Source organism: Crotalus tigris, unplaced genomic scaffold (assembly GCF_016545835.1).
Source record: "Crotalus tigris isolate CLP2741 ecotype Arizona unplaced genomic scaffold, ASM1654583v1 scf7180000018974.730210, whole genome shotgun sequence".
Lineage (NCBI taxonomy): Eukaryota > Metazoa > Chordata > Lepidosauria > Squamata > Viperidae > Crotalus > Crotalus tigris.
The window spans coordinates 1-144,179 of NW_024097305.1; the positions used below are offsets into that span (position 1 = coordinate 1).

The window sequence follows — 144,179 nt, forward strand, 5'->3', positions numbered from 1 at the left end:
GGGGGCATAGCTGAATCCAGAGTCTTTTAAATCCTGGATAATATATCATGGAGTCCTACTCAAAAGAATGTAAGAGCAAGTAAGATTGTAGGGAGAAATAAGAACTGGCATATACCAGCAAGGTTGTGACCAGAGGGCTCTAAACACAAGCATCACTATTTTAAACTGGGCTCTGATTCAAATGAGAAGCCTATGGGGATCCCTAAGCTGTAATATAGTATAAGAATAATATAGAAGGTCTGGAATAGTCCAGATGTCTGTGTTCTGAACTGTGATCAGGGGATAAATATTAGAATTCAGAACACTTATAGATGAGAGGGTCTAGATGTGAAATATCCATGGCAGTCTCCTCTGTCTGGTTCCTAGAAGTTTGCTCAGTATAAATATTTGCTGCAACATGACAAAACTATCACCAGTCAAATCTTGCAGCCAAGGTTGAAAGTGAAGGAAGAAGATGTCATTTGGGAGTCCCAAAAATGAGAACGGCACCATAGAATATGGGAAACTTGATCAGGCTGAGATGTGGCAGTCTCCTATCTTGCAGTAGACTTATGAGTGGCTGCCTTTTCACTTTGGTGAGGTACTTATAGCATGAAGGGGATGTGCACCTTACTGGGATAAAAAGACATCATGACGTGCCACAGAAAGGTGCTTCATGATATCTTCCAACTTCAATCAGCTTTTTCTATAGATTGAAGAGATTTCGGTCCAGCACATGTGCAGAAAACTCCTTCAAATACTGGAAGTGCCACTCAGATGTTAAGGTAGCCTTGGAGCAATGTTGAAATATAAATGGCATGGCTGCTTTACTTTTAGAAAGGGACTATATATAATACAGTGTCAAGGGGATGTTTGAAAGATTTTTTCACATGCGGGTGGGACGGAAGTCTGTATAGAGCAGGTGGTTTATTTGTAGTGGGTGGTATTTCAGAGAGTGCTGTTAATGTGTTGGAATTAATTCTATGCTTTTAGGTTCTTTTCATTATTTTGAATTCTTTTACAGAGTTAGAGTTTTATCTCGTGACCTTCAGAGTGACAACGCCTTCAAGGCCACAATTCTATGTTCATAAAATAAATTGCCGAGGATTGTAACTTTTTCTCCCTGCTGACTTTTTCCAGTGAATGGAGAGCTTGTTCTCATTGTTGATTATTGAAAAAAGAGTTATTTATGCCAGAAACTTTAAAATGCCATTAATTCTTTATTAGGTTGTCAAATTTGGAGGAAAATGTCTTTGTAATGAATGTTGCAGAGATATAGGCAGGATATTGGAAACCTTTCAGTTGTACATCTCCTGCAAAAGGCAGGGGATTCTTTTTCTGCACCATATGTGTCTATAGAAAATGTATAATATTTAATATATGTTTATCTTGGAGTTTTGATTTCTTGTGAATCATTCAAGTCACTAGATACATAAGACAGCCTAACTTCATTATATTCACTGTATTTATAATGCATTTTACAATTGCATATACCATTCATACCTTTGTGGGATTTGATTTATATTATTCCTATATATCAGATGTGTAACCTAAACTCCCTGAATTTCAAAGCATACTAAAGTGGGAGGGGGACCCTATAGGTTCAGAAAATGAGAAGGGTGCAGGCATTGAGTTCAAAGTCCTGATCAACAATTGCATATTCTTTGGTTTCATGTGAAAATGTCACATAGAAGAAGCAGAAGAAGACAAATGATGTTTGACAGAAAAACTTTGTGGTTTTGGAGAAAAAAGCCTTTGGATTTGGCCAATATCCTTACTTGGCAGATGAAGGAAGTTAAGTGGGAATCTGGGATTGGGGGTGGGAGTGGAGTTGGAGTAAGATATATAGAAATGGTTGAAATGGTGACTCTTGGACACTAAAGTTTCATAGGCAGAAAATCTATGGAAGTAGCCAGAAGCTATGGATATGGTGGTGTAGCCAGAAATCACAATGGATATGGTGGGAAGATAATAGGTATGAAGGACTAAAGGGTATTAAGACTATAGGTATACACCAATTTTTCCAAAATCTGTGTTGCTCAAGCAAGATTCAGGTCAAGCAGGAGATCCTTTAAGCATATTCCATCCATGAACAATTCAGTGACCTATTTAGGTAGACCAAGGACTCAATTTAGATCCCCAAAAGGGTTTACAGAAATTGCCAAGAGTTTGTCATCTAAATTGCAGTGCTTTCCATTTAGATGGCCTGCATAAAGATGCAGTAGCGAGTGAGAAGACCAGGGTTTGGAAGATTTTTTTTCTATTCTAAGATTTTATCTCTTCATTCATGACATATATATTCTTCTTCAAGATTTGCATAATACTCCATCTTTCACTTTGCTGTCACAACTACATACTTGTAAAATAGATTAGTAGATTCTGAGAGACATTGACAATCCCAGGATCACCCAGTGAGCTCCATGGCAAAGTATAGATTTGAACTTGTATCTCCCTGTCCTAACCCAGCAGTCTAATAATCACAGACTACACTTTTAGTTGCTTATTTATTCTGGCCTCTACTATATGTTGCCAAAAGGACATTTCCAATTCTATTTCTTCTGTTTTCCATTTTCTGTTTGGCTAACTTTAAAGTAGAAGTTTTGGACTGAATGGATGTAATTTGGCTTGTCTTTAGTTCATTTACCACATTCTGGCAAGTAAAGAGCAGTCAAATGAGTATAAATACATACATGCAAGTAATTAAATCAGTGCAGTCTCTTTATGACTTAATCAATAGTTCTTACCATTTGGTTTCAGAAACCTCCTAAATGAAATTAAATGCTTATCATCTGAATGAACTCCTTTGGGTGGCTGCTTTATATTATTGATTGATTACAGTGTATGCATATGTTTGTATGTTAGTTTAAGCCTGAACCTGCTCAAAGGTAAACATAAGTTTTTATGTTTTGCTCTTTTTAAGATTTGCTCTCATAGGCTGCTCCAAAATGCACTCAGAATTTAACATTAAGGTTTTATTTTCCTGTTGTAAATTAAATAAAAGGTAAATTTTCTGTTTAACTTCAGATGTTTAGAGAATAAAATGAATTGTAAACTAACAAACTCTGAAAATTACAGCTTAAGGAGATTTATGAAATGTTCATAGTTTCTAACAGACAGAAAGACAGACAAGACATTCCTGCTTTTGTGGCATAGTATTTACCTCCCTTCTGCATTAAATGTGAATAACTGGAAATGATCAGAAAAAGTTTTAATGGGGAAAAGCAAGAAAGATTTTCTTCTGCTGGCTGCTTATTGAAACTCTCCAATTTGTTGGATTTACAATGGAAAAGAAAAAGTTGTTTTAACTTTACCTTTTAACTATATAACTATACAGAACTATATACTAAACAAGAAGGAATGACAGTCATAAGCAAGTTGTATTGGAAAAGATTAATACTTAAAGCAAAAAAAAAGTAAATCATCACAGTAATATGTTTTGTCCGGCCGTATATCTTATTTGCAACCTCATTGCAAGCAAATCTCAATCCTCACTGTTGGACAATATTTGACAAATAGCTTGTTAGATTGAATCAAATTATTTGTATTTCAGGTTTATATATCAATTTCCCCAGACTTCCAGTGCTTTGCCATTTATGTGAAATCTCAGTTTCATTCCATGACAGATAATTCCATATTATCTGAGTTCTATAAAAGTGGAAGCCTCATTGTTTAAGTTGTAACATCTATGTATCGACTTACCGTCTTAATGGAATTGTGTACTCTATTTATACCCTTGATCTTTGCCAAGGAATTAGAGTAGATCCCAAGAGTTCTAGAAGCAATCATCCTACGTTTAAATTGCAAAGAAGGCTAAATATTAAAAAGTATGCTATAGTTTCCTTATATCTCATTCCTCTTTCATAGACTTCCCCAAACTTTTCAAAAATTACCCTTTTTATCTGGTGATCAATTTATTATTAATTGCACAAGACTTCTTTTGCCCTATGTAACTGATTTCTATCAGTCCAATCAACGTAACTCCGAACATAAATGTGATGTTCCATTTCCTAATTTGAAAACAATGCTGTAATGCAGGTGACTTGAAAATTGGGATTTAGTTAACAGCCTGTTGATCTGCAAGCCACAAAAGAATTCCATGCACTTGCCCAGACCTGTGGTATTTCTGTACAGGTTGGTGCTGTAATGAGCTATAAACACATACCTAAACTGGGCTGCTGGCACAAAGATGTCAGTTTTATGAAACCCCCTTTTGAGTGTTGACCAACATTTGCTAAAGGGCATCCATATAAAGCTCTGGAACATGAACACAGTGAAATTTTCTATCAAGTAAGCATGCTTAGAAACAATTTTAATACTATCATCAAGAGGGAAATGTTGTTCCGCTTTCTTTTTCGTTAAAAAAAAAAGCTTCTTAGGACAGCTGATCAAGTATCCCTGCAGTTTCCTACAACACAGAATATTGTGATGTTGTCTTAATCAGAATGTGAAAGTGTAGCCTTTTTGCAGGATGAGGATGAACCTCTGCATTTCAGGTTTCAATTCCCTTTCATGTTTCTTCTCCAAGTATGTGTGGGGATTCCAGGTCTTCCTTGTTTGATGTTTCCTTTGAACTATCAGTACCACTGTTCATGCTTACCTAGCAAACTAGGATTGTTTCTGCTTTTAAGAGAAAGTGAAAAAACATAATTTGCACCTTAGGATGAAATATCTTTCTACAACTTATCTGTAACTGGAGAGAAAGCTGTGGGGGGGGGGGTGGAATGAAGGGAGTAAGACAAACTACACCCCCTCAACACCTTGTTCTCATAGTGCCAAACCTTGATTTACAGAAACTTTCTTACTGAAAATACAAAAAAAAAAAAAAAACTCAGGAAAAATGCTATGACTCCCTCTGCTAAAAAGAAAATCTTTGGACATATTAGAAGTAGAGAAGCATAATATGCTTCTTTATTTCTACTAAATAAGAGTCCAAAGCTCAGCATGGATAGTATCAACCTATTATAGAGATAAACCATTTTAAAGACATCTGTTCTTTTGGACTGTCTTGCATTTTGTTCTACCTAACCTCTGAGATGCATTTAGCATGATGTGTGGGATCCAGCTTAACCATTAACCTGGCTGAATGTTAGAGAAATCTTCAAACTGTTAATTCCCATTGCTTCCATATGTAATTCAATCTCCTTTTTCCCTGTACTGTAATAGTTGCCCCTTTCTGGGCAAGCAGAGGCATATTTTCAGATGACTCAGTTGCTGTTGGTGGAACAATTAAACTGTATTATGGTGAGCTAAGTTTCAAATCATGTGAGAGATTCTGCTCCTTAATCTACTACTGCCAAGCTGGAGGATAATAAGTACTTCAGCTCATTTTGATTATGCGTAAACTGACCTGTCACCAGCCTAAAAGTATCAGCATGATATTTAGCTTCTGTTAAGTGAACCATAATTCTTCAAAACTCCTTTCCAGTTGAAGATGAAGAACAAATTCTTCTTGGTAACAAGGATATGTTGGGAGATTTTTAAAAGCCAGATGTTTTAATTGGATTCCACTTTGTATTTCCTTAAAGTAACCAGATCCTCTGACCTGGTTTGTATAGAATTCTATCAGAACAAAATGAGTGGTTTCTTCCCTAACAACCCAGAATCATAAATAAAACCCACACTCTGACATATTATTGTGGCTTATTATGAGAAGAGATAGCATCAGATTCTGTTTTATGAAGAGAATTTTCATGGATTGCTTCATTTTCCTGGGTGATAGGAAGATACACAGGAGCACTGGGATTCTGATTTGTTCCTGATATTGTTACTTTCTGTGACATCCCAACCACTCTCGAAGAATGATTATACTTTGTATGATTGTAGGAACATATTTGAGATTAAAACTAGTGTTGTAGTACTGTATTTAAGGCTGAATGTGAGGCTGCCCTTAAATACACTCAAAAACTACAGCTGATCCAGAATGTAAAGGTAGAGGTAGTGATGGGCATGTCAGAAGTCACATAGATGTCCCTCCTGTTTTGTGAATTGCAATGATTCATTGGGCTTCTGGATGCGACTCAGGGTGCTGCTTATCACCTATAGAGCCTTCATGGCACAGGGACTGACTACTTGTGGAGTCACCTGTCTCTGTGTGTTTGGGCCCATCTGATGAGGTTAGCTGGAGTGAACACACTCTGATTCCTATCCATTCAGCAACTTCACTGTGCAGGGCCCAGGAAGTGTGCTTTCTTGGTGGTTCCCATCCTCTGGAATGATGTCCCCCTGGAGATCATACTTTTTACACCTTAAATTGTTTTGTTTTTTAAAAAAATTGGTTTAAAAAGTAGTTCTCACAGGCCTTAGCGCCAGGATAGTGGCTGAGCTCCTTCAGGATTTTTTGGTATCCTTTTCGTCTTTCTCTATTAGGGTTTGGTTATATTCCCTTTTCTTTGATGTATCAGTTTTCTTTTTGATTATTTTTAAATTGTAAGTTGCCCATACAGTCAGGCAGACTCAAAATTGAAATAAATAATTAACTTAATGTGATACAGTGGTGAAAACGTTGGATATGGATTGGAATCAGGTCCACCCTCAGCCTTGGGCAACCCACTCTCTCTCAGCCCAACCTACATCACGGGGTTGGTGTAGAGACACCTAAGAGGGAGAAATATATATGCCACCATGAGCTCCTGATTAAAGGTAGATTATAAATCTAACAAATAAATAGACACACTCACATTTTCGAAATTAATTTGTTCTTACTATGAAAGGTACTCTGTACCTTTCCTTACAAAATCTCAAACTATAGGTAATGGTATGTAAGAAAGACCTTGGGAGACAAGGCCAAAGAGATGCTGCCTAGGCAACGGTCAGATAAGAGACAGCATAGCTTCCAGCTGGGTAAAAGTTGAAGGAAGAAGCTCAGAAGAGACATTCCCTAATTTCTCAAGCTATAAAGAGATAGTAGGAGATTTGTATTTCCAGACTTGCAACATGGATACCAGCCTTACCAGGTAGAGCAGACAGGGAAACAGGACCAGATGAACTAATTCTGTTTAATTATATAATTACATTCTGTAGCGGTGTACTCAGTTGAGCCATGGTGGTTAGAATGCAGTATTGCAGGCTAACTCTGCCCACAGCCAGCAGTTCAGTTCTGACTGGCTCAAGGTTGACTCAGCCTTCCATCCTTCTGAGGTCAGTAAAACAAGGAGCCAAGTTGTTGGGGGCAATATGCTGACATTTGTAAATTGCTCAGAGAGTGCTGTAAAGCACTATGGAGTGGTATATAAGTCTTAAGTGCTATTGCTATTGCTACAGTAATAGAATGTTGCAAATCTGAAAGTGCATATCTCCTGGCATCTCCTTTACTGCCTGAGAAACGGGGGACAGTCCTTTCTGAGCCTCTTGCTGCACCCTCCATCCAGCAGCAGACTATCCTGTGTCTGACCTTTCCTTAGGGAGCATCCCTTTGCCCCAGCTCCCAAGGTCTTTCTCACATATCATTACAGTAGAGGAGAGATAACAGCTTTATAAAGCACAGCAAAAGCAAAAACCAATGTAAGCAAACAAATCAGCAGATGAAGAGATGAATGGTTGAAGTAGCAGCAATAAAATATAAAGTCCTAAAAAACAACAATGTGTAGCATACTTTATGCTATGAGTGAGACAGAATACATATGTACAGTGGATGTTTTAGTATTTGTACATTAAATATATGTCTGTACATTGATATGAATATTTTGCATATCATGCTACATGGCATAAATAAAATGGAAAAGCAGACTGGTGATAATTTGAATAGCATAAGAAAACAAGAGAATCCTAATCTGAGTACAAGTTTAGTCTGGAACAAACTGTTAATCTGCCCCGTTATTCATTTATATGAGATGGGACCAGCTGCTTACACATTTTTTTTCCTTTTCTCTTATGTCATCCCAACTGGGTCCTCCCTGAAAAACCTTTTCCCCCTTTAACTGGGTCTTGGGATTAATTTCTTGAGAGCCTCTGTGGTTTTTTATGCTGTCACCTTGCCCCCAATTTCATTTTTAGTTGAAGTTTCTTTCACAATGCATTTGAGAAACAGGACAAAAGTAAGGGTGAAATGAAACCATTCCAGAAATATTTAGTAATGTAATTCTCACCAATAGTAGTAGAGTAATTGTAGCGTGAAATGTTATTTAAAAATAGACATTCCTGGTATTACGCTCAGTATTTCTCTGGTATTTGGGTTAAATTATAAGCAGCTCAAAAAGGAAGCTTTGTGTGCTTCTAAATTGTTCATGGACTCCCTTGTAATTTGCTCTAATTAATTCAAGCATCCGAGGACAAAAGGAAGGACTGGATTGAAACTCATCTTTCTTCTAGCTGCAAAACTATACGCTTTTCAAAATTCTACATGTTATCTTTTATGCCTCTTTTATTTTTATTTTTTTTAAATCTATTCCAGAGGAGGTACAATTCACATTGTTACCAATGGGAATGAATACTTTTTAAAAAAACAAACCCTAATTTTATTAGCTAGAGGACGTAGATTTAGGGCAAATAGCCTCAGAATAATGTTCTGTCCCTTGTGCCCCAGTCTTAAGGGCTCCTGAAAAAGGGGGGCACTAGGACTCTTTTGAGAAGCAACTTAAATTCAGCCCTTGAGTGGGCTGACCTGATATTTTTTGGCATTTTTTTTTTTTAGTTTTGGAGATTTAAGAGGCAGCATGGAAGCCTTAAGCCTTGAAGAAGCTTTACAAAGCATTCTTTAATGCTTTCCTTGCTATGTTGTATAGCATTGGTTCCTCCAGTTTTTCGCTATTAGAATAACCCTTCATGGTGAATTAGCAATAGCAATAACATATGCTGCCCCATAGAATTCTAAGGCAGGTCTTATAGTCAAAGCAAGTGGAGAACAGGATGAAGCTCTTGGGAGTAAGGGCAGTTCAATGCAAGGAAGCCATAAGAGATGAGTAATAACTCAGTTGGGCAGTCAACATTTTTATTCGGAACCAAAAAATTATAACTTACATTGCAAAATCCATCTATTTAAAGAGGGATGATACTGATGAGGGTAGCTTTGCATGACATGCTTACCTATGCTTAAAGAAAACATAATATACTGAATTAACCTAATCATCTTGGTTCACAAAACAGATAGAACCAAAATGTAACCATATAAACCAGGCTTGCTCAAGTTGCTGGGCAAAAGCAAGGTCAGCTACTATGTGGTTCAGAGGATTGCGTGAAGCCAGCCTCTGTGGCATGGAATGCCAATAAGAAGCTAAACAAACTGGATCTCAAAACAAATGATCTTCTGGAATTATGACCAAGACAGCTTGCTTTATGACCATAACATTTCTTAATGACTGCCAATAAAAGTGTAAAATCAGGTTGGTCATGCAGGTGACTTCCTTCCTTCCTTCCTTCCTTCCTTCCTTCCTTCCTTCCTTCCTTCCTTCCTTCCTTCCTTCCTTCCTTCCTTCCTTCCTGGCAGGTGAGTGATATTGACTTCCAGATATTGCATGGATGGGGGAGGCTTATACTCCCACCAGATTACCCATTGACTTATGGTATTTGGCAAAACCAGCCCATAGTAAACAAGTGATTTGCTTAACGAACATGGTGCTTTCTGAATGACCAAGGCAGCTGCTTTACGACCATGACATTTGCTTAATGACTGCCACTAAAAGTGTAAAATTGGGTCAGCCTTGTGGGTGACCCACTTTACGACCATCTATAATGAGCAGATTCCATTATGGTTGTAAGTTAAGGACTACCCATACTGCTTAATTACCAGTAGTCCTTGCTAATGTGGTGAAGGCTGGTATCTATTTCAACTCAGAAGTAACATCAGTGAATTCAGTGGAGGCGATCCCAAATAAGTGGTGTTCTGTATCATGTTTCTCAACTTAGCAGGTTTAAGAATTCTGAGAATTGAAGTGCACACATTTTAAACGTGCCCCAGTTGACAAAGGCAGAACTATATAATTGTGGTTCCTAGCAAGCTTTTTCTGCTCTTCTCTAGCTCTTTGGTTCTGCTTGCAATTTAAACAGAAGATTAGAATGAATTCTGCTGATCAGTCCATCTGCTTTTCTCACAAAGAAAGCCCAGTAAGATGATGACAATTGAAAACCCTAAAATTAGTTTCTGCTTGAATTCTAACTCAGAAAACTTTATTGTGTTTATGTGTGTGGGTGTTTTAATTGATATTTTTTTGAATTGTAAAGTGGAGGGGTTTTTTTTGGGTCTCAAATAATCTTTTGCATGAGGAAATCTCTCTGCTTTACTTCTGGGTTAGTTTTGTGTTGAGATTCATACCAATCTGTCACATGCCTCTATGGTTTCTTTGCTTGGCTTTACATGGGGATTGTGCTGGTAAGTAGCAAATCCATTCATTTCTTGCCAGGCTCATTTTGAGAGAAAACAAACCCAGATAGCCTTGACCTATAACCCTTCGTTTAACAACTGGTTTGGGTGGCATTGCGGTCCTCACATTTAAAACCTGTAGGGCATCCCTGCTGTCACACAATCATAATTGGGGGGGGACATGCTTGGCAATTTGCATATATTTGCAACAGTTGCAGTGTTCTTGTGATGGAATGTAGTTGTGGGAGGAAAGGGCTCTTTTCCAGAGCGCAAAGAGACAGTAGAGCTTTGCAATGCCTGATATGCAGGAAGAGAGCAAAGACAGACCCCTCTCCAGCAGTTCATGGAGTATATTTACTGAACAGTTATGCAGATAATCGCTTGCGAGATTTTTGTCCATAAGCAAACAGCAATAAAGAAACTGCTCAGAATAACTCCACTTGTCATTCTTGGGACTTGACAGTAGTAGGGTTACACAATCACCATTTGTAACCTTCCCAAGGGGCTTCCGACAAGCCAGCATGGGAGGCTGGATTCACTTAATGATTTGCTTTAATGATTGTTGCAAAACAGATCATAAAATTGGGTGCAGTGCAGGTAAAGATTGCATTGCTTGGCAATGCTTCCAACATTGGTTGTAAATCAAAGACCATTCAAGTAGGAGTGAAAAAAAAAAATCTCACTGGAGTTCTGATCCTGGCTGGTCAGCCTTGAGGCACCAAATTACCTTAGATAAATGGTTTGCCTTCTTCTGCCTCTCTATTACAATCCTGTCATTTGACTGTAAATACAGTGATATGCATCTGATAATGCATAAGTTTATAACTCTTGGTGTTTTCTGCTGAAGGAAAATAGCCATCTTGTAATTATGCCTTTGTTTGGACTTGTCTTCCACTGTTGCATACTTCCCATGAAATGAGATTGGCAATCTGTGTTCCTATTATTGATAACAAAACCATGTGTATTTTACCCCCCCCCCCAAAAAAGTAACAAAATCAAGGAAGTTCCATGAAACTTGTGTAGTAGAGAAGATAGAGTTCTGGACTTGGGCTCAAATTCCTGCCAGCTGCAAAGCTTTGCGTTTTTTTTTCTTTATTCCAACCAGGATGCCGTGACCCTGAAAACTCACAACTAATTCATGCATTCAGCCAGTTTGGTTTTTAAGCCAGATCCAGTGGTTTTGCCTAGTACACAAAATGGTGTTCAATAAACCAAAGTAAAACAATCTGTAACTTAACATAATTTTTAAACCCAGCCTCATTCTTCCATTCCAAAACCACAAGGGCTTGTGTAGACACTGCTCAGTGATTTTCTTTTGGGGCACTATCATTTGGATACTCTTCAAAAGCCTTCAAAATATCTGGGAAATTCTTATTCTGTGAAAGCACCCAGGATTTCTGTTTCAGTGAACGGTGGTGATTTGAAATGTTTCTTCATGATAATGCCACGACTGTTACAACCTGGAGAAGTAAAGCTTGTTGGAGCGTTAGTGCTGTCTAGTGGCCGATGCTTGCCTGCCTCTGTTTCATAGATTGTATAGGATTCCTGATTTTGGATTTTATAACGAGATCAAAGCTGTTTTTCAATCGAATTTCTAGATACCAAGTTATGTTCATCTTATAATAAGAAATTACTCACTCAAAAATGTAGTCAAATATTCCAGTATCATTGCAATACATCTTTGTGTTTTATCTTGTTAGTCATATAAATATGCAGGGCAGGGGTTTGTGGGATTGTGCTTTTGTTGTGGCAAAATACACACACACACACAGAACCAGGCTAATTTGGCTGGTATCTCAATGATATCGTTTTCTAATGCAATATAATGTATAGTATCTAAACTGCAGTATTAAAAATGTTTGGCAGAGTAAAATTGGGTTTGGTTTGTATTTTTGTGTTTTTATTTGTGAACTGTCCAGAATTAATTGGATTTGGGCAGTATCTAAATTGAATCAAAAAAATGAATTGGAGAGTATGTTTTTTCAAAAACTGACCCTTTGTATGATTTGCAAGTAATAGCACTCTAGAAAGTGACTATGACTAGTAAAAAAAACTAAATAAAAACTTAACTCTCATGTTTCTAATAATTCTCTCCATTTATCATATTAAAATTATAACTTTCAGGACTCTGGGGTCACACCTAAAGTTTTGGCAACCTTAAGTTATGAATCTCTATGTTGGGTTATATCAACTAAGCCAAAAGCTTGCAAAACTAAGTCCCTCAACAACCATTTTAAAAAGTGGGTTATTTTAAAAGTTACCTGATTAATTGGCAACACTTTTCTTTAAAAAGTGAAACATTTTAATTGCTCCAATTGAGTTACTGATGAGTGGTGTAAAGCTATTCATGTCAACTCAAAAATAAATCCCATTAATTTTAATGAAGTTTCTTCTAAGTAATTCAAAAGATTGTTAAGTTTGAAGGTGATAGGAAAAGGACATTTATGAAAAGTAATACTTTTGGTTAGAAATTGAAATTGATTAGTGTACTTTATGCATGTAGAGTTTACTTTTTATAGACCTTTCCTTTGGTTTTTGCATACGCAAAGAAGCATTTCAGTCGTAGAAGATCACAGGATCACCTTACAATATTAGCAGAAATTGTAAAAATGCATAAACAGTATTGTAAAGGCAGATTCTTTTTGTTTCCCTTATAATCAAAGACATAAGCAAGTCAATCTTCCTAACCTCTTTGTAGATAATACATTGCTCACCCAAGAAAATCCTTTGATGTTTACCAGATGCTTCTCAGTTTAGCTGGTATCAAAATGCCCAGTTTTGCTTTTAATTTCTGATGGTACTGTCTGAAAGTGACCTCAGTAGAGAGAAGACTAAGAGGAGATTAAGGTACAGGTTCTCCAAAATTAGGAGATGGTATTGTTCAAACCCTTTCAATATTGCCATGTAGATATGCCATTAAAAATATTTTTTGGGTCAGGGTGAAATAGTCATCCTTGCCTACTTAATACAAAATGCAATGCCCACATAGTTTAGCCGTAAGTATCACCTTCAATATTCCTTTTACTTATACAGAACAGAACAGCCCTATCAATACTTAAAACTCACTGAGAAAAAAAATATATGTTCAGGTACTCTCGGTTTCATTCTGTTCTGTCCCTTGTTCACAGGTACCAGTATTATCTTCAAGTAAAAAAAGATGTTATTGATGGACGATTGCGATCTTCATTTGAACAAGGGATAAGGTTGGCGGCACTGGGCGTTCAAGCCACATTGGCAGCTCAAGGTACAGGAGCACATGTGCCCATTCTTTCCCCATCTTATTTATTTATTTAACTATAGCAATACATTCCTATTAAACTGGAGATGGCAACTCCTTAGGGAAAACATTGACACTGATCTGCATTCTTAAAAGCTTAATACTGTATATTTTGGAAACATTAGTGGCATTAAGTGGCAATAATTCCTGAAATAAATGAGTCATCCATTTGAATGAACCATTTTCTCTTTTTACTGAAGAGGAAGTTTTTAGGATTCTTGCAAGAAACTGAGAATGAAGATCATAATTAAGGTGTATTATAGTTTGAGAATATCCTAACATAGCATGCAAATACGTAATTATTTTTGTACTAATGCCATAAGTTGGATACTCATCCAAATTTATTAGTGAACTACACTAGAAAAAGGTTAGTGGATCAGGGTTAGAAATAAATAGGATGGGGCTTGAATTCATGATTCATGTCTTTTTCCTCCACTGCAGCATTAGAAAGTGAGTTAAAAAGAAGACAAGTCATGTATCTCTTTAGCTATGCAATCTTCTGTTCTGCTTCTACCATTTTTCATACATTTTGCATGTAATCAGTGGATTTCTGCAAATGTGTTTAAGCAATGGATTTTACAAATATACCAAGTTTCCTACCACGTTTATAAAGCTCAGGCTTGCAAACTCCCTTCACCCTTTTAGCACACTAGAGGAAGACTAATTAAAGTTACCCAGAAATCAAACTGAGAAAGCTATAGATTGTTTAAAATGTGTTTAAGAGGAATAAATTAAGAAAAAGGCAGTTTCTGCTTCTGGCTTCTTCTCACTAACCAGAATTTAAACTAATTTGTTGCCTTTAAACATTGTAGTCATAAAGGAATGTTTAGTATAAAATAGGAGAGGATGTTTGTATCTTTAAAATTAGCTAAAGCTTTATCACAGATGAAATCATTGTTCCATGTATCAATTAAATGAGGCATGTGCTTTCTCAAATCATATTTGTAAAATCTTGATTATGGATTGAAATGAAATAAGTCTTTATTATCAGAATGATATGAGCATTCATAAATCCATATACTCACATTTTTAATTTTATGCTATTGTTCTTGACTGATACACAGAGAATTCCTAAAAGCTTTTCTTTAGTACTCTATCATTTTTGTTGTTTGTATACATATCACCTTAGTGTATTCAACAAGTTTATATTTATTGGTTATAAAAATGTATATTTATGATGTGAAACAAAACGAAATACCATGCAATAATAATGTCAAATTTCCCTTATGGGTCTACAGGAATATTTTGTTTGGAATAATTCATAAGGGGAATTTCCAGTACTGAAAATCTTTTTGGCAGACTTTACTCAAATAAAATAAAAAGAAAGCTCCTGGGCATTTTGCCCCTCTGTCTTAAGCATGAAACTGTTTAAAAAGAGATAAATGGAGAACCTTTCATAAAAATATTGTAAAAGTATATTTTTAAGAATAAGTACTTTAAGAAGTATTTTCACTCTTTTTCTCCAATTCTGAAACTTACAAAAGCAAAGGAAATCTTTGACAGGAATGTCTGTAAGGAACGTCCTTGAGTGAATCAGGCAAACAATACACCAGGCACGCTCCAGGATCCAACAAAGTTTATTTCACGTTGCAGGAAACAAAGTTTACCCTGGGGGAGGCTCCAAGCCCGCGCACTATATGCCGTCCCGGGCTACACCCATAGCACACACCCTCATCAAGCCTTATAAGGAAACCCCGCCTATAATCCACCCATCCACCCCACCCTGTGTTAACCTCCACCGTAGCAAGCCCCATGAAACAAATCCTCAGTCAGTCAGTCCCACAGCAGCAAGCCCCGTGAAACAAGTCCGGTTCCCACGCCCTAACTGATATTAGATCCTGTCAGACCCAGCGTCAATGCATAGCTCCTGCCCGCAACCCCCATTCCGTTTTGGCTTTCACGTGATGTCGTCACATGCACATTCAGCTGGCTGCACGCGGATCACGCCGGCGGTGTGGGTGCCGTTCCGCCGGAACCGCTAGGACGCGTTCGCCGTCGGCGCAGGCTGGAGGCTGCAGCCGGCCAGGTTGGCAGCGGCCAGGGTGGTAGTGTGCTGGGTCTGACATTCGGCTTCCCCTCACCACAACTCCCCCTGAAACAAAGGTAATAGATGAGTCACCGCGTGTACCTTTTGGCCAGATACACCAATCAACCGTCCTCTTGCCCCCGCCGCGCTCCGTGTTGTACCCTTTTGTGATACCTTTTAACTAGCTCGGGGGCGGATACATCCCCACTCAATACCCAGGAGGCTTCAGACAAAGGATACCCCTTCCACACGACCAGGTAGTATAGTCTATTACCCCGTAGTCGCGAGTCAACTATGTCCTCTATTTCGTACCGTCCTGGGGTGACAGGGCCTGGGGGTTGTCCATGGGATGTCCTCCCCACCGGCTTCAATAAACTTACGTGAAATGTCGGATGCATTTTTCCTAGAAGCTTTGGTAATTCGAGCCTCACTGTTACCGGATTGATGATTTGTGCTATGCGAAAGGGCCCGATATATTTTGGTGCCAGTTTCTTGCAGGGGACCTGCAACTTAACATATTTGGTTGATAAGTATACTTTATCCCCCACACGGAATTGGACCGGTTGTCGACGTCTCTTGTCGGCGTGGTACTTAGCCACCTGTGTCGCCTGGTCTAATGCCTGCCTTACATTACGCCACACCTGGCCTGCTCGAGCAAACCACCCCTCTGATCGGTGTAGAGGGGGGTCTGGTGACACACAATCGGGTAAGGGGACCACATCATACCCATAAACAACCTGAAATGGGGTTAGACCGGTACTGTTATGCACTGCATTATTATATGCCAGTTCAGCAAATGGAACATAGTCCACCCAATCCAGCTGTTGATACGATACATAACAGCGCAGGTACCGTTCAATGGCTGCATTTGCCCGTTCCGCCGCCCCGTTGGTACAGGGGTGGTATGCCGAGCTCAATCCTTGTGTGGTTCCAATACTGGCTAGGAAACCTCGCCAGAAGCGGGCTGTAAACTGCACACCACGATCTGAAATAACTCGACGGGGTGCCCCATGTAGTCTGTAAATATGTTGTACAAACAATTTCGTCAGGCGTTTTGCAGATGGCAGACCCTTGCAGGGGATGAAGTGGGCCTGCTTAGAAAAAAGATCCACCACTGTCCAGATCACCGTGTAACCCCTCACGTTTGGCAAGTCCACAATGAAGTCCATCCCGAGATCCTGCCATGGCCGGTCCGGGTCCGATACCTGTTGTAGTAAGCCCATGGGTTTTTTCGGTACCGTTTTCGCTTGAGCGCAAAGGTGACACTGTTTGACATATTCCTCAACATCCTTCCTCATCCCTGGCCACCAGAATTGACGTCTCACTAGATGGAGTGTCTTTACGAATCCAAAATGGCCGGCCGTTTTCGAGTCATGACATCTGTGGTACACTCGGTTTCTTAGTGCCAACGGAACGTATAGCTTATCCCCATACCAGGCCAACCCATCACGACGACTCAAGACCCCAGGGTTAGCTAAAATCCAGGGGTCTGTTAACAAAGCCGATCTCAGCCCATCCTCGAAAGCTCCTAACCGTGCACCCTTCTCAGGCAGGCCGGGACCCGGATCACACGGAGGTATGATAGCGTGAATCACCTGCTCTCTGTTACTATTGTACTGTGGCAGCCGGGATAGCGCGTCGGCCAGGAAATTCTTTCCTCCCGGAACGACTTTCAGGTGGAAGTTGAACCGTTGGAAGTATTGCGCCCATCGCACATGTTTGGGTGCTAATCTTCTTGGGGTTTGGAGGACCGCTAGATTTCGATGGTCTGTCCACACCTCGAAGGGATGCTGTGCGCCCTCCAGCAAATGACGCCATGTCGACAGGGCCCATTTCACGGCAAACGCCTCCTTCTCCCACACTGCCCAGCGGCGTTCCGTGTCCGTGAACTTTTTGGACGTGTAGGCGCACGGTTGTAGAAGTCCGTCTTTATTACGTTGCAACAATATCGCCCCAATGGCGACATCGCTGGCGTCGGCCTGTACGACGAATGGTCGGCCTGGATCAGGGTGTATCAGAATGGGTTCTCGTGCGAATAGTCCCTTAAGGGACTCGAAAGCCTGTTGGCAGGCCATAGTCCAGACAAGAGGTTGTCCTGGGCGAGGTTTTCCGGCTACTCGCTTGGTGCGCAACAGCTGAGTCAGCGGCAGGGCCACGTCGGCGAAGGAGGGGATGAACTGCCGGTAAAAGTTTGCAAATCCTAGAAACCGCTGTAGCTGACGACGGGTTTTTGGCGCTTGCCATTCCAATACGCATTTTACTTTATTGGGATCCATTTCTATCCCTGCCGCCGACACTCTGAAGCCAAGATAGTCAATACGCTCCTTGTGGAATTCACATTTCGATATTTTACAGTACAACTGAGCGTCTAACAATTTTCGTAGGACTATGCGCACCAATTCCACATGTTCTTCTAGTGATCGTGAGTAGATTAAGATGTCATCCAGATACACGAGGACACCCTTGTATAAGTGGTCGTGCAGCACCTCATTGATCAGCTGCATAAACACAGCCGGGGCCCCTTGTAACCCGAATGGCATTACTTTGAACTGATAACTGCCTAGCGGACAGTTAAAGGTTATTTTCCACTCATCGCCCTCCCTGATGCGAACCCTGTAGTAAGCTTCACGGAGGTCCAGCTTTGTGAAGATGGTTCCAGTAGCCAAGTGGGTCAGAAGATCTTTTATAAGGGGCAGGGGATACACCTGTTCTATACACACCGCATTGAGACCGCGGAAGTCGACACATAATCTTAAACCCCCATCCTTCTTTCCCTGGAACAGTACAGGGGCGGCCATCCGGGACCGTGCTGGTACTATAAATCCTCTGGCTAAGTTCTTATCCACGTACTGCCTCATCTCCTGTAACTCCGTAAACGTCATTGGGTACATTCGGGCCTTTGGTAGTTTCGCCCCAGGGATAAGTTCAATCGCGCAATCTGTACGCCTATGGGGAGGCAGGCTGTCGCACTCCCGCTCACTAAAGACCATAGCAAGATCCTCGTACACTGCTGGGTACTCGCTCTGGTTCCCCTCCGTTATGTGATCTGCCCCTTCCCCTTTCATGTTGCTATTATACCGCTCCGGGACCGGTGGTTGAGGGCCTGCTGTGAGGCGTAGATGGCGGGAGCCATCTGCCCACCATATGGTTGGTGTCCACTTATCCAACCACGCCAACCCCAGGATAATAGCCTCTGACATGGATGGAACTACTATGAATCTCAACATCTCCCAATGCGCGGCTACTTCCATCCTAACGGGTTCAGTCACAAGCGTAGTCGGGGCCCCTCCTAATACGGATCCATCCACCTGCTCGAAGCGAATGGGGGACTTCAATCGGGTCACCCTGATATGCATCTGGGACACCACCTCCTTGCTAATGAGACATCTGGTGCAGCCAGTGTCAACCAAAGCCTGGAATGATTTTGTCTCCCCAGTGACCGGGCTAGTCAATGTTATCGGAATGTTAAACGGGACTATCGGTTCACTTACCATAGGATCCTCCACCTGGCCTTCCTCCTCATATTCGTGGAGCACTGGGGTCGTATCACCAGGGGTTTGGTGGAACGATGTCTGAGCCGTCTGGGATGCAACCCGGGACTTCTCCGCAGTTCTCTTCGGCGTAACGCCCGGTCTTCCGATTGCCGTTGGCGTCCCGGTCAGTTCGGTTAGATCTGTTATCCCACACTCCGCGGCCCGGTGACCCGGCCGGTTACAGCGGAAGCACCTGAATACGGGCTTCGGCCGGGTGGTACCCGGTATGGCTTGTGTACTGCCCTCCCCGGATCGGTCCGGAGCACGACGTGCGGGCGGCCTGTCGGCACGTACGTCAGGACGGTCCCTCAGTCCAAATTCCAACTCCTGGGCTGCTTTAAACCAGTCAGCCAGGCGTCCCACAACTCCTCTCACCGCACAGGCGCGACGTATGTCCGCATCCAAGCCAGCCTGGAAGTGGTGAATCAGTAACCGATCCGGCCACGACCTCAGCCTCCCAGCTGCCTTTTGGAATTCGCGGATATAGGTCTTCACCGGTCTACCCCTCTGCTTTAACCCCACTATTTGGGCCTCAGCTCTTTGTAACCGGGTTGGGTCGTCGAACCTTGCTCTCAGCGCCTCGAGGAACAGCCCTACGTCGGTCAACTCTCCGGCCTGGTCGCTGTATAGATCTGCGGCCCAAGCAGCGGCTTCACCCTGCAAGCATGCTGTGACCGCCACCACCATCGCCCAATTGGAGGAATATAAGGTGGTATAGCGGTCCAAGTGGTTTAGCACGTGGCTCAGGAACACTGCTAGCCGATCTGAGTCACCATCGAATGTGAGGGCGATCGGGGGGGGGTTCCATACCATGTTCTGTGGCCATGGGGCTGGCGCCTGACCTCCGAAGGGGGCAATCCCCGGGTGAGGTGTAGGGCGAAACCCCTCCCCCATGGACCCTGCCCTTTGTCTGTCAGTACCTAAAGATTGTCCTGCCGCCGGGCGTGGTCCCAGGCTATAACGGGGTCGTTCCGCTTCAACCCGCCCCGGGCCAGGGTCCTGGAACGCAAACTGGTCGCTTGATTTTAAATCCAATCCTGGACTGGACAGACGGAAACGGGAGGCATAGGACGGACTGTCCCTAACAGGACTACGGAGTGTTGCGGGGTGGAGACGTTCTCCAAACTGCTCTCTTAGCACATCTAAGGTATACTGTCCTGGAGCCGTGGAGCAGCTCCATTCCTCCTCTAGATCCCCAGTCACCCGACGTTCCCTCCATCCGGTGAAACTCGGCGCTAACCGCCGCCCCCTATTGTCCTCTGGTCCTCCCCACGCCGAACCTAGCCACCAGTCGGCCTCGCCCCCCCCCGGGCGTTGCGGCTTTAAACTTGGTTCCAGCATCTCCGGAATGCGAACCCTCTCCTTTGGCCGCACTATTGGCTGCTCGACTGCTGCGCTGCCGACATCCGGGCTCTCCAGCTGTTCGTCGGGTTCCGCCGCCTCTGCGGTCTCCACCGGGTCTGCCCCTTGTGTTCCCTCCGCCATAACACTGCAGGTAACCGGCGTCGAGCAGCAAGCAAAAGGATGAGTGAGGGTAAACTTACTGTAAGGAACGTCCTTGAGTGAATCAGGCAAACAATACACCAGGCACGCTCCAGGATCCAACAAAGTTTATTGCACGTTGCAGGAAACAAAGTTTACCCTGGGGGAGGCTCCAAGCCCGCGCACTATATGCCGTCCCGGGCTACACCCATAGCACACACCCTCATCAAGCCTTATAAGGAAACCCTGCCTATAATCCACCCATCCACCCCACCCTGTGTTAACCTCCACCGTAGCAAGCCCCATGAAACAAATCCTCAGTCAGTCAGTCCCACAGCAGCAAGCCCCGTGAAACAAGTCCGGTTCCCACGCCCTAACTGATATTAGATCCTGTCAGACCCAGCGTCACTGCATAGCTCCTGCCCGCAACCCCCATTCCGTTTTGGCTTTCACGTGATGTCGTCACATGCACATTCAGCTGGCTGCACGCGGATCACGCCGGCGGTGTGGGTGCCGTTCCGCCGGAACCGCTAGGACGCGTTCGCCGTCGGCGCAGGCTGGAGGCTGCAGCCGGCCAGGTTGGCAGCGGCCAGGGTGGTAGTGTGCTGGGTCTGACAATGTCATTCTATGTTGAATGCAAGTGAAATATAGGGTGAAATCCATTGGTCAATGGGAAGACTTCCACTAACATAGTCAAACCTTTATTTTTACCCGTTTTTCACCAAAACTTCTCTGGAACCATTGGAAACATTCAAATGTAAGCATGTATCCTTCCTCAAGTATACAGTGGAAATTATTTCTGTTATTATGGGACTACAACTGAATTTCAAACAGTTCTGTTCTACTTATGAAAAATAATCCAGCACTGTTAATATATAAAATAGGGAAAGGAAGGAATTTGAGTATGAATTTTTGTCCTCCCTCCATTTGAAAGATCTAAATCCCCTTCAAGAAAAAAAATGAATACAAGCCCCATAACTGTACTTTTTAGGTGAGACAAACAATTTTGTGCCTTCATAGTCAAGGATTTCAAACTAAATATGCTTATTCCAGGTTAAACCATTGAAGAACCTTTTAGGAAAGAGTTTCATATGTAGTAAAAGCTGAAGCAATTTGTTTCTCAATTCCTCTTTCTTTCTTTTTCCCATCCAGTTGGCTTTGGAGACTACCCTCATTTTGAATCTCATGATCTCCGGCAGTATGTTTTGTTTCCTATGGTGAGTTAACTTCCCATCTTCCCACCATCCCCTCTTCATGAATTTATTTATTGAATTTGTATTCCACTGCAGTCAAAAGAAACGATTCTTCAGTGGTAAATTGGCAATTCTCATGTATGGATTAAAAATACAATCAAGTGTCCACGATAAAAATTGATTTTTTTTTAAAAAAAAATTCTCACCATTACTCAATTGGATGGCTTAACTAATGCCTCCAAGCCTGTCCAAATAACTGCACTTTTTAATAAATTTTAGAAAATGGGGGGGGGGGGAGTGTCTGATCAGATTTCTGAAAGAAAGCTATTCTGGAATGTAGACACCTCCACAGAGAAGCCATCACTGTGACAGTCCTTCCCCAAACAGTTTTTTTCTGAGATACTTAAGTCAAGTGGGTCAAAAGTGGGTGGAAATGATAAGAATTCTAGTTCAAAGTCATCCCTTTTAATTTCAAGGGTGGTTCTGTAAACATTTATCCTTCTGATGGTCCTACTTTCGTGATACGGTTTTAATAATGCCTCCACCAAAAATTACTTGATATTTACTTTACTTAGGTACTTTCATCTCTTTGAAAAAAAGTTATGCTAATATAAAACATTTTTAAAAGTTTTAAAAGTAACAAATTAAAATTATTGCTACACATAACAGAGTTTAGAAATCATATTAAACTTAAATGTGGTGCAAATGAAGGAATCTGAGTTTTCACATTGGAGGAGCCCGTGTAGTCCAGTGATGAAGTTGTTGAAGACCAACCATATCTGTGTCAAGTTGTTGGGTGAGGTTAATAACCACTGGGATGAGAAGGGGGAATTATGAATGCTTACTTGAGGTCCAGGAAGAAAGCTGGATTATAAACTGAGAATTAATGTGATATAGTGGTTAAGGTGCTGGATTAATATTGGGGAGATTCAGATTATAATCCACAGTTACTCAGTTTTCTTGATGACTCTGAGCCTGCTTATTTTACAAAGCTTTTGTAATAGGCATATGAAATGCCACCGTGCGCTCTTAACATGTATAATAACTTCCCGATTTGTGTCAAATCAAGAATGTTAAGTTTGCCGTCCTCAGCTAACATGAGGTACTACTGGAACAATTTTCTTTCTTAAATGAAGGACAATCAGAGAGTGGACAAATTTAATAAATTTGAAATCTAATCCATTATAATTATTCCCTTACTTGAAAATCTCCCTGCATGTCTATGGATGTTCATTTTTTTTTAACAAGCAATCATTATGGCAATAGGGAATTTTCTGTTGTTGTTTGTAGCAGTAGAAGCTACAAGTGTTTCCAAGATCATGCATGGCTGGAAATGGAAAGGCAATCCTCTTAGCTTTGAGTATTGCTTTGTCTTTGCCAAAATCATTCCTATTTCCATATAAATAATTTCAAAAGAAAAAAATTCATAGCTGTATACTTTGCTATAAGCAATAATGTGTATTTAGCGATCAAGACAGAGTGAAAATGAGTTACTGTACATATAACCTGCATTAAAAAAAACCTGAATGGAAATTACAATGTACATCTATATGGATATGGACTTTATTTCAGTATATTGTTGGTGCTTTATCAAAATTTAGCCCATTGTTTTTCTACAGTGAAACAAAATAAAAAGCAGTTCAAAAATACTTCCCATGCCTAGGCCTACAAAGTTACCTGCCTTTTAGCAGCTTTCAGTAATTTCAAGTCAGTCATTTACACCAATGATAATAAACAGCCTTTCTTTGAAATGTAGAACTCTCCATACAGAGGATGTTAAGAAATGAAACGTAAGGGTGGGTAAAACATTCTTTTGAAAGGCATGTACCATTTTTTTTAAAGATACTTATATAATTTATTGAAACCTCTACGTCCATCTCCAGAGAAAATCAGGAGAATATGGAGCATATTTTGTAGAATGGTTGTGATTCTGGTTTTTTTTTTTAAAAAAAGTGATTTGTTTGTCATGCAGTAGATGGGTGCCCAGACCTGAATATTAGCCTTTAATGTGTCTCTGTATTCTGAAACAGATAGTGGATGTAACCGCTCTGTTGTATCTAGTATTTGAAGTAAATCTCTCATTGTCAGCAAACTCCTGTGTATCTTCTGAAGCTAAAATGATGCTGTTTTTACATGCTGACAATCAATTAATCAAGTATCTAATCCAGTCTGCTCTAAGCAGTAGCTTTAGCTAGCCTTGTTCTTTAGCAACAACTGCCCAATGTAGTAAATTAAATATCTATAAGGACTATTTTAGTTAATTACTAGCAAGCCTGTTGAATGGGCACAGTGGGATTGAATATAGCTTGCATTGTATTTTGCACTTCTGTTTTGTTTTATCTTGTACTGCTTCAGTATGTGTGAAACAACATTTCTCCAGCAGTGAAAAGAATAAAGTTATGTACACAGAACAGCTCACAGGTGTGTAGTTATGTACAGGCACGTACAGTGCCATTTTTCATTTGCACTGTTTTACATTTTTCAGTGTCAGGAACAAGAAGCCAGGCATTTTGTTTTAAGTATAAATACACACCTGTGGGGCATTCCATTCACAGTAATTACTAAAAAGAAAGAAAAGAAAAAGGAAGGAAGGAAGGAAGGAAGAAAGAAAGAAAGAAAGAAAGAAAGAAAGAAAGAAAGAAAGAAAGAAAGAAAGAAAGAATGTTTCATTTGTATCATTCATTATACCCACTAATTTTACATACAGCACATGGAGACCATGTTTAAAGCTAAAGTTATGGTTCTTGGTGATGATTATTATAGGTATGACACCCTAGGGCAGGCATATCAAACTGTCGGCCCGTGGGCCAGATGCGTCAGGGCGAAACCGCGTCCACCCCATTGCTGGCAATGGAGAAAAAGTTCCGATGCGTCGTGCAATGTCATGTGATGTCGCGAATTTGACATGCCTGCTCTAGGGGTATTCAGAATTATAGATATGACACCTTCCAAATAACATAGGTTGCAATACTTTTGGTCACATAATACTAAGCTGTCCTAAATGGCCAACAAGTAAAAAAAGAAATTAATCTTTCATGTTCTTTTTTTCGCCACCTTGAAAGTTCTAGTCATTTTTCACAATTAATAAGCTGTTATAATTTTTTGTGCTTTTTTGCTGTAGGATGTATTTAGTTTTAGAAATAAATTATCACTATGCTCAGGAGGAATTTTTATAACCTAGCAAGTGAGAACAATTGCCAGGTTCTAGTCCAGTTTTTCTCAACCTTGACAATTTTAAGGCATGTGGACTTCAACTCCCAGAATTCCACAGCCAGCAATGGAATTCTGGGAGTTGAAGTCCACATGCCTTAAAATTGTCAAGATTGAGAAACACTGTTCTAGTCCTTCACCTCACCAAGTACAGCTGAGAAAGACCTTCTTCAAAGCTCTGGAGATCTGCAAATTAGCATTCTGCAATCTAGTATATTTTGGATGACTAGAACTACATCTGCCAGGATTCCTAGTTATACTAGAGCATGCCAGGTTGTAGAAAATAGAACTACTGACTTAATTGGACCAATCATATGAGAAGACATAAAACAATTTCCTGTTTTCCCAGTAAAATGGTTAATGCCTTGGGATAGCAGTTGCTGGTTTGCCTTGCAACAAGCATGGCTTAAGAGGACTAGTTTTGCATTGATTTCCTTCTGCCTTTGTCTGATTTTCATACTTTAGGGCAATGTTTTTCAAACCTGGCAGCTTTAAAATGCATGATTTCAACTCCCAGAACTCCCCATCCAGCATTCTGGTTGGTAAGTTATGGGCATTGAAGTCATACATTTTAAAGTTGCCAACTTTGAAAAACACTGCTTTAAAGCTTGTTTTGAGGTACAGATAATATGTAGGTATTTGAAGTCGGATGGCTTTCAAATGTATGGCTAAATTTAAAGTGTCTTACTTATTTGTGGGGTGGGATTTTCTGTTGGTATGCTTAAAATGTTTATCAGGAAAGATGAGTTTACCTTCAGGATTTTGTTCAAGGCAGAGCTTTTCTGCCCCTTGTACTGAAGTGACACAGTTTATGTTTGCTCAGTTTGTAGGCCTGTTTAATTTTCTTCCCATAACTTTTAGAATATTTGAATATTTTCTTCACACTTCTACCATTCCCAAATTGATCTTGACTTATTAGAATGTTTGATTTAATATAACTTTGTGTTAGAGTATGTAACTTTGAGTCGTTTTGTTTCTTGGGAGCAAATGAAAGACAGCTACACAAACCAATAAGTGATTGCAGTAAAGTTTCCTTAAAACTTGAAGCACTTTGTTCCATCACAGAAATGAAGATACTATAAACTTTATCTTCATAAACTTGGCATATTTGAATAACCACTCCTATTCAACATACACAAAAGGCAGCTGGGCAAGATTATCTACTGGAACAAAGTTAATGCCGATATGCATTAGATACACAATTTTTCATCTCAACTCTAAGCTGAATAAATGATGCTGTGGAGATTTTGCCCTAGTACAGTGGTTCTCAACCTTTTTAATGCCGTGACCCCCCAACCGGTCGTAAGTCGAGGACTACTCAACTGGTGCAGCACCGTTTGCAGAATGGGACTTTTGGCGGGCTCAGCAGGGCAGAGACAGCCTGGACAATTCCTATTGCTTTTGAAAGCCCATAGAATTAGACTCTATTCAAGAGAGTCTATTCTATTGGCTTTCAAAAGCCAATAGAATAAAAGGGAGTAGCACAGCTAAGGAAAAGGGGGGGAAATGGTGGACTGCGTTGTTTAGCGACCCTCGTGAAATGGTCATTCGACCCTAAATGGGGTCCCAACCCACAGGTTGAGAACCACTGCCCTAGTACATGGAGTCGATGAATCTGGATGGGGAGAAGATTACTTGGAAACTACAGCTGGTTCAATCAAAATGCAGCCGCATGAGCAGTTACTGACCTTTCTCATTTCAAACCCATAATACCATTATTCTATGAGCTGTGGTGGGTTTCTGGAAGATTTGGCCATGCCAGAACCAGATGTAAAGCACTTTGCCTTGTGGGTTTTAGGTGACATGCCTTTTCTGTAGCAGTGCTATGGAGATCAATATGGTCCTGACATTTGGGCTGCTGTAATACAATATGATAGTTTTGTGAGGAATAGTATGTGTTGTTAATCTCCCCTTTGTGCATCTTGTACTTTTTTAGCAATTCAGTTTCTTTTTTTTTGTAACTGTTATTTTCTTGATATTTTAATACCACTGTATTATTAAGGGGGCATGCAAATTGTCTGAATAAATTAAAGGCTTGATTCTTTAAATTCCTTTATTCATAATAAACACAATTCTTTGTTATCAATTTATTTTGCAGGATTTGATTCAAAATGAAGCCATTTTGGAGGAATTGATTCAGAAGGTAGTCCAGGAACACAAAAATCACAGGTTTGGTTCCCAAATTATTAATATTACATTGCTGTCAATATAAATTACTATTCAGCCAATAGACTATTTCTTACAATAAGCTATTTTTCTAATTTAGGCAATAACTTTACGTTGCACGGAACTTCATGTCTCAGGAAAAGAATGTTTGTTCCCACGTCAGTCATGTTACTTAAATGAAACTTACAACAGATTAAGGGAAGAAACAATAAGGGCACAGTTTTTCTCTGATGCCCTTGTAAGATTTCTCAAAGGTATTTGGCCACTTTGGGGCAAAGTTCATTAATTTTGCTGAGTATTTCTGAATTTTGTCAATTTTCATGCAAATTACTGATTATAAGGGAAGTACATGTTTTTGTCCTTGTATTATTGATAGGGTGTTAGGGTAAAGTGGTAGATTGCCTAAAGCTATTTGCTAAATGAGTGGCAAATAGTACACTGAAATACGCATTTAGCTTAATCAGATATAGAAGTTAACTCAATGACATCTAGGAACTGGATTAATAGCATCTACACCATTATAATATTTCCTTTGATTTTGCTTAGATTTAGCGTGTATTTACAATATTTGGATAACTTGATGGACAGAAGACACATGAATATTGTAATTATCCAATACAATTTGATAATTATTGTGTTGTCCCCAGAAGCTATTACCTGTTTTTTATTCTGATCTTTTTATGTTATGAGAGGGCTTTTTTTTAATGTTAGCTGTCCACAGTCACCCTTGTGAGATGAGCAGCCATGTGAACTGATTAAGAAAATAAATCCAGGCAAAGAGAATGTTAAAATCTTTGGCCTTTTTAATAATCCTATATGATATTTCTGTTAATTTTATTTGCAGCAGCCTTTCTGCAGCAGAAGCAGAATTGCTTTACATCAGGGAAGTGGAACGATTAGATGGATTTGGGCAGGAAAGTTTTCCTGTGAAGGTAAGGAATTAGTGCTTATACTATATTGGTGAAGTAAAAAAGTAAAAAACATCTAAATAGATAAATGTTAGCCATTCAAGTAATGCTGCTATGCTGCTATGAGAAGGAGGAGGAGGAGGCTAATTTGGAAGAAGGGATAAAAAGTTTTTATCTGTTTAGCATTAAAGGTTTGGGATCAGTCCTGCTGCAGCCAGTCTCAGCTATTGCCCCTGAGAATTAATATGTCATTGTGATTAAGGTATCAGACTTTGTCGAGGGAAATTCAGATTGAAATCGCATTTCAGTGATGGAGCTGTGTGCACAAGAGAGAGTGCCCACCGTTCACGCAAATGGAGCTGTGCATGTGTACTCACCTGTGCATGCGTACTCACAAGCTGCAGCCCAGTACAATGCCACGGCCCGGGGTTGGAGACTCCTGTGTTAAGAGGCCTGTGTGGTCTATCCAAGGTAACTCTCAGTCACACCAGGCTTTTTTTTTTTCTGAAGTATCTTGGAGCAGATTCTCATGGGCCTTCAGCTTATGTGCCTTGGAGAATAATGCTAGGCATGTTTCTGAATGGCAATTGTGTTAGGGTTGTTGTATTGTAGAAACTGGGGCAGGACAGTTGGCTGAGACTCCTAAAGCTTTGGGCCTCTACTTCAAGCCGTACATTGCAGCCTACTGCCACAGAACAGGGTGTGTGTGTGTGTGTGTGTGTGTGTGTGTGTGTGTCAGATAAGCAGAACATAGGAAGGTATTGAGGTGACTTGCAGCGCCCTTGCAATCTTAAGGATAAGCACACTGCCAAGAAATCAAATTTGTGACCATCAGAGTGCTGCAGTGGATGTAATTATACGCATAGTTTGTAAATCCATTTTGTCAGCATTGTAATTTTGAACTGTCCCTGAATGAATGGTCAAAGAGACCAAAACGTGTTCACAGGATTTTCCAAATTGCTAAAGACCCTTACAGAAATATGCATATAAATGCCACTGAAATGGAGCTGTGGCATTTTAGCAAATGTTCTTTGTACAGCAAAGGATAAGCTGTTCCATCTACAAGGTAGTAAATCAAATCTGAACTCCAGATCACATGTCAGATCTGGTTTACAAACACAGGACCGTGAAGTGTTAAATGGTGGAGTGTAGAATGAATTGTACCTCTTTAGACTACATTGGGAGGTCTCAATTTTTTTTTTCACATTTAAGGCCAGATGCCATACTTTGAATCATTAAAGAAAAGAGGGAAGCTCATTTGGCCATGTACTTTCCACATTAGAATAGAACAGAACAAGCAGAGCAGAGCAAAAGAACAGAATAGCTGGAAGGGACCTTGAGGTCTTCTAGTCCAGCTCCCTGCTCAAGCAGGAGACCATGCACCATTTCAGACAAGTGACTGTTCAGTCTTTTCTTAAAAACCTCCAGCGATGAAGCACCTATAACTTCTGTAGGCAAGGTGTTACTGTTAATAAAGCGAGAATCTCATTCTCTGTTGCACCTGGCTATCCTAATCTTCACAAACCGAAAACCAGCAGCATTTTAAACTTTTCTTTCTGTCTATTTGTAGCCTTGGTTTTAGCTCATTATTTTGGCCCCTTTTTAAAAAGAAAAGGAATATTCAAAATATGTACAGTTGCAGTACTTTCATTGCATTCTTCTGCAATTGTGAAGTGAGCAAGTACAATGTTCTTGCTGGCTTTTTGTCACATTTCATATAATGCCATCTTATTCTGAGTCAGTCAGCTGGTCTGTCTGTATTAGAATGACCCTCTACAAGGTTTGTTTCCCCTGTTGTTGTTTTTATTCCTGTTGACTGGTCATGGTACATCATTTGTGTGAGGACATCATGGCACATGTGAAATCTCCTGCCCTCTTTTGCTTCTTGCTTCAGATACCCACAGATTGAGGCCTTGTGCCTGGAACCTCAACATACACAAATCTGCACTGACCTACAATCCATCCATTACATTCCAAAACCTCTTTTAGTTGCACAGAATAAAAGACCTGGTTATGTTTGTGTGTGTAAGTGTGTGCGTGTGCGCGCGTGTATGTATAATAAAATTAACATTCTTGCCTATTTTTTTTAAAATTCAATCAGTATCTTCCTTTTGTACTTTTTTCCTGTAATCTTCTTAATATGATTTTTTTCCTTTGATAATTCACATATTTTACCCAGTAGCAATAATAATTATTGTGTGCATGAATAATAATTCAAATTATTGCCTTTTTGTAGCTTTAGGAAACACATTTTCCCCTCCTTGTGTTGGCTATGGAACTATGGCATTGCCTTATGTGCTATGGGCAATTTCATTTCTACCCTAAGGCTCATCCTAGCTCAAGATCAGTCCTGTTTCTGCTGCAGCTGATAGAAAGAATCAGGACAATTCTCAAAATAGCTTGGAGGGATAGAAGCAAATAAACAATTTGACTAGCTCCTGTGGGTTTGGATCTTGTGACAGTTTGCATCAAAGTTAATGACTTTTTGCAGCGAAGGGTAGAAATTAACACCCTTTCACATTCCACATTCAACTTTTAGCTGACTGACCAAAATGCAAGATATATAGGAGGTTTAAAGTTTTGTTCTCTATCAAGTAAATTCTGTGACAAAACTTGTATTCTGCTTCACATGAGTTATTTTCGGCAAGAATCCAGAAAAGGGAGGGGGGCTAGTGATAAAAACTTTTATCACAATAGCAGCTCCATCCCTTTTGTACAACATTATTCCATAAGAGCAGAAGAGTGGAGCTTGTATTGGGAAGTCATGATGTACGTTTTATCATTTTTGGAGTAGTTGTATCTGGCAACTGACATCTATGGTAGTTCCTTTGCAGAGCTACACAAAACCAAAAGGAGAGATGCCAAAACACAGGTGTATGGGCTAATTAAATAAATTGGGGTTGTGAGAAAAAAATATAATGATTTGAGGTCATTCAAGCTTCACCAAGGCAGGTAGTTTTTGACTTTCAAGCACAGTGGAAACCTGGAATTTTTGTTGATAGCGAGGCAGTTGTTAAGTGGGTCACGCCCAATTTTATAACATTTGCTATGGTTGTTAAGTGAATCACTGCAGTTGTTAAGAAAATCCCATGGTTGTTAAGGGAATCCAGCTTCCCCCATTGGCTTTGCTTATTGGAAACTGACTGGGGAAGTTGCAGATGGCAATCACCTGATCCCGGGAGGCTGCAATCATTGTAAATACGCCCAAATTTTGATCACGTGACTGTGGGGATGTGCAACAGTCATGAATGTGAGGGCCGATCTTAAGCCACTTTTTCTTTTCTTGTATGCCTTTGTAACTTTGAATGATCACTAAACAAACGGTTGTAAATTGAGGACTATTTGTAATCCTATTCTGATGCACTGTAGCTCCAGCAGTGTTTCTTGGATGCTCTTAAAAGAAAAAAGCCAGCCACTTTTCAGACTTATTTTTAACAAGACATAAGGCCAGGACTTTTCCCACTGATTTGTTTTATCAGCACTATATGACAAATCTAGTCAAGAAATTATCTGATGCAAGTGACTGCTATTAAAAGCTGGAACTGCGTGGCAGGTTTAATCAAAGATTGTAATCTTTATATTTTCAGAGATTAGAATTTGGGCTAAAATTACTTTGATGTATCTTTAACTTTCTGTGCAGGACAATCAAGGAAATGACTTGCATCTTGGAATTTTCTGCATGGGGATTTTTCTAAAGAACCCAATGGGAAGATCCACAGTGAACTACAGGTAAAAGTAAGATGAAGGGATTTTGCATTTGATCCGACCAAAACTAGATCAAAATGCATTTTAAACTTTTGGTTTTAGAAGAGGGGCAACAATGCAGGGAAGATTAAATGCCCTTATACTCTGCTTAATGCTGTCAAGATACACAGGGGAAGCTGCATACTTGACTTGATAACACATTTATATGATCCAAAAGGAATTGTATATATTAAGGGATAGATTTCATCCACTGAAATCAATGAAAATACGAAGTGCTTAGCTTATCATAATGCTGTTGCTTATATTGTATTGGTGTTCTTTGGCTATCATTAGTTTGTTATTAGTCATGATTTATATATAGAGAAAAAACCTTTAAAAATGAATAAATCTGATCTTATTAATGTTTCCTTTGTCCTTCAGTTATTTTTTTTTCCTTCAAGAAGCCTAAGAACCATCAAAACACACCTAGATTTGTATTTGTTTATTTTTGCTTCTGAGAAGATCAGGATTTGTGATTACACTGTACATGCAATAAAATTATCTGGATTTATAATTATATGAAGAGAAATTTGACTTAAATGTTTTATGAATATTTCTTCTTGTAATAAAACAAATATTCTGAACATGTAGCTTAAATAGTTATATTACTCATGTCCCCCAAATCAATCCTTTTAGGCAGTGCTGGATGGGAATTCTGGAAAGTAATAGCTCCTGCATATTCAGTAAGATGAGGTAATCTCTTTACCAAAGGAAAACAAACATTAAAAATATTTCCAAAAACCCCCAGCAAGGCAAACTGAGAGAGAGGAGGATCAAAATTCCTTGTCATTGTGTGTGTGTGTGTGTGTGTGTGTGTGTGTGTAATGGATAAACAAATGAAATTTTTTTGCAGTGACATTACCTGCTTTAAGCCATGTTATTTTTCTATAGGTGGAATGATATTGGAAATATAACACACAACAAGTCTTCCATTGTTATAGAATTGGTTAACAAAGAAGAAACTGTGCTGTTTCATACGGTAGGCAAATGATAAAAGATCAATCTCAGAATCATAAATAATAATAATAAAAGTGACACATCCTGAGCCCAGTGATAGATTGCAATAAAGCTTCTATAGCTAAAGACAAGAAAATGTGGCTTCTTTTCTTAGAACTTTTTCTTGAGTAGTTTCATGGTTCCACAGAAGCAAAGCAAAGCATATTGTTGGTTCTTTTTCAGAAAGAGACATGCCGCTCAAATGGGAATTTCCACTTCATTCTGGTGAATGTTTACATCACCTAGGTATTTTATATGATAAGAGAACAGGTGCCTTCTTCCAGGGATGTTAACCAGGTGTAGCAAGATTGAAAAAAATCATGCTGTCTTGTTTACCTTTTGAGAGAGGCTGTAATACAAATTGTCTAAATTGGCATTAGACTAACTCTACTATATAATAGCAGTAGCACTTAGACTTATATATCACCCCATAGTGTTTTACAGAGACTTATATATCACCCCATAGTGTTTTACAGCACTCTCTGTGCTGTTTACAATGGCAGCATATTTTCCCCATCAATCTGTGTCCTCATTTTACTGACCTTGGAGGGATGGAGGACTGAGCCAACCTTGAGCCCGTCAGGATCAAACTCCAGGCTGTTGGCAGAGTTTGCCTATAATAGTTGCATCCTAACCATTGCCACCAGCAGGGCTCTTTTAAATAAAGTTTGAAAAATGTGGGGACCACTCAGTTAAATATGCATTCTCTCCCTTTGTGTTTGGCTTTAATAGCTTGGGAGTTTTTTTGAAATATAAAGTTACAATAGTAGCATTTCTGTATGTATTCCCATCCCTTTTATTTCAAAAGGCCTTTTACAGTAAGCTGAATTTTGCACTAAAACTGCAACCCAAAATTAGTTATGTATTTACTGATTGAAGTGGGAGCTTTGTGCTGAACAGTTGGCTGTCAGTAAATGAATGGAGATGAGGGCTGAAGAGGGCAGTGCCAGCTGACTGTTAGCAATCTCCCATTGAGACGTGACCATCAACTGATCAGGAGTGGCAAACCAATGGCTACATGCTGATTCAACCTGATCTCCCCAATATATAAATATCCTAGTTTAGGTAAACATATTCTTGCATTTTCATATTGCTCTGCCTTTGGGAAACTTCGAACCAGTTACATTCACTTCTCAACCACAGAACTGGAAAAGACCTGCTCAACTTTAATAATGCAGCAGCCTTATTTATTCTTTAGCCCAGTCTTTGAGCCAGATGCTATGGCAAGATTGCACTAGTATCCCTGATCTACAATAACTTGAATGATGGAAACTTGGGGTTTTTGTATATATTTTTCTGCAAAGCATTCTTCCTACTGAATATTTTAGAGGAACATGGTCAGTTTTATATAACTCTTTTTTATGTTTGTCCCAGTGAAATTCAGTGTTACTCTTTCCTTCTTTCTCCCTTCCACTTTTTCTGTTTTAAAAGGATGACCTTGAAAATGCCAAGTACATTTCACGGCTCTTTGCTGCGAAGCACAAGTTTTACAAACAAAACAAAATCTGCACAGAGTAAGTACATATCTTTGGGAAATTCTGGCTGGCTGTAATAAATGTCAAGTAGTCAGTCTTTTGGATTAGGTTATTTATGTATTTGTCATGTGTTTGTCTGTTTGTCTGTTTGAGGCCATTGTATTATTTATTCTCCATCTGCTCATTGCCCATACAGCAGAATCAAAGATTATAACTCTGGATGTAATGTGTTTTCTTTATGGGTACACTACAGATGCAAAAAAAAATGGAAACATTCTTTTTTGTAGATATCTTGGAAATCTTTCATTGAAAGACAGTCAAAATAATGCTTTAAATGAAACAGATGAGAAGAAACGGCATGAAATTCAGGTGTTTCCAACTGTAGTCTAAAATGTACAGTTCAGTTTAGACATTTGTACAAGGCTTTATAAATTATTGGCAAGCCCCATAGGACTTTTCAATTTCTAACTTGACATTGGTAAACAAACCAGAATGAGAAAATTGGTTTCCAGAAACTTGCTTTGCCCTTCTGTTCCACTTGGAGTGCTTTTTAGTATGTTGCTGTCATTTAAGGAATAAGCAACCAGCAGTTCATGCCAAAGAATATTATATGTTGGTTGCTTTCTGTTTTATAACTATCCCTATCTATATTGCATATTCATCTCTCCTTGGTTTTAAGTATTCTGTCCTCTGTCTTCCTTCATATTAACGAGTGGAGAAGAAAAACTTACTGCCACTTTTTACAGATTGTGGTCTGTGTTGAACTACCATTTTTTCTGTGGGAACATCCTGTAAGCTGCATTTTCTTGCAGGTAGTTATGTCACTCTGTTCTCAGAAATACAGCCTGTACTAGTGGTGTCAGTATAATAATGTGAAATCTGAAGTATGGGGCCATTTAAATACTCCGTTGTATTCAGATGTTTCATTAGGTCTGATCAGGGCTTCTTAAATCTGGATAATCACTAGATTGCAGTAATGAGATATAGAAAGGTCTATTATTATTATTATTATTGGTTTGTTTTTGCAACAGACTTGGAAGTGGATTAATGTCATGTAAGATGTTTGAAAGAGAGATTCTTGAGATGCACATCTGTGTCCAAACTCATTTATTTGTGGTAGCTACTATGAAATCATTGATCCATCGCAGTTTATCTAAGTGATTGAATGAATGGAGGAAATCATCAAAGATAAGTAACCAGGTGCCTTTCAGATACTTGGGCTTTAATTCCCATGTTAGAATTGCTTTATAAGTCAACCTGTATGAAAGTGCCTTAAAGGAGCTACTCGGTGCTTTTTTGGTTATAATGCCCCTGCAGCTTGTGCATTTCAAGAGTGTTCTGCAAATGATACTTTAGGGCAGTGCTGGCTGGAGAATTCTGGAAGTTGAAGTCCATACATCTTTAAAATAACTAGGATTGAAAAACAGTGTTTTAGGGCTTAATTAGTTAAAAGTATGGCTAAGAGAAAATCATGTGGTTGACTTTACAATCTGGCTTACAAACTGAACTTCTATATCTGTCCTACCAGTATTATCATCTGTGGAGTTTTCATAACTGTGTGTTTCCTACATGACAGTATTGGCATGCTAATTGAAATATTTATTAGATTTATACCTTTTGTTCTATACAGGATATACGGTAAATGCATCCTTCTCCTATCTGCCCTCACAACTGTAAACCTGTAAAGTAGTTTTTGCTTTGAGGGAGTGAGACTGGCCCAAAGTCCCCATGTGAGCTTCCATGGCTGAGGATGAATTAGAACTTGGTTCTCCCTGAGAAGTCAGAGAAAGGAGGAAGTATAAAAGCTTATTGTTAAAACCTAAATCACATCAAAACATTGCGTACAAGTGAAATTGGATGTTTCATTTGTAGCTTTGCATCCTTTGTTTTTCTTCTTATTGCAGCAGCTAGACCAGGGATCTTCAAACTTGGCCCTTTTATGACTTGTGGACTTCAACTCCCAGAATTCTTCAGCCAGGCATGCTGGCTGAGAAATTCTGGGAGATGAAGTCCACAAGTCATAAAAGAGCCAAGTCTGAAGACCCCTGAGCTAGACAGAATGCAATGTATAACAACTGTCCTTTTATTACAAAGCACAATACCTATAGCCAGTTTCAGAAAGAAAGAAAAAAAGATGATACAAGAAAGACAGCATGAGAAATAGCATGCCCCCTGTAGTGGCAGATATTTTCTAGAGATGAGATAGGGAGTGGTAGAGTAAGGGGAAAGAAGTAAAGTATGCATTTGTTTTGTGTTTGCTTTCCTGTATCCTTAAGCTTTGGAAGATCGGAAGGATAACAGCTCTCAAAAGAAACCAGCATGGCTGCATAAAGAACTCTCTGACAAATTGAAAGATAAAAAGGACAAGTATAGAAAGTGGAAAGAGGGGAACATAACTAAGTCAGAAGATCAGCAAATAGCCTGAGCCTGCAAAGATGAAGTGAAGAAAGCCAAGGCTCAAAATGAACTAAGGCTTGCGACCAAAGTCAAAAATAACAAAAAAGCTTCTTTCAACATGTAAAAAACAAGAAAAAAGTGAAGGAAACGATTGGCCCATTAGTGGGTGGAAGTGGCAAGAAGGTGACAAACAACAGGGAGAAAGCAGAACTATTTAACTCGTGTTTTGCATCTGTCTTTACACAAAGGGAAAAAACAGACCAACCTATTAAAAATACTGCCATAAAAAACAAAACAGAAACACAAGTTAAGATAGGCAAGAAAATGGTTAGGGAGCACCTGTCCAGCCTAGATGAGTTCAAATCGCCAGGACCAGATGGATTACAACCCAGAGTTCTCAAGGAACTGGCAGATGTAATATCGGAGCCACTGAACTATATTTTTCAAAGATCCTGGAACACAGGGGAACTACCAGAGGACTGGAAAAGAGCTGATGTAGTTCCCATCCTCAAAAAGGGAAAAAAAATGGATCCAGGAAATTACAGACCTATCAGCCTGACTTCAATACCTGGGAAGATCCTGGAAAAGATAATCAAACAACGAATCAACGAACACCTAGAGGCAAACAAAGTCATTACTAAAAGCCAACATGGGTTTTTCAAAAATAGATCATGCCAGACAAATCTTATTGCATTCTTTGACCAAGTGACAAAATTAGTGGATCAGAGGAATGCTGTGGACATAATTTACTTGGACTTCAGTAAGGCCTTTGATAAAGTAGATCACAACCTACTACTTGACAAGATAGAAAAATGTGGGGTAGACAGAACCACCACCAGATGGATCCGTAGCTGGCTGACCGGCTGTACTCAGCGAGTGGTCCTCAATGGAACTGCATCTATATGGAGGGAAGTGTGTAGTGGGGTGCCCCAGGTCTCTGTTCTGGGCCCAGTACTCTTCAACATCTTCATCAACGATTTGGATGAAGGGATAGATTGGGAACTCATCAAATTTGCAGATGACACCAAGCTGGCAGGAATAGCCAACACTCCAGAAGACAGGCTTCAGGTACAGAAGGATCTGGACAGACTTGAACACTGGGCACTAACTAACAAAATGACATTCAATGGTGAAAAAAGCAAGGTTCTACATTTAGGCAAGAAAAACCAAATGCACAAGTACAGCATAGGTGGCACCATGCTCAATAGTAGTAACTGTGAGAGGGACCTCGGAGTCTTAGTAGACAATCACCTAAATATGAGCCAGCAGTGTGCTGCAGCTGCCAAAAGGCCAACACAGTGCTAGGCTGCATTAACAGAGGGATAGAATCAAGATCACGTGAAGTATTAATACCACTCTTCAATGCCTTGGTAAGGCAACACTTGGAATACTGCATCCAGTTTTGGTCACCACGATGTAAAAAAGATGTTGAGACTCTAGAAAGAGTACAGAGAAAAGCAACAAAGATGATTAGGGGACTGGAGGCTAAAACATATAAGTAACGGTTGCTAGAATTGGGTATGTCTAGTTTAACGAAGAGAAGGACAAGGGGGGACATGATAGCAGTGTTCCAATATCTCAGGGGCTGCCATAAAGAAGAGGGAATTAAGCTATTCTCCCAAGCACCTGAAGGCAGGACAAGAAGCAACGGGTGGAAACTAATCAAGGAGAGAAGCAACCTAGAACTAAGGAGAAACTTCCTGACAGTGAGAACAATTTATCAGTGGAACAGCTTGCCTCCAGAAGCAGTAAATGCTCCAACACTGGAAGTTTTTAAGAAGAGACTGGACAGCCATTTGTCCGAAATGGTGTAGGGTTTCCTGCCCGAGCAGGGGGTTGGACTAGATGACCACCAAGGTCCCTTCCAACTTTACTATTATTATTATTATTATTATTATTATTACTTAATGAGTTTCAGTCACAAAGAACAATACAGTGACCTCTTTTCCATAAAAGTTGCCCTGTGAAAGAAAAGACCTAGTACCTGAATGAGAGAAATGCCAGTTACTGTATGTCAGTAATTCTCAGACAGACAGAAGAGGGAGGAGGGCCAGGTCATAGTTCATCCACAGAATTCAAACTCTGAAGGTAGAACCATGTACATCTATACTCGAAAAGCAAGTTTTTGGGCTAAAATCTTGGCCATCTTTGTAGTGGTTGAAAACTCTTGGAGGTTTCTCTTGGTGCATCTTTAATAAAAAGTAATATAAAATATGGGATGACTTGAGCCGGATTTGAATCACCACCGAGGGGGTGGGAGTAGATTTTGCATGAAATGACTGGGGGAAGAGCAAAAGGAAAAAAAAAGGAACTGCAGCTGAATCAACCCCATTTTTAGCCCCTCTGTTCTCTCATTCATTTTATTCTAGGTGTCCCTGCCATCCAACATACTGGTACATGGGGCAGTATGAAGACGACGGCTTTTATTTCTACATGTAATTTTTTCAGCATTCAGAATTTTCTTCATATGGGTGGAAACGTGATGGTCTAGAGCACGGGTGTCAAGCTCGCCATGTCATGACGTATCGTGACTTTTTTTGCATTGCTGGAGCTGGAGTGGGCGCGGCCTCCATATGATGCAACCGGCCCACGGCCCGGCAGTTTGACACCCCTGGTCTAGAGAGTATTTGTGAAGTTGGAAGAATTGTTTTTCATGTGAGATGTTGATATATTTGTTTTATTGATGTTGATGTCATGTTGCTTGATAACTTTTTTTTTTTTTTTTTTTTTTTTACTTTTTGAAAATTCTACTTCTGCTGTTAACTGCCTTTGGAGTCTTGTCTGGAAAGTGGTCAGCGTGTCTTCAGAATTTAGTATAAGGGTGTGTTGTTTGGGCTGATAGCATTAGTTCCTAAGATCTATGATTTCTAGCTGCGAAGTTTTCCATATCTTTATCTTTTGAGTCCGCTCTTTGCAATTTGCATGGAGGCGGGTATGAGTGGGTATTTTCTAACTGCACATCACATCATTTAGCAGATCAGAAAATGTAAGATGAGGAATTCCACCTTTCCTTTCTACACGTAAGCGCTTTATTTCTACTATGTCTTGTGATTTTTTTTTTTATTTTGTGCCTCTTGGTTCTTTCTCCCATTTCCATGCTTCTTACTATTTTAACATGAAATTCCATTCCCCTGCTTGTTTCTCTCTTAGCCTGCGAGTGCCAATAAGATAATTATTGGGTGATTTGTTATGCTCTTACTATTACCTTTTTTAAAATTCCTTTTCCAAAACTGGTCTTCTCCAACCTGGTGCCCTTCACATCTTGGACCTATAATGCTCATCACCTCAATAATGGAGGTGACAGAAATTGTGGTTAAATACGTCTGGAGAGCTCTAATTGGAGGAAAATTGGCCTAAACAATATCAAATTAACTCTGATTATTTGGTTTGGTTCTATTGAAAAAATTCTTTGCATTTCTGGTTAAAATAAATTTGTTCTTCTTGTTAGGGCATGTGTGATAGTAAATGTTAACGCCTTTATAAATAATACTCCCTATTTCTTTAGCTTATATATTTTCATATCCATTTCAAAACAGATAATTACAGCTGTTATGTAACAGACTTTTCATACCACTTGCATTAGAGTACATGTTCCGTATTTTACAGAATTACAGAGATTAAGAATCATTTCCATATTTTCCCCACAGACAATCAAATTCTCCTCCCCCTATCAGACGGCGGCCCACATGGAGTAGATCATCTTTGGTAAATATCTTGCCATAAGTGCGGAGCTCAAGAGACGTGGATCACTCTGGAGCTTCTCCAACTACAAACGATTGTAATAAACAGATCTGTAGACATATTACAAAAGAGTTGCTATAAATAAATGTCCAAAGTGTATGTTTTATTTTACTTCACTTTCTAGCCAAGGCAGCACCCATTTATTATGCCTCCTGTGCATGTCCAGTGTGGAGAACACTACACTGAAACTCACAATTCACAAGGTTAGTGATGGGAATGGGAATAATAACAACAACAGATATAGTGGTGACTTTTAAAAAAGAGGAATTTACAATATCAAATTTCTTTTTTTTCCAATATGAGGAGGATATGCTTTTTTTTTTTTGCATGAGATTTGTATAACTTAGTCAATATTTGAGGAAGCCACATACCTGCAGTTGGCTGAAGACAGAGCAGAATTAAAGGACTTTAATCTTTGTTCAGTATATGCATCCTCTTTTCGAAATAGGTTTGCATCCAGGTTTTGCCTTTCCAAGTCCAAAGATCTGGACTCAGCAATCTCCATATTTGTATTTGGCCCACTGGCCAGATACATAGTTGATAACAGTTGCCAGATTAAAATGGAGCTTTTCTGATTTACAGCCATAGTTCTTACCTACTGTGCAGCCATATCTCCCTTTCTCACAGAAGGTAACTGGTGATCTGACTAATAACTTGAACTGAATGGTAGAGAAAGTGAAGTAAGTAAGTAAATAATTCATTAATAAGAATTATTTAGGAATGCCATTTCTAGTGTGTTAAAATCTAAAATTGCAGAGATATAAAAGGTATGTCTTGAAATAGTAACAGGCTGGTGAAAATAATGAAATAGCTCTGGTTCTATCCCAAAGTTTTGGAAATAGATGATTGCTTTATTTTTGCTACATTTTAGAAAAAGTACCTGCTTATATTTGCATCTGCATGTCCCCTTAGAGCAACGGTTCTCAACCTGTGGGTCGCGACCCCTTTGGAGGTCAAATGACCCTTTCACAGGGATCGCCTAAGACCATAGGAAAACACCGATGGTCTTAGGAACCGAGACACTGCTCCTCTATCTGTCTCCGCACGGTTTCGAGCTGGGGGCCGTTGCAGCGCTGGATTCGTTTCTGTCAAGCATCTCCTAAGGGAGGCTGCACTGCTTCGTGGCCCTTTCCGCAGAGGAGGCTAAACTAAGCTCTGCCTGCGCTGTCGCCCTTTTGGCTCTCTCTCTTTCTCTCTCTCTCTTCCTCTCCCCGCCTGGGTGCTTCTCCAACCAGGCTGGGCGGAGTGGCCTTCCTGCCCCCCCTCCCTGGCCAGCTGGAGCCAGGCAGGCCGGCGACCTTCGGAAGTGAGGTGAGGACAGGTGAGGCGCACTGAGCCCTGGGCACGTCGGGTGAGTGGGCGGCGTCAGTGCGCGCTTGGAGAGCCCATAGGGTTGGGCTGAACTATATTAAAGGGTTGCGGCATTAGGAAGGTTGAGAACCACTGCCTTAGAGGATCCAAGGGAAAATTGGAGCATTTGTTTATTTATTTTATAGTTTTTATATAAAAGACTGGACAAACATAACACTTGAAATTATAAAATCAGCAGTTGAAATAAATCATAATTATAAAAAGCAATAAATTATTTCTCCAAGATGGACACCAATAAAACTTAGCTTGTCTCTGAAGATCTAAAAACTTCAGAGGAGCTTATAGACATCTGGTGGTCAAGAATTCCAGAATTTGGAAACTACCATAGAGAAGTTCTATCATTCATATTTGGTCATCTGAGAACAAGTCCTTGCCAGTCTCCTCTCCCCCCCCCCCATTTTCTTAATAGAGAAGATCTAAAATAAAATTATAATTATTCTCAGTTGAACATAATTACCATTATTCTTCTAAGCTTACTCCCATCAACATGTTGGTGAAGGTAAGTGATGGTCAATACACAAATCCTATCATTTCTCCCTTTTTTGGATTTCATACTTCTAAATAAGACTGCAGCCAACAAATATATGATCACTGTGATTGGAACTTTTAATCAAGAGCCCTGCATGTACTCAGATGGGAGTACAAAATGCTTTTGCAACTAAACTTCTTATTAAATAGGAGGAAAAAGAAACAGTTTTTGGATGTTTGGTGGATGGATGGATATACAAAGCTTTCCCATGTTGTGCATATTACAATTTTGCACTGACAAGAATGTTATTGAATAGTGACAATAACAGTATTTATTCAGTTCAAAAAGACAATGATCCTGAGTTTCTCTGCTTGTTGGCATTGCTATTCCTAAATGTGATGAACTCCAAAACTGCACTGGATTTCTTTTTTCCACAGGCACCAGTAATGAGACTTTGTTTATGCAGGTGGGGCTGCTATTACTGAAATTGAGATGTAGCCTTAATAATGTTTTTACATCACTTTTTCTCTTTAGCTTCTTTGTTGTATTTTCCAGTCATTTTCTACTTTTTCTACACACAGATAGCATTTTTCATGGAAATGAAGACATGTTTTACTATAGATCTCAGACTAGCTTGGACAGATGTGCAATGGACTTCAGCTATTTGAATGGCAGTGTCCCAAATGGCAGTGTGTGCAGTGCCCAAAGTATGAACTCTCTCAACCATTCACAGAACTTCGTTCAAGCTTCTCCAGTGTCCTCCAACCTAAGTATCCCTGGAAGTGACATTATGAGAGCAGATTACATACCAAGCCATAGACATAGTGCAATAATTGTACCTTCATATAGGCCTACTCCAGATTATGACACTGTAATGAGGAAAATGAAGAGAGGAGTGATTCACACCGATAGCCAAAGCCAGTCTTTGAGGAACCTCAATATTGGGAATACTCATGTTTACAGCCAACCCACAGACCTTGTATACAGTCAACCAGAAATTCAAGAGAGACCTTCTTATACCATTGCATATGGGCCTCAAGGCACTTACAAAAAACATGTGACTCCTCCTGAGCAAGTGAATCCTATGAATGCTTTGCAGGCAAAACCGACAGCTAGTGCCATTTCCCATACAGTTAGCACTCCAGAGCTGGCCAATATGCAGCTTCCCAACAATCAAAGATGTGGCCCTGCACACATACTGAAGAATTATCTTTTTAGGCCACCACCACCCTATCCACGTCCACGTCCTGCTACCAGTACACCTGACCTAGCAAGTCACCGCCACAAGTATGTCACTGGCAGTAGTCCTGACCTGGTGCCTCGGAAAGTGCAGCTTTCAGTGAAGACTTTTCAAGAAGATAGTGCTCCCGTTGTCCATCAGTCACTACAGGAAGTTAGTGAACCTCTTATGGCAGCCAAACATCATGCAGCCATCAACAAACGCCACAGTTTGGAAGTGATAAGTAATATGGTGCGTGGAATGGAAGCTATGGCTTTAAAAAGCCTAAATGCTCCCTTGCCACGCAGAAATACCCTACGCAATGAGATGCAGCCAGAGGAAGTGGTTCAAAGAGGGCATGAGGTTCAGCAGGTCCCTCATTACCATCACAAAAAGACCTTCTCAGATGCTACAATGCTGATCCACAGCAGTGAAAGTGAAGATGAGGAAGAAGCATCAGAATCTGTGCCTTCTATGGCGGCCCTACATGAAAACGTGGAGTACAGCGCCCAGTTGCAAGCTGCCTTGGCTCGAATACCTAACAAACCTCCTCCTGAGTATCCTGGTCCCAGGAAAAGTGTTAGCAATGGAGCGCTGCGGAATGACCAGATGAATAATGTTCCGCTGGCTGTGTCTCGAGCCAAGGTGATGAGGCCGGGACCAGCCAGGACAATTAGCACATCTCGGACTGATCAGAGCATGATGAATGGATCTTCCCTTGGTCCCTCCATCTCTGAGCCAGACCTCACAAGTGTCAAGGAACGGGTCAAGAAAGAGCCAGTGAAGGAGAGGCCTGTGTCTGAAATGTTCTCCATTGAGGACAGTATCATAGAAAGGGAAATGAGGGTAAGTGTATTTCATGTACTTTAGGGGTATCTCTGAACGATACCATAAGTTACAGTTGAAAAGAAATATCTGCTATGTCACTAAAAAGAAACCTCTTTCAAAGCTAAATTTAAATTAAGGGCATATGCCTCTGTTTGAACATATGGGCTATGGGGGGGGAAAATCAGGTCAAAGAATGTCTTTATTAAACTGCAGTTACTGTATAATCATATTGGCTAGAAACTTAGTTTAAGTCTCTCACTGAAGTGAGTAGCAAAGTTGAAAAGTTTTTAACTGTCTTTTAGAAAATTTACATAAAAATGATTGAAATAGATAAAATGTTGTCTTGGATCATATTCAGAGTCAGCATAAATATTTCAGAATACTTAAAATAGAAGACACTAGAATCCATTGATGCATAAGCAGATGCGACGTCTGAATTGGTAAGAAGACAGTAAGAGACCTGCTGGATCACATTAAAAACATGTCCAAGCCAACATTCTTTTGCTGTGGTACTCATCCAGATGTCATGAGGAAGTTTACAAGCAGGACATGGGTGAACCGCACCATCTTGCTTTTATTCTCCAGCAGCTGATATCCAGAGATACCTTGTTTTGATTGTTGAAATAGCAAATAGTTGTCATAGCTAGTGGCCATTGATAAGCTATCTGCCTCCATTTTGAAAGCTAGTCAAGTTGCTTGTCATTGTTACAGTTAGTTCCTTAGTTTAAATCTGTTCTGTTATGAATAAATGTTTATTTTCTTCACCTGAAAGCAGACTTACTGATAAGAGCAGAAATATAGAATTGCTCATGTTCTCATATTTCCAAAGTGAACAAGAAATCCAACATCTAGATACTCAGGCTGCTCAAGTTGACAGAACATTAATTTGATTTTCAAGCCAGGGTACTTTTTTTTTACCCAACCCCTCCCTAGTTCACCACTCCTTGGCTTTTGTTGTTTTCGGGTCACCCAGTGATAACTAGGTATATTTTTGTTGTCATTTGAAGTTCTGGAAACTCCCCAGAAAGGTTTATGAAGTGGTAAGGCTTGGTGGGGGCAGGGAGGGGTGTGAATCAGAAGAACAGTTTCCCTTAAAGCTTTCAATATCAAGCCAGACTACTTAGATCTGAAATGCAGCTATTTATTGGGTATGTCTAGTTTAATGAAGAGAAGGACAAGGGGGGACATGATAGCAGTATTCCAATATCTCAGGGGCTGCCATAAAGAAGAGGGAATTAAACTATTTTCCAAAGCACCTGAAGGCAGGACAAGAAGCAACGGGTGGAAACTAATCAAGGAGAGAAGCAACCTAGAACTAAGGAGAAACTTCCTGACAGTGAGAACAATTAATCAGTGGAACAGCTTGCCTCCAGAAGCAGTAAATGCTCCAACACTGGAAGTTTTTAAGAAGAGACTGGACAGCCACTTGTCCGAAATGGTGTAGGGTTTCCTGCCCGAGCAGGGGGTTGGACTAGATGACCTCCAAGGTCCCTTCCAACTTTACTACTACTATTATTATTATTATTATTATTACAGACTTGTAAGACAGTTTTAATTTTAAGAACTGTGTAAAGAGACTAGTTGAACCCTGAAAAATATTTGAGAATGTTTTCAGGCAACATATAAATCTATGGATAATATATTTGAAAGGTAGATTATTACCAAGCTGAAAGAAGAGAAGATGGCTGACATTTTATGATACCCCCTTATCCTCTTGAAGAATGCCCTTTCTTTTGTTAGTTGGGAGCAATTGAAAAAGTTGCAGGAACTTTCATGAAGTCTGAGAGATGGCATCACAAATGGCGAGTTGATGGTACATGTAGTTTTTGAATCTAACAGAAATGGGCCATAGAGGCTGAAAGAGAAAGAGTTCCTTTTTTACATTTCACAGCTTTGCACATTTACATAATGCTTACCTACTATGAACCCTTTCCAGTTGATCTATTCGGTGGGATTTGGGTGGATGGGTGAGGAGAGATGTATTTTTATTCAGTTTATACATAATGGAGCTCATTTTAATTTCAGCATGACAACATCATTTAAAGCAGACATGTCAAACACAAGGCTTGGGGGCTGGATGCGGCCCGTGAAGTGGTTTCATGTGGCCCTCGAAGCCATCCTGGAAACAGTGAGGGAACGGCCCCCGCTGCTTTGGCCCTGGCCCAGGCCAGCCGGGAGCCAATGTACAATTTTGTGGTGGTCATCTATGCTGAAATGCATTCAGTCTTAGCTCCACGAGGCCGTCTAGAAACAGCAAGGAACCAGCCCCTGCTGCATTGGCCCCGCCCCCTGGGTGCATGCTGGGGAGGTGTCACCCTTTGTGAGGATTGAAGAAATGCATCATGCCTTGGCGCTTGCCCCAGTCCTGCCCCATTCTGCCGGAGACCCTCACATCTGTCCCACTCCTGTTCAGACCCCCACAGGCACCCTTGATGCGAACGATGTAGAGCTGGTCATGCCCACCCAGTAGTCCGCACCCATCCTGGCCACACCCACCCAACCCCCCAAGGGCAACTGCAATGCTGATGCGGCCTTCAATGAAATTGAGTTTGACACCCCTGATTTAAAGTATATTAGCAATCTGGTTATTTTTAATATATATATGTAGTTTGCTTGGCAAGCTTGGGTTGCTCATTCTGTAGCTAACATTTACATTTGACGGAGAATATGAAAGAGAGAAAGGACTGCCTTTTATGACAAGTCGTCTGTATTGTGAGACAGTTTCTTTGAAATTAAAATTCTGCATTCATGTCAGAATATTATCTCTTTTCCCCAAGGAAATAATAGGAAGTTTAGGAGATGCATTTGGGTTTGTTCTGCTAATGACAATCATCTGCACTCCTCAGTTGGTGTTGTAGATTTTGTGGGAGATTAAAACGACATTCCAACATTCTGCTGGCATTGTTTCTAATCATCCTGAGATGAAAGCATGCCTTTTCTTGCCAAAAGTATCTAGAGAAACAGAAGATGGCAGGCCTGGAAGCCCAGAAGAGGCCCTTGATGTTGGCAGCACTCAATGGACTCTCAGTTGCTCGAGTTCCAGTGCCTGAGGATAGCCAAGATGAAGGAGCCAAGGTGCCAATGGATGAGCGGGTAAGAATAGGACTTGCAAAACAAAACAGATTTTTTTTCTTTTTTGGGAGGAGGTTGTCAGCAATGGTCATTCTTAAAGGTTTTATTTAAAAATACTTGGGCAATAGTATATTATACTTTTGTTAATTGTAAAATTGGGATGATATGTATGGGATCACATGGGAAACATGGGAAAAAATATTGGGACCTATGCTAGGTCATGTAAGTCTTACCCATGAATTAGTCCATGAGCAGTTTTGTTTGTCTCTAAACAATAGGACACTTTTATTCTTTCTTACCTTTAAATTGCTAGCAGTAGCATAGGGAGCCCCTTCCCTTTACTAATATATCCTCAAACAACTGTATGAGGATGAATTAAAGTAAGGAAGAGCAAATTGGAAAAAATTGGAACAGACTTGTAGACAAACACTCTCTTTTCATTTATATCTTTAATGGAAAATGTAGTGCAAAACCTTGAGGAGAAAACTGGAAGAGGGGATGGTGTTCACCGAATATGAGCAGATTCCAAAGAAGAAGGCAGACGGAATTTTCACCACTGCCATTCTCCCTGAGAATATTGAACGTAATCGTGTCAGAGAAGTCATTCCATACGAAGAGAACCGAGTGGAGCTGGTACCCACCAAAGAAAACAATACAGGCTACATCAATGCATCACACATAAAGGTAATGACGAGGGAAAGAATTGTGGCTAATAGAAGTTTAATTACTTTGAGGAGTAATCACTTGGCTTCATTTGGGCCCCATTCCCAGATACTCAAGATTGTACTATTAAAATCAGCAAAATGTATTTTTGAGCAAAACAGACAAATGATTTTGTTGCTATCTTCTATATCCCTAATTTATGTGGGGGAAGACAGTGATTGCCTCAGGGCAGTGAATGAGCCTGTGGAAGGGAAAATTTGAGAATCAGTGATGTTACCTGGATTGTATTTCATTAAATATCTAGGAGCACACTAGTACAAGGAGGCTTTCTGTAATGTAAATTCGTATCTTTATTTGGAATAGGCCCAGGGCTTTTTTTGTCATAGAACGTCCAGAACGGAGTTCCAGCACCTTTTTTGGATGGAACCTTGTAGGGTAGGCAGGGCAGGTTGTATGATGTGTGTGAGTTCCCGCACCTTTTTTTTTTTTAAGAAAAAAAAGCACTAAATAGGCCTAAAAAAAGACTACTCTATATATGTAGTCTTTTTGAAGGTTTCTGCCTTGTGCTCTTAAAAGTTTGAGCTTTAGTGGATGATGGCTTCCCAGCTGATTGACTCCATGATGGCCCCTTCCCAGAGTTTCTCTTCTGCAACCTATTCTGGTTTGTTGTTGTTGTTTCCAGACATAGAACATTTTTATTTCTTCAGACTCTGTCTGATGGCAGTTCTTTAATTTTATTTCTGTTGTTTTCATTTCTGCTATTAAAAGGCCTTATTACTTTTGCAAAGTCAGCTTTAAGTATTTTCATGTTCTTATTTGATCTCAATTTTATAATTGTTTTAACAAGTTTTAGTAAGCTGCCAGTGCACCTGTATATAGAAATCCATGGATAGATGAAACAACTGGCATCTTTAGTTGATCTTAGATTACAATCCAGATCATCCTTCGAGCCTGACTTGGCTTTATTCTTGGTTTTATTCTGCAATCTGAATCTGAAACTGCTGAATATTTGCAAAAGAAGTTGGTTTAAGGCAATGTTTATGGCTTTTCTTACCCTCCTGTATTTTCAAAACAACCCTGCATGAAACCTAAGAAGATGGCTAGGGCAACGTTTTCAAAGCAAATCTTTTGGCCTTATGATGTAACTGATAGTGACACTGAAAATCATTTCTACAATAAAAGAGTTTAGAAGAAAATCATTCCATATTTCTATCTAACAGTTTGTTGTTGCTTTTTTTTTAAAAAAAATGAATTACATCTGTTTGTAATGATAACTTTTCATTTTGGTCCAAATAATTTTTAGCACTAACTATACTTCCTGCAAGACATTTCTCTTGAGTTCCAAGAGCTGTTTGATCATCATTTGCAATACTAAAACCCCCTGTTGAGTTAAAAGCCTTCTAAATCAGAATCCTATCAGATTTCTGCCAAAAGACCTGGTGGCTAGAAGATATTGGGTACTTTTGGCACAATCTGCCTTAGCTTGGATGACTGATTACTGAATGGAACATTTTTCATCTATCTATGGGAGGAGAAATTGTTTGGGAAGGCATAATTTCACCCCATCAGGTGGCAAGGGCCAAGAAGAATTCTCCCTAGTCAGTTTTAAAACCTCATATTTCATCTGGTATATCAGTATTGGACATAAACACATTGTTCTGTAGCACATGTCGGGGCATGTGCTGATCTGTAGTCATATACAACTCTGTGTGTTGCCAGTACATTTTTTTTCCTGCACTCCAAGTGGCTGAGGCAGAAGCCAAGCAGATGTTCTTTTTGCTCAGAAGGTGAAACTCCATCTGCAGTTTTTTTCCCGCCTCATTCACACAGCAAGTGATTTTCTCCCAGTTAACAATATCTAATATGGTGAGTCAGGATAATATTATTCTTCCACGTACCAGGCCATTCTTTCACTCTAGACTCTTTATGGAGTTTTATTCCTTGTTCTGGGAAGTTGAATTCTAACCAAAGCTGAACTCCCTTAATATTCTGATAAGAGTTATCCTACTCCTCTTCCAGTCTTGGTTGGGTTGCCTGCCTTTTTTATACTTTGTTTGTCCAGGTTGCTGAAATTACAAACATTCTATCCATATGTATTAACTCAGGGTTCTCAACCGTGCCAACTTTAAGACTTGTGGACTTCAACTCCCAGAATTCCTCAGCCAGCTTTGCTGGCTGAGGAATTCTGGGAGTTGAAGTCCACAAGTCTTAAAGTTGGCAAGGTTGAGAACCCCTGTAAATTCAGTTATCAACATGCTTACTTTTTTTTTTACCACCATCAACATATCATCTCTGAGCTCTCCCTTTTTTAAAATTGAGACATACAAGTGCTAAATTTTTCATCTCTGGAAAATAAACATACATTATCAGATGGAACATAGGCTGCTGGAAACTTCATACAGATGCATTTCTAGATACAGAATAAGAGTTATAGAATGGTGACTATAGGTGACATAAACAGAAATTTTTTATCAGAAAATTTATGCAGAAAAATATTAGAATGGGGAGGGATGACAAGGAGACAATATTTCATAGGAGAACCAGAAACAAGAAGTTGCCTCATTTCTAGACTGACACTTTTCTTCTAGGTCTAGGTTGTATTTTGTTCGTTTTGTTTTCAAATGTGCTGTTTCCATCAAAGTTAGGCTAAGAACAGTCCAATTACTTGAATATTGTTAATATATTGAACTTCTACTTTGAACTAATAGATAGAAACCTAAACTTTATTTGGTGTCCGGCCTTAAGAAGAGCAAAGATGGGTAGATCAGCTCAGCATGTTATAAGCACCCATAGGAGAGTTGTGCAGTTATGAAAGTAATTTCTCTCTCTCTCTCTCTTTCCTAGGTGACAGTAGGTGGAGAAGAATGGCACTATATAGCTACACAAGGACCATTGCCACAAACATGCCATGATTTCTGGCAAATGGTGTGGGAGGAAGGAGTCAATGTGATAGCCATGGTGACAGCAGAAGAGGTATGTAACAGGACAGGAAACATCTGCAGTGAAACACAAACAGAAGCTTCCCAGCCAGGAAAAAGTTTTTCAGAGGAGATAGACAAGCTGCATTTGAAATCAGGCTGAGCCGTGGTTAAGTGAAGTGTTAAAAGCTCTGGCCATTTCCCAGGCTCACATGTTCCCCTCACTTCCTCTCATGAAGCCAAGAAAACGAGTTAGGAAACTTTCTCTTCCAGAAAAGGTGAACTGTGAGATCCATAAAAGCCTTAGGCATGTTCTCTCTCCTCTATCCAGTGATCTCCCAAGGAGTTACAAAAGTGTCATTTCGAATGTGACAGAAGGAAGAGAATTTTAAATACATACTGGAGAGTAACCATAATCATTACACAAATAGCAGTTAAGGTATCAACAGTATGAAACAATAAGCCATTGAGAAACATGGCTAAATATGGAAATGAACCCAGCACACGTTATTTCTAAGTTAACACTAATTATTACCCAACAGAGATTTCAAAATCATCCTAGTAACACGGGGGCTGAGTAAGATCCATTTATATCTTGCCTGGTATTCTCATTATATAGAATATCTGATGACATAAAATAGTAAAGAATCAAATTTGGAACAGGAGAGAGGGGGGGGAGGAAAAAAGAAGAGCTGTTAGTTCTCTAAACATAACATAAAAACTGAGTCTGTTTATGGCAATAATAAATCCTATCAAATCGGGTAGGCAATTTACAAATTCAGTTTTTCTTGGTTCCACCTACTTCTTGGTGTTGTGATGAGAATAAAATAAAGGAAGATTCCAATATAACGTACTGTTTGTTTCTGGAGACAAAGGGGTATATAAACTAATAAAACAACTACACAGCCTTGCAATTAGCTATGCTAGTATAGACTGATGGGGGTTGCAGAAGAAACCAACTGAAAGTCAAGTGGCTTACTGATAACTTGAACTGGCCAGTGGCCACATTAATTTTAATACACACACACACACACACACACACACACACGATGTTTTGACAACCAAGTAAGAAAATACAAGGAGAAGAAATGTGTATTTACTACATTTATTACATATATATTATTTTTTATTGTAAGCTGCCCAAAGTCAATGGGATTCCCATTGACTTTGGCCAGCTTACAATTAAAAAAGAAAAAAAAATACAAAGGACAAAAACAAAACATGAGCAATCCAGAAACTGCATAAAACCAAACCAACCAACCAACCCACCCCCACCCCAAACCAAAACTGTTAACTAAGGTCAACTTTCAACCAGAGCTCGATCTTTAGTAGCTTCCTGAACAGCATTAGGCTGGGAGCCATCCCAGCAGATAACCTGGAAGAAGAAAGCAGATTTCTAAGTTCCACAAGATCACACTGTTTGATAAATGAAACACAAAGATTGATCAGAAGTGTGCTCACTATACTCATAGAAAAAGAGAAGATTCTGTCCAGTTTCATGGGACAGGCAAAAACAACCCTACAATAGGTGATCTCTCAAATAACTAGGCTCTATGCCACAAATTTTCCATTTTTTTTTCAAATCTTGAAACATGTCATCCTCTGTGGATTTGTTCTCTCTCTTTTGATCAGCTTGTCCTCTGTTATAGCAGGAACTGTTCTGCAGCAGGCCCCGGTTTTATCCTACAATACCCTTGAGCGAGGGGTGCCTGAGTGATTATGCACGTGAGATTTTTGTGCTGTAGGAAAGTCTGAAATAACGTGCTTGTCTTTGCTGGCTCTTTACTCTTCAGTTTTGTTTTGTTTTAAATCCTTTGAACTTCTGCCTGGGATGACTCAACCATTACAACCTTGTTTGTAACATTCTAGCTCCATTAGAAGGTTGTAGCATGCCAAACAAAGCAAACAGAATTCCAGTGAATTCTGAGAATACAAAGCTGCTCTTATTTGAAAAGAACGACATTCTCAGCTCAACCAAGGCCACCTTTGCGTACTGGAATCCTTATCAGCTGCAAGGAGACCAAAAGCTGTTGTTCCTGTATAAAAGTATCAAGTGGGGGGGGATGTCTGCTGTTCTATGCCAAGCAAAACAGATAACCCCCAAACTGTACATTGCATTGCAAAACTGGGACGCACCAGCAACCAGCAGTCTGAATCCAGTTCAGATGCATAGATTTTACAGGCATAGAGGGTCAGCTGTTCTCGATCATTCCTATTTTAAACATTTACAGCTATCAGCTGTTCAGAAGGGGGAGCAAGAGTCCATTAAATACACCGTTACAGAATAATTGGGCCATGGAAAAAGTTGCTTCCTAAGCAGCCACAGAAAGAGAACAGGGCAGTCTTGTGACCCAAATTGAGATTGTGTGTGTGTGTGTGTGTGTGTGTGTGTGTGTGTGTGTGTGTGTGAGAGAGAGAGAGAGAGAGAGAGAGAGAGAGAGAGAGAGAGAGAGAGAGAGAGAGAGAGAGAGAGAAGTGCAATCTTAGGGATATGGAGCAATCCAGGAGAATTTAAATCATTCTCTGAGTATCCTTATACCTGTTTCTTAATTTCTTGGGCTACTCCTGAACTACTGCAAAACTCTCCAGATATTTCTCACAGTCTCCTGAATGGGAATAGGTGCATGGGATGATACCCAGACAGAGGATCAGTTTGCATTGTTGACTTTTCAGACTCTGAACATCTTGTATGCTCGTGACATAAAGTGCGCTTGACCTAGAGTTCTTGATTTACCCTATAAAGCTATTTTATTTAGATTTTTGTTGGAGTTTTTTTTAGAGTTGTTTCTTAGTGTAATCTTTCTTTGATGTAAACTCTGTTGGCATTTGGAACAAACTTCTAATGATTATTGTTCTGGAAATTGTTATACTAATTTGCATTTCTGTAATATTTGCAGAGAGAGTCCTCTTTTCCAATGGTAGCATAGAAACACTGATTGTGTATGCATGTGCATAAGTGTTCATATAATTGTTTGTTTGTTTAAAACATTTATATAGCCACCCATTTTTCAGCCAACCCTGGGCAATTCTCCATCAAAAATTTAAAGACATATGCAATTATTTTAAAAACTGTAAAACACAAAGAGTTAAAACATAAAACATTATGTCCCTTGTCTAAAAGTTCATATCTGTTTCTATAATCTGTTCCTTCTCTTCCAGCCTACTGCAATTCTGTGACGTTCATCTTCTAATACTAATGCAAACTGAACTCAGGAAAGGGAGGACTAATTGTAGTGATAATGCATTGGCTGAAAACTGTTCTGCTTCTCCCAGCCCCACTCTGTTCCATGGAACCTTGGTCACCTCTGACTGATTATGTGCTATCAAGTCAATGCTAACTCTCAGCAATTACGTAGATTGAACTTCTCCATCCTCATTGGTCTTCCAGGTTTTCCAATGGTGCACTGCACTGCACTGTATCTGAGTCCATCCAGATACAACTGCTGGTTGTTCTCTTCTTCTCTTTCCTCCCACCTTTACCTTTTTCCAGTATTAGAGCCTTTTCTAGAGAGATGGACTTAGTGTAATGTGTTGGAAGTAGGATAATTTGAGTCTGTTCATTTATGCCTTGAGTCAGACCTGTGAGATGAGTTGTTCAGTTATTCATATATTTGTTATTTTGGCTATCTATAATATTATCAGGAGTTTCTTTTCCAATTCCTGACATTCAAAAGCATCAATACTTTTTTTATCTTGCTTCTTCATACACATTTATGATTATCAGGCAAGTTATTGAATATAAGGTCTATTGCGTATAGAGTGGCACATGTATTTTATAGATCTTGGATGCTGCCAAATTAGTTGTCGGGTTAGGATCATTCATTCATTCATTCATTCATTCATTCAATTTCTATTTATTCAGTTCCATTGACTGTTTATGCCAATTTAAAAATATTATAGGTTAGTCAGTGGTAAGACAAAAATAATAGTGATAGACGCAGGATTGAATGGCTGTTTAACTTATTTATTCATCTTATTGTTTCTCCAAAGAAGTCTGATGGAGTTTTCTCCATAACTTATGTTACTTGCATAACAAGGCTAAAAGAAAATAATAACCCATAGCTATCCAGTGAACTGTATGGGGAATTGAATCCAGGTGATTCTAATGTTATTCTGACATTGTAACACCTATATCATGCCAACATAGTACTTGATCTATTCTTTTGTTTCAGGAATGGTTGCTAATTTTGTTTCTGTTTCCATTTGGGGCGGTGTAGGAAAGAGGAAGAACCAAAAGCCATCGTTATTGGCCAAAACTTGGCTCAAAACATAGCTCAGCCACTTATGGAAAATTCAAAGTGACCACCAAATTCCGGACTGTTTCTGGTTGCTATGCTACAACAGGCCTGAAGGTCAAGCACCTTTTGTTAGGACAGGAGAAGACTGTGTGGCATTTACAGTACACCAACTGGCCAGATCATGCTTGTCCAGGAGAGCAAGACTTCCTTTGTAAGCTTTCCTACATGTAATGGCAACTGTGTTTATTGGTGCTAGGGGCAGGGAAAGGGGAGAGGGTAGAGCAAAAGAGGATTGTTAAGAAATATTTTATAAGGAAAGATAACAAATAGATGATCATTGTATTTTCTTGATGAAATGAATCCTATTATGTTACAAAAGTAAATGCAATAACCTAACAATTCATTTCATCACCATAGAGTACCTAAATAATGTTCTTATGTGTTGATCACGATTTCGCAAGGTTTTGCTTAGCTTCTCATAGGTCAGTGTTTTTCAGACTTAGTAACTATAAGATGCCTGGTTTTCAACTCCCAGAATTCCCAGCCAGCATGCAACTCCATTTCTGGTTGTTGAAGTTCATACATCTTAAAGTTGTCAAGTCTGAAAAATACTGTATTAGATTAACTTCAGGATTAGAGGAAAAACACACAGAATAAGGATCAGCAGTTGGTTTTCTAATCTGATTCTCCCAAAGAGAGGAACTCAGATCCTACATTTCAATATATAGAATATATAGTTGAATTGATAACATCACTTTAAAGAACTTACTTTGCTCAGAAGTGCTGGCCATACACAGAAGTGGTTAAGTTCTCAGAGAATCTGTAGCAAAAAAATTCGACACTGACTACATAATGTGCAGAGTTATTAAGTTGTGCTCCTGAGAACAGTTGCCAGGGATTGCATACAGTGGCACTTGATGGGTTGATGACCAGACTGTTCTAAAATACTTTGTTTATGTATACACTATAACATTCTAAGAACCTCTTTGGATACCGAAGGCTCCCCATTAGAGAAGTTTGGCTCAAAAACTCTGTAAAGTAGCTGAAACAATTACATGAAGGACATAATACCCTTACTCTCTTCCCCTTCTTCATTCAGTAGCTATTAAAGCTGAATGCCTCAGTAGAGCTAAGCATTCCTGTGCCTTGTTTAACATCACAGATCGTTGTTGTCAAAGAGTCTGTCTTTAGCAACTATTGTGCAGCTAAAGGCAAACCTGATGTTTGCTTGTTTTGCTATTTAGACTTTTCACTAGGCCCAGAAATGATACTTGGAAGTTAAGAGTAGGGCCGAAATATTTGAAATTCAGACACAATTTGCAAGGTAAGGAAAGGGCCAGATGGATGGCCCCTTCCCATTAGATAGTGTTCCAGCAGGCATGTTTCTGGGGAAAGTTTCTGTTGTTCTGATCCCAGCCTGTTAATCGCAGGAATTGCTGTAAGTAATGTCTACAGTCATCTGCTTCTGGGACCTTGGGATTTGCAAAGGGTGGTAGAGTGTGTGTGGGTATTTTTTTAAACAGCTGATTAATTTAAAGTCCCAAGTAGTAATTGACACCCTGCTGGCATTTTGAATTCAGTGCAGTTTGCTGTCTAGAGGCCAAATAATTAGAGGTTCCTAAGAACTATAAAATATCATAATTTAAAAAGAAACTTGCTCTCCTCAACTTATTTGCCATTGTTTATGTAAAACTGCAACAGATATGGGAAATGTAATTTTTGTTTATATTCCTACCTTGCAGCCTATTTGGAAGAGATCCAGTCGGTGCGCCGTCATACCAACAGCATTCTGGACAGCAGTAATAATAGCAACCCTCCAATTGTTGTGCACTGTAGTGCTGGAGTAGGGAGGACAGGTGTGGTTATTTTGACAGAACTTATGATTGGCTGCTTGGAACACAATGAGGTAAGCAAAAGGGTCTTCCTGAAGTTATTTATTTCTTCCTAAGAAGAGGTGCAATCCAGTGAGTGCCACTGCAGGATGAAGTAGAAATGTATGCAGGGAAAGATCCATCAATACTAAATGGGTCATCATATTACACTGTGCCACAAAAGCCACATTCTTGTGGGTCCTTAAAAACTAACAAATGTGGATTATGTAAGCAGATAGTATAATCAGAATACACTTCTTATTGTGGCAGGAGCCTCAATCAGCCATCAAAGTATCAACATAGTTATACACACTGACCTATGCATCTGCAAACACACAGAGACATGAAAAAGGAATGAAGCCTAATGCCAGTGGAATGCAAAAAAAGGGAGGGGGGATCTTTGCAAAGCTCAAGATAAGTAAATTGACCGTTCAGAACAACAGTCATTGGTAATAATCCAGCCATCCCAGTAAAGTATGCTAATTAACATCTGTAGTAGAACAGAAAACAAATGTCTCCACTCAAATCTAAATGGAAGGAAACTTCTTAATTAGTTCTAGTTCAGCAATTTCATGGTGGAGTCTCCAAATCCCAGCTTGTAGTACAATGAGAAAAAGAGACAAATCTCCTCTCCATGAATAATTTTGCATGTCCCATCCCCCACTTGCCTATTTTCAAGTTTAAAAAAAGAATTTTGAAAACACACTGTCCAATACTTCTCCCTACCCTCTTAAGTGGTTTTGAAGTTGACTTAGAAAACAAGAATATTGTCATAGATTTGTTTTTGCAGCAAATAACAAAAATTAAGACTGAAAGTCAAACACTCAGCTATTAAGAGTTGGGTTAAGCCCTGCGAGTTCAAACTAGCCTGCATTTTTTTCTTGCTTAGATTGAACTATGTTCTAACTAGCTTAGCAAAGCAATTTTGGCTGCTGTTGATCAAATTCCACACGACAGCATTCTTTGGTAAGGTACGAAAGTTAACAAAGTTGAGAAGAAGAAAACTGAGATCCTTATCTGTACTTGTTTCAAATCTCTAGGTGATGGGAATTGCACTGGGAAAGAACTGTGCTACCTACAAAAATCATAGAAAGTTAGGATGGGAATGAATCTTGAAATCAGCTATTCCAGCCCTTTTTTCAATACAGGAGTCCACTAATAAAGTTTCATTGTTAAACAGCTCTTATCATTAGGATATTTTTCTGATGACCAATTAAAATCTGCATTATCCATTCAACTCACTGTTTCTTGCCTTCTGGAGAACACCAAACAAGTTTACTATGTCTTCAGTAAGACAGTCCTTCAACTTTCCTGTTTGAAGACAACTACCCCATATCTCTGTTGTAAAACACTTGTCAAATTCAGATACAATAACAACTTTTGAAATTTGTTCTTTATTGGAATAAATTAACTAAGGAAATATCTTTATCAGGGAAACAAAGTAACATCAGTGACCAGTGAATACAAAAATACAAATATTGAAACCGGTTAAGAACTGTTCCTTATAAAGAACAAACTTTGCACAAGGAAACTTCCCTCCTCATAGTAAGACTTCTATCTATAACCCCAATTATACCTCTCAATGTTTCTTTAAACTTCCAAAGCAAATATTAAGGATGGCTAAGGGCTGCAGAGGATAAGGAAATGGTGTTATCCTGCTTCTGCTAATGAAAGTTCTATCAGGAAAAAAAATGTGGATGTTGAAGTTTAGATTTGTGTTTTGATCATGCTAGAGGTACTCTTTGCTTTTCTAAACTTGATGATGCTGTTATAAGAGTGGCCCTGTTAATAACATAATAGTCACTGTATATACTGCTGCATTCATTCATTCATTTATTCATTCATTCTGCAAAAATAGTTTTGTTCTGTTCATCTACCAAAAGTTATTTACAGTAGATATAATTAGAAACAAGTTCAGCTGATTGGTTTGCAACACACTATATACCTAGAGGTTTTAGAATGGGATCTAGACAATAAGACCTATAAACCAAAACAATGAAACATAATAAAATCAGTCTTGATTTAAAAATACTGTCAGATTTTCCCTTTCTGGACATGTATATATCTACATTTCAAGACATGATGAAACAGTTTGGTGATGAAATAGTTAAACCTATTTTACATTTAAATTTGAAATAAATTTATAGAGAAATACTATTTTTTTAAGCATGCTCTAAAGGCTGTAAACATCCAGTCAAATACAATAATTACCTTGAAAAGGAAGGGCTGTTTGGAATGGTAAATGATAGCTTGAAGAGCATGCTGAAAGATGTACAGTGGTAGGACCACACTGAAGCCAGCTTGGTTATTTTTCTTAGACAACAATGGGCAAATATGAATTGAATCATTGAGCAAATATTTAAATTAATAAATGAATGCTTGATAATAGTTGGAGAGATCTACTGGGATCAATACTGACCTAAAGTGAGACTAAAGAGTCATCTTGTATAGTTCTCTACTGGATGATTGTTTAGAATGAGAAGTGCTTGTTTCAACATAACAAATATGCCTTTCTAACTAATCATACTATTCTCTTAATTCTTTTCACATAAAGATAATGGCCAGTTTTATTTACTATCATATTTATGGCTTCCCCTATTTTTTTCCCCCATTCAAAATCTCTGCCTTGTTCTCATCTCAGTTTTGATAGCCTGTGAGTCATATCTCCATCGCTAGGTAATCACTTTTGTTTTGAGACATGTTTGTTTTTTCATGGGATGTTTATGTTCTGGTGTTCACACACTATTTATTAAAGTAAAACAGTACAGTAAATAAAATATTCTAAAGCATCTTTATGTATTCATTTCTGTTGTGCTGCATAGAACCCACTGTGCAAGGGCTACCAGCACCTCTTAGCTTTTGCAGTCTTCTTCCTATATTTGTCTCACTAGCGGTATGAGGCCATGAGTTCTAAATATATCTTATTAAGCATCATTCTAATAAATTGTCTTTAGATGTCTTTTTGGACTTAACTGACACATTTTAAAAAATCAGAATGGCCATTCTGAGGATAGTTAATTATTGGAATTATACTAGTTGCAGAATATGAGTTGAATCACTTCTTTTCTTGCTATGACACAGATAACAATCCTCTAGAACAGGGGTGGTAAACTGCCGGCCCGCAGGTAGGACGCGTCACGAAGAAAACGTGCCCACCCCATTGCCAGCAATGGGGAAAAGCTCCAATATGTTGTGGGATGTCACATGACGTCGCGAGTTTGATATGTCTGCTCTAGAACAAATATTTGCTAATAATCTCCTATTATATCAACAATTCACTCTTCTTGGGTTTTTTTCACATGAAAACTCTTCCCATGAATAAAGAAGCATGTGTCTGATACAATTTAGAGCACAAGAGAAATGAAACTAAATGGATCTCTAATTCACAGGGAAGAAGACTGTTGTCCAGTTTAATTTTAGGTTGATACTTCCCAAGTTGGTATGCAAACCTGGACTTAGTTGTTCTTCTGTATTTATATTTCTCCTACTGTTATGATTCCCAGAAAAAAAAGAAAGCCATTAACTAATATAGCAATGGAATTTAATGGTGCAGAGTAAGAATTAAAAAGAGTGATTTGAAGAAAGCAAATGCAACAGTTGCATGAATTCTACATTATTTTGTTTAGCTCTACAATGAAAATATTGTTATGAATGTTCTCTTCCTCTTTGCAGAAAGTAGACGTTCCAGTGATGCTTCAACATCTGAGGGAACAGAGAATGTTCATGATCCAAACTATCGCACAGTATAAATTTGTCTACCAAGTCCTCATCTTATTTCTACAAAATTCCAGGCTCATTTAACATCTTCAAAAGAGACACAGCACCTTTTCATTCAGTTATTTAGACAGCCATTTTGGTTTGGCTGAGAATCACCCTTCTACAAAGCTTCTTGCTTTGCAGTATTTTGCGACACCTGATCAAAATTGCCTCAATGATAAGGACACTTTGTTCTTCTTGCAGATGATTTTATATGAGATAATTTATTTTTTTTAATGATGTGTGAACTTTCTTAATTGGTGGAACATGGGGTGACCTTAAAATGATAGAACCACATTTGACACATCTCTTCATTGTAATCTGTCTTTAGGACAGGAAATAATCCTATCTGGAGATGTTCTCTTGACCATTGCATTTCTATATGACATGCAAGGCAGCTTTGCTATTTTATTGTATTCTATTTTATTTTTGTGAAAAGAGTATTTAGCAATCTGTTTTCAGGGTTGTGCACATAGAAGAAAAACCAACTTAAAAATGTATTTTTGACTTTTGTTCAAATTTAAAAGCAGATATATGTCTATAATATTATTGAAAAGGAACACATTTTTGCCCTCTATGATATATGCAGTGCCTTACAGAATAGCAGTGGGATTTCCAATAAACTCAAGATCCCAAGGGTTCAGTACAAAACAAGTATGATCATAGTACCTAGATGATGAGTAATAGCAATATTTAAAGCTATAAAATAGCTGAAATACTGGAATGAGATCTATTCTAAGAGGCTTTTTTAGGGTCCGAGCAAGATCTAATCAATCCTAAGTCCTACAGTTGATGCTGTATCTTGAGTCTAGAAATTGCCCTGCACATGATGTGAAATACCCAGTTCAGGGGCGTTTTTCAAGTCAGGTTATTCTTTGAATCATACAGAGTAAATCTGAAGATTTTTTTTCTGTTGGTGGCCATATTTTGGTGGGAATATTCTGTTGGTGCATGCTGAAAGTTGTAGAGTCACCCTTTCTGTGACTTCCTTTCTAGTCTCTCTCCTTCTAAAGGAGCGTATATATGGGGAAGGGTTGTATAGCTCTTTTTAGAAATCTTACTAGGTAACATGCATATAGATTTTGAGGTTAATTCTAATAAGTCAATTACTACCTTTAGCCTAGGACAACAGGTATAAGGACATGACAGTTCAAAATGTTTTAAAAACATCAATTTAAATGAATAGGAAATGCCGACTGTTACTGATTTAGTATTGTTTGCCAAAGAGAATATTCTAATGCAGTGTTTCTCAACCTTGACAATTTTAAGGCATGTGGACTTCAACTCCCAGAATTCCACATCGCTGGCTGTGGAATTCTGGGAGTTGAAGTCCACATGCCTTAAAATTGTCAAGGTTGAGAAACACTGTTCTAATGGTTTGGATATGTGCCCTAAGTGTCTTTAGGTTCTAAAACCCCTGTAGGGGTTTTAGACACTTTGTGTCCTAAGTGTCTACAGGCTTTGTTGTATGTCAGCAATCCATCCCTTGGATTCACAAATAATTTTTAATCGTCTCCACATAATATAATAACTTTGTTGGATTAGACTGTTGGTTTATTGCCCCTCAAAAATCAGGTTAGGAACAGATTGTCATGGACAAAATCTATGTTGTCGCTAGGAATTGACAGTGACTTGATGGTACATAATCATTGGCCCATTTTTCTCAGCTGTGTCCACTCTGATTTGCTGTTGCTCTCCAAGGTCCTGATTCAAATTATTTCTCCTCCTACAGAACAATATGATTTGCCCATCAAAACATCCATCTGACTATCATAGCCAGTTTTAATAAACAATAATCCTGTGTTGCTTTTTAAAAAAATACTTTTAATTCCTCCCCCCTCCCAATTTCTAAATTAGACAAGAGTGTTAAAGCTGATATGGGTAGGACGGGTTACAGACTTTGTGGAACTAAGCCAGATTCAAGTTTTTTAACCAATCCCACATGTAAGAATAATAGGGATTTTTTTTAAAAAGATATGACGTTATTTTTGTGAATAAACTATAGATTAAAGTTGAATATACATAAAAAGAATATCAGAGCACCAGTCACACTTTCTACAGCACACTTTCTTTTAGATAAACATCCAAAGTGACATGGCAGGCAGTTTCTTGAATAGAAGAGGCATTCCCATTGTACATTAGATGGGGAAAATGTCTCTTAAAATAATGTTTGACACCTGCATTTTATTTCTATCTATATTATACAGGTAATCCTTGACTTACAGCCATAGGCAGTTATTAAGTGAGTTGCACTTCATCTTAAACCTTTTTTGCCACAGTTGCTTAGTGAACCATTGCAGTTGTTAAGTGAATCATGCAGTTATTAAGTGAATCTGGCTATCCCCATTGCTTGTTGGGAGCCGGCTGGGAAGGTTACAAACGGTGATCACATAACTCCAGAACAGTGCAACCGTCATAAAAACCTGCCAGTTGCCAAGCGCCCAGATTTTGATCACATGACAGTGGGGAATGCTACAGCAGTTGTAAGTGTGGAAAACTGTCATAAGTCACTGTTTTCAGTGTCATTGTAACTTGAAATGGTCACTAAATGAATTGTAGGAGATGAGCAGACTGAGGGAAGAGGGAGTTTCCTTTGCAGCCACAAGAGATCTAAGTCCAGTCTTCTTTGAATTCCGTTGACTCTTATCTACTGCCAATTTGCTTTGACCATTAGTAGTTCAGATTCTTGTAGAGAGCATTAGCATGCAATAAACCTGCAGTCATTTGAACCACCTTGACTCCTAATTTCTTGCACCTGACACAAATGGCTGTAAGCCGAGGACTACTTGTACTATATTTTACATAGTGTGATATATACTTTCATTTTTTAAAAATCTGCAAGGTTACTTGTAGGGATTAAGCCTGCAGACTTGTCTATATGTTCCTGGGAGCATATTGATCTCAGAAGGATTTACTTCTAAATATATATGGATAGATTTAACTTATTTCCCTATCTTCACATGTTAAGTCTAAATCACCGATCAATTGTACTTCACCCCAGTCTTGCTAAGAAAAAGACAGAATTCAAGCTTCCTTCAATGTGGGAAAAGAATATATAGAGAACATCTTCTGTTGATGCTCCTTTAGAGACTCTTATTTCTTTATGTGCAGTTTCCAGTCCAGCATATCTTTGCCAATGCCAACATATCTCTTGTTAAATTAGCTGAAACCATTTAAAGTCTTTTAGTGGCATCTGCGTGATAATTGAACAGAGACGCTTTGTATCTGGGAAGCTGGCCAAGGAATAAACCTTGAAGCAAATTGTATTAAATTAGTTATCTCGTTATAGTTTTTTGAATAATTTCCTAATGATGAATTAAGTTTGAAACCAGAGCTGTCAAGTCCCATTGCTTTATTTGGCCTGACAGGTAGGGAGTTAGAAAGAGAAAATAATCCTCTCCAAGGTCTGATTGCTCTGAGATTTAGGATGTGATCAGTATAGTTTTGGCTGTCCTAGAAGTATGCAAAGCAAAAGAAATTATTTAATAAATAGACATAATGGATACTAAAAAAACAAATTTTGATGAGACTTTGCCAAGGCTTTTTCTCACAGTGTATACCTATCTTGCACACATAATTACAAGGGAGAACTTTCTGAGTTAAAGACCAATGTCCAAGACCAAGCCACTAGTACTAATATAATAAGGAACCATTTTCACACTATGACTGTAAGGAGCGTGTTAAAAAAAACTTACATTAAAGCAGATATTACTTTAGTTTGATTAATGTTGAACTTAATAAGCTTAATTTTAAAAAGTCTTTATTGACCCTCATCAGCAGTAACAACAGCATCAAAAGCTTTTTTTTTGTTAATATTTGAAGAATCCAGTGTTGATTAAGTCATGCTGTAAAAACAAAAGTTAACTCAAATTTGAATAGAATAACAGAGTCGGAAGGGACCTTGTAGGTCATCTAGTCCAACCCCCTGCCCAAGCAGGAGTCCCTACACCATTTCTGACAGATGGCAGTCCAGTCTCTTCTTGAAAGCCTCCAGTGATGAAGCACCCACAACATCTGAAGGCAGTCTGTTCCATTGGTTGATTGTTCTCACTGCCAGAACATTTCTCCTTATTTCCAGGTTGAATCTCTCCTTGATCAGTTTCTATCCGTTATTCCCTGTCTGGCCTTCAGGTGCTTTGGAAAATAGGTTGACCCCCTCCTCTCTGTGACAGACTCTCAAATATTGGAACACCGCTAGTCTCCCCTAATCTTTCTTTTCACTAGACTAGCCATGCCCATTTCCTATAAAATTCATAAATTTTAGCCTCCAGTCCCCTAATTATCTTTGTTGCTCTTCTCTTCACTTTTTCTAGAGTCTCGGCATCTTTTTTATAGTGTGGAGACCAAAACTGGTTGCAGTATTCTAGGTGTCTTACTGGAGTGGTATTAGTACCTCACATGATCTTGATTGAACCCTTCTGTTACTGATTGTATTAATGATTTTAATAGTTTCAAGAAAGAACTTACTTCAAGGAATTTATCCAAGGATAGTTTTAAAAAAAGCAACTGTCATTAATCTCAGAATATCATAATGCTTCAGGGGACGATGCTATAGTCCCAGTTCCTGTACTGGATAATATAGAGAGATGAATTTCAAGCGGGCTTTAGATTAAGACACTTGTGTTCAAATGTATTAGTGAACATCAGGTTGAAGTATGATTTTATAGTCCCTTTCCTAGAGTTTACATAAATCTAATATTCACCCCAGTTCTGAGATAAAATTAACTTTCACATTAGCCTGTTGAACCAAATTTCTTGGTTTAAATTTAGTTAATTTCAGAAAAATTATAATGTCCCTCTTGTGGGTTAATATAAACAATAATTAACTATGGAATTATAGAAAATCTGTAGGCAATATTGACATATCATTGCAAGCAAATTATTGTGCAGAATGACAATATCTGGCAATGTACACTTCATAATCTTTCTCCCCAACTACATAACAGAATGGTCTTATGGCCCATGAAAGCATGCATACAATGAAAGCAATTGGTTTGATAGTTGCTACTCCTTAAATAGTTTCACCCTAACCTAGCATGATTTACTTTTTAAATCATCCATGCTAAAATTATTATAACATATTTTACACATGGCAGAATTCTTACAGATAGGAAGCTTGGGTTATGTAGTGTATACTGCAGATTTTATAATAATGACATTGAAGTCTACTTGTTTTCCAGATAGTTATAAATGATCTGGACCAGTTTATCTAGAATGTCCTTTCTTTATAGGAATTGCTCTGAATTTTTAATTCAGGTTTGGCATCCTTTTGCATGCTTGCATATTGCTACATAATCCTGCACAGTGGAACAGATAACCAGTAAATAACCATCAAATTCTTATGAGACTTTAGGAGGATCTTTTGAGTAGTTAATGAGAACTATTGTCAGATTAGTAAGATCTTATGCTAAATAATAATAATAATATAATAAAGTTGGAAGGGACCTTGGAGGTCATCAAATCCAACCTCCGTTCAGGCAGGTAACCCTATACCATTTTGGATAAATGGCTGTCCAGTCTCTTCTTAAAAATTTCCAGTGTTGGAGCATTCACCACTTCTGGAGGAAGGTTGTTCCACTGGTTAATTGTTCTATCAAGAAGTTTCTTCTTAGTTCTAGATTGCTTCTCTCCTTGGTTATTTTCCATCCGTTACTTCTTGTCCTGTGCTCAGGCGCTTTGGAAAATAGCTTGACTCCCTTTTCTTTGTGGCAGCCCTTGAGATATTGGAACACTGCTATCATGTCTGCCCTCATCCTTCTCTTCATTAAACTAGACATACCCAATTCCAGCAACCATTTCTTATGTTTTAGCCTCCAGTCCCCTAATCATTCTGCAAGATTTCAATGAATCCCTAATATTATTCCCATCATGCCAAATATTTCTTTACTGTATCTCTAATAAGCCTGCCTGTTGCACTGCCTACTCATGTTTAAAACCCTTATTTCTGAAAAGTCTACCAAATGTCATACTGTGGAGAATTTCCTGAGAAGGAGCATTTTCTATTGAGGTGCCAAAACTTCACAGCTCCAGGATAGAAGTAGCTTGCTCTTTTCAATTTATACTAGGGGATTCCTGAAATTAACAAGCAATAAATAAACTTAGCCATCCTTTGTTACTTATACATTTTTATTTGCTAACATGATCTTTTTTGATGTATAAAATTGAAAATGTATTTCAAGATTCTAGTGCTTTCTATACCTCATTGCTTTTTTCCCCTTCTCCTTCTTTTCAAGTAGTTTTTTTACTCCTGGTGATCTGGACAAATCCCTGCCATTTTCTTAGCAAGATTTACAGAAGGGGTTTGCTGTTGCCTGCTTCCTAGGGCTGAGAGAGAGTGTGTGACTAGAACTTAATGTCACCCAGTTGTAAGCCTGATGTCTTATCCACTACACCAAGTGGCTCTCTATCTTAATTTTATGTTGTAAAATTATTTAGTACATTTAGAATTATCTTTGAATATGTCTTGATCAAAAGATAAAATTCTTCCCATGAACACCCCTGTTGCCTTGTCACAGATTGCTTCTACCATGAGCATTACTGCCCAAAGTTGAAACTAAAAGGGCTTTACTAACTTCTAAATCCAAAACACTAAGATAAGGAAAGGAATTGAAGATAACACACCTTCTAAGATCACTCATGAGGGTTATACATATAAAACCATGCTTTAGCTTTTACGTTGCAGATAAAATTTCTTGTATCCTTTCTGGATTTTGAAGGCTAGTTATTGATGGCAAATTTCTGCATTCATATTTTTTCCAAATCTAACTTAAATACTGCCTATACCCATAAAGCCTATCCTACAACAATTCAATTCTTAATACCAGAAATCATTAACTAAAAATCCACTTAAAACTTACCATTACTTTGAAGACTGAGATTCCTCCATATATTGTAAGTCCAGTTAATGATTGAATACATGGCATCAAATCAAGCGGTTAATCTGCTTTTAAATCTATACTATATTTACACTTCCCAGTTTCTTTCAGACATTCATGGAATAGAGCCTATTTTTAGAATAAGGGCTACCACAATTATATATCTACATATTGTCAAAGCATGTTTAATGTTTTGAGTTACACTCCATTGTGCATCACATTTTCAGATTATTTAACCTATTCGGATGTTGATTATATATATATTTTAGAATGCCTTCTCATGGTATATTCCATTGTAGCACTGAAATGTAAAAAGAAACATATATCCAAACCTTGTCCTCAAGTCATTGTTTATACATTTGTAAACGCTATGACCTTGCACTGAATTCTTTCAGCTTTTTTTTTTTAGTGTTGGCTGTGTAAAATACAAATGAAATTTATATTAATTGCTGAGTAATTAGGATATAACCATCTTCCACAGTAAGGAAGTTATTTTACATTACAGCTTTGCACCTTTGTTAGGCTTATACAGCATGTATGAATTTGTGATAGTCTCTAATTCAGTTATTCCATTTGTTTTTACAACAACATTCTCTATTTCTTTAGCAAAACAAAACAAAGGCCTCCTGTAATCCAAAGCATAATTTCAGCTAGGAAAGATTTCATCTACAAATTCATTTAATGTAGAAAGTTCTGTCAAGGACTTATGACAATGGTTCCGGCTTATATAAATTTGTAAACAATGACCCCATAGTCATTGGTATATTTGAAATCATCTCCCAAAATTGAAATAGTAACTCTGGACTAGCACTTTAGCCATACCTAGATGTATCTGAAACATAATTCAATTTATGGATTTACACCTTAGAGTTAATAAACCACAGGAAAAAAAAACACACTGAGTTTCAGTTTTAGGCAAAGATGGACAACTTGCAGCTCCCAGGTTGCCAATAACCCCTTGTTTTATGCTTCTCCCCCTTCCCCCTTCTGAGCACCATTGCAAAAAATTGGCATAAATTTCACATTTGGGAAAGTGTAGAGTAAATTGTATGAATGACTTTAAAAAAAAGAACAAGAAAAAGACCCTTTCAAAAGAAGATAAGGAAACTAACCTCTAAAAAATGTTGAGAGCTATTCCTAACTGCTAAAAGATAACATGGCCCTCTGTCCTAGAAGCCTTATGCCAAGGGTTCTCAACCTTGGCAACTTTAAGACTTGTGGACTTCAAGTCCACAAGCTTTGCTGGCTGAGGAATTCTGGGAGTTGAAGTCCACAAGTCTTAAAGTTGCCAAGGTTGAGAACCCCTGCCTTATGCAATGGCACGTCTCCTTAACCATTGCTTTGTAATAAGATGGCAGAGAGCTGCTGAACACTGGGCAATCGTGCAGCAATTGGAAAATGTCCTGTGCACTAAAGATAGCTCTACAAAGTTAATTGTTTGACTGTTACTTTTTAAAAAAATGTATGTTGTCTTTATCCATATAATTCAAATAACTTGTCTTTCTCTTGATTTTTTTTTTTGTTTGTTTCTATAAGCCTGCCACAGAAGTTTGCAAGCTGCCTTGAATGCCATTCTGTAATATTTTCTTTTGGAAACAATTAGAATGGAATGTAAACTTCTATTCCAACAGTAGATTTGAACTCTCTTCATTGTCAGCATAGGGTCTAGAAATGAGTTCATCACTGACCTTGTTTTTCTGTAATCTTGTGTGTGTGTGCTGCTATTCAGTTCTAAAAGGCATTAGTAACACTAAAATATGCGAAGTAGCAATAATTAATAGCCTACTCACCTTCAGTATCAACTTAGTATATTAAGTGGGTATTCAGAAACAGGCTCTATATGGATGTCCTTAAATTATACCAAATACCTGGTTTGTGTTCCAGAAATTAACACACTAATTTTGCATCACTGGTTTGTTCTTATTCTGGTTTACTGCAGTATTTTTATTGCTCACTTGAGAATTGCATTATGAACTTAAATCCAGAGCCATCATTGAAAAAACCTTTTTCTTAAATATACATTTTATAAACAGTTAAGTTCAGTAATTTTATGAAATCATTATGGTTTCCATAATCCATTTCCCATTGTTTTGTACCATTGAAAGCCTTTAAAAAAACCTATGCATGCCATTTTATATTTGTATCAGTACATAAGCTTATGCTTATTGGTTTCTTTTGTATAAAAGCAATCGACTTTTGACAGTATTTTGCACTTTCTCCGCTTTCCTTTGGTTTTTATAATTTTTCTTCAACATATAATTGCAATATGTTTTTTACATCTTACACTGCCTTTTTGTAAATATAAGAAAATTTTGATTCAAGCTTTGTTTTGTAAAAAATTATGCTTAGCCGTATTATGCAATAAAACTTTTTTCAACTTTCTAATAATCAGTGTATTGATTTTAAAACATTGGATGTGACTATTTTGTAGTTTCTATATGGCATTTCTGTACTGATAGCTCATCAAAAAAATTCATCCATCCATATCATCTGTCTGTCTGTCTATCTACCTACCTACCTACCTACCTATCATCTCTGTACATACCTACCTACTTTCCCCTAAAGAAGAAATTGAGAAGAATCTTAACAAACATAAAAACAGCCTGTCTTCCTGCCTCAAGCAGAGGCTAATCTTTAGAAATGGAGATTGTGTAATCTATTCACAAAGACAATTTGTTGAAAGAAAAATCAGGTTCAGTTCCAAACTGGGAATAAGATGCTGGAAATAAAATGGAGGCTAAAATGCTAGAAATAAAATGGAGGCTGGCTGCTTATGAAAGGTTTAATGATGAGCAGAACCAACAACAGCATATAGTTGTGGGACAGCTGACAAAATGGCTGAGTGGATGGATCTTTATAGGGTTCTGATTGAGAGACTCCAAGGAGTTGTGCAATGTAGTGAACATTGTCTTTTGCTATTCTAATAGAGGTGGGGAAATCCTATTATGTCTTAAGCTCATGTCCTGTCCTTAGAATTGGGTGGGGGGAATACAAATTTTTAATCCCATCAACTCCAGCCTTCTGTGGGGGCTGTGGCTGAAGGCATTTTGGTTATGAATAGGTGGCCCATCTTTGTGAATGGACTACAAAATCTCCATTTCTAAAGATTAGCCTCTGCTTAAGGCAGGAAGACTGGGGCTGTTTCTTTCTTTATTAAGATTTTTCTCCATTTCTTCTTTAGGAGAAATATTCTATACTGCCTTTTTTAACATTTTAATGAAAATATTTCATTCTCTGGGGATGGGGGGTGCTGAATTCCTACAAAGACATCAAAAAAATTACTGAGTTTCAGCAAAGTAATAACTACCTCGAATAGCATAGTCCAAGAAGATACTTTATTTTTAACATATATAAAAGCATACACAAATTACAAAATGAAACGGCATATTGATTCATATACAATATTCAAAGGTGAATTAGGCTGTTTCTAATCATTTTAAGAATTTAAAAATGGTGAGGGAGTAAGTTAGCATTTTCCAAATAAGTGGGGGAAGGCACTATGGAAATGACGACATAGAATAACTATACAGGTATCTGCAGATGCTGCTGGTAGAGCAGGAAGATGCATAGCTTTCAAGAGAAAAAGAGAAGAATTAAAAGTGACAAGAATTATCTTGTTTCAGATCCAGGAAGATAGAAGGACTTTCAACTTTGATTCATCAAAAATACTAGCACACTATTGGCACTAGATACTCTCCATTCTTCCGGTCTCACAATTGTTTAAAAAGGAAAATGTTCCAAATTATTTAGGCACTTTTGGACATGTTGTAGAAATAATGTCAAATATGTCCTCTGTAGTGCTAATCCATTATTTAAAAGATACAGAAGTCCTTGAGTCAGGCTTGACTTCTTGTTATTGACAACCATGCAGGTTTCTAGCAACAACACAGAATTTTTTCCTTTAGATAATGCAAAGTGTTCCAAAATATTTTTTGGGACTTCTTAGTGTGGCTTCCATTCTTGGGACTACCTGGTCATCTCCCATGTAAGAATAATCTGGGTCTGATCCTGCTTAATCTTCTAAAGCTCAGTCAGGGTCAATTAAGGGCTCATGATAATTTTTGTCACTCAAGCAAGCCACTGTGTAACACTAGACAATCAGCAAAGAAACTTCCATTTGAGACTAGAATTGTTAATTTTCTTGCAGTTTTAGTTTCAATGCTGTTCATCCACTTGCTGCAATGAGGTTTGAGAAACGCTTTGCATCTGTTGTTGAAACATAACATTACCCAACAATCAACATTTGTTTAAAGTGGTGCTATAAGAAAGCATCAAGTATGAAGAAATGGCCCATCTGTCTAGAAATTACAATTCATTCAAGTTTGGAGACTAGAGAATGTGCAAACAAATAAAAGGGACACCCATGGGTTCCCCAATATCAAGAATCATTGCAGAAACAGTCTTGCATGAACTAGAACACCATGCATTTCAGACTACATACCTAAATTCTGGTGCTGCAACACATTTGTCATCATAAAGAGAAATGCACTTAAAGACTTTCATACCATATTGAACTCCATCTTCCCTGACATACAATGGAGGAAGAAAAAGCTAGGCAATTACCATTTTTAGATGTACTTGTCAACAGACAAAAAGATGGAAACCTAGAAAGGCCACCAACATTCCACGCATTTTGAATTTCAACAGCAACCATCCACTGTCACACAAAAAGAGATTCATCAGAATACTATATGGCAGGGTGTAGTACCCAGCAAATCAAACAGCTGGAGAGCAGGTACCTAAGTGAACAATTTAAGCAGAATGGATACCCACAATCATTTGTCACAAGAAGTCTGCGCAACACAATGGGGAGAGAAAGGAAGAAACAAGGTACCAGACCAACCACATGGTACACCCTGCCATACATCAAAAACATTTCGGATGGTGTAGAATGCAGCTTCTGAGATTTGCACGTGGGCATCACACACCGCCCAGAGGCTGCCATACAAGGACAAATTATGCATTGTAAAGTTCTCTTGGAGGTGGGAGATACTTCCAATGTGATCTACTGAATTCCCTGCATGGATTGTCCCTGTAACTATATAGGACAGATGAGAACTGAACTCATTGGTAGCCTCATACCGCAATGAAGGACACACATTCAATTTTGCAGCTACTAAGATTGTTGGCCGGGAAAACACAAAAACAGCCAGGGAAGTGCCTCATCAGTCAACAGGAATGCTGATTTACTATCACCCTATCAAGTACTGTGCTTAGAAGGTGAGGGCTCGGAAGCACACACAAATGACAGCCAGCAACTTAAAAGCCAGCCAGCAACACACTCCAATCAACATCTAAAAAGCCACATTCAACAGGCACTATAAATACTACACATAGAACAGCACACATTCTGCTAGAGAGAAGTTCTTTGAAGATGGGCTCCAGCACAAGTCTGAAAGCTTGGAAGATAAAACTTTGGTCCAGATTGGATCCTGCAGCTGTACAGAATATTTGTAGCTCGTGTTGTAGATTTAGGCAGAGGTTTGTCTTCCAAGCTTGTTGCTTGGCTCCCTGATGTTTCATTACCAAACTAAGTAACATCTTCAGTGGGCTACAAAGATCAAAGAAACAGAAGGAAGACGGCACCAATATAATATACAGAATCAGTTGCAATAATTAACCAGTTCCACATCAGGCAGACAGGACGACAGCTAAAAACCAGAATCCATTAATACCAGCTGGCTGTCAAATGGCATGACCTAAAGTCCCTGATCAACAGTCACACCAACAAGCACCGGTTCAACTGGGATGAAGCCAAAGTCATCGGCCATGCCAAAATCTGTCAGGCACGTGAGTTGATCGAAGCTTGGCATTCCACCAACAAGTCCATCAACACATTAACTTAGAACCAACTTATGAACCAATAAGGAAGCGGACCATCCGAACCAACAACCAACAGAACTGACCATCCCCTCACCAGTAGAATTTCGTGCCTCACAGCAATCAGTCAGAAGTCACAAAACCAGAATCAGTCTTATAATTCAATCAGTCTTGTGATTTAACCAGTCACAGGACCACTCAGGACCTCCTATATAAACAAACAAGACATTTCACCCCAAAACCTTGCTGAAGATGTTACCTAGTAGGTAATGAAACATTCAGGAGCCAAGCAGCAAGCTTGGAGGACAAACCTCTGTCTAAATCATTCAAGTTTGTTTCCAATTAAACATATACCATAGAATTACTCTGAATGCATGTTTAGGGTTTAACCAATCAATTTTATATTTGAAGTTTTAAGAGAAAGCATTGCCTTTAATTGGAAGAAGCAAAATTAGGCTGAATAAATTACATCATGTGTAGATTTCCCATGCAGTATCAAAACACTGAATACTGCAATTCATGGTAGAAAAGGATATTTCTTAAGGTTTAACTTATATATAAACAAGCTGCATTGAATTCTATTTGGTATCTTTGTGGCCAAATGAGCAGAAGGCACTTGGCAAATGTATGCTTCTTAAAATGCATGTAGATAAGTATCGGTTAATGCTTTTTCAAAAAACACAAATACAGTAAAAGTATTTCCAGATGGAAAAAAAAAATCTACCTATTAAGGAACACGAATATAGAATTGACAACCCTCCATTTTTTTCCACATGAAACCAGGCATGTTAAGCTATACAGCCATTCACAATGCTCAGAAAATATATGAAGTGTTCACAATCCCTAAATGTATTATTAGCCCAAACTGGGGTAAGCATAATAAGAATATAATTAGAGACAAAATATATGCAACATCAACATCAAATTGTATACCTAATATTGTACTTTAATTTTTGAAATGCAAGATGTGTAATTATATTTAAAAGTTACAAAAATGGTACCTAGAATGTTTGTTATAAACCTAAATCATAATAACGAGACAAACAAGCAAGTCGGGTCAAGCAGTGTTGTTCAAATTTAATTAGTTGTTTTGCATAAGGTACAATACATTAAAATCAGCTGAGAAAAGAACTGGTCATTTTTGCACATGATCAATCAAAGGCATTAGCTGTGTGAAACCATGGCATTTTTTTAGGGAGAAAAAGGCATTCAGAATTAATTTATCAAGGCTCAAAATATTTCACATAGACCTCAGAGAATGGAAGAGGCAAGACCCAAATGAACCACATGTTTGTCATTCCAATTATTTTACAGAAAAGCTTTCATTCCACGTCAATTTTCAAAGCACTCCTGAAGTTTCCATAGCAAGGCTTTTAAAGAAAGGTTGAAGGATTACATAGATTCAAAGACTCAGTGGGTCTCTAATTCCTTTTTGATCTCTATAACGTATGGATGATCTTTCCCATGCGCTATCTCCATGATAGCGATTGCCTGCAAAAGGGGGAAAAATACAATTGATTCAGACAGCCTTGGTTTATGAAATATGCTCATCAGGGATTCCAAAGAGTCAGAAACCTCTGACTGGTTTTTGTCCTCTTAAATGTACCCCATTGAAAACAGCCCATTTGATTGTAAGTATCAAACCGTATTCTATACACAGTACTTTTGATCCTAAGAGATCTCTGAGCTCTTTTGAAAGGCACAGAAAAGCAAAAACTTAAATGACATTATATCTGCTTTTCTGTTCCAAACTTAACGGAAGAGGACTTTTGCTTTGGGCTGTTTCAAGCCACATTTATATATAGTATTAAAAGATAAAGATGGAGTTTGGATGCTCAAGAAGAGTAGGTGATACTCTCTCTATAACCTAAGTAACCATATAAATAATCTCTGCTTTCATCTGTGCTAAAACCCTTGCAATCAATTGTGCCACAATTAGGAGGGAAGTACTTTTTCTTATAAATTGTGGCAATTTTCTCAGTTTTCTTTTTCTAGAATGAATTAATCACTCAGTTAAAATATTTCAACAGACAAAGATTTAAGGTAATATTTTATTTTTATTCATTTTCTGTTTTATTTTTTTAGAGAATTCAAGGCAATAAACATACCTAAAAGAGATTAAAAATTCACCTTGATGATTCAAGTTGTTCTGTTCAGTTAATAGGCCCATCAAAAGTGAATAGGATTAAATTGAAGTCATTATATATGTAGACTGTCATCTATGGCTTAAGCACCATCTAGAAGCTTCAACTGGTCCAGAAGGCAGCAGTGCAGGTGGTGATGGGACTGCCTCAGTATGGCCATATAAAGCCTCAGCTTTATATGGAACTGGTTCCCAGTTTGCTTCCAGGTGCAATTCAAAGTGCTGGTTGCTGCCTATAAAGCTTTAAATGGCATAGGGCCTAGTTGTCTCCTGTAATATCAACCAATCTGGCAGGATTGGTGCATTCCGGATTCCCTTTGATTGAACAATGGTATCGATTGCGACTCTAGAACTCATTTTCTCTGTAACAGTGCTTTGCCCTCTGGAATGAGATTCCCCCTGATAATTCAAATCACCCCTGTTTTTCTCAATATGTGGCTTCTTGCACAGGCCTTTGGCAAGTGTGATTGAAGCACCCTTTTTTTCTTTGTTTTCCATCTGGGTTTGTGATTTCTTTTGCTGTTGTTATTATTTCCTTGTTTGTAAATGTTTTTAACGATTGCTAGCCTGCCTCAAGTCACTGAGAGTTGGGTGGCATATACATTTTAATAATTATAATAATGATATTTATATTACAGATGTTTTCCTGAAGATACTTTCAATTGGAAAAGCACAACCAACTGGAATCAGATATACAAGATTTAAAAAATATTTTGGAAGTGATTCCTCATCACTAGATATAATTAATAATACAAATTATTTGGATACAGCAAGAATAGGATACAATTGACAATTTGTCACAAAGCCCCTTTCCCAAGGTACTGAATTAATATGTGTGCTATTTAAAATCAGTATCTTATATGCAGTGATCACAGAATTAGCTAGTGGCAGGAGATACAAAGAAATTGATGAAGGTGAAATGTCAAGTTAATTCTAAAGCAAATTAACAAGATCGGCCTTGAATCAATTTAGGTGGAATCACACAAAGTACCAAGAATCAGGGAATAAACATTCTCCATCCTACATGAATCATCAACTTACCATATTTTTCCGTGTCTAAGACGCTATTTTTTCCTGCAAATACACTGTTCAAAAATCAGGTGCATCTTATACAAGTGCAGCGTCTTATACACGGAAAAATAATGGTAACTTCCGCAGCCCAGGGCATGCCTGTGTGGGTTCTTTACATGCAGCTGCCATGCCACCTGGTGCAGGTGTCAAGCCCCTGTGGGCTTGCCAGTAACGGGAGGGGGGAGATCGTCAGATGGCGGCATTCGGAGGCAGCGGATGGGACCAGCAACATGGATGGCAGTGACAGCCCTTTCCTTCCCTCGTACCTGTATGCTGGCCGGGGACCCTGTGGAACGCAGCTGCGAGGCCATCCTGCTCGATAATAGCGGCCGGCTGAACTTCCGGATTTGCCGGCTCAGCTGTTCAGCATGGAGAAACGGTAGGGAGTTTAAAACCTGCCTTCGCTTCCCTTGCTTTGCTGTCATGTTGGTGCTCACGCCGGCTTGTTTATCAGGGTCATAAGGCTGCTGCTATGAGTTGACTGTGCATGCTCATCATGCCGGATGCTGGTTAGGTGGGGGGGGGGCAGCCAGGAGGCATCTATTTAGAGCACTGGGAGGCAGTTGTTCCCAGCACTGACTTTGTTTGCTGTAAGCTTGGAACTCACATGCCAGAGCATCTTATACAAGGGTGCGTCTTATACATGGACAAATACGGTATTTTAGCTGAACTGTCCTCTTGAATTAAGACTGACGTATAATTTATATAAGCTGCTTTCTGTAGTAGTTGTTCCCATTAAGCCTAGAATACTGAGAACTTCAGATTTCTTTTCATCTTTGCTCTAGTTTCTAGGGAGCTTCTATCATTCTTGCCTGGATGCTGATTCACTAGAAGGCATCCCCAGCAATTGTCCTACGGAAGCAAAATGAGTCCCCAAAATGACAAAAAGGAAGCAAAATCTCTGTCTCCACATCTATTGCTTACACATACACCCTCCCCACAACACATGGGTTTTTGTGAAGCCACAGAAAAAAAAATATTTTGACTACCATATGCATTAACATTCAAACTATCTACTGAAATGCAATCTGCTTGGTGCCATATGTCAGCTTTGATCACAGCCAAGAACATTCAGTTTCTGAACAGCTCCTGACTATACACAAAACCATGAAAACCCAGAACAACTTTTCAGTGAGGGATCTTGTTGGAAAACCCATATACATGAATTAAACTCAGCTCTTTCTTTCTACTACCTGAACTGAAGATTTGGAGCAACCATGAGAAATACACTTGGACAATCTTTAGAATCATTTGTTTTTAAAATAATTATTTTGATTTGGGAGACACCTTTTATTTTACTCTTTCAGTGGCAGGCAAAAGTTGAATGCATGATTCTATATATATGTAAAAGGGAGTAAATCCCATTAAGATCAAGGAGGCTAACAAGGAATTCACAATGAAGAACATTATAATACAAAGCCCTTTGGAATAAACAGATATTCCTAAGCAAAACATTTCTATGTGACGACATGAAGGTTCAAATTAAACTATTATCAATATTCTGCAAGGACAGTAAGTATACCTTTTTGAGAGCTTTAACACCAGCTGGTCTGTTTTCCAAGCCCATGTAAAGTCTTCCCAATTTTAGCCACATGGATGCCACATTGAGGGAATAAGAAGGATAGTGCTTACTGCAAAATATAAACACACATTTGCTTATAAAAGAGAATTTCTTAGATATCCAAGAGGTATCTATCATAGCCCTGCCTTAGCTTAACTTGACCACGAGGACAAACATTTGCTTTAGAGACAGTGGATGTTTCACAGTATTTTCATGAAAGGAACTTTGGTCAACTGATGCTCAACAAATCAAGATATTTTTTTTTTACATTCATTTAGATTGCCATTCAGGGAGGAGGCAATCCAAAAGAGAAAGTATTAGTACACCAGACCCTTAGTGGTTTTTTAGCCAGCCTAAACTAGCTTAGGAAATTAGGCTCCAAGCCCATAAAAGCTAGGCAAGGATCAGGGGTGATAAATCTGATTTTGGCCTCAGGGGAAGAGTGTGCTGTTGTGCTTTCCCTATCACCACTCCCCGCCAGCTGATCTATGACTTCACATTGGCATCTGATTCAAAGGGAAAAAGCTGTATTCCCAGCTACAGGAAAAATTATGCTCTAAGATAATTTATCAAGGAGCTTACTGATTCCTGGCTCGTGCACCCATATATACAATTCTGAGGTTTACAAGGCTGGCGGTGATGCTTTCTGTCAATAGGCTATAAAATGTAGCCTTTTTAGAACAATCTTGTTCATAGCCTTAAAACTAAAACACCTAAGTATAAAGAAGCCACCAGTCTTGTAAAAATCTGCCATTTCAAAGGAATGCTGGTTCTTCCCACATAGAAAGTGAGCTGGTCCTCTAGATTTTGGACAGGGACTCCCACAACCCTTTCTTTTCGCTCATGATAGCTGCAGACTATGATAGCTGTATTCCAAAGCACCTGGAGGCAATCGGACTGCCTATCTGTGTCATACAGAAGTGCCCATAGCTCAGTAGCTTTTTAAAATTCAAGCCAGTGAAATCTTTTTCCAAACCAAATGCCTTGGGAAGCCTACCGAAGTACCTTCTGTAGGCCAGAAGGCTGCCATAAGAACCTGTCTTCCTCCTAAAGCTCTGCTGAACTTTGTCAGTTTCCAATTGCCATGAGTAAAATAGAAAACCAACCAGTTACAGTAGCATTGCTGGAGGGGAGCAAGAGGACAGGCATACTGGGGAGAAAAATGTTGGGAACATAGGATCAAAGGAAGCTGCCTTATATGAAGACAGAGAGTACAGCGACAATTCAGTTCCTTCAACAATGTTTCCAGCCGTAACTAGAAAAGCTGACAAATGAACCTGTGATCATTTTGCCATGAAAAGCATCTATATGAGTGAGTTATTGTCCTCTTCATGAAGGATAGGAAAATCTCCCAAATCGATTACTTATAGGGTGCTTAAACGCATAGTTATCCTAGCATTCTGTTTTCTGGGCAAAATCTGCTTCATATTTTGTGACATCAAAATAGATCCATGAATGTTCTTAATTTCATGTGACATCTCTAATGATGGAACAGGCCAGAGATCTGAGAGAAGGTTTTTTTTTTATCATAGCGCCTACCACTTGACAGTCCCTAGGGATAAGATGCTTTATAAAATTTCAGTCACACTGGGTTTGTTTACATAGTCAACGTCCATAGTTCTCTTCCCACCGTACTAGATCTTTCTCTAGAACTTTTCATCTAATCTTCCAGAGAAATTTATTTGTTTCTGTTATATATCTTTCATCAAATATCAGTGTAATGTAGTTAAAAGTTGTTGTCTCAAGACAACTGACTGTCACCATAAACAGACTTATGTTGTTTTGGGTAATTGTGTTAGGTAATTTTATATTAGCACATGAACACCAAAATGTTTATGAATGATATGTGTTTCTTTGCTCATCAAAATGAAAGCCAATGGTGTGTTTAGTTAGATGTATTTCTTTATAAATATTATAACTATATTAAACAAATTACAAGAGGAAAAGTCAGGTACCTATATGGCTTAATAATCTTCTGCCCGTAGCGCAAAGCACCTTCCCAGTCTTGTATGTACAGACAAACTCCCATGGCCTGATACATCATATGCAACATGTAAACATTACTCTCTGCAAACATGGAACCCATCTTGTCCAGACTGAGCTCACAAATCTCCTGCAGTTCACCTGGGGGTAAGCCAACAGTTAAGGTACATAACAAATAAAAACTATATTTCCCAGGTTAGGTTTCTGAATATTGTGGCCCATCATTACTGTCTCAGCTGAAACCACAAGGATGTATGCTGTATGCCTTCTTGCTTTTTGTTCTTATAGAGTAGAATTTAAAGAGATATTAATTTTAAATATGTAGCCTATTAGCTAGGATCTTCTCCAAAGGCTTAGACTAGAGGAATTATGGTGATGATGGTTTCATTCTTATGACATTTGGCCTTTGAGGTGCTGCACAGTTTCAGCTTATCTTTGCATGTTGTTTAAAATCTACACAAAACAATGTGAGGTTGATAGTAGATTGACCATAGGATTTTGATGATACTAAATATTTGTTTTCATTCCAGGGTGATAGAGGATGTCTTCAATAAGGACAGATGGAAACATCACCCTATTTCCAATCCACCTCAGTTTTATGTCATATGACTGTCCCATTCTGTTTCCATACCCAATCTTTTTTAGCTAATATGAACGTTAATGAACATTTTTACCAAGCCTATTTATAATACACCTCATATATTATCTTAAATGTTCAAATTATGGTTCCAATAGGCATGCATGTATACATTATTTTTTTTAATTATATACAATTTGAGCTGGGAAGTATACTACAACATTCAAAGAATAATAACTGTTTTTTATTTTGTACATTAGTTCAGGAACCATGAATTAGGATGGCTTAACAATGCAGTTCAAATAAAATTCTTAAAAGTTACTATTTGAGAGCTGTAACCCATGTTTGTGGAAAATCATTTTTGGATATGCCTCAACAAGTGAGGCTGCTAAATTGAACTGAAATTTCAGCTTTGCAGAAATGGACACAAGCAAGATAACACCAAAGGATATATTTGTAATGTTTGGCCCTCCTGAATTCCTCAATCACATTTCTGGCATATCTGATCATATCTCGCACAGCCTCCGCTGACAGAGGCTCATTCAGTTTACGGATTTCCAGTTTATCTTTGTCCTGAGGGAAGATTTATAAGAAAGTTACAAAGGCTATTCCAGAAACAAAAAGCAGATCCACAGGCAAACTGGCAGTAACTAAAACTGATCAAAATGCTTAAGGCATCTTAAAACCTGGTTCCTTCTGGATGTATTGGCTAATTTCTATCAAACTCAAAGCCATGGGCTAGTTACTGTGATCAGGATGAGATCTGGAAGGCCCTAGATTACAGAAGACTGACAAAGAAGCAAGTTAAAATTAAGTACAACTTTAATATTCAATTTCAAAATGAGATCTGACTTTATTGGAAGGCTACAGTTCCATCTGTAAGACAAACATTTCTGAGAAAGTAAGACAGCAGCTTCTAGTTTTCATTCATAAATCCCGACATGGTTGGGGTGGGGGGATCTATGACCTTTGTACCTTTGGCTTCTGATCATTCCACCCCTCTGATCTGAATTATGGAATGCTTTTGGAAAAGGTCATTGCATGGTAACAGAAATAAATGCTGTGGTTAAGCTACAATAGAAAGGAAAGCAGGCCGAAAATATGAAATGGAAATTTAGCCTGGGTTTCAATTTTTCCTTAGCTCCCAAGTCTGTTTTGGGGGTCTCAAATACTGCAGGTACTATAAAAATGCTTATATTATAAGAACAGTGTTGTGATCCGAGTAAGTCTACCAATCTAAATAATAAAGCATGTAATGGTTAAACTGGTTTACCTTTTCTTTTGTAAAACATTCCCTGCAATCACAGGTAAAAAAATAGGAATCTCTTAATCGATCATTCCTATCTTCTGTTGGATACAATAAGTCAATGTAACTGGTAAAAATCTGGGGAAAGAAAAACGATAATTTTCTAACAGCACACAGATTTTAATATAGTCCATCTTATGCTAGACCTGGAAATAAACTGTACATGCCATGCATATGAAATTCCAATGACAATTATTTTTTAAAACTACAGGACATAGAAAGCTTTATGCCAATATATGTTTCTCCCTTCATGCAAATAAGTAAACAAACAAAAAGATTCAATGGACCCAAGAAAATCATAATTTCTAACTAGAGTCTGTTACTGGATTGTGAATGCTGGTTTGTTTTGCTTAATAGATATAAGAAGAGCAAGACTGTCCAGTTTAGTACAGTGGTTAAGGTGCTGGCCTAAAAACCAGGAGACTGTGAGTTCTAGGCTGGCTGTCTTTGGGCCAGTCATTCTTTCTCAGCCCAACCAGGATTGTTGTGGGGAAAATAGGAGAAGAAATGAGTATTAGGTATGTTAGTTGCCTTGAGTTACTTATAAAATAATGAAGGTTGAATCAAAATCTAATAAATATAAACAAATAAACAAATCCCAGGAATGAATGCTACACTGAGCAATCCCAACTTGATTGCTTAAATCAGACATGTTAAACACAAGGCCCAGGGGCCAGATGTGGCCCGCGAAGCCATCCTGGAAACAGTGAGGGAACAGCCCCTGCTGCCTTGGCCCTGGCCCAGGCCGGCTGGGAGCCAATGTACAATTTTGTGGTGGCCATCTATGCTGAAACGCATTCAGTCTTAGCTCCCCCCTGCATGGCCTGAGAGGAACAAAGAGGCTCCTCCAGTGGACCATGCCTGGGCACTTGCCCTGGTCCCACCCCCTTCCACCAGAGACCCTCAAATCTGTCCCACTCCTGCCCAGGCCCCCACAGGCACCCTTGACACGAACAATGTAGAATTGACCACACCCACCCAGTAGGCCACACCCACTCCATCCACGCCCACCCGGTAGGCCACACCACCCTGACCACACCCACCCGGCCCCCTGAGGCCAACCACAATGCTGATGCGGCACTCAATGAAATTGAATTTGACACCCCTGGCTTAAATAAATAGCATTGGTAGAACGTACTTTGGGGCACTGCAGAATAGAAGGACCAAATCAAATGACCACCAAAAGCCATTTGTGGACAAATATAGCTAAACAAATACAAGCTGAAAGTTGCACATCTTAATTTAGCCTTCAGTACCGACTCCTCTATTTTTTTTTCTTCAGTTCCTTCCATATATAAAATAGGATGTCAAGGTCTTATACTTATTTCTATTATCATAGTCAGTTATAATGTACCTATATTTTTTCTGAAAGATTCATAATAAAAATACATTCACATATAAGAAAAACAAAATTAAGATGCTCTTAGCCCCATTATGAATCTCTCACTTAAAATAAAATGTGATAAAACCAAGAAGGAAAGCCAAGTATCTAACTGCTCCACCACAGATGCAAATTGTTCGTTCTGCCTTCTCTTCTTTGTGTCCTTTACTTTCTCACAGTATGCCTAAGGCATTGATGCTAGTTAACAGTTGCTTGTTTTTATTCTACAGTGAGTTCATCTCAATTGTTTTTTCCAGGCACAAAATATGAAAGCCAATTTAAACATGCCCACTCCCCTTCCCCACACACAGTGGGAATTATTTTTAATATGTTTCTCATGCAATAGTCACATTGAACCAGAAGATGGAGGCATAGGCCATACCACCAAAGATTAATGAATTAGAGTTTAACTCTATTTAAGAATCATTTCCAGAAGTTCAATTAACATTCTCTCCATTTGACCGGTTAAAACTCTACGGCCCATTTCTCTCCAAAACAGATATAAGGCAGGCATCCAACGAGATCAGGTTTTTCCTGAATAACCCCATAGTTGTCAGGAATGCAGTAAAGAGGTTTGAGCACCATTGCCATGGCAAACTCAGATGAGGATGAATATGCAGGAAGTGAGAAGTTGCATTCCTAAAATACTTGTTCTTCACTAAGAGAAAGTGCCTATTTGTCTATCTACCCTGTTATTTTTCTCATTATTTATACATGGGTGCTTGAATTAGCACACAGTCCAAGTTTTGCAGCAATAAAATTCTGCAAGCATCTTAGAGTGTTGGAGATCAACTGTATGCGCACTAAATGACATATTCTTTGCTAATCAATCCAGCAACCCCTCAATGTCTTCTTTTGGTTAAATTGCACTTAGCCAAAATGTCCCAGTCTTAGCAGTTGCTATCCAATCATATTGAAGATTGGAGAGAAAAAGTACATGATTTTTTTAAATTTAAGATTCAGGAAGAGAAGTGGGAGAAAAGAACTAGGATTACCAGGCAGCACATTGAAAAGAACCACAGTCAATCAAATCCCTAAAGATAAAGATGGAACTACATCTACATGGAGAGAAGCATGCTGTGGGGTACCCCAGGGTTCTGTCTTAGGCCCAGTACTTTCCAGCATAAACAATTTAGATGAGGGGATAAAAGAGGAACTCATCAAATTTACAGATGACACCAAGCTAGGGAGAATAGACAACACTTTAGAAGATAGGCTCAAGATCCAGAAGGATCTTGACAGACTTGAACACGGCTCTATCCAACAAAATGCAATTCAGTGGCGAGAAAAGTACCATTTTACACTTAGGCAAGAAAAACCAAATGCACAGATGTAGAATAGGTGGTACCTGGCTCAACAGTAGTAACTTTGACAGGATCTAGGAGTCCTAGCCACCTAAGAATGAGCCAGCAGTGTGCTGTAGCTTCCAGAAAAGCCACTGCAGTTCTAAGTTGCATCAACAGAGGGATAGAATCAAGATTACGTGAACTGTTAATACCACTATATACTGCACTGGTAGGATCAGACTTTGAATATTGTGTCCAGTTTTGGTCACCATGATACAAAAAAGATGTTGAAACTCTAGAAACTAGAGTGCAGAGAAGAGCAACAAAGATGATTCGGGAGCTTGAGGCTAAAACAGACGATGGATGGTTGTAGGAACTGGGTATGACTAGTCTAACAAAGAGCAGAACTAGGAATGGCATTATAGCAGTCTTCTAATAGGTATGGGGTGGTCACAGAGAAGAGGAGATTTAATCTATTCTCCAAAGCACCTGAGAGCAGGATAAAAAGTAACAGATGGAAACTTATTAAGGAAAGATCCAACCTAGAACCAAGGAGATATTTCCTGTCAATGAGAAAAATTAATCAGTGGAACAACCTGCCTCCAGAAGTTGTGGATGCTCCATTACTGAAGGTTTTTAAGAAGAGACTGGGGGATTTCCCGTTTTGCATGGTAGTGACCGGTCATGGGTTTGCGGATTCTCCACACCCCCGCAGCTAATTTCACCTGCCTGGGGATTCTAAATGGGTCTAAGTCACCCCGGAGAGGCGATGAAGAAAGAAGGGTGCTCCAGTGACTCTGGAACGGTGGCGGCCATTCTGTTTGACTTGGGGAAAGCCTTCTAACCCGACAGGAGAAAGGCTGGCCATATTGCATCGACTAGCCCAAGCTACTAGCAACCGAAGACCAAAAGCACTGACCAGCACAACGTGAACAGCGTGCTTGAAACTGGGTGAGGAATTCAATCTTCTCTTTTCTATTCTACATTTAATTTCCTGGAAAAGATCCCCAAGAAGCAAAATACCTCCAAAAGGGAAGGAGAGAGTTTTCCACCCCACCCTTATACTAATGGAAGTGGCAAATTAATCTTTTTATGGAGGATCAAAATATATGGAAGTGAAATAAATATAAAACCTGAAATTTAAAACTTAAATCTGGATAAATCTACGATTGTTTGAATGGTGAAGACTCTCATTTTAAAGACAATTGTTCCTTTTGGAAATTGAAAAGCAAATAGCTGCTGACACCTAGTGGTGGATGAAAACTATGACAGCTATGACTTTAATATAAGACTTGGCAAAACCTGGGAAAAGCTAATCTGTGTTTGTGACCTTCAAAGTTTTAACAACAAAGAACAGCTGTGACAAAAAAAGACAATAATCTGGGCTGTAGACAAAGAGAGAATTATAAATTTTAGGAAAAAAAATCTTTTTTGAACTATTTGGATTACAAATATCTATTTAATTGGGAGCTATTTGCAGAGAAAAGAAAGGAAGAGAAAAACTCAAATTCTTGGCCATCATGGATCAGAGACAAGTAGAAAGAACATATCAAGAAAACATAAATACTTCACAGGAGGAGATATATAGTATACTGCAACTAATTCAAGCAACAATGACTTTAAACCACAAAGAAATCCAAAATAACTTTGAAAATATAAATCAATCTATTTCTAAGTTAACTCTACAAGAAAATTCCCAGAAAACAACAACAGAGAAGGAGCAGATAAAACAGATAAATGGTTATAGAATTAAGAATAGAGACTTAAAGATGGAACTTAACAAAACAAGGAAACGTGATTTAATCCTAGTGGGGAAAAATTCACAAGAATTGGAAAAAACAACTTATCCCTTAAGACTACAAAATAAATCTGAGGATAAGAAAACAGATTGGATAAAATGGACTGTAGAGATGTCAGGAACATCGGAGGGAAAGGAAATGGCAAGAGAAGTGGAGAGAAAGAAAAAGATTTTCAACAAACATGGAAAGGCAGAAGCCCCGTACAAAGACACTTCAACTGATTTACTTTTTATATCTACAGCAACATTTACGAACATACGGAAAAACTTTTTGATTCACCAAAATGCATTGATTAAGAAAGATACTGGCAAAGGAAAAAGACTAAAGTGGAAACCAAGAAAATAGATGATGGGACTTACCAGAGAGAATACTTAAAAAAGAAACATTTGTTTGAATATGGTTAAAGAAATAGAAAAGTTTTGGAATATATATGTCATTCTAAGAGGGATAAATTCCCTAAATAATATAGTATCCTTTTTTCCCTTTTTTGTTCTCTTTCTTGATATGAGTAATATAAAAAAGTTGAAATAAAGGGAATGTTTTAGATACTTACATGTGATTGAATTTAAGAAAATTATAATTTTAAAAAAATATAATGGATAAAAAAAATGTTTTGAATAAGGGTTAAAGGACTAGATGACTAGATGTATTAAATGGAATGTTTAAAGATTAAACATATTTTTAATTATGGTTAAAAAGAATAAGAAATTTAGGAAATAAATATATATTAGCTTAGGAGGGATACATATTTTAAGTAGTATGTTTTTTATGTTTCTTTACTCTTGCTCTCCTTTCTTTTTTTCTCTGTTTTATCTATTCCTTAAGAAATGTAAAAGTGTGAGATGGTTCATAGGGAAAAACAGAGTTAAATTTTTAAATATAATTAATTTTTGAGAAAATCTCAACCAGTAAAGAATACCTAAATTTGGTGAGAGAAACAAACTAAAATAAGGATTGTAACAGGATATATGATAAGGTAACCAGAATGATTGGTTAGAAAAGAAATATTATATTGATGTGATTATTATTTTTAGGAATATTGGGGAAAATTATATATTTAATTGTTATCTATCAAACAATAAGAATTGTATTAACTCAATGTTTACAAAAGAGGATATTTTGGGAAACAGGAAATCAACTAAATCAACTAAAACCATTATGTGGATTATGGATTATAGAATAATAAATTGTTAATGATTGTTTTACAAATGTAACTCAGACAACACACTATTCACCAATTATTAAGTGATTTATGTTTTAAAAAAATCAATAAAATATATTACACATAGATAAAAAAGATTGGACAAGCATTTGTCTGAAATGGTATAGGCCGCAGGGGTAGGCAACCTCGGCTCTTTTATGACTCATGGACTTCAACTCCCAGAATTCCTGAACCAGGTCTCCTGCTTAAGCAAGAGGTTGGATTAGAAGACCCCCAAGTTCTCTTCCAGCTCTGTTATTCTCTTTTCTGTATTATGCTTTTCAAAATTTAGAGTCAATACATTCCAGCTGCACTTTAAAACTAAAAACCAGATTACATGAATGAGATATCATAAACTTGATACTATTTATTTCAGCAATACTGCATAAACAAAACACTTGGCCTTTCCCTGTGCTATGTATTTGTTATTCCATATAAGCACATAAATATTGCATATATTCAGTTACCTCATCTCCTGCTTCAATCTCTTGAACTGCTCTGACTTCAGCCACGGTCCCTTTATAGGTAACAATCACATTGGGGCAACAACTGTGGTTCATAAGTGCCACACTGGAAAAAACAGAGATTTTTTTTTTTTTTTTAAGAAACAAGCAATACTCCAATTTATGCAAAGATGTGAGATATATTTCTATCCTGGAAAAGGTTAGCACAATGTAAAATGGAGATAACAATTTGCTTAATTGTTAGAATATGTTGCCACCAGTGATTATTTTAGAAAATGGAGTTTATATACAATATAGTTATATGAATTAAAAATCACAAGTTACTTTAAAGAAACAGAGTTCAGTGTGTGTTAACTTTCTCACTGAAGCCACTGTATTAAAGTAATTTCACTGTGCCTGGTTTTGGTTGGGTGGCAAATTTGCAAACTTTTCTATACAAGTAGTCCTTGACTTACTACAGTTCATTTAGTGACCATTCAAAATACGACACTGAAAAAAGCAACTTATGACCATTTTTCAGTTACGACCTTTGAAGCATCCCCCGTGGTCATGTGATCAAAATTCAGGTGCTTGGCAACTGGTTCATACTTATGACCATTGCTGTGTCCCAGGGTCATGCAATCCCCTTTTGTGACCTTCTGACAAGCAAAGTCAATAGGGAAGCCAGATTCACTTAACAACCGTGTTACTAACTGAACAACCGCAGTGATTCACTCAACAATTGTGGCAAGAAAGGTTGTAAAATAGGGCAAAACTCACTTAATAAATGTCTCACTTAACAGCAGAAATTCTGGGCTCAATTGTGATCGTAAGCCATAGCCAAGTAATATATTACAGAAATGATTATTTTATGGCAACACATTCTGTAGCTAAATATCAGTATAAGCCATAACAGAATCGATCATAGTTGAACCACATGTTCCACATTCCAACTCCCAAAGGATAATGTTGATTTTAATATTTCAAGACATAAAGATCAATGCCACATTGGTGTACGTGATCTCCTCCAAGGTTCCTTTTGCCAAGTCAATAATTTGTAGTCTCCCTCATGGTCTATGTCCTGCTCCAAATTGCTAAAAATTGAGAAGCAAGCAGACATGTGACCACATTTGGACACTTGGCAACTGGCTCACTTTTATGACTGCTTACAGCATCCTGTGGTCAGACAACCATGATTTGCTATGGTTTTTATTGATTTCCAGTGGTCTTGGCTGGTTTCTGCCAAAAAAACACCCATTCAGAATAATGGGTTCACTTAATGACTGTGCCATTCACTTAACAACTGCATGAGTCACTTAATGGCTACTGCAAAAATGTCAAGGACCAGGACCAGTCATCTGGGTGCCTTGATCCACACTATATAAGCTAAGCAAATAAAAGGGAAGGCTCATCCCATTTTCTCCATGGGTCAGTTGGCCAGCTGGAACTTTTATTTCTCTGTTTCTTTTTGACATTTCAGCATCCTGATTTTCTATGGGATTCATATAAACATTCCATATGTATCAACTCAATAATCTCCCAACCATATAAATATTAAAAAGCTGTCAACAGTCATTGTGTAAGGCAAAATCACCCATCTTAATTTACAATGGGTCTCATGAATCTAACATCGAAAATCCTTCTTAATAATTGTGAGGATTTTAACTAAAGAGGGTCAGAGACTTTGGTGAATCCCTGTGCATGCAAGATTTATATTTTGCCTTTGAAGTGTTTGATACTTCTTTTGCATCTATTCACAAGTTTAAGGCTGGGTTCTTAGAAGTCCAAAGAAATCACAGCTTTTACATCACAGCTTTCTCTCTATATAGGTAGATTACTATCATAAAAGATTGTAATATACCATATGAGACCATTGAATCTATTATGGCTTATATCAAGTTTTTGGAACTCAGAGTCTCTCTGAGTCCCTCTCATTCCCAACCTTTGGCCATTTGGCCTTGCACTGATGAGTGTCACCCAAACCGTTTGATCCAAAGTATTTGGAGAATTCTGTCCAGTATTTCAAATGTGCCAATTTTTCAGCCTGATGTGGGGATGCAATCTGCCTGTCTTCATCTCTCTCAAGTGAAGGTTTCTAGACGAATTATTGCCAGTCGAAGTAGACAATACCAAGTTAGATAAATGTTACTTTATTTTGTCTAATTTAACCTAATGCAAGGTCTTCTGTTCAGCAGCCATTCCTAATCCAGAAGCAGAGATGCTACCTGGAAAATCAGCTGCTTGGATTGAACATGGAGTGGTTGAGAATGGTAAAAAAATGGAAAGACACTTTGATTCCCACAATGGATGAATGAATGGCTGCAAAAGTTGATGGGAGTTAGCAGAGATGGCTAAATTGACTGCTTTGATTAAAGAAAAAAAAACCACTTTTGGACTTTGTGCTTGAGGTGGAAAAAAATGAAACTTTGATTTTGGGTTTGTTAGATAGGTTTGATGTTATAGAAATGACTAGTTTACACTACTATGTAAAAGTAAAAAGTTGAGGTTTGATGCTATTATCTTATTCTAAGGGAGTCGGAAGCCAAAGCCTTTTCTTTCTTTTTCCCTTTTCCCTACATTTTTCCATTCCCTTCTCCCTCCCTCATTTTCCCATTATTTTCTTTTGTATATTTGTATTTTATATTATAAATGAATAAAAAGAAAGAAAATGGTTTCTGAAGTACAAGTTGAAATATGAACGACTGGCTCAAGTCTGTAAACTAGAGATTTTTTTTCAACATTCATTATTGAAAATGACATTAATAAATTGGAAAAAAGAATACAGTATTATTTCTCAAAAGTTTACTCAGGAAATATTGCTGATCCCAAGTGTGAAAGTTCTTCATCTTCAATTGTGAAGCCATTGCAGTTAACCTGAGAGAAGGGGAAGACAGAAGCACTCAGATCTTAGAAATAAAAAATCCACTGGCTTACTTAGCTCTGCATGATAGTTGACCCCATTCATCTGTACCATGCTGATTAATCTGATTATAACACTGCTTATTCTTAATTAAGTCTTGCTGTTGAACTACCAGGATTACATAAGGGAGCTTATGCAAAGTTTATTTATAACCTAATTTTGCCTGAAAAATTAGAACTGCATAGCCTAGCTGGGCCACACCAAACCACACAAATACCATAAAAGGTGGAAGGTGGGAATAATTTTTTTTAAATCTCATTCATTCATTCATTCACTCACTCACTCACTCACTCATTCATAACATTTAAATCTAAAAAAAAAACAGAACTTGGAATGATAACAGTCCAGAAAAACATAAAAGTTATTCCTACTTTAAAATGCTTAACAAATAAAAAAAATATATATTTTATGTGTTTGGGGAAAGAAATTCAGTTTTAAAGCAACACCTCACTTGATGTCATCTAAGTATGTTGCATTTTATCCCAAAATTTCCTAGCAGAATTCCTTGAAACATGATATGTGAATCTGATGTGGTTTTGATATGTTTCCAAAGGAAGGAATTTGAAATTTAATATGCCCACATGTTTTTTATATATGCAATACATGAGGAAGTAAAAAAAGTATCTTTGCAGTGTTGAAAAATTAGTGCAGTCACAGTCCACACCGAAGGAGAGCCAAGAAACAATTGCAAAAATGTCAACAGTTTTGTACCTATGCAATTATACTTCCTGCGCCATAAGTCACAGGATGTCCATAACCTGCTTTTATCTTCAACCGCCTTACCTGTCCAAAAAGTACCACCAGAGCTTCATTGTCGGGGTATTCTATGTGCTTTGAATAAAAGTGGTGAAGAGCAGAGATATCATTTTGAATCAGCTCCTTCTTTTCATTGTCAAGCTTATCAAGATCTATGAAGGAAAGGACATTTTTTTACACCATTATAATCACTTGTTCTCAATAGTAAACTCAAGCTCAGGATATTGTATTTCTATGGAAAGAACATGTACTGTTCTTTTACTGCAATAGACAATGTTACTCCAATCTTTTCCTTGTCCTGGATTTGTGAACATGAGTAATATCAGCAAAAGTGTAATAACCAGGATGCTTTAACTCTGTCTGTCTGTGTGTGTGTGTGTGTGTGTGTGTGTGTGTGTGTGTGTGTGTGTATGTGTGTGTGTGTGCGCACACGCATCTTGAATCAGTCTTAACTCCTAGCGAATGCCTAGACAAGTTTTCTTAGCAAGATTTCAGAAATGGTTTAACCACTGCATTTATTCCTTGGGCTGAGAGAAAGTGATTGGCCTAAAGTCATCCAGCTTGCTTTGCCCCTAAGATGGAACTAGAACTCACAATCTCTAACTTGGTCACTTAACCAAACTGGTCCTCAACCTTCAATCATGAGAAAAAAATTAACAACCAAAAATGTGTTAGTCCTATAATAAAATTAATTTTCTTTGTTTTAAATTGATACCAGTGATGTAAATAATCATGTTTCACCAAAGGCAAGAGAATTCAAAAGGAAAACAGATTTTAACATTTCTCAGATTTTAAAATTCAAGACTAGAACGTGTGTGCCAAAAATGTCTTCAATTATATGCCTAATAACCTATTGCTGTTTTTTTTTCAAAATGCGATTATAGAAGAAAGCATCTTGAGAGGTGCCATCTGAGAAGACATCAATTAAAGTAGTTCTAAATGTCTAAATGAGTAAAACCAGAAGCACAAATATTTCATGTTGAACAATTACTTGTTAAGCCAAGCTTATGTTATAATGTGCTTGAGAAACATTTAAAGCAGGGGTTCTCAACCTTGGCAACTTTAAGACTTGTGAACTTCAACTCCCAGAATTCCTCAGCCAGCTTTGCTGGCTGAGGAATTCTGGGAGTTGAAGTCCACAAGTCTTAAAGTTGCCAAGGTTGAGAACCCCTGAAAAATATTTACATTGTGCCCTTTTCCCACAGGGATACTTTTATTTAACACAAATTGAAAGTGAAAGTGCTTCAACTGAGGTCTAACTGTCCCTCAAATGTATCTGAGCTGAATTCATAACCTCACTCTCCAAGGAGCTTCTTCTCTTGAACCCCTGAGTGGGACTTTTAATTCTGCAGATCAGGCAATAGTTTATCAACTGATTCCTCTACCCTAATCCTGAGCCAACTCTTCCAGCTTGCTTTATTTCTGTCTCTGCCATCCCTCTCGCTGATATACATACACACATACCATGGAAGATGCAATCTGAATACTAATAAGTGCTTTAACACAAGCTTCTGAGCATTGCCAGAGTTTTTATAGCAGCCATTAATTAGTAACTATGTTATAGTTTCAACTCTTGTGTTAGTGCTTTTTTATTTATTATTTCAACTTATGTAGCTACCCATTTTAAATCCTTGACTTTGGGTGGCTTAACAGCCATTTGTCCGAAATGGTGTAGGGTTTCCTGCCCGAGCAGGGGGTTGGACTAGATGACCTCCAAGGTCCCTTCCAACTTTACTATTATTATTATTATTATTAACAATAGAATGAAGTGTAATCTTAAAACATATAAAAAGCCCATAAAACGATCTAAAAGACTAAGAAACAGAATCCATAGCCAAGGTCTAAAAAAATTAATCTACACTCAACACAACCACTGTACAGGCACTGCTGCACAGCAAATCCCCAAGCCTGGTGGCACAGATACTTCTCTTCTCTCCATTTGACCTGTTCTACCTGATCTGTTCTACTCTTCCTGGGGTCCCAGATGACAGACCACAAAACGTTCCCCTTCTGTTGGACCTAATGGGATGGGTAGATGTAATTGGGGGGTTATTCCTCAAATAACCCAGTCCTGTGCCATGAAGGACTTTGCAGGTCATCACCAGCACCTTGAATCACACTCAGAAGGGTTCAAGAAGAAATTGGTCAGACAATTAAAACTAGTAGAAAACTGGGGGATTTTGTATTTGACAATTACAGCATAGTGTGTTAAGTTCTAGGTTCTTGTTGCTTGACAATAAATGCATCCTATTTTCTTTGTTTCTTGGCAATGGTATGTTATTGAACAGGTCCACGCATACTTGGCCTGTAATAAATTGTGTGGCATCTGAAGTACAATGGAAAACAAACCTCATCTTGTGTTTGCAAGGCCAAGTGAGAAGACAGAGGAAAACAAAAGCCGTAAATACTGTAGGAGAAATACATTCAGAAATTTCCTTACTGGTTTTTCTCCAACAACACTACCACCACACATACAGAAAAAGAGTTAATTGCAGTTATTTCCTTAGTTTTCTTTGGGGACATTCAGAAAGTGAAAATCACAAAGGACATGTCAGATCTGAATGGCAATAATATACAATGAATACTAGAGGACCCTACAATTAGCCTCAGAGACACTATCAAAACACTGTACCATCTCTAGTTTTATGCCTTGTGATAACAAAACTAGAAGTTTAAAATTTTACAACAGTAATGTCCACAAAAGTTACCCTCGGCCAGGAATATTCTTTGACAAATAGAAATGACATAATTGATAAACCGGAATTTTAATTATCTTTCCCAAGCTACAACATCTGTGAGAATCATCTGAGAGGGTAGGGTAGGGGTTTACTCTGCCATTCTGCTCTTCATAGGCTCCGTTCAAACCATCCCAGCAAGTCATAGTTTAAGTACAGCTTGTTTAAAGAGTTTGGCCTCCCTCTAAACAATGGTTAACAATGCAAAATGGATGTTTTTATATTTAATGCTATGCCAAAATCAAAGAGATCAACAATATAGTTCTGCTTGTTGATTATTTCAACTATTGGACCAGATCTAGATATCCAACTGTAGATGACAGTCACATGAAAATGATTTTCCTTTTTTACATCCTCCCATCAGCCCACAGAGATGCTTTAACATGTTCCAAGGATCAGGAGATCTTGCTAAGTGGAGGGGGAGGCTGAGTGCACAGCCATCCTCAAAGGGGACAACAGGTGACCCCATCACACAAAAGCTAAAACTTGTGCCATCTTTCATGTGTATTGTCATTTTGGATTTTTATAGTTTGTTATGAGTGCCCACCAAGTGGAAAGGGGGAATGATATAAAAATAGGCAGCAATTCATATTCATCTGCTGCATATTCAGAAGATGCTTCTGCCAATACTTCACAATTTTCTCACAATGCCCCTTTCCAGGCAACAGGGCCTGGAGGGAGCCTCTTGCAAAGACTGGCAAGAAGAGGATAACCAGAATTCAATTATTCCCTGCTCCTCACCTCTGTCTACATCCAATCTACCACAGACATAAAGTGAGTATATATGTAGAAAAATTGGTAAGTCTTTTTTTTTTTCCTGAAAAGCCTTTTGAAAATCAATATACTGTTTCTTTTATTTCTACTTACGGGATTCAAATTCTTTTATAGAAAGGAATTTCTCTGACTCAGTCCTTTCCGGGTGTGTTTTCTGGTAATGGTGCAAAAAAGGAGGAAGGAGGGAGAGAAAATGACTTGTTGAGAAAAAAGTCCAAAATATTTCTATGGCTATTTGCAATTGTCACTTGTAACAATCATCTTGCCCAGTAAAGACTGCAGAGGAGGGGATGAACAGGCTTACTTATCATGACCTCCTGCAGTATATAAGCCATTAAGAGACACAGAGCTCATGCTGGAATTTGCACACACATATATAGAATGAGTAGATTCAAAAACTCTCCCTTGTTTTAGTTGCAAATTTGCAGGGGGGGGGGGACAGCTAAGAGTAGCAAGCAGTCAGAAGGCAGACTTTGCTTTGAGGAAAGTGAATAATTTCAGTGTTGACAGAGTTCAAAAGCAACACTCCAGCATTGGCCTAAGGCCACTCCTTTGTAATCTTGGCCATTAAATGTGAGTTTGCAGGTGGCCCAACAGCTGAGATTTGGAGACTTTAGTTTGCATATTTAGTTTTCATATTCCATGTAGGGCCCCCTCCCATTCCCTGCAAGCTATAAAAGCCCAAATTTATTCCAATGACTTTTCATCATTAAACATCTAATTTTGCTTGTGGATCACCAGACTGTGCTTTAATTTGAAAAAGGGGAAGGGAGAAAGAGAAAAGAAAGGAGCAGAGAAGGGAATCAGTCAGACAACCATGCCTGCAGGCCTTCAGCTTCTTTTCTCTATACTGTACCTGGATTTTTCTTGTGAGATAAGCAATATAGATTTTCTTCAAAGGCCATGGTTTACAGAGTTTAATTTTTTTTTAATGCACACTGGAGAAGTGCAATAGCATAAATATAGTCACTTAGAAACATGCAAGCAAGCAAATTCTCCCTGTGAACAAATTCTGAGGCATGCTTTTCACCAATCTAAGACTTATATAGGAAGGACTGTCCAGGTATTTTCATGCAGATAGGGTATTTCAATTCTCTTTGCTACCTCTTACCTCTCTTCTACTAAGCTGCTATCCTTGCTTGGTAAAGTAGACTAAGATATGCCCATTCATGCAGTTATCTCAAAACCAAGGAAGAAGGTACCTATTCAAGGCATATTTTAATATAACAGTTTTTTTTACCCTGAATTAAGCTTTACTGTTTGCTTTTAAGCAAATTTCAGTGGGTTAAAGCCAAACTGGGTCACCCCATAGGAACACATCCATTAATTCTAAAACAAATTAAGAATGTATTAGCTAATTTAGACCCCATTGGTGTCAGTGGATCTACTCTAGATACAGAATATTCCAATTGTTTCATCTTTGTTAAGCCACTCTGATATGATGTGACCCATTAATGGAAGTATAGTACTCAGTAGGTTTTACTATATGTCTGAACTGTAAAGAAAAGGAAAATCTTCAAGTTATATAAAATATGACCAATGTAGCAGTTAAAATCATCTAGCAAATAGTATAAAGGTTTCTGGTTTTTTTTTCTCCTTTTGCTTCTCTCTCTAAGTATAAAGCAGTTCTTCTAGAACAGTGGTTCTCAACCTTTTTAATGCCGTGACCCCCAACCGGTCATAAGTTGAGGACTACTCAACCGGTCGTAAGTCGAGGACTACTCAACTGGTGCAGCACCGTTTGCAGAATGGGACTTTTGGTGGGCTCAGCAGGGCAGAGACAGCCTGGACAATTCCTATTTGCTTTTGAAAGCCAATAGAATTAGACTCTATTCAAGAGAGTCTATTCTATTGGCTTTCAAAAGCCAATACAATAAAAGGGAGTAGCACAGCTAAGGAAAAGGGGAAAAAAATGGTGGACTGCGTTGTTTGGCGACCCCCGTGAAATGGTCGTTCAACCCCAAATGGGGTCCCGACCCACAGGTTGAGAACCACTGTTCTAGAATTAAACCCTTTCACCTGCTAGACCATTATTTTTAGTGATCTAATCAGACTGCGCTTCATATCTACCTTTTATTCTATTTTCTCAAATCTTCTCTATGTTCTGTTTTAAAACCAAGCTATGATGTCTCAGCTGGCCATGACAGGTTGTCACAAAGTTCATTTCAACTAGTGAAAATAGTTATCTTTACCTTCGGGAACATCTTTCTCAATAAAATATGTATTATAAGTGAAACAAAAAACAGCCCAGATCCCAAGCAACTAGATTTGTAGAGAAACCACAGCAGGCTCAAAATTTCAACTTCATGACTAAAGCAAGTACTCTCAAACCCAGATTCATGTTTTATGGAATCCTGTAAGAGGGAGGGAAATAGAAGGCAACTTGGCAGATAGGAAAGACAGAGACTGTTTCAAGATGCAACATTTTAAAATATTCTTAAGTAATGTATTATTCAGAGGTTCAGCAAAGAACTATCAATAGTTATAAGCAAGAAGTTAGGAAATAAATTTTGCAGAGATCTGTTATTGACAGAGTTATTTTCTTCTTTCCTATCCATTTAGACAAAGCAAGGCAAAACAAATATTTCAGACCAGCTCACCTGTTTGGCAAGAATCCTTGCTGTGAGTCTGACTGTCTCAGAGGGATTCCAGTTCTGTCCAAATACGCACATTGCAGAACACTCCAATTTATGCAATGGCCAATCCTGTTTCTAGAGAATTAAACATACAACTTGAAAATGCATGAAATTTGTTTTCCTCACAATGAAAAGATAGCACTGGAAAAAAAATTAAACTTAAAGGTAAAGATATCCTCTTTTCTGACATAAAATTCATATGTATTTGGTAAGATTTCTAATTATTAAAAAAACATAGAGTCTGTGTTCAGTAAGATAATTGAAAGAACAGATCTAAATTAATGGGCAATGTCATTGACCAAATTAACCTACTTCTTCCATTACCATGACTAGAAACCAAGTTATGATCACCATTGCTGGTTCTATGAAATGCATGTGTTTGCTACAAATTACACAACAAAGAACTGAAGCAAATCTTGGATGATCTCTTAAAATCCTATTCTCCAGAAACTATTTCCCAGTGATCTCCACTTATCTTTGCCAAAGAAGTAATCATCAGAGATTAAAGCTAAAAAAAAACCCTATTTGAATCTGTTGAATATGTGTACGTGTGCTTATACATGTGAGAGAAAACACTATTGAGGAGTTGCTGACTTTTATGAGGTAGAAAATAATATTCACACAAATAATCAGCAGCCTCATTTTACTAGCACACATAGGCGTAGAAAATGCACAGTTAAGACAGATGCAAAATTGACAATGCCAATATGTCCTTCCAACATCCCCTTCTGACCCCTTTATTCTTTAAGCATAGTTAATTAAATTTTTTCCTCAGGCTGAATCCAACTGAGTTATATGAACTAGTAAGGTGGTTAAAGGGACAAGATACAGATGAATTGTGAAAAACAAGATAAAAGGCAGGAACATTGCAGGAATATGGGAGCAGCGTCTGCATAATATCTGGCACGGAAGCATTCTGACAGAGATCTTTTTAGTGATCACAGCAGGATCACATTTAACATTCTTTTCCACCATTCCTCTAAGCCATTTGATTGATAGCAGACAGCGTTGTTCTAGCCAACTCTCTAATGCTGTAACGATACTCCAGATTCAAGAGGGGGAAAAAAACAGGGCAGCCAATATTTCTCTCTGATTTAAGGATTACAATCAGAACACTTCTGGAAAGGACATCTGCCTTTTAAAAATGGAAGGGGAGACATGAATTTCAGAATAACTCCATCTGCTAAGGAGGTATTGAACAGAACTTTATGGGATGTTATTCTCTCTCTCACACACATACAAATCAAGTTCTCCAAAACTAAAATGTGGCTCTGTCGATATCTCCTTTCAATGCATTTTACTCAGAGGCATCAAGCCCAAAAGAAAAGTCACCAAAAGCTAAAATAAATAATGTATAAAAAGTAGGGGAGAGAATTTAAAAACCTCTCATTGTGAACATCACCAGTCTAGGTCACATTGGTGATACAGTCAACGCTGGAAGTGGTGAGTGAAGGCAGCAAGGGCCTGGATGGAGAGAAACAAGCTAAAGTTGAACTCAAAAGAGATGGTTGCTCTTTACTCATTGAGGTCTAATAGAGTGAACATGGGAGAAATAACAATGCAGATAGACGAAATGCACTTTAGAATTTATTTATTTTTCACTTTTTTGAACCATCCATCTCCCTCTGAGAGAGGGACTCTGGGCAGTGTACAATAAAATGCTGAAACATAAAAGTTATAAAAGTTAAAGATTTAGATGAAGGCAAGAATGATTAAACACTGTTCAATTTAATTAAAAGGTGAAGGAAGGGCTTTCAGTGCACTAGCCAGCTTCCCTGGGCTCTCCATGCAAGGCCGCAGAGCCATGTTATGACTCCTTTTCAAAAGGCCAGCAGAGTGGAAGCCTGCCTCACCTCTGGGGGAGAAGATTCCAAAGGGGGGGGGGGGAAGTGGCAGAGAAGACTCTCTTTCTGGACTCCAGTCGGAGTTCTTTAGCTGACAGGGTCTGCAGCATACCTTCCCTGTGTAACTAATGGAACAAAAACAAGAATACTTATTTTCAGTACTGTTAATCAGTTTCTGAAATGGAAACATAACAGGGAAAAGTAGATCTAAAATTCTTTGACTTGAAATATATTACTTATAAGGTTGTAAGTATATAACTTATAAGATTTGGCAAATCATCTAGACTTGATTGGGATACTGGCTATTTTGGAAAGACTAGCTACCTTACATTATATACAGTCAGGTGGATTTTCCTTCAGGAAAAAGGAATTTCAGCAGAACAGGAGATTCCCCAGAAGTACTTAATTTATATACAGTACTGTAGTACAATGAACATCATTGTGAAACCAGCTAAGCTATAAAAAATTGCCATGCCAAAAAGTAACATTTCTTTTTTACTTGAACAAGTACTCAAGGCTGCTAGCAAGATTCAAAAAGAAAAGACAATCCCAAAACTATGCACATCATAGTTAATGTTAAATTTAACTGATAGCTTTAAATTAAAATTCTGGTGAAAGAGACACTTTTAAACATATTTTTTTATCTTCTAGTGATGGAATGTAGTCCATAGCTTAAAAGCAATGCATATAGCCTGAGGTACTAGTTACCATCCGTGGAGCAAGGTAATGTAATAGTAGTAAAGTTGGAAGGGACCTTGGAGGTCATCTAGTCCACCCCCTGCTCAGGCAGGAAACCCTACACCATTTTGGACAAATGGCTGTCCAGTCTCTTCTTAAAAACTTCCAGTGTTGGAGCATTCACAGCTTCTGGAGGCAAGCTGTTCCACTGATTAATTGTTCTCACTGTCAGGAAGTTTCTCCTTAGTTCTAGTTGCTTCTCTCCTTGATTAGTTTCCACCCGTTGCTTCTTGTCCTGCCTTCAGGTGCTTTGGAAAATAGCTTAATTCCCTCTTCTTTATGGCAGCCCCTGAGATATTGGAATACTGCTATCATGTCCCCCCTTGTCCTTCTCTTCGTTAAACTAGACATACCCAATGTTCCTTATATGTTTTAGCCTCCAGTCCCCTAATCATCTTTGTTGCTCTTCTCTGTACTCTTTCTAGAGTCTCAATATCTTTTTTACATCGTGGTGACCAAAACTGGATGCAGTATTCCAAGTGTGGCCTTACCAAGGCGTTGAAGAGTGGTATTAATACTTCACCTGATCTTGATTCTATCCCTCTGTTAATACAGCCTAGCACTGTGTTGGCCTTTTTGGCAGCTGCAGCACACTGCTGGCTCATATTTAGGTGATTGTCTACTAGGACTCCGAGGTCCCTCTCACAGTTACTACTATTGAGCATGGTGCCACCTATGCTGTTCTTGTGCATTTGGTTTTTCTTGCCTAAATGTAGAACCTTGCTTTTTTCATCATTGAATTTCATTTTGTTAGTTAGTGCCCAGTGTTCAAGTCTGTCCAGATCCTTCTGTATCTTAAGCCTGTCTTCTGGAGTGTTGGCTATTCCTGCCAGCTTGGTGTCGCCTGCAAATTTGATGAGTTCCCCATCTATCCCTTCATCCAAATCGTTGATGAAGATGTTGAAGAGTACTGGGCCCAGAACATAGCCCTGGGGCACCCCACTACACACTTCCCTCCATATAGATGCAGTTCCATTGAGGACCACTCGCTGAGTATGGCCGGTCAGCCAGCTACGGATCCATCTGGTGGTGATTCTGTCTACCCCACATTTTTCTATCTTACCAAGTAGTAGGTTGTGATCTACTTTATCAAATGCCTTACTGAAGTCCAAGTAAATTATGTCCACAGCATTCCTCTGATCCACTAATTTTGTCACTTGGTCAAAGAATGCAATAAGATTTGTCTGGCATGATCTATTTTTGACAAACCCATGTTGGCTTTTAGTAATGACTTTGTTTGCCTCTAGGTGTTCGTTGATTCGTTGTTTGATTATCTTTTCCAGGATCTTCCCAGGTATTAGGCTGATAGGTCTGTAATTTCCTGGATCCATTTTTTTTCCTTTTTTGAGGATGGGAACTACATCAGCTCTTTTCCAGTCTTCTGGTAGTTCCCCTGTGTTCCAGGATCTTTGAAAAATATAGTTCAGTGGCTCCGATACCACATCTGCCAGTTCCTTGAGAACTCTGGGGTGTAATCCATCTGGTCCTGGTGATTTGAACTCATCTAGGCTGGACAGGTGCTCACTTACCATTTTCTTGCCTATCTTAACTTGTGTTTCTATTTTGTTTTTTATGGCACTATTTTTGATAGGTTGGTCTGTTTTTTCCCTTTGTGTAAAGACAGATGCAAAAAATGAGTTAAATAGTTCTGCTTTCTCCCTGTTGCTTGTCACCTTCTTGCCACTTCCACCCACTAATGGACCAATCATTTCCTTCACTTTTTTCTTGTTTTTTACATGTTGAAAGAAGCTTTTTTTGTTATTTTTGACTTTGGTCGCAAGCCTTAGTTCATTTTGAGCCTTGGCTTTCTTCACTTCATCTTTGCAAGCTCGGGCTATTTGCTGATATTCTGACTTAGTTATGTTCCCCTTTCCACTTTCTATACTTGTCCTTTTTATCTTTCAATTTGTCAGAGAGTTCTTTATGCAGCCATGCTGGTTTCTTTTGAGAGCTGTTGTTTTTCCTCTTTGTTGGTATTGTGCTAGACTGTGCTTTTATTATCTCATTTTTCAAAATTTCCCAAGCTTCTTGAGTTGTTTTCCCCTTGAGGATTCTCATCCATGGAATCCTTCCCAAGCCCTCTCTAAGTTTATTGAAATTAGCTCTCTTGAAGTCCAAGACTCTAGTTTGACTGTGTTCTATTGCTTGTGCTTCTATAATGTTGAATTCTAATATTGCATGATCACTTCCTCCCAGGGTTCCTATGGCTTCAACACCGTCTATCATTTCATCTCTGTTAGTGAGAATTAGATCCAAAACGGCTAATCCCCTAGTTCCCTTCTCTACTTTTTGGGAGACAAAGTTGTCTGCTAGGTTTGCCAGGAACCTGTTTGATCTTCCACTTGGTGCGGAGTGTGTCTCCCAGTTGATGTCAGGGTAGTTAAAGTCCCCCATTATATTGTGATGTGCTTCCTACATACCTTAGTTAGCTGACTAGCAAAAAGTTCTATTTCTGTAGAGATATAGTTATTTCTTATATAGAGAGCAACTCCACCTCCTCTTTTATTTGGTCTGTTTCTTTTAAATAATTTAAATCCCTCTAGCTGTGTATTCCATGTGTGGGTTTCATCCCACCATGTTTCCATAATGGCAACAATATCGTATCTGCCCTCATTAACCTGAATTTCTAGTTCACCCTGTTTGCTGTTCATACTCTGTGCATTGGTGTATAAACATATGAGTCCTTTGTGAGTGGCCCTGTGTTTCTTTTCTACATAACCTGTGTGGTACCTGAGTTCCCCTATTGTCTTACCACCTATTTGGTTAGTGCACTTTGTGTGGCACTCACTATTAGAGGCTTCATTTTGCTTGATAGCAAGGTTGGTATTCTTGTCCACACACACATCTATGCTACATGCACTGATAGCCCTATAATTTTTAAATTGCCGGGGACAAGATTGTTCCGTATCAATTAACTCCCCGTCCCCGCTGTTTAGTTTAAATTTCCCTCGAGAAAATCTGTGAATTTATAGCCGAGTAACTCAGTCCCTTTTTTTGATGGATGCAGACCATCTCTTTTGTACATCTTTTGATTGGACCAGCTACTGACATCGTGACTAATATATCCAAAGCCTTCCCCTTTACACCACTCCTTTAGCCACATATTGAATTATGCTATGTGCTGGCCTTTTCCATTTTGCAAAGGTCTTGCAATGGCCTAGAATTATTCTCTCTACACACAAGTGAAGTCAATCAACAGCATCATCTGAACAAGATGAAAATATGACTTTAAGATAGCTGTATAAATTAGAAATGCAGTTGCAAACAAATTTAATCTGCGGGCCCTTTCCTTTGAATTGCAAGGGACAGGACTAGTGACATCATATCATCACCAGGTTTGACAAGATTGAACTCCCAGACTCAATTTCATCTATTTCTACAACTGGGGATAAAAAGGATGCTAATCCTAAAAATAGGAAAAAAATACGCATGGCGCTTTTTTAATAGATGCCAGCTCTGTTTCTACCAAGACTCATATACAAGGAAAGCACAATGTTTTGCTTCATAATTATTCACTGTGCTCATAACCATTAAACATAAATTAACTAACTCCAAGCCATAACCTTATAAACTAATCTTTCTTAAAACCAGATATAGCTCTTATTCACATTATACCTTTGTCTATATTCTGAACTCAGAATATAGACAATCAAGATATAGTAAATAAAGTCATGCAATGTCCATTATATCTGGAAGAAGGCCATTATGAAATTATTATACGATTGCACCTTAAAGATTCATTTAAATGTTAATCCACCTTCAACTTTTAAGTGTCCAAAAATCCTGGTGGAAGAATCTACCTTCTTGGAAGATGGTTTACAGGCTTGCTTTGTGATGACAGCCAGAGTGCTACACCAGAAGCAAAGTAATTAATCATCCACATTACTACTGAAGATTCAGCCAGATTCCTCAGAACTACTTAATTTATTCAGAATAATTACAAGCTGAGTAGAAATCCAAGTAATAATACATATACAAAAGCAATCTATTGAAAAGTCATAGGAGGAACAGAAGATACACACTTTTTCCCTTTCCCCCATCTCCTCCCACACATCCATAAAACATGGATGGGAAGATAAACAAACCAACAATAGCTCAAAAGGAACCACAATGTATGACTATTCAGAACATGAACTCTACATACATTAAAGCATCTGAACACCACTACCCTCAAAATGAAATTAGGAATAAAGCCATGTATTTATACAAACAACAGAAAGAGACACCCCCCAAAATAGAGAAAAGAAATATTTTCAGCATGCTCAACCTCAAAAAATATGGGATTTTTTTGTTTGTTTTAAAGAAATTATCACACTTATAGTGAGTCTTAGTTTGATCATGATAGTTGTGGCTTCAGGTGGGTTTCCCTTCAGGAAAAAGGAATTTCACCAGAACAGCAGATTCCCCAGAATTACTTAATTTACTTCTGCCTTTGATTCTGGTGAGCTGACATTAGCGCTAAAAGGGATCAGGCCGCAATAACACCACATGGTGGGGACGCTGTCAGAGAGTGTTCTGTACAAAGCATTAAAACTGGGAGTGGAATTAATTTGTGGTGTTCAAACAAACCGGAAGGCATGGCCATTCAGGGTTTATGAAGTGGATTGGACTTAAATTACTTATAAGTCCACCTGAAAGAAGGAATTCTCAAATTTAAGAGAGAACTTGAATTAATTGATATTTCAGAGGATTTCAAATATAAAATTTTATTTCATTTCTAACCATTGCTGTTATACAAATCCAAGTAAGCCATTGTGAAACTATATTCATCTCCCCATATTATAAAGCTATCAAGAAAAAATATGCCTGTGACTCCTTCATACAATTCATGATAAAGTCATATTGCTATCCTGCGCACAGGAAAAATATGGATAGTCAAAACAGATTTAGTCCTCCCAATTCCTAAATATAGTTCAGTCCATACAATTCTGTTGCACATTCATTAATGAGAGCAGAATTACTTTTTCTAAGGTATTTTTACAGCTGCACTGCTTGCCATTTGCAATACATGAGAGTTTCAGTAAACTTGTCAACGCTGCTAACATCGGATGTTCTTGCTTTGACAACAGATGGAAATGTAGCCATCTTTTCTCTTTTGCTTTTAGAGTTAGATGACGCTGGGAGGGGGGATGTGGATGAGAGTCCAGTTAGTCATAACAACAATAACTCAGCCATGGGAATGAAGGTCATTGAGACCAGAGTTGATAAAGATTTGAGGGCTGGAGAGCTGGGGAGAAAGTCCACACTTCAAGCTAATTGGGGAATGCGATTTATGACTGTTAATTGGAGGAGGGAATTGTGCTTTGATACTTTGTGCCCGGGGAGGGGTAGAATTCAGTTTTTGGCTTTAACTATGTAGTGCCGATACCTTGTTTCTTGAATAAAAGATTCTTTAAGGTAAACCAATGTCTCCAAGTTCTTTTAAAGCAGGCGTTCTCAAGCTTGGCAACTTTAAGACTTGTGGACTTCAACTCCCAGAATTCCTCAGCCAGCAAAGCTGGCTGAGGAATTCTGGAAGTTGAAGTCCACAAGTCTTAAAATTGCCAAGCTTGAGAACCCTTGGCATAAGGCTTCTAGGACAGAGGGCCATGTTATCTTTTAGCAGTTAGGAATACCTCTCAACATTTTTTAGAGGTTAGTTTCCTTATCTTCTTTTGAAAGGGTCTTTTTCTTGTTCTTTTTTTTTAAAGTCGTTCATACAGTTTACTCTACACTTTCCCAAATGTAAAATTTATGCCAATTTTTTGCAATGGTGCTCAGAAGGGGGAAGGGGGAGAAGCATAAAACAAGGCGTTATTGGCAACCCGGGAGCTGCAAGTTGTCCATCTTTGTCCTGTAATGTGAAGCCTAAAGCTGAAACTCAATGTGGTTTTTTTTCTGTGGTTTATTAACTCTAATCCATAAAGTGAATTATGTTACAGATACATCTAAGTAGGGCTAAAGTGCTAGTCCAGATTTACTATTTCAATTTTGGGAGATGATTTCAAATATACCAATGACTATGGGGTCATTGTTTACAAATTTATATAAGCCGGAACCATTGTCATAAGTCCTTGACAGAACTTTCTACATTAAATGAACTTGTAGATGAAAGCTTTGCTGGCTGAGGAATTCTGGGAGTTGAAGTCCACAAGTCTTAAAGTTGCCAAGGTTGATAACCCCTGTTTTAAAGAATTTCATCTGTCAGTATCATGACATTAAGCCAAAAACTCCATTTTTTTCTAACTATCTTGGGGTCCCAAGCACCAGTCGATGTCCCAAGAATCAAGCGATAAGCCGACAAAGATTCGGAGAACATCTCAGCATGGGAGAAAGAAAGAGCGCCTGAAACCAGCACCCCAATGGCAGCTGCTACCTTAGAGGGGGCAACGACAGCCAACATGCCGGGGGAGAAGGAACTTTTTCAGGCCTCCCAGCTGGGGACAGCCTTGCTACCATCAAGTGCTTCAAAGGCAGATGAGGTTTAGCTGCAAAGAGGGGATTCCAGCACATCACATTCCCCAAACTGGTGGAGAACCATAAAATCATTTACCACTGAGGACTCGGGTGAGTGGAAGTACCTGTCTGCAGCCCGTAGTCAGTCAGTGGAGAAGTTGGTGGAAAGATTTGAGGAGTTAGAGATGAAGAGTGGAGAACAACCTTCCCACTCTCCATATGCGAGCAATCATGATGATCGGCAAGGCAGCCACCAACTCCTACCAAGGGGAACCCCCCAGCCTCCCCTGTGCAGATCAGGCAGCCTCCCCGTCCTCAAAGCCACCGACCAAGGCCTCCAGCCCCACATGGAAAGACAGCTCCATTCGTCATCCCTCAAAAGCCCAGATGGCCGCCAATGGGATAAGAGCTTGAGCCATCACTGGGATAGCCAAACCCCGGATCGACATGCTTACCAGCCATCCAGCCCAGGGCCCGTACAACAATGGGGAATGTCGCAGTCTCCTCAGGTGGGAAGCTAGCAGTTGCTGGTGGTGCAGCAGCCAAACTGCGGGTGGCCACAGCCCCCAAATGTGCAGCAGCAGATGGGGCCTTGCAACAACCAGGGATGATGCAGCTGCCAGGGGGTCAGCAACTGCTGGGAGCACTGCAGAAGTGGGACTGGCCACCGCCTCCAAACCGTGCAGCAACCTCTGAGGGGCCTGCAATTGATGGGGATCCAGCAACAACTGCCTCCGGGGCCGCAGAGGGGTCTGCAGCAACTGAGGGAACCATAACCCCCTGCAGGCCAGCAGCAGTGGGGATGGCAGCAGCCCCCGCCCATGCAGCAACCGCTGGGAAGCAGCAGCTGGGAGTGCCATTACAGCAGCCACTGAGATTGGTGGGGGTTGTACAGCAAGTGGGGGTGCCACAGCCGCCGGCAATGCAACAACAGCCATGGGGGTGGCAACAGCCCCCGGGCATGCAGTAACCGCTGGGAGGTTTGCAGCAACTAGGGATACGGCAGCTTCCATGGGGGGCAGAAACAATTGGGGATGCAACATCCACAGTGGGGAGGCCAGCAATCACTGATGGCACCACCTCTTAAAGCTATCTTTGATGGGGACCTGGAGAAGCTAATCTTTTTCCTCATCAGGTACACTCTCACTTGAACCGCTGTGCCTATTTCTGTCTGAACCCAGCCACTATGGTCAACATGATTGCATCCAGCTTGGAAGGAGAAGTATCTGAGTGGCTGAACAATTTTTATAACAAGCAAGCACACAAGTTAGAGGACCCCCATCTCTTCCTCTTAGGACTGAGAGCAAGGTTCAAGGTCCCATTCATTGCCCTCAAAGTGGAGGACAAATCCACAAAATAAAACAAGCTGGCAGGCCTGCACTGGAATACTTACGAGAGTTTCGCAAGATAGCTGGCCGAATAGATAAGTGGCCTGAGCAATCCCTAGTTCACCTCAAGAAGGGACTAGATGATTACCTCTCCCAGGCTTGTATCTATCGAGCAGTCCCTGATCAGCTGCAAGAGTGGTACCAGGCAGCAGTAAGACTAGATCAGTGGTAGTGAACCTATGGCAAGGGTGCCAGAGGCAGCACTCAGAGCCCTCTCTGTGGGCACACCCCAGTCCTAGGCCTTCAGCTGGGTTTTATAAAACCTTTTCGCTTTAGACCTCCGCCGATGTGTGCAAAAAAAAAAAAGGTTCAATCAGTCAATTTCAACTTCTTGCAGGGAAAAAAAAGATCTTGCAAAGTTAGAATTTAGTCCCACCCAGTCTGCCGTTACCACTGCAGCCATACCTACCCAATTGGCCACACCCACCCAATTGGCCACACCCAGCCAATGGGCCACACTCACCCGGCACTCGACGATGCATAAGTGGGTTTTGGGTTGTAGTTTGGGCACTCGGTTTCTAAAAGGTTCGCCATCACTGCACTAGATGTTCAGCTTGCCCGCTATCAGAAGCCACTCCCATAGGAAGCCGAGTAGAGACCAAACCAACCCAAATGACAGCCACCCCTCCCCGAAAGCCTCCAACCACTGCAGCTACTGAAAATCCCAGACCACCTGCTAGGCCACTGATCAAGTGTTTCAGATGTGGACAACAGGGACATCAAGCAGCAAATTGCCCAGTTCCTTACCCCCACCAGCAAGAAAGAAACCAGCCCAACAGGCACCCAAAGAGAAATCCAACTGGATCGTAAAGGAACCTGTTGCCCAAGTCACATCCCCCACACAGGAGAGTGCCGAGACTCAAGCCGGACCTGCCGCCACTCTACCCTCCTACAACAGCAATGACGAAGGAGAGAATGACCCAATGGTGAATTGATACATCCCACTACCTTCTTCACTACCTGCCAAACTCATAATTCCTAAGATGGGGGCACTGGTAGATTTAAAAGTACTAGTCAACTCTGGACACTCCTGGTGCATTATTAGTCACTTGCCCTGAAAATGGGCATACGAGCAAGGCTGCTCTCCAAACCTGTGAAGTTTGAGCAAGCCAATGGCTCCCTAATGGGAGGAACTTTAGTCATTCAATTGACTGAACCCCTACGCTTAGAAATAGGTGAGTACTGAGAGTTCATTCGTTTCATGGTGGTTCCGAAAATGACTGAGGCTGTGATCCTAGGGCTAGCCTGGTTGGACAAATGGAAGCCATTTATCTGGTGGGAGAAGGGAATGAGGCCTGTAATGTTACCTATAGGACCCAAGCCCCTCTTTACCTCGATGGACGTTACAGGAGACTTTAGCCCACCCAACGAGCTAGTGCACATGGCTGCCTTGTCTCAACCAGGTGAGCCACTTATTCCCAGTGAATACCGGGACCTAGCGGAGGCATTTAGTGAGAAGGAATGCAATACCCTGCCTCTCCACTGACCCAATGATTGCTTTATCAAACTGTTACCGGGAGCCAAACTCCCACGACTGAGAATGTATGCTATGTCCCCCCTTGAAATGAAGGAGATGCAGTGGTATGTGGACAAAAACTTAGCAAGGGGATTTATCGAATGGCCAAGTCTGCCGTGGGAGCTCTGATGTTATTTAAAGAAAAAAAAAGATGGGTCCCTTTGTCTCTTGCTAGATTATAAACGTCTGAACGTGATAAGCATGGAAAACAAATACCCCCTCCCCCTCCTGAAGGACTTACTGATCCACCTGGCTAAGGGGAAGGTCTTCACTAAGTTGACTTGAGAGAAGCTTATTACTGGGTGAGGATAAAGGAGGGAGATGAGTGGAAGATTGCTTTTAACTATCCCATGGGAAGCTACCAATTTAAAGTCATGCCTTTTGGTCTGCAAGGGGCATCAGCTGTCTTCATGAAGCTGATTAATCAGGTACTACATGACCATTTACATCCTGATATACAGCATGAATATGGCTGACCACATAAAACTAGTGAGAGAAGTGCTAAAGAAACTGTTGAACACCAAAATTTATGTTAAACTATTAAAGTGTGAGTTTCACCAGACCCAACTGGATTATCTTGGCTACAGAATTTCCAGCTAGGGCATTGACATGGACCTGACCAAAGTGAAAGCCGTAATTGAATGGCAACCCTCAAAGACTCACAAACAGTTCTAGAGCTTTCTGGGATTTGCCAACTTCTACCATCAAGTCATCCCCTCCACTGAAATTGCCCTGCCCCTTACGGAATTACTAAAAACAGGCAAAGGGGGAGGAAAGCTGTGTCCGGACCAACCACTAGCATGGACTATGAACTGTCAAACAACTTTTGAAGATTTAAAAAGACTATTTGCGCTTGAACCGGTCTTAAAACATCCTTGCCCAGGGAAGCCCTTTGTGATTCAAGCCAATGCCAGCGACATGGCTGTCAAAGCTGTGCTACTGCAAAAGAACCAGAGTGGGATCCTACAACCCTGGGCCCACACCTCAAAAAAAATTCACTGAATGCGAGAGGAGGTGGGCTGTGTGGGAAAAGAAGGCTTTCGAAATCTGCTGGGGAGTAGTATCTAGAGGGGAGTAAGGTGCCTTTCGAGGTATGGACTGATCACAAAAACCTAGAAGCACTAAAGACTCCCCACAAATTATCCCCGAAACAAGTACGATGGGCACAGTACTTTAACCATTTTAACTTCACCCTAAAGTACATACTGTGAGGAAAAAACTTCTTAGCTGATGATCTATCCAGATTGCCCCAGTACAAAAGCCAGTGTGAAGAGGTTAATGAGGCAATTATCTCTAATCCACAAACCGCTTCTCAGCGTACACCGCACAAAGTCCCACCTCCAAGAGCCCCTAATCCCAATGACCCTGGGGCAAAGAAAATAAAACAAGAGCTCCTCATCGACCACTGGTTCAAGGACAATCAAACCTCCCTCCCAGTTTGGCTTACAAAGGGAGAAAACTATATTTGCCAGAGACCCTCTGCCTTAACACACTCCGACCCAGCTATGACATAAAACAGGCTGGGCACTTTGGATATTTAAAAACACTACACCTCATCTGCTGTTAATTCTGGTTGACGGGATTGAAACAGGACATGGAAAGCTATGTCCAGTGTTGTGCTGTATGTGCCACCATGAAAAGAATTCCAGGGAAACCCCCTGGGTTATTGCAACCAGTAGCAGACCCTTCCCAACCATGGGAAGAAATTGCTATGGATTTCATAGTAGATCCACCTGAAAGTAGGGGAAATACAGTTCATCTGGACTGTGATAGATCTGTTCTCAAAGCAGGCTCACTTCACTGCCTGTAAAGGGCTCCTGTCTGCCCAACGATTAACCAAAATGTTCTTGAAACACATCTACAGACTGCATGGCACATCTAAACAAATAATCTCTGACAGGAGGGGGGCAGTTCACAGCTAGGTTTTAGAGGAGTTTTCTTAAACTAATTGGCTCATCTCAAGGACTATCATCTGCTTCACACGTCTACTAATGGGGCGGTTGAATCCGCAAACTCAATGATGGAGCAGTATCTCAGATGCTATGTTGATTATCAACAAATGAACTGGACTGACCTCCTCCCTTTTGCAGAGGTGGCATACAATAACTCTGTTCACAGCAGCACTGGCTTCACACCTTTTAAAGTGGCCACAGGAAAAGAGTTCAGCCTGATACCTGAATATCCCCAAGGACTCTCCACTTCCCAGATTCTTAATCAATGGGTGAGGGGGTGGGAAGAAGTTTGGAAAACCACAAAAATTGCTTTGAAAAAGGCTTCCGAGACATACAAAAAACAGGCAGATAAAAAAGGGCTCTTCAAAGAACATTCCCAGTTGGGGAAAAGGTTTATCTGTCAATTAAATATTTACGGCTTACGTTACCTAGTAAGACGTTAGGACCGAAGTACTTGGGACCCTTCCCCATTGTAAAGATCATTAACCCGGTCACAGTGGAGTTAAAACTTCTTAGGCTCTTAGGAAAAGTTCATCCTGTTTTCCATTGTAGCCTGTTGAAACCTTTTCAGGGTTCCACTTTAAGACCTCCCCCTAAGAAGGCATCCGGACCCCTCATAGTAAGGACAGACTTGCTATGAAGTAAAGCATATTCTTGATTCTAGAATTTTTAAGGGGAAATTGCAGTACTTAGTGCAATGGAACAGATATTCGTTGTCTGAGGCCACCCGGGTGAAGTCTAGCAATGTAAAAACTGACATACTCATTAACAGATTCTATAAGAACACCCTAATAAACCAAGAGGCAATCCCTAATCTGTGCTTTTGTTTACATTACAGGATTTGTCCTTTTTATAAGGGGGGCTGGATGTCAACGCTGCTAACATCAGATGTTCTTGCTCTGACAACAAATAGAAATGTAGTCATCTTTTCTCTTTCACTTTTAGAGTTAGATGATGCTGGGAGGGGGGATGTGGATGAGAGTCTAGTTAGTCATAACAACAATAACTTAGCCGTGGGAATCAAGGTTATTGCACCCAGAGCTGATAATGATTTGGCGGGCTGGAGAGAAAGCCTGCGCTTCAAGCTTATTGGGGAATGTAATTTATGACTGTTAATTGGAGGAGGAAATTGTGCTTTGATACTTTGTGCCCGGGAAGGGGTGGAATTCAGTTTTTGCCTTTAACTATGTAGTGCCGATACTTTGTTTCTCAAATAAAAGATTCTTTAAGATAAACAATGTCTTGAAGTTCTTTTAAAGAATTTCATCTGTCAGAACCATGACTAATACACAAAAACCTTCCAGACAGTAAAATAAATAAGAAGCATGCAGATATACAAAAGTAAGTCAGCTTATCTGACTTTTGAACTATGCAACTATTGAAAAAACAGAACATATTCAAAAAGCATTACGTCATTTTTGGTGTTTAAACAACAGCAATAAAAAACTTCAGAATGCAAACAGTAATTCTAATAAGGACAACAAATTCTTCTCAGTTTTTGTCAATTCTGAATAGTTCGGTTTGGAGTCAGTTCTAGATAGAATCAGAGTTTATCAGAAAGAGGAGAGAAAGGGAAGGCCTTGGCCTAATTTTAAAAGCCTTTTGCAAACCATCTATTGAGAAGAAAGAATGGTATTGGTCTTCCTTGACAGTCATATTAGATGGTGGAAAAAATGGAAGGTAGAAAAAGAAAGTGGTACAAAGAAGACTGAAATTGTTGTCTGGGAATGTGATAACCATAGGTAAGGCTATTTGATAGTGAGTCTTTTGTCATGATACTGTTTCCTAATCTCCATATAGTCTAACTTCAGATAATAAACAAATTATATATTCATCCAAGCATTTGCACAATTAGCTTCCCCACGGGTTTAATTTCTCTATAGGCTAACAATTTATTATGTTTATCATTTTACTTTCTATCCTTAAGTGGTCTATTGTCAGTTTTGCTTCTGTACATCACACTATTCTAGTCCAAAACGAAGAAAAGTGAAGTTTGCTTCTGTTTCTCATTCTCTACTAGCCTAAGAAGAGAAAAGATACATAGATTCCAATTCATTTATAAAAAGTAGCAATGAAGCCTCTTAGTATATCAATAACAAAGATTTTACAAAAATATCAATCTATATAGCAATCTTTCTAGGATAAACCAGCCATCATAATTTAATTTTGCTTGATTCAATTCCATTTTCATATTATTTCTTAGACTTCACTTTCCTGATATATAACCCCTTAGCAATGTAAATTAATTTCAAACAGACTAGTTTAAATCTAGAATATAAACAGAAATCTTCAGTGTGGCAGTGGAAATCCACAAACAACAATTGTATATGAATGCTCTAAACTGAAAAACACTTCCAATGTAAGGTTAAAAACCCTCTATTTTGTGCACAAAAGTTTTCAAAGTGGTAATAAATATTCAAAATTTGCCTAATAGTACTTCTTTGTCCATGTAACATGTATATAACTACTACCAGGCACAGTTGGTTTGTAAACACACACTATTATTATTAGCAGCAATGAAGTACATTTGCAAACAGATTCTCCCCACCCACTCACCCCCTCCCCAAGCTAAATCTAGTCTTTATTTCCGATTGCTCAGATAGGCACAAGCTTCCTCATCGGCTTAGTGAAATAACGTTAAACCATCTGGTTCCCTAAAAGTAGGCAGAAGCTTTTGAAGCAATTAGGGCCATGTAGCAGTCAACTAATCTAATGGCTCAGCAGTCCTATGATCCATCACAGCTGATCCTCAGTGACTCGTTATGGCAGTGTTTCTCAGCCTTGGCAACTTTTAACTTGGGTGGACTTCAACTCCCAGAATTCCCCAGTCAGCTAGGGGAAATTTCTTTGCAGCCTTTCTTTGTGCTACGCTGAAGTCTTCAATCCCTGTTTCCCTCTCCAAACTACAGTACCTGGAAATTATTAACTGAAATAAAGATGTTCAGAAACACAGCATTAAGGAAAAAAAATACAGATGTATTGGGATACTCACCTGGCATTCTACATTGCAGTAAAAAGCCTGCTTGCATTTTCCACACCGGGACAATCCTTCTTTCCTAAACAGAGGTAAGTATAAAATGGTCATGCTTTCTTTACAATAATAGCCTTTAGTACTGCAGCATGCAAAAAAAAAAAAATGAGTAATCCCTATAAGGACAAGGGCAGCCTCATAGTTACATATAACAATTATCATTATTATCAAAAGTTGCCAAGATGAGGGTGGGCAGTTTTCGGCCCATGGGCACCACTCTGCCTGCAGATATTTCTCTTGATGTTATTGCATTCACTGTTACTTGACATTTTTGTTAGATCCATTTTGTAAAAAACCCCGTGAGTTTTTGAATTTTTAGGCAGGTCACCAGCTCCCAAATTATATCTACCTCTGCTCTTCATTTATTTCTAGTTACTTTTTAAAACTTGCTTTATGGTCTTATTACTAAGCATAACATTGCCAAATATTATGATTTTCCTCTATGATATCCAGTGCTGTTACTAAGCTCTGTTCCCATGGTGATTCTTTGAACTTAAATGATGCACAGAAAATATGGGAAGCCATGAGATCCAGCAAAATCAAAGCAACTTTGCAAATCCTAAGCTATTCTACCAAGTTCTTTTTAGATAGAAGAGGTTTTCTCCGGGCAGCCCTTCCAAACAAACCATACTTGTTCAGTCTTTTTATAATTGTACTGTCATGAACTTTAGCATTTAAGGTCTGTAGAGTCTAAGATGTAACTCTTGGATTTTTTTGAAATTTCTCTGAACATTGCATAGTCTGACCTTGGGGTGAATTTTCTGAAATGTCCACTCCTGGGAAAATTGGCTACTGTCTTGAATGTTTTCCACTTGTGTATAATCTTCCTCACTGTAGAATGATGGACTTTAAATTGTTTGGAAATAGTCTTATAACTTTCTCCAGATTGATGGGCAGCAACAATTGCTTCTCTACCATCCTTGATGTCTTTAATCTTTGGCATTGTATTAACACACACTCAATACTGGAGACCAGCAAACTCCTAAAACTTCAGCTTTTATGGTCACACTTGCTGTTGATCAATTGATCAAGGGCCCTTGATTAGCAGTACCTGGCTACTACCTAGCCTCTTTATAGCTATGGAAGCAGTAAGGGTGTACTTAGTTTTTCACACAAGGCTTCCTCATTTGGGCTTTATGTTCCTGTTTAGTCCATCTATTAAGCTAAAAATATTACAAGCTTTTTATCACAATAAAACTTCCTACTCCATTAAGTATAATAACTTCTTTATTTAGAAAGTCTGCCCATCTTATATATAATAAACATATGTGGCTCACAATAAAACATAACCATAGTACAGAACAATGCATTGTTCAATAGCTCTGTAGGAATTAACCAGGCTGAGCCAGAGGGAGGGGGTCATACATGTCATCAGTCTTGAGTCCCTTCACTCCCACAAAAGATCTAAGTCCAGACCACCTTGAATTCCATTGACTCTTATCTACCGCCAAGTTGCTCTGACCGTTAGTAGTTCAGGCTGCTCAAATGAATATAAGGGTTTATTGCAAGTTTAAATTCCCTATAACAACCTGAACTAATAACAGTATATATTAAAGGATAATCATATTTTGATATTGTGTGGATCATTTTTTTTTATTTTACATGTTAGCTCATTTTAATCACTATTTTATTTGATTATTTATTTCTAGGCCACTTGACTTCCAAATGATTCTGGCTTACAACTAAAAAAACCATTATGTAAAAATATACAACAGACTAGAAGAGCAAAATAGAAAAACTGACCCTAAACAAAATAAAGCAAAGCAAAACATAAACAAAAAAGGGCTCATAGTCACCCTGTCTCCAAGGCCTGGGAGAACAACCAGATCTTCAATCATTTCTTGAATAAAATAAGGCTGAAAACACCTAAATCTCTGAAGGGAAATCATTTAAGGGGGTAGGAATTGCAACCAAGTACATTTCCTGGATCTCTTAAGGTGTCATTCTTCAATTGATAAAACTCAGAGTTGGACCCATCCTGGACAGGCAGAGGCAACTAGAGAAAATTATATAATTTTATTTTATTGCTTTTTAATTTTATTGGTTAATCCACTATAACTTATAACATATATTAAGATAGTTTATATTATTTTCAGTTAATTTATATTATTAACTTTATATTAGGCCCTAATATATATTCCATCATGTAGAGATGATGCGTCTCCACTTTTATTAATAGTGAAGCTATGCAAATAATTGGGAAAATAAGATGACAGGAAAATAAAAAAGATATCCCATGTTGTAGGACTGCTATCAGGATGAGTCTTGCTTCTCAGTAATTACACACCCAGAATTGCATTAGAAATTGTACTAATTTCAAAAGTTCTGTAGGGGTCTTGGTGGATCCAAAGGATTGGTGAAATCCAAGCAAGGCCATTCAAGGAAGAATTAAACATGAAAAAGAATAGGACTTGCTTGGGAACCCAATCAATGGAATTAAGACATCCTCAGATCAAGCCCCCAATAGTTTATCTTACTGCAAATATCTCCACATAGAGATTGCTCCTTGCCACTCCCACCCATCATGCCATCATAAGCAAATGATACTGTTGTCTGCTCTTCTTAAATATAGTGTAGGCCACTTTCATTTTAATTACACTGAAATAAGACTTAGCTACCATATATAAATTATGAAGAGTCATTGTATCCTCAAGTATTGTGTCCAACTTATCAATACATGCAGACTTTATAAATGGAAATATACCATTTTCTATAATTGGACATTGTCAGGGACTGAAGTAAACACAAAAAGAGATTGGAGAATCAATTCTGATGAGCCAGTTTAAAATATTATTTTACTGATTATCTAAAAATGGAAATGGTCTACAACAGGGGTTTCAAACTGCCAGCCCATGGGCCATATGCCCACTCCATTGCCGGCAATGGCAAAAAAATCGTGACACGTCACGTGACATTGCGAGTTTGACACCCCTGGTCTACAAGCTCAGCTAATGAATGTCAAGGAACACAATGAAAAAAATGGGACTTATAAAATTTAGAATTGACAGTGAAGATATAGAAGTGGTAGACAGATTCTGTCTATCAGATCAACAGTAAAGGAAGCAGGAGGAAATCACCAAGCCTAAGTAAGTAGATATGAAGGCCTGGAAAAGATATACTGATATTGTAACATGTTTATACAAAGATCAAAAACATGCATGCAATATTTTTTTTCCTATAACTTTGAAAGACATTAGTAATATTGAAGCTTCTGAACTTTGGAGAAGATTGCCAAGACCCTTTGCGGTCAGTCCTCAAACAAATGAAACACAGAATAAATGCAGTGCAAAGTTCTGAACCCACGGCCTAAATGACCAGACTTAACTTATATTTTGGACACATTATGCAATGACTCAATTTTCTGGAGATAATATGGAGATTTTTTTTTTTTAAAGACTGACAGCAAAGTGCTTGGACCCTATTAACAGTGGTGATGATAAAGCATAAAAATTCCCAAAGGACCCAGTTGGGTATAGATCATCCTAGAGAAGGTCTATTTAAGCAGTTGCTAAAAACTGACACCAACTCAAACTATTCCAAACCCGCGTAGGTGTTTTATTTGACAATGCCGAGTGCTCTTCATGGTATGGGCTGAAGAAAGAATACAACAAACAGGCAGTGAATGAAATTACATCCCAGGTCCCATTTTAGGGCCACATTTCAGCTGCAGGACAATAGAAACAACAGCAGAAGGTGAGACTGAATCTGTTCAGAAAACCTGTGCCTCCCTTGCAGACCAGGAAACAAACAAACACACACACACACACACACACTTGTTGAGCTACTGTCTATCTGACAACTGCATTAAGCACACAAGGTGAAGAAGGAGGAAGTGGCTGCACTTAGCCACAGCCCACGGCCAACATCCGGGTTTAGGGAGGAGGAGATATATATATATATATATATTAAAGCACGAGAGGCGCAAGTTCCACGAAGGCCTCTCGAACTCCCACCGGCTCACATCTCTCGGGAGCCACCCGGAAGCGAGGGACCACCGCATCGTGGTGGGTCTCATGGGGGCGGCCGAAGCACTCGCTCGGCCTCGTCTCCTTCCTCTCAGGGCGGCCGGCAGCCCGTCTCCCTCTGCCTGGTACCTGGCAAAGCAGCATTCGCAATGGTTGCCCCTCTCGTTGACGGTCAGCACGCAAGTGAAGGCCGGGCAAGAGAAGAGCAGCTCCCCAATCACGAAGCGACGGAGCGCCCGCAGGCCCCGGCCCTTCCCGGGGCTCTGGAACTTCTCGAGCCCCTCTATCTGGGAAGGGGCTGCAGCGCGCATGACTCCAGGGGCGCTGCTGCCTTCAAGCGGGATGATGGCGCGTCGCGGGGCTATTAATGGAGCGCCCGCTCCCCCAGCGCCCGGCTCCAGCGAGTCAGCCACCGCGGCACATACATGGGCATAAACGGCGGCAGCTCGCCGGCTCCCTGAAAAAAGTGCGCCGGAGCCCGCTGGGTCCTAAAGGCAATGGGTGCCGCTGAAATCGGGCATAGTCAACCCCCTTGAAAGCAAAGTTTAAACGGCGCAATTGCAGGAGCCCGAGGCAGGGTTGCTGCCATCTCCCGAGCGCCTCCTTTGCTTTCCCGCGATTTATTAAATCATGCACAATAGCTGAGCTTTTACACTGTAAATTATGCGAAGGGCGTCTGGGCCTATCTACAGTAGAAATAATAAAAACGTTCTGATCAGACCACTTAGTGACTGATACACATCGGTTATGATCCAGAATTGGGGGCGGGGGGGGGACCCCACTAAAAATGGAGTAGTGGTAAAATATCATTCGTGTGATATTTATGAAAGTTTAAAAAGCATATAGCAAATTTCTTTCAAAGAGAGGCTACAGTTGATGAAATGTAGATATTATGGCCAGATAATAGAGTTTTAATTATTGAAATTTAATTAAACTAATATCCCTTCTAATTGAGAGTGAGATGGGCAGTATCTAAATTTGATAAATAAAATTGTAGAATTGTCTGGGGGGTGAGGGCTGACAAATCCATCTCTTAAAAGCTTTGACAGTTGGATAAAATCAGCCAATAGGACAAAGGACATAAATGTGTTCTTTGAATGCTAATTAGTATTATTGTTTGCATCTACATCTATATGGCTCATTTCAAGTGTTGCATGGTTCACATAATGCTGTTTCTAAGTTTTAATTTATAGCCATACAAATGGATATAAGCAGTCTCTATTCATGTTCATGAATAAGTTCACATGTATATTATACTCGGAAAGCTGCTGCATAATGGATTTGTTCATGGGCATTTGAAAACAAGTATTTGTAGTGTTTTTTTAAAGAAATTCTTAGCTCAAATAAGTATTTGTGCTTCTGAGCAATTGAAAACAAATAGGTAAGGATGAAAATTCAGGATGTACAAATTTATTTTACGTGTACATTCACAAGTCTATGGATAAATGTGTGCTGCAGCTGCCAAAAAACAACAACACAGTGCTAGGCTGCATTAACAGAGGGATAGAATCAAGATCACGTGAAGTGTTAATAACATTTTACAATGCCTTGGTAAGGCCACACTTGGAATACTGCATCCAGTTTTGGTCACCACGATGTAAAAAAGATGTTGAGACTCTAGAAAGAGTACAGAGAAGAGCAACAAAGATGATTAGGGGACTGGAGGCTAAAACATAAGGAATGGATGCTGGAATTGGGTATGTCTAGTCTAATGAAGAGAAGGATGAGGGGTGACATGATAGCAGTGTTCCAATATCTCAGGGGTTGCCACAAAGAAGAGGGAATCAAGCTATTCTCCAAAGCACCTAAAGGCAGGACAAGAAGCAATGGATGGAAACTAACCAAAGAGAGAAGCAAGCTAGAACTAAGGAGAAATTTCCTGACAGAACAATTAATCAGTGGAACACCCTGTCTCCAGAAGTTGTGAATGCTCCAACACTGGAAGTTTTTAAGAAGAGATTGGATAGCCATTTGTCTGAAATGGTTTCCAGCCCGAGCAGGGGTTGGACTAAATGACCTCCAAGGTCTCTTCCAAAATTATTATTATTATTGTTGTTGTTGTTAACCATTCATAAAAGAAGGAAAAAAGATACTATTTCATTGATAAAACTCATCTCCACCAAATCACATACTTATTAAACTGAAGCTGTAATCTATACAGCAGCGGTTCTCAACCTGTGGGTCGCGACCCCATTTGGGGTCGAATGACCATTTCACGGGGGTCGCCAAACAACGCAGTTCGCCATTTTTCCCCCTTTCCCTTAGCTGTGCTACTCCCTCTTATTCTATTGGCTTTTGAAAGCCAATAGAATAAACTCTATTCAAGAGGCTCTATTCTATGGCGTTCAAAAGCCAATAGAAACTATTGGCTTTCAAAAGCCAATAGAATAGACTCTCTTAAATAGAGTCTAGTTCTATTGGCTTTCAAAAGCCAGTAGGAATTGTCCAGGCTGTCTCTGCCCTGCTGAGCTCGCCAAAAGTCCCAGTCGGCAAACGGTGCTGCAAGTTGTCTGCAGCTAAGGCGAGGTTTCTGGACGTTTCCACCTCTCCCTGCTGAGCAACTACTAAATGTAAGTAAAAGAGGGCCAGGGGTGGGAGGTTGGAGGCTGGCGGGTGCAGGTAGGATTGCTGGTGCACATGGGGCCCAGCGGGTGGCTTACCTCCTTTGGACTGGGCCAGCTGGTGGCCCAGCCAGTGGTCAGCCTGTGCCCTTGCTGCTGGGTGCCATGGCCGCCCAGGAGCACCTGGGCCCGCCTGCCGCCACACCGAATGTGCAGTGGCCAAGGTAAGGCTAGCAGGGCAGCAGCAGGTGCAGGGAGGGTTGCTGGCACGCGTGGGGCCTGGTGGGTGGCTTACCTCCCTTGGGCTGGGCCAGCTGGTGGCCCAGCCAGTGGTCGGTCTGTGCCGTCACTGCCACTTACCAGCTACGCCTCGGCCGGCACAGGGGGCGGCACCACGCATGCACGGTGCTCCCGCGCTGAGGCGGTTGCTGGGCGACGGCCCGTGTGCAGCCGCAGGAGAGGAGGGGGAGTGTGAGCGCCTCCTCCTGCCCCGTCCGCAGGGAAATACAGGTAATCCTCGACTTACGACCACATGGTTGGGGTCGTGGCATTAGGAAGGTTGAGAACCACTGCTATACAGACTAATCTGGGAATAAACTCAATGAACATTGTATGACTTACTTCTAAGTAGGTATGCATAGGATTGGAATAAAAGTAAATAATTTGAGACTAGATAACACTTTGTATCAAGCATTTGATTTGACATTCATTTAGTCAACAAACCATGATAATGTTAAATTGTAGTTTAATGTAACCTCAGACATAAATGAGATTGCTCATACACGTTTGTTCCCAAGAACACAGAAATCAGTTTTAGGAGAATTAAAATCAGTGGTATTGATGAAGAGTAATCAACATAAGACTCCAGTGGATCTTCAGCATGATTATATTTGCATTTGTATATTTCTTCAGTTTTCATATCAGAATTTGGTAGTTAAGTGCAATAATTTAATTATTTTCTTGTTTTCTCTGTTCTTGTTTGAACTTATATTTTTTGATGTGATTTTGTGATTATAACCTGGGATCATTTTATGGACTGATATTGTTGATACTGTAAATATTTTATTACAAACAACTGATTGTAACCACATTCTCAATAGAGTCATTGTGGCAGGCTAAAATGAATGAATGAATATTTGTGACTTAATCATAGTTGAAATCACAATAATATGGATATAATATATGGATCCAACCTATATTGTGTTCAAAAATATTTTTGAAAATTATGTGTGAATCCTGCTTAAACTAGGACTAGCCGTCATTTTACTGAAAAATGCAACTTCCTGTCTAGCATAGATCTCTCGACTATGGAATATTATAGCACTCTCCTTCATTCCTTGTCATCTCAGTCAGTAATGCTTCTCTGAAGCCAATTAGATTTGTCAAGCTGCATTAGTAGAACAGTAGAATAATCTAACACTTCATTCACACCAGAATATAGTGGATCATTTACTTTTCTGGTAATGTTTACCATTTTCATTAATGTTATTAAATCAACTTAAATACTACTAATGATATTACTCGTGTCAGATTTCCCAAGGCATTAGTTTGATGAGTTAGCCATGGCTACAATTAACAGGCAGAAATTGATTTTTAAAAATGGAGAATGCAACAGATGAACAGAGTTGCTTTGCTATGAATATAACAAAAAATCTCAACAATTATATTCCTTTTAATTGTTTTACATTCTGTTTATGTGATCATTTAATGTGTAACCATCTTGCTTTCCAGCAGTGCCGTTCCAAAATTTCTTACAACATAGATTGATAAAAGTATCACAATAAAATTGAAAAATACATACATGAAAACCATAAAACGGAGTAGAATAAAATGAGCTCAACATGACACAATGTGATTGAAGCTCCAAGCAAACCTTGTCCATAATACATTGTAAAGCATACATACTGGACTCGATTGAAATCCTGACCCCAATATCTGGGGAAATTGCCAGGTTTTCCAAATCTTATGGAAGGCTAATAGGGTTGGGACCATCTGAATCATTTGGCAGGTGGCTGTTCCATAGGGCATTACTGCAAAATTATACTGTATTTCTTGGGTCCAAACAACTAATAATGTTTAACGAAAGTATGCCCACCTTCCTGAATCTGATTTAATGAACATCATTACAGACATCAGTCTTGTAAGTAATCTGTTCTATGCAGGGCTTTAAAGATGACAATCAGCATTTTGAATTGCACTTAGAAGCCTAATGGGAGCTGGTGAAGCTCACAAAACTGGTATTACATAGGCATGTATCCAGAACTTAATACACTACTGCATTCTGGACCAGTTGCAAGTTCTGGATGCTCTTCAAGGGCAGTTCCAAGTAGAACACATTACAATAGTCTAATCAAATGGTGACTAAGTCATGAGTGACTAAGTCCCAAAAGTGCTTTTTCAGGAGGCAACTGTACTTCCTTGTTTTTCTTTGAAGACGTTTCATTTCTTATCCAAGAAGCTTCTTCAGCTCTGACTGAATGGTGGGAAATGGAAGGATTTACATCAGGGGTCTTCAAACTCGGCCCTTTTATGACTCATGGACTTCAACTCCCAGAATTCCTCAGCCAGTGAACCTGGATGAGAAATTCTGAGAGTTGAAGTCCATGAGTCAAAAGGGCCAAGTTTGAAGACCTTTGATTTACAGTACATTCCTTGCAGACAACTGGTCATTTGCATTCTTTTAGAGAATCACTGAGGCCATTTGGAGGTTTACATGTCTCCTCAGGGTCACCTGAGTAGTGCAAATGTGTGTAGAGCCTTCTTGGCTGCAAAATGTTTTCTGCCCTGTGTCCCTTCACTGCTGAAGACAGACGCAAACTGTTGGAGATGAGTCTGGGTTATCTGCATCTCAAACTGAAGCGTAAATGGTTCCTGTAGTCTGCAATGTTTTCTGGGAATCCATTCATACTCCTGCACTATTCGAAGGGTGTTCATCCCAAAGTGCATAGCTAAATGCCATCCATTTAAGTGATTAAAGAACTTTTTCATACAGATTTGTAAAAACAATGCTGCTTGTCAGACTGCTAAATATGTTTCTAAAAAGCAATATGTTGATTGGCTTCAGCCCTGATCCTGGTTCTTACAGTAATGTGTAAGTTCATATGAAGTAACTGTCTGGTTTTTGAAATAAATATGTTTGTCTGAGACATAGAAACACAGATATGAGATAGAAACAGATATATAATTTAGTGCCATAAGTAAGCTGTAAATAAAGCTTGCAAGATTGTTTTTGGTGTGTCGGCACTTCTGAATACATTTTAAATCTATCAGTCTTCCAGGAAATCTGCAAAAACAAGGAATGACAGCAACACAGATGTGGCTTCAGTAACAGATTAGGAAAACAATGATAAGAAAAGGCAAGGGTAGCTGTTAAGTGTGAAAATGACATTCAACACATAGATGGCTAGAAGTTCATAATAGACTTTTATCAGAAACAACAGCCTCTCAATTGTTGTGCTGTATTAAATCCATTTTGCCCTACCAGCCCTATCAGAGATTAAGTAAATAAAAACGTATGGAATACATCTCTGCATCTTCACTACTGAACTGGCAACTCAGTTGCGCCATAAGATTTGACCTAATACATATGTCCAGATGAATTTCAGAAGTCTAGTATTGTAGACTCTCAGAGTTCATCTTACAATTGAATAGATTTGAATATTCCATGTGTATATTAGAGCACATTTATCTCATAGATGAAAAAGATTTAAGGAAAATAACCCCAACTAGGCAAAAGGATTTCTGAATTAAAGCCAGTTTTTTCTGACCCCTTGCATGCTTGGTCCAATATTTCTGATTTTTAGCTTTAAGGAATTAATAATTGAGAAGCTATTAACTACTGAATAATTACTTAATTTCTTTAAATAATTGGAAGTATTATGTTGCCAGGTGGATCTCTAAGTTGAACCCACCAGTATTCTAAATTACAATCATTGGCTTAAATGCCATCTTAACTGTACACTGCAATCAGTGAAGTCTCATAGTGCTTGCTTTGCTTTGGATCATATCCTTGGCATAGGAAATCAATAACAATATTTGTTCGGTAGACTGCATCAAGTTCTTTGGTTGAGTGCCAAAAGGAAAGTATTCTTTCTTGATTTTAAGCTCTGCACAATAAAATCTAAGAGTTGTTGCAATATAATGTTTTGGAGTGGAATGCCATGCATGTCATAGAAGGAAGAAAGGTGCATTCATTATACCTGTATTATGTATTGCCATATACTGAAAAGATATCTTCATTTAAAAAAAAATAAAAATAGAAAAGAGTTGAATATAGAATTGAATTGTGCAATACTCCAAGGAGATTTGCTTAGCTGTACATACAGTTGTTAGAAAAGATTTGAATGGATACTAATGAGTAGGTCACGGTTAATATGTCATTCCTTACACACAGCTCTTTGTCTCTGTCAAGGACAGCCCTATTAGAAAAATAAGCTGTTGATTATTGAAAACAACCACACCAGAGGTATTCAGCACTTTACGGGCTTGTCCTCCAAAGGGGGCAGCTGCTAAGTCACCATTTGTTTTGTTCATCTTTTGAGTTATTTGACTTCAGCAACATTGTGGCTCTGTATACTACATAAATAAAAACCATAAAAGCTTAGTTTCCTTTGTCTAAAGAATTGGTGGTTAAAGAGACTTCTCTTCTTGACCTCACAAATTCTTCCATCTTTTCCATCGAATTTCACATAATAGAAAGCTGATGCCACTGTCCTCCATATGTTCTTAGCTAAAATAAAGACATATAAAATGGAGGATACAATGTAGACGCTGCCATTAGAGGAGTTGTCTGACAGGATGCCAAAGGCAAGTTAATTTGTTACTTTCTTACTTGTAGAAAATTTGTTCTGGCTCTCATACATGTGTATAACATTCACTGACTCGCTTGCTCATTCTCTCAATGATTTGACTTTAAATAGAACTCATAAATTCCCTATCCATAATGCTAAATTTGGGACAAGGAAGGCGGGGAAAATGACAATCTCTTTATAGAGAGGGGTAATTTTTGAGTGTTTCCTGTTTTTATTATGCTATTGCCCTATGTATTCATGGAATTTAAAGATAGTTCCAGCCACACTCAAACTCCATTTGAAATTCATCATGTTTTCCCATAACATGAGCCAAGGTGGCGCAGCAGTTAGAGTGCAGTACTGCAGGCCACTTTAGCTGACTGTGTTCAGCAGGTCAGCGGTTCAAATCTCACCGGCTCAAGGTTGACTCAGCCTTCCATCCTTCCGGAGTAGGTAAAATGAGGACCCAGATTGTTGGGGGCAATGTATATATGCCTCAAGACCTACTTCACATTTCAGGGTAACACCTATGAACAAATAAAGGGTACTCCCATGGGGTCACCCATTTCCAGCGTTATTGCCGAGGCTGTATTGCAGTGGATAGAACAAGTAGCGATGGCTCAGTATTGTCCCAAATTCTGGGCCCGCTACGTTGATGACACCTTTGTTGTCATCAAAAAGAGTCGGAAGGCTGACTTTGTGAGCATACTTAATTCGGTGTGTGTGGACTTGCAGTTTACGGAGGAGGAGGAACATCAAGGCAGGCTGGCGTTCCTTGACGTTTTGGTCCATCGCCAGCCTGATGGGACCCTTGCTACTAGGGTCTACCGCAAGCCCACGCACACCGATAGGATTTTGCATTTTAACAGCAACCATCCGGTGGCCCACAAGGTCAGCTGTATTAGAACCCTGTTTAAAAGAGCTGACTCACACTGCAGCACGGCCAAAGCTAAGGCTGAAGAAAGGAAATACCTGTTCCACACCTGTAGACGTAATGGATACCCCAATAAATTTATCAGGCGCCACAGTGCTCTATCCAGACCTCCCCATAACCCACCTATTGGGGAGCTACTTCCACAGACTACACGTATTACTCTCCCCTATGTCAGTAATGTTTCTGAAGCCACGGCTAGGCTATTGTCACCCTATGGAATAAGGGTGGCACATAGACCAGACTGCACATTGCGTTCCTGTATCATGAGGTTGAAAGATCCACTCCCCGTTACTGAGAAATCTGGGGTGATCTATAGAATCCATTGTATAGATTGCCCAGGTAATTACGTGGGAGAAACCTCTAAAAGAGTAAGGACAAGAATACAGGAACACAAGCTGGCAATAAAAAGAGGGGAGCACTATTCACAAATCCTCACTCACATGGTAGAGCTTGGACACAAGTTTGATTTCAATGGGGTGCAGGTTATTGCTAGTGATGCCTCCAAGAGCGGCAGACTCCTCAAAGAGGCTTGGTTCTCAGACTGTAACTCTATTAATCGATGTGTGGAGTTACATCCTGCACACCAGGTCATGAAAACTTGGGAGGCACGCATTTGTCCCAGACGGAGGAAGCACCCCACTGTTTGCAATCTCAATTGTTCCAACGAAGAGATAGACAACGAGGTAAGGACGATCCTACCATCCGGAGTGCCCCCGGCTATTAGCAATTCTGCGCGCACCCACTGATGAATGAAGAATTTGTTGATAACAGCAACCCACCCCCTAGTGCCCTGGATGCCCCGAACACTCCTTCCCTTCCCCCTCCCTCTCCTCGATATTGCGTCCGACCTACAGACTGCAACCGCCCCATTAAGGGTCCCATCACGCGTTCCCAAGCAGTACGGTGGAAACGTGAGGGCGCACGCGCGAAGATCGCAGTTGGAATTTCCTCCAAAGGGAGAGTTGAATCGGACGCCAAACTAACAGGAACGGAGATCACAACGAACTGCTGTGCATCCCACGCACGGAAGGGCGGTGGGTTGGGGGCTATAGGGGAAGATGGGAGCACGCATGGGGTAGCATGCCCCCTGAGAGTGACACATCAGACACGGGGGAGGAAGATAGCCAGATCTGGGATTTCTTCGCAGGATCGGTCTGCAGTTACACATGTTACTCTAGTGCGTAGTGACATGGAATGCTCGCCTCCCAGCCTAGGAGCCGCACGCAACAGAGAAGTAATCAGCTGCGAGAACTTAGAACTCAGAAATACTTCTGACATGAGTGATGAAAGGATCAATCGACCGGGCCCCATAACAAGGTCTATGAGCCATGTGCAGGTGCGTTTGTGCTTATAAACGAGCTCCCCCACCCTCTGGCTTTTAACACCCTGACGATGATGGCAGCAATATAGCCATCGAAAGCTAGGTTATTTATTTATTAAACATTTAATTGTTTTACCTCCTGGTGCTCGTTTTTATCTTTTGAATATGTATACACCCAGGAGACTACGTTCCTCAATTTTTATGTTAATTTTTAATATATATATATATATATATATATATATTTGTTTTCTGAGGTTTTCGCGGGTATTTGTATATAGGTCTTTGGTTGTTCGGGTTTTCTCCCGCGTAAAACTGGAAGTGTCTTGGCATATATATATACACATACATACATTGCTTACTGGTGTACACCGCTTAGAGAGTGCTTGTACTTAAAGTGATATATAAGTTTCATAAAATAAATAAATAAATAAACTTCCTCTGCCATTTTAGTTACTGTGGAACTCCATTAAAGACCAAATATTTATTTTCTTTTAGATTTTTTTTCTCCCATTTTATTATGTTTATAAATAATTCAAGGCAGTGAATATATCTAATGCCCTTCATCTTCCTATTTTCCCAACAACAACAACAGCAACAACTGTGTGAAGTGACTTGAACTGAGAGAGAAAATGACTCACCCTATCTGCTTTCATAACTAAGATGGGACTAGAATTCCAAGCATCACCAAGGGTCAAAAACATGACTTGAAGGCACAAAAACAAACAAAAAAAGCCCTTCAGTGTATTGATAGAATTTTACATCCATTATATCAAATCCTTATATTTAATAGTAAAGTAAGATAGTCCACAGAATTTTCTCCATTATACATATGGGATGATGTGTGAGAGGCAAAAATTAGTAAAGGATAGCCAGAAAGTTAATGCTGGACTAAAGTTTGAACTTCCTATTGCTTTCTCAGTGCAGAAATTAATAGGAGTATTTGAAGCTTAAGAAATGCGTGCTTATTATATTCATGAAAAGCAACACTGAGGAACACATGGAATTCTACAGGCTCAGTGGGACGTAGTACTAATACCTTTTTCCCCCTACTGTTCAATCTTTTTCTTGGCAAGGTTTTTCAGAAGTGGGTTGCCATTCCCTTCATCCCAAGGATGAGAGAAAGAGACTGCTCAAAGATCACCCAGTTGACTTTGTGCCTAAGGTAGGATGGATCCCTGGTTTTTAGCCTGTTGCCTTAACCATTGCACCCAACTGGCTTCCAGTACTATACTACTATACTACTACCCTAGCTTGATTTTGGGGGGGAGGGCCTAATATAAGCCCTAACCCCAAAATAAGTTCTAGTTTTGGGTGAGGCACACTCCTAAAAATCAAGCTAAGGTGGGGGTGGGGTGGGCGGAGCTACCCCATGTGCCCCGCACCTGCTTAATGTTGCAGCCAGGCCTCCCATACCCCAACACCTGCCTTGCCGGCCCACTTCTTCTCAGCTGCTCGCCGCCACTCACAGCACCCCTGGGGGGCACCACATGTGTCAATCCGGAGCTTGATTCTCAGCTGCAGAGGCCTTTCCTGAAGGCCTTTGATGGTGAAATGGAGGCTGGGGGTGATGCATGCATTCAGGCGGTGACAGCAAGCAGCAGAAAGAGTGGACCAGCTGGGTGGGGCTGTCAGTGCTGCTGCCCCAAGGTGAGACCATGGAAAATATATCCCCTGAAAATAAGACCTGGTGCCTCTTTTGGAGGCAAAAAAAAAAATACCATTGGGTCTTATTTTCGGGGAAACACGGTATCAAGTCTCACATGGTAGTGTCCTTAGAATCCCAGCACCTCCCACTGGACATGGAGTGTACATCATCTTTTCCCTTAGAGTCCCAATTATATATACTGTCACTATTAAAAATACAGTAATGATACCCAGTTATATATCTCTGTCCCAGGTGAAGTGAGTGAAGCAATGGACATTCTTTCATAGTGCCTGGAATGGAGGCTGTGGGAGCCTGGATGAGAACCTGGTAAGATGGAGTGGCTGTGGATGGGCCTCTCTGTATCCATGTGTTTATCATTTTTGGTCTTGGATGGAGTTCTGTACCCAGGGTGTAACCTGGGAGTCCTCCTAGACTCATGGCTCCTGCTTGAAGAGCAGGTGGCAGGCATGGGTAAGAAGGCCTTTTCTCAGCTTTGCTTTGTGCCTGCCAGTTATGCCCTTTCCTGAATTGGGAGGCTCTTTGCTCAGTCACTCATGCCCTTGGTATCTCCTGTTTGGACTAGAGGTAGCTCTTGACTTACAGTTCATTTAGTGACTGTTCAAAGTTACAACAGTGCTGAAAAAAGGGACTTATGACCATTTTTCACACAACCATTGCAGCATCCTCATGATCACATGAGCAAAATTTGGATGCTTGTCAACTGATTCATATTTATGATGGTTGCAGTATCCCAGGATCATGTGATCCTTTTTTGCGACCTTCTGACAAGCAAAGTCAATGGGGAAGCCCTTCTTGTCATGGGGTCAGGCTACCTACAGAACCATCCTTATCTCATTACGTTGGCCTGTCCCACCCAATCAGGCAGGGAAAGTATATTGCAGACCCTATCAGTTAAGAATTATGACTGGCGAGGTCTAGAAAGAGGCCCTCATCTGCTATTCCCTCAGCCCTGTGGGAATATGGGAATATTCCTCTTATGGGAAGCCCAGGGACACATGTAGCCATTGGGCTTGTTAGTCCCTTGCAAGCTCTTCCTTCACCTTTTAAGTAATTTTAATCTCTTGCCTCCTCTTAATTTTTTAACTTTTTAAAAAACTTTTTATATAAACTGTTTTATATTTTTTAACATTTTGTACACTCCCCCCCAAGGTGCCTCTTTGAGAGAGATGGGTGATACAGAAATGTGATTGATGTATAGTACAGTAATAGTATAGTATAGTATAGTATAGTATAATATAGTATAGTATAGTATAGTATAGGATAGGATAGGATAGGATACGATAGGATAGGATAAGATAGGATACGATAAGATAGGATACGATAGGATTATAATTATATTATATTATAATAATATAATATATGGAATGTTGGAGAATGTATAATGTTCAACAGTGCCAGTTTGCATTTTGAGTGAACTGGAGAAAATTTGCTTTGCTAAAGAGGCATCCGTTTAGCTGTCAGAAAAGATGGAAAAACATAGCCGTGGTGTTAAACATATACCTACGAATATTCATTCTGAACTCAATGGCCGTGGAACATTTTAAAAGTCCATTACGGTGCAAGGGAGTGCAGCTGAGGAAAGAATAACATCAAGTTGTAACAGGAATAAGCTACATGAAGGCCAACAGTTCAGTGCACAGGACAGAGCCACCAGAGGCCAAGAGGGCCTTACATTTCTGAAGAATAGAAATGCCATAGGAAAGCAATTTTATGAGAAACAAAATGCATCTTCCTGTCAGGGAGGAAGGGAGTTGCAAGGTGCTTGAGAAATGGAAAATAAAAAAGAATGCAATTAAAACCAGATATGAATAAAGATCAGGTGAGAGAGGATGTCACCTCCTGGCCTTCTGAACTATGTTTCTGCTGTCTCCTGAAATTATGCTTTTCCTGAAACAAAGGAACAATGTTACGGAAAAATGGGTGCCAGGTACTTTAGGAAAATGAGACACAGTGAAGCGGATAAAAGAGAAAGACAATAGCAGTCATCTGCGATAAACTGAAGACAGCTGAGGTTCGAGACAAAGTAAAAAAATTCAGAGCCAGCAAGATGACTGAAGCAGGGGAAGGAAGGAGGGGAAGGTGAATCACAATAACATTTGAAAGACATTGGCTTGAATATTTATCAGTGTCATCCTGAGCAAAGCTCAGCAGCCTTACAGTAGTTTAGTTCCCAAATTTCCCTGCCTTGAAGATGACTAATGGCAAACTGGAGCAAGGGCCTCAGGCTTCCCCGGTTGTAGGATGTTCCATATGGGCTTAGATATGTTTGTGTGCCACTACAGAATCTTATTTTTTCCCCAAAAAATATTATTTCAACAGAAAAGTGCCCATCAGTGCAGCTGAGACTCTTGGTTGAGTCATCTGGAGTTTGTAGTTCTGCCTATCCAAATGAACCCTGATCAAAGCAAGGCTGGGATAACCATTCAGTAGTTTTAAACAAGTTGGTGCTGCCACACAATTAAACAAAGAGTATTCTGGCAATATCTTTGGTTGCCTCGTGTTAGACTAAGCCCTCACCCCAATATAGTATTTCTACTCATTGGTTTCCTCCTCCTACTGCTTCTTTTGAAAACTTAAAGGATTAATCCAGTATAGTCTGCAAAAGATATTTCTTTATACACGCACACATTCATATACAGTATACACACACAAAATTTCTGTGGCTGCCTATCTCACAATAATGATCCTGAATGTTGTACAAGAAGTTAAAACTAAACAGCAATAACATTGAGCAACCCATAAGCCACCTATCAAAAGTTCAGAGTAAAAAAAAAAAAATCCCATGTTATCATAAAAACAGTAATAAACCAACCAGCCAATCACCAAAGTTCAGTTAACATTCAAGCCTCAATACCTGAGGGAACAGCGAGATCCTTATAGAAAGTGAAAAGAGATCCCTGATGGAGCCACAGAGTAGAGGATGCAAGATAGAAGATTTGACTCCTGCATCCGAATGATGTAATTAATACGAACATGATGTTCCTGTTAGTTTGGTGTAATTATACTGAATTCCTAGTATTTTAAATTTGATTGTTGTTTTATTCTTACTTTGTTATTCAGAGAAAAAGGAAGGAAGGAAGGAAGGAAGGAAGGAAGGAAGGAAGGAAGGAAGGAAGGAAGGAAGGAAGGAAATTCTTATCCAAGGAAAAATGGAAAATTTTCAACCTTACTGTATGTATTATTTTGCCCCATTTTTATGTCTTTTGGTGCCCCAGGGAACGTTAACTTGGCCTCTAGTTCCAAACAATTCTCCCCTGGTTTAGGTGGAGTTGGGATAACAGTAATCACTGTTGAATGGCAAACTGAGATTGGATTAGATTAGGATATCTGTCTAGCTGTGATGTTTAGAGTATAAAATTTGTACAACAATATGAGCAAAAAATAGGAAAGAATCTTATCCCTCTTAACATCCCTGCTATTTAATTCAATGTCTTGGATGATCTGCTAGTTGATAATCCACAACTGTGTTAGAATTTTTATCCTTGACTCTTCATAATATTATAAGCCCATTGTCTAATTCTCAATTATACCTCCTATGGAAGTATTTTAGATTTAAAAATAGTGAGCTATCTTGTTCATTTGTAGGTGATGATAGCTTGTTTGAGCCCTTGAGGATTCAAAGAAGACTAAACAGTTCCTTAGTCACTGAATGAGTCCAGAGAAAAAGGCCACTGACTTCATTATTTTAATGGAATCTCCACACTATACAAATGATCAGACGTGGCCTGAAATGTAAGTGATAAAAGGAAGTACTGAAGCAAACATCCTTTTATTTTAACTTTCTGTATTGAATATTCTCCCCATACAGATTATAGGAAAATTAACTTTGAAGAGAACCTGTGGCAATTTAATCACTGATTGGAAAAGTCTGCATAGAAAAAGGCCTTTACATTAATGTGGTCTTTCTAAAATATACCGTGTTAAATCCAAATGTAATCTTGCTTAGACTACTGTAAAAAATAGGACAGGTTAGTCAGGAATATAAGCCTGAATGAGTTTTTGGGAAACACAGGTAAATCTGGATGCAATCCACTGAATTTATTTATTGTTTTAAGATTAGTCTTGATTGGCTATTCATGACTTTTAAGTTTTGTTTACTTGTTTATTAGATAATTTGAAACATAATGAGGTGTCAGTATCATGAATGAAATTCTTCAGGGATGAAAAAAGAGTTTTACAAAAAAGCATGTAAAAAAAAATGACAATGATGCTCTGAGCCTGGTTGCTTTTACTCTCAAATTACCCTCATCTAAATGAAGTTATTTGAGTATAAATATTCACAGACTGGAATCTGGTTCCCTTGTTTGCCATTTCTATTAAACGCTGTCAAACAATGTGTTGCCAAAAATAACTAACCAGTGGATATTAATTTCTACTGAAAATCCAGAAACCATTTTCAGACAGAACAGTAAAAGAGAGCCAATGAATGCTGGTGCACAAATAGATAATAATGTGATCCAGTGCCAAAAATGTACCTGCAAAGCCTGATTTGGTACAGGCATAACATCCAAGAAGAGACATTAGATACAATTTAAATTATTTTTCCTTCCCCATCCCTTTCCTCTTACCTACCGAGTCCAATGATTGCATAGGTAAAAATGAATGATTTGTTCCAGTCTCTTCTTCTCTGTTGTGCTGACACTTAGAATAATAGGAAATCTGCAGTAGGCAGTTTTCAGTGTGGCCCTTCTGCAAAACAGCTGTTGCACAGTCCGACAGTGGGCATCTGCAACCAGCTGCTTCAGTTTACTCCTGGCTTTTGCTGCTTAGGTTAATGAAAAGTGAGGCAGGAGGAAGGCTAGACCAATATAAGGCAGAAATAATGGAATCATCTGCCATGGGTGGTGGTAGTAAGAATTTGAATGGGCTAGTAAATAAAGGATGTGGCTGAAGCCGGAGGTACTTCAGCAGTCTGGCAACTAAGAAGCAATTTTGGAAACAGAGCAGTGCAGCCACAAACCCACAATTTGCAAGGATGGCATGACCCATGTGCCAACAGGAATGCTGGCTGTTCTATAATACATGTTCTTTATGCATGCATGTGGAGATCTGTATCCCTTTACCAAATATTAATTTGCAATGATCATGTAATAAATAACCAGAACATGTGAAAAACTTTTGGCATTCTTACTAGCTAATTCATCTGTTTTTGGATGTGCTAAAACACTTCATATGAATTCTACATCTGCTTCCAGTTAGACAAATATTTAAATGCACCATTTAATCTTTATTTCATGAACAGGTTGAAGTGGAGGTGGGGAAGAGGCCTTTCTTGGAGCATTTAAATGTCCATATTTCATAATTCAAACTCTGGGCATTATGAAGCAATTTTCTAATTGTCTATCTGTCTATCAAATTTTAAAACTATCCTTCCCCCCCATAAAGTGACTCTGATGATATTGTAGTCATAAGAACAAAAATTCAAACAGATAAGCACCTGCCACATAACACCCCAGACTTAACAATTGTTAATAAGTAAGACAAAAAAAGTCTGTACTGTAAATATGGCAGTACCTGGAGACAGCAGAATAGAAGAAAAAGCACTGAGAAAATCACAAAAGTAGAAAGAATTGCAAATAGAAATAGAACTATGGGGCAAAAGAAAGCAAAAGTAGCATCAATAGTAATAGGCACCAAAACACTCCACATGAACATCATTGCCATTGACAAAATTAATATCAGTTGCAAAAGGCAGCCTACTAGGAACAGCTTACATCCTGTGACCATATCTTTAGCACCATCAAACACAAACATCTGCCTTTCCCAGGTCCTTGGGAAGGACTTGATAGGTGAATAAAAATGCCAAATCCAATTTGGCTGACTATGCGACAAAACATAATCATTTCTGCAAGAAATTCCATTTGCCTGCAAGCAAGAAATAATGGGACCACAAAGTAATAGAAAACGAACAAGTTAAAGTGCTCTGAGATGTTAGAATCCAAACAGATACACTCTGCCACACAACAATCTGACTTAACAATTTTTGATAAGAAAGACAAGTCTGGATAGTTTTTTGAGTATTTATAGATGTTTTATTGGGTATATTGTAAGTGCTTAAAATTGTGGGAATAGGTGACATATATACTGTATGTTTACAAATAAATAATGAAGTTATTTTCTGAGTTGGCTTCTTTTTCACAGATGAAAGGTTGTTGTTCTTTTTTTAATCAACAGATTATTTAGACTTTCATGATAGAGATTCAAAGCAAAATACATCTTTCCCATTCTCACCCCAGATCATGTTGTCAGTAGGTGTTGGTGTTGCTAAATAACTGCTCAGGAATACAATACTTTATAAAATACAAAAATTGGACAATGTAAGGTGGAATTTAGTTCCAATTTTGGAACTAAAAGCTTACCAAGAGATGGAAAAGAGAGCATAGGGTTTCAACATGTGAGCATGTGTTGATCAAGAATAAGTAAAAAGGAATACATTAAATCCTCTATTGATAGAATACTTTTGCTATTTTTGACTCTCTAAATCAGGGGTCCCCAACGCTCGATTCATGGACTGGCACCGGTCCACACTATGCCAGAAATCGGCCTATGCAAACAAGTGAAATCCTATCTGTGAGCTGCAGGCAGCACACAAAACCCCTCCTGTCCTTGGAAAAACCTCTCTCCACGGAACCGATCCCTGGTGCCCAAAAGGTTGGGGGCTGCTGCTCTAAATTATCTAAATAATAGGATCTGAATAATCTTTGATTAATATTATATAACTACCACTATATTGAAATAGTACAATGTATCGGAATTTCTAACAACATAGTACAAAAAAGGGAGGGGAAGGGAGCTCATCCTCCAGGTCAACAATTTCCTGAGGAAAATTGAATTTTCTTCTGATTTTACATTTCCTTCTTTTTTATGTTTACTTTCTTTAATTAATTAATTAATTACTTTAATAAGTATGTTTTCTGGAGACCATCCTGGGAGAAATCCTGTTATGATATATAGAGTAACATTACATGTCAGGTTTACAATTTGTCAGATTCCCATTTGAAGTCATGATAACATGTCTGCAGAGTAAGACTTTGCTCAGGGGAAGGAGGCAAAATCAGGCTGGTGGCCTCAGTTGCATGGCTGAAGCACTTGCCCCTTTTCAGGTGCGTTGATTTATTTTATATCTATTTATTTATACCATTCAGTAGACGAAGCACCATGAACACTTTACAAAAAAAAATACACATGTACAAAATATAATCTGAGTGAAAACATTTACAATGAAATCAAATAAAATCATGCACATTAGGGCAGCATTTTTCAAACTTGGCAATTTTAAGATGTGTGGATTTCAACTCCAATATGCTGGCAGGAGAATTCTGAAAACTGACATTACACTAGGGTGTCATATGTCAGACCTATGGTGTTCATTCAAAATCTAAAACAATATAAGTTAAAATATAGTGAAAAACCAATTAAAAATCCTGGGAAAATAGTCTTCACTTGATGTTGAAATGATACTGACGTGAATTCCAATGGAATCTCTCTGAAGATTTATTTATGTACCTTCAAAATTGTGGTTCCTGGTGGCTGCCCAGATTAGTCCCTGCAGGGTTTTTTTGGCAACATTTTTGGAAGTGTTTTGCCATTGCCTTCTTCCTAAAACTGGGAGAGAATACTTGGCTCAAGCTCACCCAGCTGGCTTCATGCCTAAGGCAGGACTAGAACTCACTATCACCCACTTTCTGTCCTGATGTTTTAACCACTGCAGCAAATTGACTTCACAAAGGGGATTCCAGTGAAGAAAAAGCTTTTGCCCTTGCAGAGACCCATCTCATTCCCATTGGTTGAGTGCTCTGTAACAGCTGCCTTCCTGACCTTTTTTTTAAACCATCTCCTTGAAAACATCTCTGTTGGGCAGAATGAATCCTGTTATATTGATATTAATTTCCTGCAAGATGAAAGCAAAACACCATGTGAGTCATTAAGGTGATATTTCAGCTGGGATTTCAGCAGTTTCTTTGCCAGTTAACATAGATATTTGTTGGTATGTATCGTTCACATAGATATTCATGTAATATTTGATTTAGCCCTTTAGTTGCTGTAATCATTCATGGGGAGGGGGGAGGTTAATAATCAAGTGTTTTGAATGATGGGGCATAGATTCTAATGATAGATAATGGCTCCTTCTCTCGTCATACCTGTGCCAAAGCAGAATTACTTCTTCTGATGTTCAGCCTCACCTTTAAGTACGTAATACATACCCTTCCTCTTTTCCTTTGCTTACAGCAGGGAGAACAACAAAAGAAAAAGATGGAGCGCCATTGTTTAATACAAAATGGCATTCATAAGTCATGCAAACTCTAAACCCTATGTATAATGAATCTGTTCTTTAGGGACAGTCCTTTCCATGTCATTGTCTGCTACTTATGTTGTCGTTCATCTAGCTAATTACCATTTTGAAAGGTATAGTCCTGCTGTCATGGCTAGATTAGCAGCAAGTGTTTGGCTGGCTACTTTCTTGTCACAGCTGATAATTATTTAATGAGTTCTGTCCTTCCCCAGGAATGTAAGATTGGGGGAGAATTGGACCTATTTTATCACAGTAGCATTGTTGAGACTGTTGGCAGACTTGACAGCAGCTGAACTGGATTCCACTAAGATGGGAGGAGAAGAATTTCAATAAGTAGCATCTGAATTCAGCCAGAAGCTGAAAAAGGTATTAGCAGCAATGAGTAGGTCTCAATTGGAGCAGGCTTCTCAGATTGTCTGCTGCCAAGCTGGGCTTTATAGCTTGAAGCTCTAAGAAGTTTCTAAGGGTGGAATTCTTGCCTAGTTGCTTGTCTGGAGTCTGATCTTTAAGCATGTGATGGATCATAAAAAGAAAAAAAGGGGAAAAAAGCAGCTATGGGCTTATGGGTTAAATAGTGAGAAAAAATGGCTTATGTTGTTTTTGTGAGTGGTGGTTGTTAGGAGATAACATAGGAAAAAGAATTTGATTGCACACGGAGAGAGATACAGTATCTGGGGTATGGAATGGTATGGAAACAGGAACATTTTGATATTGTCCATCAACGGTGCTATGACCAGACTTATTTAGCTTAGGAATCAACAGACCCCTAACTGAATCTATAGAAAACTGAATCTATAGAGGAACTGTTCCAAGACTGATTTCTCAGTTTGAACAACTAATCTGTGAGTTTGTTTCAGTCTACAGATAAATCATCAGGCTTTATAAATCATGGTAGCTATCACTGTGCAAAGTAGTCCTTGCTTATCTGCTGCAGAACTTGATTACTGCCTGTCTAGTCAATGACTCTTGGCAATAGATACATCTTTCTGTGCAACCATCAACCTTCTGACAGTTTGAGATCCCAACTTTTCTGAAATAAAAAAAGCTTCTCAAACATTTAAGATGGTTTAAAAAGATTTCCTAAATACCAAGATGCAATTATATAGAACACAGTTATAAATTAAGGGAAACTGGATAGTGCCATGTGATGTGGTAAAATGTTTGGCAGGGGAAAAGATATTGACTTAAAAGGATACAGGATGCAATTAATATCATCCTGTTCTCTACTCCACCCTGTCACTCACCATGGGGAAGCCTTTGGAAAATTAACTTTCCAAAGCTAGGATCTGCATTTCAAAGAATGTTTCCAGTGGTGGCAATGAAATATAAATAATAATTTAAAAGTGGCTTTTCTGGGGTGGGGGCAGACAATCTGGAAACCACTTAAGATTCTTTGCAACCAAGATGACTGAGAGGTTGGAGCTGTTTTTAGGGATTTAATAGGACTAAAATGTATACAATGTTAGCATATAGCATTATTTATCACAATTTTTAAAAAGCAACAATGGAACCAAAGCTTCACATTCTGAAACAACAGAAGTATCAAACCATCGCAGTCATGTATAATCGCGAAGTGCCTGATTAAATAAAAAGATGTTGAACAGATGCTGAAAAAATGGTAATGTAGACAGCTGTCAAATCTCTGTGGGAAGAATCTTTCATAGTCAGGGAACCAATGAAATTTGTCCCCTTGTTGAAACAAAATGCACTGAGGAGCCTTGGAGGAGAAACTCCCATTGCAAATAAAAAAAATACATCCAAACAAACAAACAAACAAACAAATAAAAAACAGCAATAAAGAAGACTCTGCTTGAAGGAGGTGAGATGAAGAATGAATCCAGCACATTAGGTGAAAATTAATTTACAACTTTCACTGTGAGGTGGCATGATGCTGTTGAGGATAATAGTCTTTTTAAAGCAGTTTAGGAGGTCTTCAAAAGAACACAAAAATCCAATATTGGGTGAAGCAAATAAATAATTTTACCGTGCTATTTTTTTCTGTTTATTTCAACAGCATAAGAGACTTCTTTGTGTGAGCTAGCCTTCCAGCTAGAGTGCACTCAACACCTTTCCATTTGCTGAAAAGGGAAATGATTCTTGAACCAAATAATGACTATGGCTTTCAATCAACAGTATTTCCTATGGTATGAGTAATCTCACAGCTCAAAGCTTAAATTCTGTTAAAGGAAGGGAGAAGATCAACTGGAGTTCTGCCTATTTCATTTGAAGTATGTTGGCTGTCCAGGCAAATGAAAAATGCATGACACCGTCAGCAATAAGGAGCTTTATCTGAGTATAAGGCAATGGTAAGCGTTGAAGATTTATAGCTGTCCCACCAGAATCCCATTCTTTGAGGCAGAAACAATAACACTTTCAGATAATATCAGTACGGCAAGAGTGTTTCTCTTCCTCTTGATCATGAGATAATGATTCTTCATTCTTTATCCAGCCAAATGAATTAAGCAAACACACTTTTCACATGGAAACTCAAACTTCAGAAGAAAAATAAAGAAACTCCTTTAAGGACAGGAAGAGGATGTTATGCAAGAGAGATCCCTGTTATGCAAGAGAAATCATTTTGTCAGTTGAAGTCATACTATTGATCTCTTGTTTAGAACCCATGAACTCTAGCTGGCTAGCATATCCATGTCCAGCTTTGGCATATGTCATTTTCTACCCCATCATATATTTACTTTGCTTTTCCAAAATTTGTTCCTGTGCATTAGAGAGATGTCTCTTGTCTTCTAATAGTTACCTTATTTTAATCTAAACTTTGCATGAAATCTGGGTGGAAGCACATTTAATTGGGATCAGGGAGAGAGCGGCAATACCTTGATTATGGAATGGTTCATCCTACAAAGTGCAGCTGACCCATTTACCTCATTGCAAATCATCTTCTTTTAGCAGCTGTTTATTGTTTTGTTTTAACTATTTATTTATCTAATTTATATAGCTGCCCAACTCACAAACAAGTGGCACCAAAATTAAAACAATAAATATCTAAAACCATTATAGTTAACAATTATTAAAAACATTTAAAAACTTTTATACACATACCTAAAATAAGAATAACAGATGAAGGAATATTAATATTAAGAGAGTCACTGCACTAGTTCACCCATTACCTCGAATTCTTAAGCCTTCTGGAATTACCAGGTCTTGAGGGATCTTCAGAAATTATGAAGCCGTAATTCCCCAGATATCGGTGCCACAGCAGAGATGGTCTGCCACTTGGGACCCAACAGATGTAATTTCCTAGATGATGAAACCCATAATAGCCCCATTTTTTTAGATCCAGTGAGGCAAATGAAACTGGGGAGAGGTGGTCCTTCAACTAACCCCACCCCATGCCATGTAGGGTCCTTCAATTAGACTCTGAAATAACTCGTAACAGTGCAGCTCTTGCAGCAGAGCTGTATCAGTAACACACATTAACTGCTCGCATTACTGCATTTTGAACCAGCTGAAATTTTGAGTTACACTTTAAAGGCAGGCTCATGTGAAACATTTTATTTACGTAGTCCAAACAGGAGGTGACCAGCACATGAGTGACCATGAGGAGGGCCCCTTGATCTAGGAGCAGGCGCGATGGGCAAACATTATGAAGTTGGGCAAAGATCCTTCTAACCACAATTGTCACCTGCTTTGAAAGAAGGAGTTGTGAGTCCACGAGGATTCCCAGATTGCACACGGGGTTTATCTGGGGCAGTGCAAACCCCTCTAGCAGCAGTCCTAGAGCCAGAGAACCTCCCCCAATCCCAAACTGACTCGGTTTTGCCAGGGTTCAGCTGAAGCCTATTGTTTCCCATCCAGATCCCCACAGCCTCCAGATACTGGGATAGGATGTCCACAGCATTGCTGAATTTGCAGGAGCTGAGATGTACGGTTGGGTATCACCAGCATATTGATAATATCTCACCCTATGACAGTGAATGTGTGCACCCCAGAGAATTCACGTAGTTGTTAAATAGGAGAGAAGAGAATATTGACCTCTGCAGCAGCCCACACAGCAAAGTAAGATAGGATATGACTGGAATTAATCCTGGAGAAAGGAGGATACCCTGAGTAACATTTTTGCATCACAAAGGAGAGATGCAAGTGCCTTGATTTTTTAAACAAATAATAAATCATGATGGATATCTTTTGAACTCTAGATATTATAGAAGTAAAAACCAGAACCATTGCAAAAGTAAGCATTACTTTGGAACCCCTGCATTATTCACACTCAAACCATACATCATATTTATGGATCCTAGCTTTCATCAATAGGAAGAAAAGTCATTCTGCCTGTTACAGTATGATATCAAAAATTGACACCGTTAAGCAAGGTCCATCAGGGACCCAGTACTCACTGGGTGTGGTCTATTTCCATACCTCTGCTTGTCCAACTGAGCCTGTCCAGATAAATGAACAATGATAATAATGAGAAACTGCATCAGATTGCAGTTATCTTGCAATAACTGGCCCAATACAAGGAATAAACAAACGTAAATGAAGGGGATGCTACTTTAGCCTATTTTGCCTAGGACTTCCCCTGACCCAGAGCTGATACAAAGGCTGCACGTGGCATTTTGGAGTCTAGTACACTAAATATCTTTCCTATTCCTTTTCAATATGCTGCAGAACTGCTTGGTCATCTAGCTGGTGGCAATGATGAGTAACAGAAAGCAGGAGCGCCTTTTATTGCAAAGATTATAGGTCAAATCTCCTGAATTCTAGGGATTTGATAGTCCTGACAGTCTTTTGATACCTCCCTCCCCAGGAGCCATTCCATAAGGGAAACGAATCTCTGCAAAGTTAGCTGCATACCTTAGATTTTTACATTCTTATATCCTAAACAGTAGAAGGGAAGATCTAGACAGTCTCTTTTTTCCTTTCCCACATTTCCAGATCTATTTGGATTGAGTATATTAAAAGATTTCTAGTATGCTTTCTAATAGACCTGACAGTGCAAATTGTCTCTTTTCACAGTAGGTGATAACTATCTGAGGAGCAAGATGCTTTCAAAGATATTTTGACTACCTTAAGAAAAAAAATCTTAAAATTACTAAAGATATAGCCTCTAACTAGAACAAGAAAAACTCGCATCTATCTGTGATGAAGGGGGGGGGGGAAACAGGAATTAAAAAGGAGCTGCTTTCTTCACTTAAATGGAATTCTTATAACTCTGTTGGGTCTCCCTGTGGAAAGGGAAGCAGAATGGTGTGAACAGATTCCTGCTGAGGAACAGAGGTCATTTCCTGCTTTGAGAAGAAGAAGGCATGTGACATAGGGATGTGCTGGTAAGAGCTGCTGGAGATGTTTATTAAACTTGTGGTGGGAAAATAGACAGTTGGGTCATCTGGAAAATAACTATTAGAAGAAAATATTTTCTTCAGATTTATCCTAGGGTTAGCAAAATCAAATTCAGCTGGACTGTGTAAGGTATTGTCATAACCAGTTCACAAACATACAGTATTAACAACCAACAGGGTAGCCTAGAATGCAGGAGTCTACAGAGAAGATGAGAAGAAGCCAAATTATGATGTGTGTGATAATGTAATCATTCAAAGGCCTTGCTGATGTACTTGTGTGACAATGTCTGTTGTAAGTACATCAGTCAAGGCCTTGGTGTAATGATGCCACTGTGTACATGTCATTGTCATGTTTTGC

The 144,179-nt window shown here is 39.1% G+C and overlaps 2 protein-coding genes across 2 annotated transcripts; one reads left to right on the plus strand and one right to left on the minus strand.

The window, feature by feature from the left end:
* Window positions 1-13,401: 13,401 nt before the first annotated feature.
* PTPN14 (protein tyrosine phosphatase non-receptor type 14) lies at window positions 13,402-64,825 on the plus strand (the record flags this gene model as incomplete). Its single annotated transcript, XM_039358033.1, has 16 exons — window positions 13,402-13,517; window positions 21,744-21,808; window positions 27,093-27,163; window positions 28,005-28,092; window positions 31,709-31,797; window positions 32,704-32,791; window positions 34,240-34,322; window positions 40,328-40,385; window positions 40,546-40,624; window positions 42,843-44,326; window positions 47,258-47,401; window positions 47,846-48,064; window positions 50,888-51,016; window positions 55,179-55,410; window positions 56,942-57,105; window positions 60,743-64,825. Coding segments are annotated over 16 exons (3,238 nt in total), but the record flags the coding sequence as incomplete, so codon positions are not given.
* A 9,748-nt stretch (window positions 64,826-74,573) lies between these two features.
* On the minus strand, window positions 74,574-119,486 carry SMYD2 (SET and MYND domain containing 2). The gene is made up of 12 exons (XM_039358034.1): window positions 119,092-119,486; window positions 114,959-115,022; window positions 98,058-98,168; window positions 95,551-95,611; window positions 91,976-92,100; window positions 91,079-91,146; window positions 88,297-88,399; window positions 82,130-82,240; window positions 81,309-81,429; window positions 80,252-80,426; window positions 78,258-78,366; window positions 74,574-75,012 (listed from the first exon to the last, which is right to left on the minus strand). Exons 1-12 carry the CDS (start codon window positions 119,271-119,273, stop codon window positions 74,932-74,934), a joined length of 1,311 nt encoding a protein of 436 aa, XP_039213968.1. The 5' UTR covers window positions 119,274-119,486; the 3' UTR covers window positions 74,574-74,931.
* Window positions 119,487-144,179: the final 24,693 nt, after the last annotated feature.

What these genes read in the sequence shown, in the direction of transcription:
- SMYD2 (XM_039358034.1), bottom strand. Translation starts at nt 119,273, where the DNA reads ATGCGCGCTGCAGCCCCTTCCCAGATAGAGGGGCTCGAGAAGTTCCAG. An exon ending in ACTGCAATGTAGAATGCCAG is followed by an intron (nt 98,169 to 114,958) that starts GTGAGTATCCCA and finishes TTAATTCTCTAG; the next exon opens with AAACAGGATTGGCCATTGCA. An exon ending in TATAAAAGAATTTGAATCCC is followed by an intron (nt 92,101 to 95,550) that starts GTAAGTAGAAAT and finishes TTTCCTTCATAG; the next exon opens with ATCTTGATAAGCTTGACAAT.